Source organism: Sitophilus oryzae, unplaced genomic scaffold, assembly GCF_002938485.1.
Source record: "Sitophilus oryzae breed Bouriz unplaced genomic scaffold, Soryzae_2.0 scaffold_808_pilon_pilon, whole genome shotgun sequence".
Taxonomy (NCBI): Eukaryota; Metazoa; Arthropoda; class Insecta; order Coleoptera; family Curculionidae; genus Sitophilus; species Sitophilus oryzae.
The window spans coordinates 4,818,292-4,962,470 of record NW_022147426.1 but is presented as its reverse complement, the minus strand read 5'-3'; the positions used below and the strand labels follow the sequence as shown (position 1 = coordinate 4,962,470).

The 144,179-nt window shown below is 29.3% G+C and overlaps 7 protein-coding genes and 1 long non-coding RNA gene across 13 annotated transcripts; 4 read left to right on the top strand and 4 right to left on the bottom strand.

Moving 5' to 3' along the window:
• Positions 1-24,056: 24,056 nt before the first annotated feature.
• Positions 24,057-29,341, bottom strand: LOC115888791 (DDB1- and CUL4-associated factor 6-like). Its single transcript, XM_030908629.1, has 12 exons — positions 28,957-29,341; positions 28,581-28,853; positions 28,365-28,521; positions 28,158-28,318; positions 27,951-28,102; positions 27,709-27,892; positions 26,770-26,957; positions 26,449-26,705; positions 26,219-26,363; positions 26,020-26,156; positions 24,877-25,129; positions 24,057-24,687 (listed from the first exon to the last, which is right to left on the bottom strand). Exons 1-12 carry the CDS (start codon positions 29,042-29,044, stop codon positions 24,535-24,537), a joined length of 2,148 nt encoding a protein of 715 aa, XP_030764489.1. The 5' UTR covers positions 29,045-29,341; the 3' UTR covers positions 24,057-24,534.
• Positions 29,342-30,576: 1,235 nt separating this feature from the next.
• On the top strand, positions 30,577-39,949 carry LOC115888787 (S-adenosylmethionine decarboxylase proenzyme). Its single transcript, XM_030908626.1, has 7 exons — positions 30,577-30,999; positions 32,625-32,711; positions 35,936-36,137; positions 36,238-36,471; positions 36,534-36,626; positions 36,888-37,043; positions 37,507-39,949. Exons 1-7 carry the CDS (start codon positions 30,869-30,871, stop codon positions 37,645-37,647), a joined length of 1,044 nt encoding a protein of 347 aa, XP_030764486.1. The 5' UTR covers positions 30,577-30,868; the 3' UTR covers positions 37,648-39,949.
• A 797-nt stretch (positions 39,950-40,746) lies between these two features.
• LOC115888867 lies at positions 40,747-51,032 on the bottom strand. Its single transcript, XM_030908737.1, has 8 exons — positions 50,882-51,032; positions 43,883-44,094; positions 43,543-43,776; positions 43,068-43,322; positions 42,132-42,372; positions 41,752-42,023; positions 41,210-41,454; positions 40,747-41,157 (listed from the first exon to the last, which is right to left on the bottom strand). Exons 2-8 carry the CDS (start codon positions 43,953-43,955, stop codon positions 40,888-40,890), a joined length of 1,590 nt encoding a protein of 529 aa, XP_030764597.1. The 5' UTR covers positions 43,956-44,094; positions 50,882-51,032; the 3' UTR covers positions 40,747-40,887.
• Positions 44,277-45,896, top strand: LOC115888868 (pachytene checkpoint protein 2 homolog). Its single transcript, XM_030908738.1, has 5 exons — positions 44,277-44,402; positions 44,456-44,615; positions 44,666-44,863; positions 44,917-45,492; positions 45,548-45,896. The coding sequence occupies exons 1-5, from the start codon at positions 44,359-44,361 to the stop codon at positions 45,824-45,826; spliced, it is 1,257 nt and encodes a 418-aa protein (XP_030764598.1). The 5' UTR covers positions 44,277-44,358; the 3' UTR covers positions 45,827-45,896.
• LOC115888869 (coiled-coil domain-containing protein 115-like) lies at positions 45,796-46,498 on the bottom strand. The gene is made up of 2 exons (XM_030908739.1): positions 46,267-46,498; positions 45,796-46,219 (listed from the first exon to the last, which is right to left on the bottom strand). Exons 1-2 carry the CDS (start codon positions 46,416-46,418, stop codon positions 45,886-45,888), a joined length of 486 nt encoding a protein of 161 aa, XP_030764599.1. The 5' UTR covers positions 46,419-46,498; the 3' UTR covers positions 45,796-45,885.
• On the top strand, positions 47,039-49,610 carry LOC115888866 (protein wntless). The gene is made up of 3 exons (XM_030908736.1): positions 47,039-47,407; positions 47,473-47,690; positions 47,741-49,610. The coding sequence occupies exons 1-3, from the start codon at positions 47,147-47,149 to the stop codon at positions 48,888-48,890; spliced, it is 1,629 nt and encodes a 542-aa protein (XP_030764596.1). The 5' UTR covers positions 47,039-47,146; the 3' UTR covers positions 48,891-49,610.
• On the top strand, positions 50,264-56,172 carry LOC115888870. Of its 2 annotated transcripts, none has more exons than XR_004051327.1 (5): positions 50,264-50,410; positions 50,628-50,903; positions 51,148-51,366; positions 55,656-55,850; positions 56,033-56,172. It is a non-coding gene; the product is annotated as an uncharacterized LOC115888870 (long non-coding RNA). The 2 variants fall into 2 exon arrangements; XR_004051326.1 differs by having other exon boundaries at positions 50,392-50,410; positions 50,478-50,903.
• On the bottom strand, positions 51,386-140,997 carry LOC115888865 (rho GTPase-activating protein 20-like). 5 transcript variants are annotated; one of them, XM_030908730.1, is made up of 11 exons: positions 140,769-140,997; positions 125,210-125,575; positions 58,768-58,917; positions 56,020-56,262; positions 55,639-55,836; positions 55,195-55,517; positions 54,881-55,089; positions 54,507-54,776; positions 54,269-54,448; positions 52,689-52,917; positions 51,386-51,907 (listed from the first exon to the last, which is right to left on the bottom strand). In XM_030908730.1, exons 2-11 carry the CDS (start codon positions 125,420-125,422, stop codon positions 51,739-51,741), a joined length of 2,184 nt encoding a protein of 727 aa, XP_030764590.1. In that variant the 5' UTR covers positions 125,423-125,575; positions 140,769-140,997; the 3' UTR covers positions 51,386-51,738. The 5 variants fall into 5 exon arrangements, with proteins under 5 accessions (XP_030764590.1, XP_030764591.1, XP_030764592.1 ...); XM_030908731.1 differs by having other exon boundaries at positions 56,020-56,226; XM_030908732.1 differs by lacking the exons at positions 125,210-125,575; positions 140,769-140,997 and adding an exon at positions 75,179-75,611.
• Between the last annotated feature and the right edge of the window lie 3,182 nt (positions 140,998-144,179).

Genomic DNA, 144,179 nt, shown 5'->3' with positions numbered 1-144,179 from the left:
AATCGATAAATCGATAAATTAATAAATCGATAAATCAATAAATCGTTGAATCGTTGAATCGTTAAATCGTTAAATCAATAAATCGTTAAATCAATAAATCGATAAGTCAATAAATCGATAAATCGATTAATCAGTAAATCGATAAATCAATAAATCGATAAATCAATAAATCGATAAATCAATAAATCGATAAATCAATAAATCGATAAATCAATAAATCGATAAAATCAATAAATCGATAAATCAATAAATCTATATAAATCAATGAATTCGATAAATCAATAAATCGATAAATTAATAAATGAAATGTATTTCGTTCATAGACTTACATCCATCCCAAAATTGAGAGGAGATAACTAAGTTAAAAGTTAATGACACGAACAGTAACTTAAAACTGTCAGAGCTTCTTTGAAACAGAGAACAGCCCTTTCATTGCTTTTTTTTAATGAGAAATTCAGCAAGAGCGCTTAAATTATAATTTGAAAACTCACCTAGGAGACGTCATATTTTTCATCGTCTTGATAAAATTACCGAGAAGAGAATTACTTTCCAGTTCTTATTTTAGTTGGTTTGAAGAAAAATTAAGGAAAAACAAATTTAATTTAAATCCATAAATTGATAAATCAGTAAATCAATAAATAAATATATTTCGTTCATAGACTTACATCCATCCCAAAACTGAAAATATCTAAGTTAAAGCTAATGATGCTAACAGTTACTTAAAACTATCAGGGCTTCTTTGAAACAGAGAAAAGCCCTTCCATTGTTTTTTTTAAATAAGATATTCAGCCCGAGCGCTTAAATTATAATTTCACCTAGGAGACGTCATATTTTTGATCGTCTTGTTAAAATTACCGAGAAGAAATTAATTTCCAGTTCTCGCTATTTGAAGAAAATTAAGGAAAACAAATTTAATTTAAATCGATGAATCAGTAAATCTATAAAATCAATAAATCGATAAATCGATAAATCGATAAATTAATAAATCGATAAATCAATAAATCGTTTGAATCGTTAAATCGTTAAAATCAATAAATCGTTAAATCAATAAATCGATAAGTCAATAAATCGATAAATCGATTAATCAGTAAATCCGATAAATCAATAAATCGATAAATCGATAAATCGATAAATCGATAAATCAATAAATCCGATAAATCGATATATCGATAAATCAATAATTCGATAAATCAATAAATCGATAAATCAATAAATCCGATGTCCAATTCGTTCTATAGACTTCAATAATTCGAAAAATCAGATAAATCGATAAAGTTAATGAAATAACATGTAACTTAAAACCATAGAAGGCTTCTTACATCCATCCCACAAACTGAGAAGATAACTAAGTTAAAATTCAGCCCGAGCGCTTAAATTATAATTTCTCACCTAGGAGACGTCATATTTATTTTGATCGTCTTGATAAAATTACCGAGAAGAAAATTAATTTCCAGTTCCTAGTTGGTTTGAAGAAAAATTAAGGAAAAACAAATTTAATTTAAATCCATGAATCAGTAAATCCATAAATCAATAAATCGATAAATCGATATATTTCGATAAATCAATAAATCGTTGAATCGTTAAATCGTTAAATCAATAAGATCGTTAAAGCTAATAAATCGAACAGTCACTTAAATCGATTAATCCTAAAAAATCGATAAGCCGAAAGCAATCAATAAATCAATAAATCAATAAATCGATAAATCGATAAATCAATAAATCGATAAATCCAATAAATCGATAAACCAATAAATCGATAAATCAATAATTGATAAATCAATAAATCCGATAAATAAATAAATAAATGTATTTCTGTTCATAGACTTACATCCATCCCAAAACTGGAGAAGATAACTAAGCTAAAAAGTTACACGACACGAACAGTAACTTAAAACTGTCAGAGCTTCTTTGAAACAGAGAACAGCCCTTTCATTGCTTTTTTTAATGAGAAATTCAGCAAGAGCGCTTAAATTATAATTTGAAAACTCACCTAGGAGACGTCATATTTTTGATCGTCTTGCTAAAATTACCGAGAAGAAAATTAATTTCCAGTTCTCGTTGGTTTGAAGAAAAATTAAGGAAAAACAAATTTAATTTAAATCGATGAATCAGTAAATCTATAAATCAATAAATAAATATATCGATAAAATCGATGAATTCATAGATCGATACATCCATCCCAAATCGGAAAATCGTCTTAAGTTAAAGCAATGATGCGAACAAATATTTAAATCTATCAGGAGTCAATAAAATCCGATAAATCGATTAATCGAGTAAATCGATGGAAATCTAATAAATCGATAAATCAATGGAAATCGATAAATCGATAAATCAATAAAATCGATAAAATCGATAAAATCGATAAATCAATAAATCGATAAATCAATGAAATCGATAAAATCAATGGAATCTATAATCCAATAATTCGATAAAATCAATGGAAATCGATGAAATTAATAGAAATAAATGTGTTTCGTTCATGAGGCTTGCAGTGCATCCCAAAGGCTAAGAGGAGATAGCTAGGATTCAAGTTCAATGAAACTGTCAGGCTTCTTTTCAGAGTGAGAGGAGCAACCCTTTCATTTGCTTTTTGTGGGAGATTCAGCCAAGGCCTTAAGTTATGATTTGAAGGAAAACTCACCCTAGGACGATCATATTTTTCATCGATCATTAAAAGATTATGAGAGAGAGAATTACTTTCCAGTTCTTATTTTGGATTGGTTTCTAGAAGAAAGAATGGAAAACAAATTTCAATTCAAATCGATAAATTAATAAATCAGTAAATCAATGATAAGTATATTTCGTTCATAGACTTACATCATCCCAAGGCTAGAAATATCTAAGTTAAAGCTATTAGTGCGAACAGGACACTTAAAACTGGACTTCTTTGAAACAGAGAAAAAGCCCTTCCATTGTTTTTTAAATAAGAAATTCAGCCCGAGCGCTTAAATTATAATTTCACCTAGGAGACGTCATATTTTTGATCGTCTTGCTAAAATTACCGAGAAGAAAATTAATTTCCAGTTCTCGTTGGTTTGAAGAAAAATTAAGGAAAAACAAATTTAATTTAAATCGATGAATCAGTAAATCTATAAATCAATAAATCGATAAATCGATAAATTAATAAATCGATAAATCAATAAATCGTTGAATCGTTAAATCGTTAAATCAATAAATCGTTAAATCAATAAATCGATAAGTCAATAAATCGATTAATCGATTAATCAGTAAATCGATAAATCGATAAATCGATAAATCGATAAATCGATAAATCAATAAATCAATAAATCAATAAATCGATAAATCAATAAATCGATAAACCAATAAATCGATAAATCAATAATTCGATAAATCAATAAATCGATAAATTAAATAGAATCGATTAATCGATTAATCCGGTAAATCGATAAATCGATAAAATCAATAAATCAATAAATCAATAAATCAATAAATCAATAAAATCAATAAATTATTGATCGATAAATCAATAGAATCGATAAACCCAATAAATCGATAAATCAATAATTCGATAAATCAATGGAATCGATTAATAAATAAATGTATTTCTGTTCATAGACTTACATCCATCCCGTAAAACTAGAGAGAAGATAACTAGGTTCAAAAGTTAATGACACGAACAGTAACTTAAAACTGTCAGAGCTTCTTTGGAAACAGAGAACAGCCCTTCTCATTGCTTTTAATGAGAAATTCAGCAAGAGCCTTAAATTATAATTTGAAAAACTCACCTAGGAGACGTCATATTTTCATCGTCTTGATAAAATTACCGAGAAGAGAATTACTTTCCAGTTCTTATACTTTAGTTGGTTTGAAGAAAATATTAAGGGAAAAGAAATTTAATTTAAATCGATAAATTAATAAATCAGTAAATCAATAAATAAATATATTTCAGTTCATAGGACTTACATCCATCCCAAAACTGAAAATATCTAAGCTAAAAGCTAATGATGCGAACAGTTACTTAAAACTATCAGATTGCTTTGTTAGCAGAGAAAAGCCCTTCCATTGTTTTTTTAAATAAAAGAAATTCAGCCCGAGCGCTTAAATTATAATTTCACCTAGGAGACGTCATATTTTTGATCGTCTTGCTAAAATTACCGAGAAGAAAATTAATTTCCAGTTCCTCGTTGGTTTGAAGAAAATTAAGGAAAAAACAAGATTTAATTTTAAATCGATGAATCAGTAAATCTATAAATCAATAAATCGATAAATCGATAAATCGATAAATTAATAAATCGATAAATCAATAAAATCGTTGGATCGTTAGAATCGTTGAATCGTTAAATCGTTAAATCAATAAATCGTTAAATCAATAAATCGATTAATCGAATCAGAATCGATAAATCGATTAAATCAGTAAATCGATAAATTAATAAATCTGATAAATCAATAAATCAATGAATCGTTAAAATCGTTAAATCAATAAATCGTTAAGTTAATAAATCGATAAGTCAATAGATTCGATTAATCGATTAATCAGATAAATCGATAAATCAGTAACTCGATAAATCAATAAACTGACATCCAATAAACCGATAAATCAATAAAATCGATAAACCAATAAATCTATAAATCATTAATCTGATAAATCATCAAATCGATAAATTAATAAATAAAATGTATTTCTGTCTTAGATAGGACTTACATCCATCCCTACATCCATCCCAAAACTGAGAAGATAACTAAGTTAAAAAGTTAATGACACGAACAGTAACTTAAACTGTCAGAGCTTCTTTGGAAACAGAGAACATTCTTTCATTGCTTTCTTTTAATGAGAAATTCAGCAAGAGCGCTTTAAATTATAATTTGAAAACTCACCTAGGAGACGTCATATTTTCATCGTCTTGATAAAATTACCGAGAAGAGAATTACTTTCCAGTTCTTATTTTAGTTGGTTTGCAAAGAAAAATTAATGAAAAACAAATTTAATTTTAAATCCATAAATTGGATAAATCAATAAATCAATAAATAAATATATTTCGTTCATAGACTTACATCCATCCCAAAACTAGAAAATATCTAAGTTAAAGCTTACCGATGCGAACAGTTACTTAAAACTATCAGGGCTTCTTGAAATGAGAGAAAAGCCCTTCCATTTTTTTTAAATAAGATATTCAGCCCGAGCGCTTAAATTATAATTTCACCTAGGAGACGTCATATTTTTGATCGTCTTGCTTAAATTACCGAGAAGAAAAAATTAATTTCCAGTTCTCGTTGGTTTGAAGAAAAATTAAAGGAAAAACAAATTTAATTTAAAATCGATGAATCAGTAAATCTATTAAATCAATAAATCGTTAAATCGATAAATCGATAAATCGATAAATCGATAAATCGATAAATCGATAAATTAATAAATCAATAAATCAATAAATCGATAAATGAATAATTCAATAAATATATAAATCAGTAAATCAATAAATCAATAAATCATTAAATCAATAAATCATTGAATCGATAAATCAATAAATCGATAAATCAATAAATCGATAAATCAATAAATCATTGAATCGATAAATCAATAAATCGATAAATCAACAAATCAATAAATATATAAATCAATAAATATATAAATCAGTAAATCAATAAATCAATAAATCAATAAATCAATAAATAAATGTATTTCGTTCATAGACTCTACATCCATCCCAAAACTGAGAGAGATAACTAAGTTAAAGAGTTAATGACTGAACAGTAACTTAAAAACTGTCAGAGCTTCTTTGAAACAGAGAACAGCCCTTTTCATTAGCTTTTTAATGAGAAATTCAGCAAAGAGCGCTTAAAATTATAATTTGAAAACTCACCTAGGAGACGTCATATTTTTTCATCGTCTTGATAAAATTACCGAGAAGAGAAATTACTTTCAGTTCTTATTTTAGTTGGTTTGAAGAAAATTGGGAAAGAAACAAATTTAATTTAAAATCGATAAATTAATAAATCAGTAAATCAATAAATAAATATATTTCGTTCAGACTTACATCCATCCCAAAACTGAAAATATCTCAAGTTAAAGCTAATGATGCAAACAGTTACTTAAAACTATCAGGGCTTCTTTGAAACAGAGAAAAGCCCTTCCATTGTTTTTTAAATAAGAAATTCAGCCCGAGCGATTTAAATTATAATTTCACCTAGGAGACGTCATATTTTGATCGTCTTGCTAAAATTACTGAGAAGAAATTAATTTCCAGTTCTCGTTGGTTTGAAGAAAATTATGGAAAACAAATTTAATTTAAATCGATAAACCAGTAAATCGATCAATAAATCGGTAAATCAGTAAATCACTAAATCGATAAATCAATAAATCGATTAATCAATAAATAGATAAATCGATAATGCAATAAATAAATAAATCGATAAACCAATAAATCATTAATTCGATAAATCAATAAATCGATAAATTAATAAATCCATAAATTAATAAATCGATAAATCAATAAATAAATAAATCGATAAATCAATAATTCGATAAATCAGTAAATAAATAAATCAATAAATCAATAAATCGATAATAAATAAATAAATGTATTTCGTTCATAGACTTACATCCATCCCAAAACTGAGAAGATAACTAAGTTAAAGTTAATGACACGAACAGTAACTTTAAACTGTCAGAGCTTCTTTGAAATGAGAACAGCCCTTTCATTTGCTTTTTAATGAGAAATTCAGCAAGAGCCTTAGAATTATAATTTGAAAACTCACCCTGGGAGACGTCATATTGGCATCGTCTTGATAAAATTACCAAAGGAGAATTACTTTCCAGTTCTTAAATTAGTTGGTTTGAAAAAATACCTAGGAACGTCAAATTTAATGCAAGAGAGATAGGGAGAGAGAGAGAGAGAAATCGATAAATCAATAAATAAAATGTATTTCGTTCATATAGACTTATCTACATTCCCAAAACTGAAGATAACTAAGTTAAAAGTTAATGATACGAACAGTTACTTAAAACTATCAGGGCTTCTTTGAAACAGAGAAAAGCCCTTCCATTGTTTTTTTTAAATAAGAAATTCAGCCCGAGCGCTTAAATTATAATTTCACCTAGGAGACGTCATATTTTTGATCGTCTTGCTAAAATTACCGAGAAGAAAATTAATTTCCAGTTCTCGTTGGTTTGAAGAAAAATTAAGGAAAAACAAATTTAATTTTAAATCGATGAATCAGTAAAATCTATAAATCAATAAATCGATAAATCGATAAATCGGGCAATTAATAAATCGATAAATCAATAAATCGTTGAATCGTTAAAATCGTTAAATCAAATAAATCGTTAAATCAATAAATCGATAAGTCAAAATGAAATCGATAAATCTGATTAATCAGTAAATCGATAAATCAATGGAAATCGATAAATCAATAAATCGATAAATCGACCGTCAATAAATCGATAAATCGATATATCGATACTAGAATATTAAATCGATAAAATTGACAAATCGATAAAATAATAAATCTATAAATCAATAATTCAAATGGAAATCAATAAATCGATAGGTGTAAAATAAATGTATTTCGTTCATAGACTTACATCCATCCCAAACTGAGAGGAGAGAATGCTTCAAGTTAAGAAATTTCCAGTGAGCGCTTAAATTATAATTTCACCTAGGAGACGATACATACATTTTTGATCGTCTTGCTAAAATTATGAGAGAAAATTAATTTCCAGTTCTCGTTGGTTTGAGAGAAAAATTAAGGAAAAACAAATTTGATTTAAATCGATGAATCGATAAACTGATAAATCGATAAATCGATAAATCGATAAATTAATAAATCGATAAATCAATAAATCGTTGAATCGTTGAATCGTTAAATCGTTAAATCAATAAATCGTTAAATCAATAAATCGATAAGTCAATAAATCGATAAATCGATTAATCAGTAAATCGATAAATCAATAAGTCGATAAATCAATAAATCGATAAATCAATAAATCGATAAATCAATAAATCGATAAACCAATAAATCTATAAATCAATAATTCGATAAATCAATAAATCGATAAATTAATAAATAAATGTATTTCGTTCATAGACTTACATCCATCCCAAAAACTGAGAAGATAACTAGAAGTTAAAGTTAATGACACGAACAGTAACTTAAAACTGTCAGAGCTTCTTTTGAAACAGAGAACAGCCCTTTCATTGCTTTTTAATGAGAAATTCAGCAAGAGCGCTTAAATTATAATTTGAAAACTCACCTAGGAGACGTCATATTTTTCATCGTCTTGATAAAATTACCGAGAAGAGAATTACTTTCCAGTTCTTATTTTAGTTGGTTTGAAGAAAAATTAAGGAAAAACAAATTTAATTTAAATCGATAAATTAATAAATCAGTAAATCAATAAATAAATATATTTCGTTCATAGACTTACATCCATCCCAAAACTGAAAATATCTAAGTTAAAGCTAATGATGCGAACAGTTACTTAAAACTATCAGGGCTTCTTTGAAACAGAGAAAAGCCCTTCCATTGTTTTTTTTTAAATAAGAAATTCAGCCCGAGCGTTTAAATTATAATTTCACCTAGGAGACGTCATATTTTTGATCGTCTTGCTAAAATTACCGAGAAGAAAATTAATTTCCAGTTCTCGTTGGTTTGAAGAAAAAATTATGGAAAAACAAATTTAATTTAAATCGATGAATCGAGTAAATCTATAAATCAATAAATCGATAAATCGATAAATTAATAAATCGATAAATCAATGGAAATCGTTGAATCTATTCGTTAAATCGTTAAATCAATAAATCGTTAAGTCAATAAATCGATAAGTCAATAAATCGATTAATCGATTAATCAGTAAATCGATAAATCAGTAAATCGATAAATCAATAAATCGATAAATCAATAAATCGATAAATCAATAAATCGATAAACCAATAAATCTATAAATCAATAATTCGATAAATCAATAAATCGATAAATTAATAAATAAATGTATTTCGTTCATAGACTTACATCCATCCCAAAACTGAGAAGATAACTAAGTTAAAAGTTAATGACACGAACAGTAACTTAAAACTGTCAGAGCTTCTTTGAAACAGAGAACAGCCCTTTCATTGCTTTTTTTAATGAGAAATTCAGCAAGAGCGCTTAAATTATAATTTGAAAACTCACCTAGGAGACGTCATATTTTTCATCGTCTTGATAAAATTACCGAGAAGAGAATTACTTTCCAGTTCTTATTTTAGTTGGTTTGAAGAAAATTAAGGAAAAACAAATTTAATTTAAATCGATAAATTAATAAATCAGTAAATCAATAAATAAATATATTTCGTTCATAGACTTACATCCATCCCAAAACTGAAAAATATCTAGAGTTAAAGCTAATGATGCGAACAGTTACTTAAAACTATATCAGGGCTTCTTTGAAACAGAAAAGCCTTCCCTTCCATTGTTTTAAATAAGAAATTCAGCCCGAGCTACTAAATTTATAATTTCACCTAGAGACAAGCCATATTTTGATCGTCTTGTTAAAATTACCGAGAAGAAAATTAATTTCCAGTTCTCGTTGGTTTGAAGAAAATTAAGGAAAACAAATTCTAATTTAAATCGATGAATCAGTAAATCTATAAATCAATAAATCGATAAATCGATAAATTAATAAATCGATAAATCAATAAATCGTTGAGATCGTTAAATAAATCGTTAAATCAATAAATCGTTAAAATCAATAAATCGATAAGTCAATAATAAAATCGATAAGTCAATAAAATCGATAAATCTGATTAATCAGTAAATCGATAAATCAATGGAAATCGATAAATCAATAAATGAAATCAATAAATCGATAAATCAATAAATCAATAAATCAATAAATCGATAAATCAATGAAATCGATAAATCCCAATAAATCGATAAACCAATAAAATTGATAAATCGATAAATCGATAAATCGATAAATCGATAAATAAATAAATAAATGTATTTCGTTCATAGACTTACATCCATCCCAAAACTGAGAAGATAACTAAGTTAAAAGTTAATGACACGAACAGTAACTTAAAACTGTCAGAGCTTCTTTGAAACAGAGAACAGCCCTTTCATTGCTTTTTTTAATGAGAAATTCAGCAAGAGCGCTTAAATTATAATTTGAAAACTCACCTAGGAGACGTCATATTTTGCAATTACCGGATAAAATTAATTAATTGAAGTCTCATTACTTGGTTCTGAAGATTTAATTACATTGAAAACAAAATTAATTTAAATCGATTTAATTCAAAAGCTGATAAATCAATAAATCGATTAAAATTATTAAATTAATAAATCGATAAATCAATAAATCGTTGAACTGTCCAAATCGTTAAATCAATAAATCGTTAGAATCTAATAAATCGATAAGTCAACAACCGATTAACTGATTAATCAGCAACCGGATAAATCAATAAACCAATAAATCAATAAATCGATAAACCAACAAATCGATAAACCAACAACCGATAAATCAATCTGATAACTGATAAACTGACAACCGATAAACAACAACAAATGTACTTCGTCTCATAGACTTCACATCCATCCCAAAACTGAGAAGATAACCAAGTTAAAAGTTACCGACACCTAACAGTAACTTTAAAACCGCTCGTAGGAGCTTTGAAACAGAGAACAGTCCTTCTATCATTTTTAATGAGAAATTCAGCAAGAGCGGCTTTGCAAATTATAATTTCACCTAGGAGACGTCATATTTTTGATCGTCTTGCTAAAATTACCGAGAAGAAAATTAATTTCCAGTTCTCGTTGGTTTGAAGAAAAATTAAGGAAAAACAAATTTAATTTAAATCGATGAATCAGTAAATCTATAAATCAATAAATCGATAAATCGATAAATTAATAAATCGATAAATCAATAAATCGTTGAATCGTTAAATCGTTAAATCAATAAATCGTTAAATCAATAAATCGATAAGTCAATAAATCGATTAATCGATTAATCAGTAAATCGATAAATCGATAAATCAATAAATCAATAAATCAATAAATCAATAAATCGATAAATCAATAAATCGATAAACCAATAAATCGATAAATCAATAATTCGATAAATCGATAAATCGATAAATCGATAAATAAATAAATAAATGTATTTCGTTCATAGACTTACATCCATCCCAAAACTGAGAAGATAACTAAGTTAAAAGTTAATGACACGAACAGTAACTTAAAACTGTCAGAGCTTCTTTGAAACAGAGAACAGCCCTTTCATTGCTTTTTTTAATGAGAAATTCAGCAAAGAGCGCTTTAAATTATAATTTGAAACTCACCTAGGAGACGTCATATTTTCAATGTCTCTGTTAAAATTACCGGAGAAGAGAAAATTTCCAGTTCTTATTTTAGTTGGTTTGAAAAAAAATTAAAATAAAATTTATTTCGTTTATATAGACTTATCATATTTCATCCAAGACCCCAGAGATAACTAAAGTTAAATAGTTAAAGTACCGATACGAACAGTTACTTAAAAAACTATCAGGGCCTTTGAAACAGAGAAAAGCCCTTCCATTGTTTTTTTTTTTAAATAGAAATTCAGCCCGAGCGCTTAAATTATAATTTCACTTAGGAGGACGTCATCGGTTTTTGATCGTCTTGCTAAAATTACCGAGAAGAAAAATTAATTTCCAGTTCTCGTTGGTTTGAAGAAAAAATTAAGGAAAAATAAATTTAATTTAAATCGATAGATCAAACAAATTTAATTTAAATCGATGAATCAGTAAATCGATAAATCAATAAATCGATAAATCGATAAATTAATAAATCGATAAATCAATAACCGTTGAATCGTTAAATCGTTAAATCAATAAATCGTTAAATCAATAAATCGATAAGTCAATAAATCGATTAATCGATTAATCAGTAAATCGATAAATCGATAAATCGATAAATCGATAAATCAATAAATCAATAAATCGATAAATCAATAAATCGATAAACCAATAAACCAATAAATCGATAAATCAATAATTCGATAAATCAATAAATCGATAAATTAATAAATAAGTGTATTTCGTTCATAGACTTACATCCATCCCAAAACTGAGAAGATAACTAAGTTAAAAGTTAATGACACGAACAGTAACTTAAAACTGTCAGAGCTTCTTTGAAACAGAGAACAGCCCTTTCATTGCTTTTTTTAATGAGAAATTCAGCAAGAGCGCTTAAATTATAATTTGAAAACTCACCTAGGAGACGTCATATTTTTCATCGTCTTGATAAAATTACCGAGAAGAGAATTACTTTCCAGTTCTTATTTTAGTTGGTTTGAAGAAAAATTAAGGAAAAACAAATTTAATTTAAATCGATAAATTAATAAATCAGTAAATCAATAAATAAATATATTTCGTTCATAGACTTACATCCATCCCAAAACTGAAAATATCTAAGTTAAAAGTTAATGATGCGAACAGATTCCTTTAAAACTATCAGGCTTCTTGGAAACAGAGAAAAGCCTTCCATTGTTTCCTTTTTAAATAAGAAATTCAGCCCGAGCGCTTAAATTATAATTTCACCTAGGGAGACGTCATATTTTGATCGTCTTGCTAAAATTACCGAGAAGAAAATTAATTTCCAGTTCCTCGTTGGTTTGAAGAAAAAATTAAGGAAAAACAAATTTAATTTAAATCGATGAATCAGTAAATCTATAAATCAATAAATCGATAAATCGATAAATCGATAAATTAATAAATCGATAAATCAATAAATCGTTGAATCGTTAAATCGTTAAATCAATAAATCGTTAAATCAATAAATCGATAAGTCAATAAATCGATTAATCGATTAATCAGTAAATCGATAAATCAGTAAATCGATAAATCAATAAATCGATAAATCAATAAATCGATAAATCAATAAATCGATAAATCAATAATTCGATAAATCGATACATCGATAAATCGATAAATAAATAAATAAATGTATTTCGTTCATAGACTTACATCCATCCCAAAACTGAGAGAAGATAACTAAGTTAAAGTTAATGACACGAACAGTAACTAAAAACTGTCAGAGCTTCTTTGAAACAGAGAACAAGCCCTTTCATTGCTTTTTTAATGAGAAATTCAGCAAAGAGCGCTTAGAATTATAATTTGAAAAACTCACCTAGGAGACGTCATCATATTTTTCATCGTCTTGATAAAATTACCGAGAGAAATTACTTTCCAGTTCTTATTTTAGTTGGTTTTGAAGAAAATTAAGGAAAAACAAATTTAATTTAAATCCATAAGAATTGATAAATCCAACCAAATCAATAAATAAAATATATTTCGTTCATAGACTTACATCCATCCCAAGAGCTGAAAATATCTAGGTTAAAAGCTAATGATTACGAACAGTTACTTAAAACTATCAGGAGATATTTGAAACAGAGAAAAGCCCTTCCATTGTTTTTTAAATAAGATATTCAGCCCAGGCGCTTAAATTATAATTTCACCCTAGGAGACGTCATAATTTTGATCGTCTTGCTAAAATTACCGAGAGAAAATTAATTTCCAGTTTCTCGTTGGTTTGAAGAGAAAATTAAGGAAAACAAATTTAATTTAAATCGATGAATCAGTAAATCTATAAATCAATAAATCGATAAATCGATAAATTAATAAATCGATAAATCAATAAATCCGTTGAATCGTTAAATCGTTAAATCAATAAATCGTTAAATCAATAAATCGATAAGTCAATAGAATCATTTAATCGATTAACTTCAGTAAATCGATAACTTCAATAAATCAATAAATCAATAAATCGATAAATCAATAAATCGATAAACCAATAAATCGATAAATCAATAATTCGATAACTGGATAAATCGATAACTGATAAATAAAATAAATAAATGTATTTCTGTCTATAGACTTACATCCATCCTAAAACTGGAGAAGATAACTATTAAAAGTTAATGACACAACAGTGCAACTCAATAAATCGATAAGTCAATAACCGATTAATCAATAAATCAGATAAGTCAATAAATCCCGATAAATCGATTGAAATCAGTAAATCGATAAATCAATAAATCGATAAATCAATAAATCGATGAAGTCGATAAATCAATAAATCGATAAATCGATAAATCGATAAAATGATAAATGAAATTCGATAAATCAATAAATCGATATAGACTTACATCCATCCCATAACTGAGAAGATAACGATTAATCAGTTATTAATCGATACGAATTAATAATATAAATGTATTTCGTTCTTTGAAACATCCATCCCAAGCCCTGAAGATACGCTAAGTTAAATAAGAAATTCAGCCCGAGTGCTTAAATTATAATTTCACCTAGGAGACGTCATATTTTTGATCGTCTTGTTAAAATTACCGAGAAGAAAATTAATTTCCAGTTCTCGTTGGTTTGAAGAAAAATTAAGGAAAACAAATTTAATTTTAAATCGATGAATCAGTAAATCTATAAATCAATGGAAATCGATAAAATCGATAAATTAATAAATCGATAAATCGATAACCGATAAATCGATAAATTAATAACCGATAAATCAATAAATCAATGAATCGTTGAATCGTTAAATCGTTAAATCAATAAATCGTTAAATCAATAAATCGATAAGTCATCAAATCGATTAATCGATTAAATCAGTAAATCGATAAATCAATAAATCAATAAATCAATAACTCGATAAATCAATAAATCGATAAACCAATAAAATCGATAATAAAATAAAATAAAATCAATAATTCGATAAATCAACACATCAATAAATAAATAAATAAATGTATTTCGTTCATAGACTTACATCCATCCCAAAACTGAAGATAACTAAGTTAAAGTTAATGACACGAACAGTAACTTAAAACCGTCAGGGCTTTGAAACAGAGAACAAGCCACTTTCATTGTTTCTTTTAATGAGAAATTCAGCAAGAGCGCTTAAATTATAATTTGAAACTCACCTAGGAGACGTCATATTTTTCATCAAGTCTTGATAAGGATACCGAGAGAGAATTCATTTCCAGTTCTCGTTTTTGAATATTTGTTTAAGGAAATTAAGGAAAAACAAATTGAACTCTAAATCGAATAGAATTAATAAATCGGTAAAATCAATAAATAAATATATTTCGTTCATAGACTTACATTCATCCCAAACTGAAAATATCTAAGTTAAAAGCTAATGATGCGAACAGTTACTTAAAACTATCAGGGCTTCTTTGAAACAGAGAAAAGCCCTTCCATTGTTTTTTTTTAAATAAGAAATTCAGCCCGAGCGCTTAAATTATAATTTCACCTAGGAGACGTCATATTTTTGATCGTCTTGCTAAAATTACCGAGAAGAAAATTAATTTCCAGTTCTCGTTGGTTTGAAGAAAAATTAAGGAAAAACAAATTTAATTTAAATCGATGAATCAGTAAATCTATAAATCAATAAATCGATAAATCGATAAATTAATAAATCGATAAATCAATAAATCGTTGAATCGTTAAATCGTTAAATCAATAAATCGTTAAATCAATAAATCGATAAGTCAATAAATCGATTAATCGATTAATCAGTAAATCGATAAATCAATAAATCAATAAATCAATAAATCGATAAATCAATAAATCGATAAACCAATAAATCAATGAACTAATGAAACCCAATAAATCAATAAAATCAATGAATTCGATAAAATCGATTAAATCGATAAATAAATAAATAAATGTATTTCGTTCATAGACTTACATCCATCCCAAAACTGAGAAGATAACTAAGTTAAAAGTTAATGACACGAACAGTAACTTAAAACTGTCCAGAGCTTCTTTTGAAACAGAGAACAGCCCTTTCATTTTTCTTTTAATGAGAATTCAGCAAGAGCGCTTAAATTATAATTTGAAACTCACCTAGGAGACGTCATATTTTTTCATCGTCTTGATAAAATTACCGAGAAGAAGAATTACTTTTCCAGTTCTTATCTTTAGCTGGTTTGAAGAGAAAATTAAGGAAAAACAAATTTAATTTAAATCTACATAAATTGATAAATCAGTAAATCCAATAAATCGAAATATATTTCGTTCATAGACTTACATCCATCCCAAAACTGAAAATATCTAAGTTAAAGCTTAATGCGAACAGTAACTTAAAACTATCAAGGCAATAAAATCAGATTAACTGGATTAATCTATAACTGATAAACTCAATAAACTGACAAATCAATAAACAGAAACAGAAGCCCTTCCATTGCTTTTTTTAAATAAGAATTCAGCCGAGCGCTTTAAATTATAATTTCACCTAGGAGACGTCTATATTTTTGATCGTCTTATTAAAATTACCGAGAAGAAAATTAATTTCCAGTTCTCGTTGGTTTGAAGAAGAAAAATTAAGGAAAACAAATTTAATTTGAACTAAATCGATGAATCAGTAAATCTAAATCCAATGAAATCAATCGATAAAATCGATAAATTAATAAATCGATAAATCAATAAATCGTTGAATCGTTAAATCTGTTAAATCAATAAATCGTTAAATCAATAAATCGATAAGTCAATAAAATCGATTAATCGATTAATCAGTAAATCGATAAATCAATAAATCGATAAATCAATAAATCGATAAATCAATAAATCGATAAACCAATATAATCGATAAATCAATAAACCAATAGAAAATCAATAAATCGTTGATCAATAAAATCGATAAACCAATAAATCGATAAATCAATAATTCGATAAATCAATGTAATCCGATAAAATAAATAAATAAATGTATTTCGTTCATAGACTTACATCCATCCCAAAACTGAGAAGATAACTAAGTTAAAGTTAATGACACGAACAGTAACTTAAAACTGTCAGAGCTTTTGAAACAGAGAACAGCCTTTCATTGCTTCTTTTTAACGAGAAATTCAGCAAGAGCGGCTTAAATTATAATTTGAAAACTCACCTAGGAGACGTCACATTTTCATCGTCTTGATAAAAATTACCGAGAAGAGAATTACTTTCCAGTTCTTATTTTAGTTGGTTTGAAGAAAAATTAAGGAAAACAAATTTAATTTAAATCGATAAATTAATAAAATCAGTAAATCAATAAATAAATATATTTCGTTCATAGACTTACATCCATCCCAAAACTAGAAAATATCTAAGTTAAAGCTAATGATGCGGAATAGTTACTTAAAACTATCAGGGCTTCTTTGAAACAGAGAAAGCCCCTTCCATTGTTTTAAATAAGAAATTCAGCCCGAGCGCTTAAATTATAATTTCACCTAGAGACGTCATATTTTGATCGTCTTGCTAAAATTACCGAGAAGAAATTAATTTCCAGTTCTCGTTGGTTTGAAGAAAAATTAAGGAAAAACAAATTTAATTTAAATCGATGAATCAGTGAAATCTATAAATCAATAAATCGATAAATCGATAAAATTAATCGATAAATCGATAAATCAATAAATCGTTGAATCGTTAAATCGTTAAATCAATAAATCGTTAAATCAATAGAAATCGATAAGTCAATAAATCGATTAATCGATTAATCAGTAAATCGATAAATCGATAAAATCGATAAATCGATAAATCAATAAATCGATAAATCCAATAAAATCGATAAATCAATAAAATCGATAAACCAATAAATCGATAAATCAATAATTCGATAAATCAATAAATCGATAAATTAATAAATAAATGTATTTCTGTTCATAGAACTTACATCCATCCCAAAACTAGAGAAGATAACTAAGTTAAAAAGTTAATGTGACACGAACAGTAACTACAAAACTGTCAGAGCTTCTTTGAAACAGAGAACAAGCTACTCATTGCTTTTTAATTGAGAAATTCAGCAAGAGCCTTAGAAATTATAATTTGAAGAAACTCACCTAGGACGTCATATTCATCGTCTTTAATTGAGAAGAGGACTTCCAGAGAGAGAGAAATTATGAACAAATCCAATAAATAAAATGTATTTCAGTAAATCAATAAATATATACTTATCTACATTCATCCCAAAACTGAAGATAACTAGAGTTAAAAGTTAATGATGCGAACAGTTACTTGGGAAACTATCAGGGCTTCTTTGAAACAGAGAAGAAGCCCTTCCATTGTTTTTAAATAAGAAATTCAATGAGCGCTTAAATTATAATTTCACCTAGGAGACGTCATATTTTGATCGTCTTGCTAAAATTACCGAGAAGAAAAATTAATTTCCAGTTCTCAAAGCGGTTTGAAGAAAAATTAAGGAAAAACAAATTTAATTTAAATCGATGAATCAGTAAATCTATAAATCAATAAATCGATAAATCGATAAATCGATAAATCGATAAATCGATAAATCGATAAATCGATAAATCGATAAATTAATAAATCGATAAATCAATAAATCGTTGAATCGTTGAATCGTTAAATCGTTAAATCAATAAATCGTTAAATCAATAAATCGATAAGTCAATAAATCGATAAATCGATTAATCAGTAAATCGATTAATCGATTAATCAGTAAATCGATAAATCAATAAATCGATAAATCGATAAATCGATAAATCAATAAATCGATAAACCAATAAATCTATAAATCAATAATTCGATAAATCAATAAATCGATAAATTAATAAATAAATGTATTTCGTTCATAGACTTACATCCATCCCAAAGACTGAGAGATAACTAGCTGTAAAAGTTAATGGCATGAACAGTAACTTCAAAACTGTCAGGAGCTTCTTTGCAGAACAGAGAACAATACTCGTGCTTTTAATGAAATTCAAGCAAAGGCCTTAAAATTATAATTTGAAACTCACCTAGGAGACGTCATATTTTTCATCGTCTTGATAAAGAGTGCCGAGGAAGGAATTACTTTTCCAGTTCTTATTTTGGATTGGTTTGAAGAAGAAATTAAGGAAAACAAATTTAATTTAAATCGATAAATTAATAAAATCAGTAAATCCAATAAATAAATATATATTTCGTTCATAGACACATCCATCCCAAAGGCTGAAAATATCTAAGTTAAAGCTAATGACAGTGCGAAGACAGTTACTTAAAATTATCAAGGACTTCTTTGGAAACAGAGAAAACCCTTCCATTGTTTTTAAATAAGAAATTCAGCCCGAGCGTTTTAAATTATAATTTCACTAGGACGTCATATTTTTGATCGTCTTGCTAAAATTACCGAGGAAAATTAATTTCCAGTTCTCGTTGGTTTGAAGAAAAATTAAGGAAAAATAAATTTAATTTAAATCGATGAATCAGTAAAATCTATAAAATCAATAAATCGATAAAATCGGTAAATCGATAGAATTAATAAATCGATAAATCAATGGAAATCGTTGAATCGTTAAATCGATTAAAATCAATGAAATCGTTAAGTCAATGGAAATCGATAAGTCCAATAAAATCGATTAATCGATTTAATCAGTAAATCGATAAATCAGTAAAATCGATAAATCAATAAAATCAGTAAAATCAATGGAAATCAATAAAATCAATAAATCGATAAACCAATAAAATCCTATAAATCAATAATTCGATAAATCAATAAATCGATAAATTAATAAATAAATGTATTTCGTTCCTTGAATACATCCATCCAAAACTAGGAGAGATAACTAGGTTAAAGTTAATGACACGAACAGTAACTTAAAACTGTCAAGAGCTTCTTTGAGAACAGAGAACAGCCCTTTCATTTGCTTTTTAGTAGAGAGGGTGCTTAAAGGCGCTTAAATTATAATTTGAAAACTCACCTAGGGACGTCATATTTTCATCGTCTTGATAAAATTACCGAGAAGAATTACTTTCCAGTTCTTATTTTAGTTGGTTTGAAGAAAATTAAGGAAAAACAAATTTAAATTTAAATCCATAAATTGATAAAATCAATTGATCAATAAATAAATATATTTCGTTCATGAACTTACATCCATCCCAAAACTAGAAATATCTAAGTTAAAAGCTAATTGCGAACAGTTACATGGAAACTATCAAGGGCTTCTTTGGAAACAGAGAAAAGCCCTTCCATTATTTTAAATGAATATTCAGCCAAACGCTTAAATTATAGTTTCACCCTAGGAGACGTCATGGTACGATCGTCTTGCTAAAATTACCGAGAAGAAAATTAATTTCCGGCTCGTTGGTTTGAAGAAAATTAAGGGGAAAACAAATTTAATTTAAAATCGATGAATCACTAAATCTATAAATCAATAAATCGATAAATCGATAAATTAATAAATCGATAAATCAATAAATCGTTGAATCGTTAAATCGTTAAATCAATAAATCGTTAAATCAATAAATCGATAAATCGATTAATCAGTAAATCGATAAATCAATAAATCGATAAATCAATAAATCAATAAATCGATAAATCAATAAATCGATAAATCGATAAATCGATAAATCGATAAATCAATAAATCGATAAATCAATAAATCGATAAACCAATAAATCTATAAATCAATAATTCGATAAATCAATAAATCGATAAATTAATAAATAAATGTATTTCGTTCATGGGCTACATCATCCAAAACTGAGAGAGATAACTAAGTTAAAGAGTTAGCTAATACGAACCAGTAGCTTAAAACTGTCAGAGCTTCTTTGGAAACAGAGAACAGCCCTTTCATTGCTTTTTAATGAGGGAATTCAGCAAAGAGCGCTTAAGTATAATTTGAAAACTCACCTAGGGACGTCATATTTTTTCATCGTCTTGATAAAATTACCGAGAGAATTACTTTCAGTTCTTATTTTAGTTGGTTTGAGAAGAAAAATTAAGGAAAACAAATTTAATTTAAATCGATAAATTAATAAATCAGTAAATCAATAAATAAATATATTTCGTTCATAAGACTTACATCCATCCCAAAGGCGAAAATATCTAAGTTAAAGCTAATGATGCGAACAGTTTACTTAAAGCTATCAGGGCTTCTTTAGAAACGGAAAAGCCCTTCCATTGTTTTTTTTTAAATGAAATTCAGCCCGAGCGCTTAAATTATATAATAATTTCACCTAGGAGACGTCATGTTACACGATCGTCTTGCTACAAAATTACAAAGAGAAAATTAATTTCCAGTTCTCGTTGGTTTTGAAAGAAAAATTAAGGAAAAACAAATTTAATTTAAATCAGTAGATCCAGTAAATCTATAAAATCAATAAAATCGATAAATCCCGATAAATTAATAAAATCGATAAATCAATAAAATCGTTGAATCGTTAAATCGTTAAATCAATGAAATCGTTAAATCAATAAATCGATAGAATCAATAAATCGATTAATCGATTAATCAGTAAATCGATAAATCAATAGAATCAATAAATCATCAAATCGATAAATCAATAAATCGATAAAACCAATAAAATCGATAAATCAATAATTCGATAAATCGATAAATCGATAAATCGATAAATAAATAAAATAAAGTAATATTTCGTTCCATAGACTTACATCCATCCCAAGGCAGAGAGGAATAGCTAGAAGTTAAAAGAGTTAATGACACGAACAGTAACTTCAAAACTGTCAGAGCTTCTTTGAAACAAGAGAACAACCCTTTCATTGCTTTTAATGAGAAATTCAGCAGGTAGCTTAAATTATAATTTAGAAAACTCACCTAGAGACGTCATATTTTTCATCGTCTTGATAAAATTACCGAGAGAAGAGAGGAGTACTTTCAGTTCTTATTTTTAGTTGGTTTATGAAGAAAAGAATTAAGAGAAAAACAAATTTAATTTAAATCGATAAATTAATAAATCAGTAAATCAATAAATAAATATATTTTCGTTCCTTAGACTTACATCCATCCCAAAACTGAAAATATCTAAGTTAGTAATGAAATTGCGAACAGTTACTTAAAACTATCAGGGCTTCTTTTGAAACAGAGAGAAGAAACCCTTCCATTGTTTAAATGAAATTCAATGACGCTTAAAATTATAAAGAATTTCACCTAGGAGACGTCATATTTTGATCGTCTTGCTAAAATTACCGGAGAAAATTAATTTCCAGTTCTCGTTGGTTTGAGAAAGAAAAATTAAGGAAAAATAAATTTAATTTAGAAATCGATGAATCAGTAAATCTATAAATCAATGGAAATCGATAAATCGATAAATTAATGGAAATCGATAAATCAATAAATCGTTGAATCGTTAAAATCGTTAAAATCAATAAAATCGTTAAATCAATAAATCGATAAAATCAATAAATCGATTAATCGATTAATCAGTAAATCGATAAATCGATAAATCGATAAATCGATAAATCCAATAAATCAATAAATCGATAAAATCAATAAAATCGATAAACCAATAAACCAATAAATCCGATAAATCAATTCGATAAATCAATAAATCGATAAATTAATAAATAGAATTATTATTTCGTTCATAGACTTACATCCATCCCAAAGGCTGAGAGAGATAACTAGGTTAAAGTTAATGACACGAACAGTAACTAAAGAGCTGTCAAGGCTTCTACTTTGAAACAGAGAACAGCCCTTTCATTGCTTTTAATGAGAGAGAGAGAAATTCAGCAAAGAGCGCTTAAATTATAATTTGAAAACTCACCTAGGAGACGTCATATTTTCATCGTCTTGATAAAATTACCGAGAGAATTACTTTCCAGTTCTTATTTTAGTTGGTTTGAAAGAGAAAATTAAGGAAAACAAATTTAATTTAAAATCGATAGAATTAATAAATCAGTAAAATCAATAAAATAAATATATTTCGTTCATAGACTTACATCCATCCCAAAACTGAAGAAATATCTAGAAGTTAAAGTAATGATTGCGAACAGTTATGGAAACTATCGGAAGCTTCTTTGAAACGGAAAACCCTTCCATTTGATTTTTAAATAAGAAATTCAATGACGCAGAATTATAATTTCACCTAGGAGACGTCCTTCAGTACTGATCGTCTTGCTAAAAGAATTACCGAGGAGAAAATTAATTTCCAGTTCTCGTTGGTTTGAAGAAAAATTAAGGAAAAACAAAATTTAATTTTAAATCGGTAAGATCAGTAAAATCTATAAAATCAATAAATCGATAAATCGATAAATTAATAAATCGATAAATCAATAAATCGTTGAATCGTTGAATCGTTAAAGCGTTAAATCAATAAATCGTTAAATCAATAAATCGATAAGTCAATAAATCCGATAAAATCGATTAATCAGTAAATCGATTAATCGATTTAATCAGTAAATGGAAATAAAATCAATAAATCAATAAAATCGATAAATCGATAAATCAATAAATCGATAAAACCAATAAATCTATAAATCAATAATTCTGATAAAATCGTAAATCGATAAAATTAATAAATAAAAATGTATTATTTCGTTCATAGACTTACATCCATCCCAAAACTGAAGAGATAACTAAGTTAAAGTTAATGACACGAGACAGTAACTTAAAACTGTCAAGAGCTTCTTTGAAACAGAGAACAGCCCTTTCATTTGCTTTTTAATGAAGATTCGGCAAAAGGCGCTTAAATTATAATTTGAAAACTCACCTAGGAGACGTCATATTTTTCATCGTCTTGATAAAATTACCGAGAAGAGAATTACTTTCCAGTTCTTATTTTAGTTGGTTTGAAGAAAAATTAAGGAAAAACAAATTTAATTTAAATCCATAAATTGATAAATCGATAGATCGATAAATCTATAATTAAATAAATCAATAAATTGCCAGTTGAATAAAAAATACTTTTTAAGATTGGTAACCCTATAAAAAAAGTTCCCCCCCCCCCTTTTAAATTTCTCCGCTGCTGTAGGTATATCAAATTTAATAAAATCATTTAAATTTCTAAGCCAACTGTAGATATTATTTTCTTTGGATCACAAGCTGTGTAATTTTTTTATGAAAAAACATCAAAATCTATTAAAGTGGATTGTTGATTTCTAATTTTAAGCAGGTAATTTACCTATGGCACCATTTTTTATGTGAAAAGTACTGTACGATCGAAAAAAAAACGCATCAAAGACGGCTGGGAAATAACAATCGTTATTTTTGGCGACGTCAATCTCTACACGTCAATTACTAAAAATTAACATAAAACTGGTCAAAAATTACCACTAATTATAGAAAAATTAACACACGTTTGGCACCGATTTTTTTTCGATCGTATTGTATTAGGAACAATGAAAACAAAAGTATGTGCAATTTTAAAAACTTTTTATTTTATTGTATGTACATTGCAAAAACATCTCACTCCATCATAAAACTGAAACAGTGTGAAGGAAAATATTTAACAAAGCCAGTTCATTAAAACACTTCCCTTAAATTATCGTAAAATAACATCGATTCTTCTATCTCAGTCCAAAAATTAATATCACACTTGATTTATCAGTAAAAAAATAAATTACAAACTTTCGGCGTTAAATTTGACCAAGCGACATTATTAAACATCCCGAAAAAATCACTAATTTGTTATACAGCCTGTTTCCTAAATAAAGTAAAACATTTCGTTCTTTTACGTAAAATGATTCACCCTCTAAAATGTTTTATCTTACATAGTAAACACACCATATAAAATAGATAAAACTAAATTAAAGAATACTTAGAAAGAATACCGAAAATAACGAACAAAGAAGAACAATGGTAATAGAAGAATAAAGAACGTTAAACATTATGGTTTAACTTTCGTCCTCGTTGGTGGATCTTCTGTTCCTGTTGCGCGCTCCTCTTCTGATCTGGTTCAGGCAGGCTAACATTCGGATCATAAAAGCGGCCGGTACTGTGATGGTATCCCTGGTCTCTTCCAGCATAATAGCGTTTCTATTGATCAGCTGAAAAAATAAGTATATTAATATACAGGGTGGTAAAATAGGGCTAAAAATAACAAAACACTTAAAATTTGACCAAAAATTTATCCGTTGCGTTTTTTTGCATGTGAATTTATAAAGATTTACTTTATCTAGTATATGAAAATTCATTCAGATGGAAATGAACGAATGAAAAAAATAGCGATAACTCACCCCGTCGGCCAGGTCCTTATCGAAGGCGCACTCCTCCGACACGGGCGCCCACAGCTTGATGTCGTGGTCGATGCCGCTGGTGGCCAGAAAGGGCAACCGGGGGTGGGGGCGCAGGCAATTGACTACGTGCTGGTCGGCCTCCAGCAACATCTTCAGCTCGGCCGTGTGCCGGTCCCAGATGAACACGTGGCCGCAGTCCGACCCCGACATCACGTAGTCCCGGCCCCAGAACGTCGCTTCCTTTATCATCGTCCTAAGGGGAAAACGTAGTTTTATAATAAACATACTGAGTTTGTAGAACTGAGCGACTGATCAGCCTCAACTTGATACATAGATTGCAAGTTATGCATCCAATAACATAAAACAATTATCATAACTTTTTTTCAAGAAAAATGTGCGTTTAATCTAACAAAATAAAAAGTTCCCACATTTATCATTTCAGTCAAATAACTATTTACTCAAGTGTTTATTTTTTTATCAATAATGACATGTATTCTAACTATTTCCATTCAAAATATCTTAAAAACGGTTGCTCGTAGCGATTTTTACTTTAAGAGACATTTTTTACGTAAAAAATGACGGAAACGAATATTTTTTCACTTGGTAGTTTTATACAGGTAAGGACGAAAAGTTATTACTCTTCAAAATAGTTAAAACACGCGTAGGTTACGCCCCCTAGAAGTAGGACTCATATCGACATCTAAATGAATCAAATTTCTCATATCAAAAAGCACACAGACACAAATTTTTATCCAAATATCGACTATAGTAAATTAAATTTCTACACCCTGTAACTTCGAAACGAAGCATTTAAGACATAAATTTATACAAACTTTTTTATTTATTTATAACTGCAGAATATGCTGCGGAAGTTTCCTGAATACAGTTCTAACCACCCTGTATAATTATAGATTGTTAGTTATGCAACAAATAATACAAAGAATATTCGAATTGCAATAATTATTATTCCTGGCATGGAAATCCGTAGCAACCTGTCTTAATAATTCGACATCTAAAAAACTACTAAAATACGACTTGCCAGCGATTCCAGATGACAGACACAACACACAACTGTCACTGGCGGGGATTCTCCCGTTGGACGCACTACAGACAGATCTAGAAAACAATTATGAGTTTTTTTACCTTGCGTTCCTATGTCCAATATACTTCTTCTTCACCTCGGCCTCGTAGAGACTGGTCATGGGCTCTTCCGTTTTCTCAACTGCGGCCGATTCCGAAGTTATTCGAAGTTCCTCCTCCTCGGGATAATCTACGTCCATCTAGGCAAAAATATACTTGCTATAAAACCGTTCAAAAAATGTTTGGCTTAAGATTTTCTAACCTCCAGTGCTCTGTTGTTCGTTCCTGAACTTTCTCCTCTCTGATTTTCTTCGGTCGATTCATTGTTAGATTCAGCGGCAACCTGAGGAGGTTCGTTGTTGGCTCTCAGACTTATAGTTGAGCTGGATGTACTTTGCTCTGAATACCTGATAAAAATATTATTTTTATATATTATAATTTTAATAATTTACATATTATAATATTAATAATTAAAATGGTTTCTTTTCCTACCTGAAACTGACCGAAGGCTCCGCCCCGTGCTGATCGATAAACCCCTGCCTCAAATTCCTCAACGCGGCCAAATGAGTGTGCAGGTCGCTGGTGACAGTGGAGGGCCCCGTCCTGCTCTCCGAAGTCGAAGCGGTCGGATGCGGCGTTGTCGGCTCGGACGAAGAAGTCTGCGGTCTAGTCGAATTCTCGGCAGCGGACGTTTCATCGGCCCCAGTACTACCGTCGTCGGTCTCCATACTACCACCCGCGCCACCTTCCTACAGCACCACAAAAGGCAGAGAAATTAATCGAGAATAATAAAAAAAAAAAGGCGAAACTGACCTGTAGAGCTGCAGCGCCCCCTTCTCGCGCTTCCAAGACCCTCTGGGCGTTTTCCTCGGGGTCCAGGGAGTCTTCGCCTCCGGCCGATAGGGCGGCGCGCGTCATCGGGTCGTTCAGCATGCGAGACAAGACATCGGTCATGCGCTGCATTAGGGTGGCTTGCAACTGGGGTCTGGCCTGTCCTATTCCTTCAATATAGCAAATAAACTTGAAGAAACCGAACGAAATTTACTTAATAATGATAAAGGTGTGTTTACACGAGTCAAATCAATTGATCACAAGCCGCTTGAATTCACTTGACTCGTGAAAACGCGCCTTAACGTCGCCAAGCTAGGCAACTAAAGTTACACTAAATTTATAATATTTATAAAATCATACGTTTAATAACAATTTAATGGAAGAGAATGGATAATATCAATATCATAAAAAAAAGAGGGACAACTAATTACATGTTTATAAAATCAAGAAATAAAATTTATACCGGGTGATTATCAAAAGTGGCTCACCCTTATAAGTTTTTTATTTTTTCAGATAAAAAAACGAGATTTGGTATGTTAGTATATGACATAAATTAGGATTAATTGATACTGCTTTTTGATATGAGAATTGTTTTTAGTCCCTTCCTGTTTCACTGGCTGTGTTAAAATCACTAATTATTAATCAAGGAGCCTTGGAAAAATATATTTAAATAAATAAATGTTTGTATCTCGTCCTGGCCGTTTAAAAGATGCCTAAATCGTATTTTTAATCATATATCATTTTTTTCTAATGGAACGGGGATGGCTCATTAGCATATTTGGAAAAAGCATTTTTTTACAAATAATTTGGTACCACACGCTCGATATTTCGAGCCTAGATCATTTTTATCTGAAAAATTAAAAAAGATATAGAAGTGAGCCACTTTTTTGAGAAACACCCGGTATAAATATCGTTACTAACCTACGGTAGTTGATGTTTCTCTTTCAGGCCGTGCGTCTGGTCCCGTATCAGACCAATCTCCCCTCAACCTTAACCTCCTCACAGGAGGAGGAGACACTCTTTCCCTCTTACCCCGAAAAGCGCCGATTTTTTCCCAGCCTGACAGTTTTTTACCCGTGGCTTTCAGTTCAGTCGATGTACGTTCCTGTTTCATACATTTTTTTTAAGTAACATCAAATTATGTTTTGTAACATACTCTGTACCTGGACATTGAACAAATACAAATAATCTGAAGAATAACTGACAAGCATATCTCTTCCATCGCTATCGTAGTTCAAAGATGTTATTCTATAGTGTCTTTCTTCGCCGAATTTTGGAGCAACAAATGTACAGAAGGGTTGAGCCAGAAGATGTTCTACAAAAGAATTTATACGTTTGTACATACATAAGATGTAAATGAATTTACAAACCTCCAGGAGACACGCTTAAAAATCTTCTATCATAGACGCGAACAGTAGAATCAGCACAGGCAACTGCCAATTGATAGGAAGCGGTAGGGCTAATGGCCAGGGCTGTGATAGCCCTTTGGCACGATATCAGTATATCGTCTCGGCACCTTTGCTGAAAACAACTGAAAGAAACAATGCAAAAAAGGAACATTTATAGTTTTCATATACCTGCTCTTTGTTCTTAAATCGAACCAGCGCACTGTACCATCTTCACCACAGCTCATAAAAGTATGTGGATTATCTGGTATAGTCATTACCTCGTAAGTTGTTGTACCTCCGTGGCAAGTAAACTGGTTGTTGTAAGTATCTTGTGGCCGGTTTAAGTCTAAATAACGTCGCAAATTATTAGTATTTTCTCTTAAGTGTTGTATAACATTAAAATACCTGTATGCAACACAATTCCAACTCCTGAGCAACTGACAATCTGTTGGTCGTTGGTGCATGGCAGAAATTTTGCACTAAAAATGTTTGCCCTGTGACTAGTACAATAATTTGCTTCTACTTTGTAAGTGAATGCGTTTGTGATCACTAAATGCTGATCATCGGAACCGGACAGTAATAAGTTTCCTTTTTCATTCCAACAAATTGTATTGACACAACCTTTGTGAACTTGTAAGCGCTTCACCAGGTCCAGTCTTTGAACTAATGCTAAATCGTCTTGAATAAGAAAATAACGATGAAACAGGTATTGATTATTCACTAACAATAGCAAAGTATGGTTCTCTTAATCATTAAATATTCAAGATAGAAATGTATATACCTTTGGCCGTGTTTGAAAGACTTGTAATTTTCGAATCGTGTTGCCGGTTCCAAACATCCTTAAAAATAGAGTTCCTTTTGTCAGCCATTTCCAGAAAATCTAAATAAGTGAGGAAAACACACGGTACGGTACGTTTTTTGTTCTTCTATAATACAAAACTAAAAATAGACCAAGTTCTAGAGATCATTGTGGACTATTTAGAACGAATCACAGCCGTCAAAATACGAGTATAAGTTCGGGGATAAGGTGGCGCAAACATTTGGAATTATTTGCGTCCCGTCCGACAAAAATACTACACGTTTTTCATCGCTTTTCTTGTCGGAAAGGAAAACTGAAAACACCGATTACTAAAAACAGCCAGTTAAACGTCAAACAGCAAACAACTGTCACCCCGTCAAATGTCAAAACAAAATGTCAAATATTCAATAATAAAGATACTGCGCAAGCGTCAAATTAGGGAGTACTCTCGAGTAATCTTATCACCCTTAAATACAAAATATTTTAAATTTTTTAGATACACGTTTTAGGATTGCTATGTATTCTTTTTATTTTGAATGGTACTTTAGAAACGGATATTCGTAAGAGGCAAAGATTAGCAGCTATTAACAGACGGTAACTGTTTAACTATCTGCGATAAAGTAATAATACAATACTTAAATTTACCTAAAATAAATGCAGAAAAGTGCTTGCTTCCTGGTTGATAAGATCTAAAAACTTAACGTTTTGATTTATGTTTCAACAAAGTGGCCTGATTTATTTCTAACTACCCCACATCAAGCGATATAAGATGTCATGTACCGTATGATCGAAAAAACGGCGTCCAGTTGGCTTGAAAATGGATATCGGTGACATTTCCCATATAATTGACGCCTTTTTTTGATCATATTGTATTAATATTTCTCATAAAACACATTTTTTATGAAAAGTTCTTTATTTTAATTATATCATTCCAGGATCATTTTTTTCACATACAAATTGTTATAAAAATAAATAATAAAAATGAATATATATTTCAATAATTTTTTTTAACACTTTATAAATCAATTTAAAAGAATGCTACACGCTAAGTGGTCGTATTATGTTTTATATCATATATTATTTTATTAAACTATAATAGAAAAAACTAATTGGTATTATTTACAATATTTTAAAATATAATGTATAATTATTATTACTATATACTTACTAATTAATAAATCAATCACTATATGTTTTGTTATTTAAGTATGCTATTGTTTAGAAGATTACCCTTATTAAAAATGTATAAGAAATAATAATAGACATTATATCTCATTGTATTATATTACAATTATATTTTTTTATTATAATTCGGTTTTTTAAAATCATTTTATTAATTTTAGTTACGTACATAATATATTTATCTAAAAAGAACATAAAAATAAATTTTGTTGTTTGTATTCTTAGACAAGGAAAGTCATAAAAATATATATTTATTTTGACCACGATTTTTGTACACACTTTTATTTTCTAATCTTTCTTTATATAGAAATAATAAAAATTATTTTGTAACATATAATAGCGTTTGTTCGAATAGCGTTTAACGTGATACAGCGGAATGCTGCAGTAATTCCCTAATCGTCAAAAAATGATTTGAATAATCGGCGCCGGAAATACCAAGGGACTTGGGTGAGTTTAAAGTTTAAGGACCTTTTTAACTAAAGCAAACGCATCAATTGCCATAGCGAACCTCCAAGCAAAACGATTATAAGAAGCTACAAAGATGGTATAAAAGGACAAAGCTGTTATCAGTGACACTCGAAAAAGATTATTCGATAAATCGGCGATTGCGCGCGCGCCCTGCCGGCGACCTAGACAAAAACCCGGGCCCGCTGCATTTTCGTTTCATAATCAGTTGAGCATTTTGAAAGTGCGGTACTACCTTCGACTCCAAATGGCTTCCGACGAGACAATAGTAAATAACGGCAGCGAACAGTACTTCGAGGGGGTGGAAAAACTGCTGGAGATATGGTTCACCACGTCGGATGGAGACGACAAGTACGCCGACTTGAGAAACATACCCAGGTGAGGTACCTAAATTCTAGTGTTATCTGGTAGACCGGCAAAATTTAAGCGAGGTTAGGAATTCCGGAGTACCAGCTATACTCTCGGTACGACTTTAAATACAAACCGTTTTCTGTAAAAAAATTCTGAAGCTGTCACTGTTTTTTTTTGCGTATGTCATTTTGACAGAAACCTTTTGCTTCGTTCAAAATTATTTTAATATATTTTTACTAAAATTAAAATTGCTAATTACTTACGTACACTTTCTTATATTGTTAAAGAAAAATTCGAAACACGCACTGAACTTATTTTAACTAGTTTGAAAAATTATATGGGTAATAAATTGTGAGATTGGATGATAATTTACTAATTTTTGACAATTAAAGGTACCACTAATTAAAAAAAAAATATATATCGAAAATGTGTGATATAGGGTAAACTACCCAGTTAGTGGCACTCAGCCAGTTATTGGCACTCATTTTTCAGAGAATATCATATTTTTATAACTTGTGATATTTGGAAATAAATCTGGACATACCAACTGAATCAGATTGCCATATTTATTTCAAGCCTTGAATTATTTAGCAAAGTAGAAAAAATCGTTGTTTTGGCGCGTTGCGTTGTTGGAAAAAATCGCAAAATAAAGCTAATATTTTAGAAATAACTACGTTATTAAGTAGGTAAAATATATGCTTTAAATTTAATGTTCCCATATAAATTTGACAATTGCGAATTTTTGTTAATTTTGATGGTAAGGTTCAGAAAATTCTCCTAAATCTAGTGATTGGCGCTCATACCAAAAATACGCACCTAAAGCAATATTATGTATAGGTAATTAAGTGACCAGTCATTGGCGCTTTTTAATTTAAACCAAACTCAAAAATATCAAAGACATAAAAAATAATTGAATACAATATAAGGTATTACTATTGTTTTTTAATTTCGAATAAAAAAAAATCGGAATTGTTTCGTTAAAATAAATTATAGTAGAGTAGATTAACAAGATCCAGACCAAGAAAAAATAATTTTTACTGATTCCGTTAGATAAAGTATAATCGTATATCCTATTAAAGTGCTAATAATAACTGGGTGGTTTACCCCTTGTTTTACCCTACATAGTTTGATTTATTTACGTCTCCGTTATTTGGTTTCATTATATCTTATTTATATCATGTGTAGGTACATGGTAGGTACTCTAAATATACTGTACGAAATCAGTACCTATTAATTTTGACCAGAACGGAAAACATAATTTTTAAGTATGTTGTAAAATAAAAATTTTACTTTTTGTATTACTGTTTTATTACTGTATGTTATTATTTTAAACATGAGGCATGGTAACCCGATGTAACAGCAATAATATTACTGACCACTGAAACCACTAGATGCACAATTTTTCAATAAGTAATTTAAGTGTTCAATGAGTTAATGAATACCCAGATGTATATTTTTTTATATCATATTTCACATTTTTTAATTTCATTTGATTAATATGTAAATATTAAAATTTATTCTTTGTTAATCTCTGACTTTTATTTTATATGGAATTTTAGAAGTAAGCTTTGAAATTTATTAGGATTTAAAGGGTTATTTTAAGCTGGTACGCGATAATTCAATTATGTATTATAAACATTGTTTTTATTTAGGTCAAAGTTGGAATCTCTGATGAAGATTGTTAGATGCGAAATCATCAGTTTTGTCCAGAACGATCAGATCGACGCCTATGTACTCAGGTAAGAGCATCCTTTACCTTAAAAATCAATATTTAAAGTTGGAGAACTAGGCATACGTACTTTTTAATTATTTAAGACACTGAAATTTCCATTCCTCCGAAATTATGTCTTAAATATTTACGAATTGTGTGTGATATCAATAAACATTATACAATAGCAATAACCTTGGCGAATATATATTCATTAATAAAAAATTACGAACTCTATAAATAGAACCAGTTTATGTAGAAGTTCTTTTTAGGACTCTGCCAATAAAAGCCAATTCAATTGACAATGCAATTTTGGCACATTATAAACTTGGTAAACGTTCGTTATAAATGAATCAAGTCTGATATATCTTTATTTATATTGATATTTGTCTGAAAAATAGTATAAATTACAAATTAATAAAAAAATGTCAAGATAGTGGCTAATAATACTGAAATCACATAAAAGGTCAGATAGAGCTAGTGATATTGATGATCAATGAACTATTGTTTGGCGAACTTAGTTCCTTTTGTTTGCATATAAGTAAATTTTAAAACTGATATAGTGCAGTCAGAAATGGTTGAATATATTCAAAATTGGCTGCTAACTCGCTGCTACCATTAAAAAAGTGATGAAACATTTCTTTGTCCAAAAGTCACCAGGATCTACAGTTTCAAATCTACTTTATCGCTTACCATTAATAAATAAAGTGTAATTAATTATCAATTAGACAATATTGACAGATATAACTGGAAGATAGCAAACACTAACTAGAATAATGTTTTTTATCGAAAGTCTGAACTTAAATTCACAGTTTGTAGCATGAACTTGTTTTAACAAGACGCAATGTTTTTTTACTTTGAAATTATTGTTGTGTAAGGGTAAGAAGAAAGAAATACAGGTTTATTTGAATGTTAAAGGTTTCAAAAATTCTTGTTGCCATAGGAAAAAAATTTAGAAAGAAGTACCACTTGACAGTGCTTAACAGTATTTTATCAAATTTCAGATAAAAGAAATGAAAATTCCGCACTATATAATCAGATTAAAGTAGCAGGAAAAAGACACTTGAAATGTCTTAGGAGACATAAGGGGACATATAAATTACAATACCTAGTCTATACAGGGTGATATTGTTTTTTATACACAGGACATAAACAAAAAGTATAGAATAAAATTATATTATATAAAATTTATTATTTTAATTTTTCATTGATTCGTAAAAGGTGAATGAGAACAAACTCTTATCAGACGACATTAGTGTATAGGGGGTTAGTTTAATACTGTATATCTCAAGTCTCAAGAATGCGATTTTATCATTTCAAGTGTTATTACAACACGATTTAAAAACGGATGTTTTCAGTTTTAGAACTTTATTGAACTTGACAGCTTCACAAATAATACTACAGATAAAATATATTTAAATATCTTTATGCGGTGTCTCGATTTAGAGTACGGCATTATATATAATTGAACGACAGCCTTTTAATAATGTAACAATGATGCTCTTGTAAGCCTAAATCAGTTAAGATGGGCATGATTATCGAGACACATCTTAAAATAAGTCACTTCATTTTTCACTGACTACTTGTATATACAAAAAGTCAAAACACTTAGATTTTAGTATAAGTTGTCTCGGAGAGATATCATACTTTTTTTTCTTCAAATTTATATTTATTTCCTGGAAAATTGTTGTTTGAATTTTCGTTCTAAATGATATTCGTTAATAATAACTCTGAGAAACATATCGCATTTTTTTACATTAAATAGATTTAGAAATTTTATTTAAAACATCTCCACATTAAATGCAAATAATATTATGATTGAAAATGTAAATTAAAAGAATAATTACACTCATAATTAATTAAAATAGAATTGGCAGCACTTTTAATATAAAAAATAAACAGAGATGAGGGCAGACGATAAAATTATTTTGAAAAATCAACACGAACTCATTTTCGATTTCTTGTCCTATATTTTTGGAATCGTAAAAATTGTAGTTTATTATTTTAAAATTAGGCATAAACAGATAACAGTAGAATTAAGAACATAGTCATCTAAAATTAGTACCAAATATTTCATTTAAATTTTAAATTCAAAGAAAATTCCGCTGCAAAAAAATTTAATTACATTTTTTTCTACTTTATAAGCATAAAGGTAAACAAAACATAACTATGTACTGTTTAACAGCTGATTTAGAAAACAATACCGCTATTGTGGCATAATAATTTGCGGGATTTCACTCGGTATTTTCTGTGGAGGTCCAGAATTTGATGCTGTGCTTTATTTAGACTTGCTGGAATATCGATTTTCCGCTCTCTGGCTCCTTGACAAGGACAAGGTCAGGTTTTCCTCGATTTTGGCCTGTCGAAATCTCTCTCGCTAGTCTGTTCGCTGGACATTAATTTTTAATTGACGGAAAACCGTCAATGTTTGAGAGAATTCTTCTTATTATTTATGGTAAATTGTTAATTTGTGTAATAAGAATCGATCCAATAGAAATTATCATTATTTGTAATTTCGAAAGTCACTGGAACCTTAGCTGGAACGCCGTTTTTTATTCAATCATATGGTGTATGCTATTTTGGAACATTCAAAACTATTTCTAAGTATTTATGTTTAGGTTAGTCGCTTATATTTATATACTCTGTTTTTATTTTCCCCATTCGAAAATATTGAAATCTTGCCAATATTATGCCGTCGGTTCTACGTCCTGGTAGACGCGTTTTGACGCCACTCATACGTTTCATCATCAGACTATATTAAACGGAAAGTTTTGCCAGTTCCTGTATTCAATGATCGATTTATTTAATATTACAGTGTCACGTGCATCACTGTTATCTCTGTATAGGCTTTTTAACGTAAATGAATCACATAAGATTCAACAACAATAAATGGGCAACAAGTGTTCAGATCTATGGAGTGACATATTTGTCGATAAGATGCAATTATTTTTACTTGCAAAAATTTATAATGGTTATTTTAGCAGAATTCCTGTAGAATGAATAATAATAATAATAATAAAATCCTATGCAGAGTTTAAAAAAATGTTTTTTTTAAACGTCACAAAAGTATTAATTTTTGCGACGTGATAAATAATATAAAAGTCATTTTTTAAATTAAAAAACACTCGTCCGTCAAACGTACAGCCTCGCAACAAGAAGTGTCATTTTTACTCCTAATAAAACAATATTACTATGTTTTACTGTTGCTATTTATTATTTTCAAAATTTAAATTTAATTATTTTTTCTTATTTTAGTGAAAGTTCAATGTTTATATCGAAAAGGAGATTCATATTGAAGACATGCGGAACCACTACTCCCTTACTATGCCTGGAACCTCTGCTTCTTTTGACAGAAAAATACGCGGGTTTCAACGAAGTTGAAGATTTATTCTACTCCAGAAAAAACTATAAAAGACCGGAATTACAGGTCACACCACACAAGCACTTTGATCAAGAGGTAAGAATAAATTTCCTATAAATGTTTACTATTTTCTATAAAATTCGAATACCTTTCTTGATCATCTTGTATAATATTTTATTAATATGGACCTGTTTAGGTCGCCCTGTTGGACGCTATCTTCCCCGATGGCGCTGCCTACTGTTTGGGAGCGGTCAACAGAGACTGTTGGTACCTCTACACTTTAAATCCCTTACCACAAAGAAAAAGGAGGGTGGCCCTGCCATCCACAGAGCCGGATCAGACTTTGGAGATTCTAATGACCGATTTGGATCCGGAAGTGATGGCAATATTTACCAAAGAAGAATGCCTGAATGCTACAGAAGCGACTAAAGTAAGTTTAGAATGAATTCGTTTGTTTTGGATTAATTTATTTATATTTATTTCGGTTTTTAGAAATCGGGAATCGATAAAATCATACCCAACATGGTTATAGATGGGTTTTTGTTCGATCCTTGCGGATATTCAATGAACGGGGTGACTAAAAATGTGAGTAGTTTCAAAATATACAACTAAAGTTTCAATTTCTGAAATAATTATTGTAAAGATTTTTTCTTAAATTATTAAAATTTCATTTTTATTATGTGTCTTTTTCATGTCTTTCAGAAGTCAGAAATGACTGACGTAAGTTGTATTTCTTTTTAAATTAAAAAAATCCATCACAGGTAACTTTTCATTTAATTGAACTTGTTGCGGTTTTTTGTCAATTTTTTTATTATGTATTGTTTTAAAAATCAGAATATTTCTCAGGGTTGTTACATGACCATCCACATCACGCCAGAACCAGATTTTTCCTATGTGAGTTTTGAGACTAATATTCCTAGCAGTTCGATCAAGGACACCATCGGCAAGGTTCTGGAAACTTTTTTGCCCGGAAAGTTCACCGTGACAGTCTTTACTAACCAGGTAACTAATATAATACACTTTAACTAGCGTTTGTCCTGTCTTATTTATTTATTTTTATTAAAATTGTTAACTTAAAATGTACGATAAACCATTTAAGCTAATTTATTAAACGACTTTAATTTACATTGATTTAATTAAGTAATATACCGCGCTATTTATGGTGCCTTCACCATTATGTCAACAATTCAAACTTATTCAAACTGAAATGCTGCGCTTTATTCTGCGCTTAGATATCCTAATGCATATTTTTCGAACCTTTCTAGTCATTCCTTTTGCTCCGACTAGAAAATTCTTTTATTACAACCAGGGTTTCCCACGTTGTTTAAGAACTTAAACTTTATGTTGAAATTAACTTAAGATTTGTCTTTTTGAAACTGACTTGTTGCAGCTCTGTGCTAAAATATACGTGTCTTTCTCCTCAATTAAAACCTACAAAAGATATAAGTCTTTCTTTGTGTTACAGGACTCCCCCAGCAAGAACAACACCAAGGAAGTACTGGAACTTCACCAAATAGCGAACAAGTACAACCGGCGCGACGTGCAACAGTGCAGCTTCAAGAACTACGACCTGCTCTACGCGTTCTACACGAAATTCCCCAGCTGAGGGTGTCGAGCCGAGCTGCGTCGCCCCCGCGCAGCTACCACCCCCTCCCCTCGCTCCCCCCGTCACACTTCCTCCCCCTCGCGCAAGTCCTCCCGTTCGATTTCCAGCATTTATTCCGACATATCTCGCCTGGTGTCCGACAAAAGTTTACAAGCCTTCTACCAGGCCCTCTGGCGCAGTTTCAGGAAGCGCTCGTTCCGTTCTTCTTCCTCCAGGCGATTTTTTAGTTGCGCCTGTTCCAAGGAGCGCGACGTGGCCGCCAGGTTTCGCGAGACTTTCGGCCCTTTCTCCTTCTTCTTCGTTTATTTCGCGCTGTTCTCGTCGTCGCCCGCCTTCACCTTCACCGACTTCGAGTCCCCGCTGGTGCTGTTCTCGTGGTGGCGCAACAAGATCTCGTGAGAGAGGGCGCGCGGGTCGAGTGGGGGTGGTGTGGCGTAGGGACAGCCTCGGCGCCCGCCTTTAACCTATGAGGGTTGGACGGGCGGACCTAGACTACCGTTGTACATATAGGGAGCTCTCTACGCTGCAAGACTACACCCGTCTCGGCCGGTACAGAACGGATCGCTCGAAATTTATGACGCCTCGTTGTTTTTTCCCAATTAGTTTTTGTTACGTCCTTTCCAGTTACGTACTCTCTCTTGCGACGCGGTACTACGGTGTGATGGAATGAGAACGATGTCGTAGCGGGTACAGAAATGACATTTCAGTTTGGGCTAACCTACAGTATATCTCCGGATTGTCTTTACAAGAGGAAAAACTTTTTTATTATTGACATTTTGAGTAAAATGCATTCTTCATAAAAAATTTTGCTTGTTCTAAAACGATTAACCCCGTTTATACTTTTCCAAATTTCCATACCCTTTTAGAGAAAATTAAAAAAAACAACATGAAATTATGGTTGAATTTTTTCAAAGTCGTTTCTGCGGTAATATAATTTAGATATCATTCTTTGTTGGATTATTAATTTTGATTAACGTCATATTTCTTGCTGGTTAAAGTTTAATTATTTCTAAAACTGTATGGAAATTTGGAAAAATATAAACGGGATTAACCGTTTTAGAACAAGCAAAAATTTTTATGAAGAATGCATTTTTCTCAAAATGTCAATAATAAAAAAGTTTTTCCTCTTGTAAAAACAATCTGGGGACATACTGTATAAATATGTCTGTCAGCTATATTGATCTTCAGTTATATGAAGTCTATATTGAGTGATATATGACTGAGAATGTAGTCACAGTGGGCTTTGAAACGACAATCGACAGCTCAGCTCTACAGGGTGTTCCTTAATGAAAATACTTTTTCCCTGTTCTAAGCTAAAACTTCATATGAATCTCAAAAATTAAGATGTTTAAAACGTACACTTGTATGAAGTTTTTTCCTTAGAATAGGCCCAAGAATGACCCCCTTTATTATTACCACGGCATTAAGGAATTAACACCCTGTATGTGTAATTTATTATAGATTTATATAAAACTTGTCATAATTAAAAGGAATAATAATTTTTGTTTTTAAATAAAACTAATTAAATTTGCACGTCTGAAACTGTTTACTTCTTTCTAATCTACGATTCGACACTAACTATCATCGAAAATCATTTCAAAAGCTGCTGTGACGCCGTTTTTTACGTATTTTAACGTTCGTCAAAAGGATCTCAAATAAATTTTTAACGATCAAATAATTTTTTTACGCCTATTATGACGTCGTTTTTATTCGATCATGCTGTATTTCCAAAAAGGACGTTACGTAGAAGTCCGTGTTTATTTGGCGAGTGTGTTCAAAGAAAGTTGTACACTGACGCGAGTTTGCTTCTAAATCAAAAGCAAAGTCGCTTTATCGAATTAGTACTATTAGTACTCTTACCAGTGTACAATTTATCGTCACACTTTTATAGTTAAACGTAGTTGGGGTACATACGCGTATAAAATAATTTTATATGTGCAAACATCCCTAGGTAGTTCAAATGAACCTAGTACTGTCAGAAATCTGTCATAAACTATAGAAGAGCGAGATTTGAATTTTTATTGGCAGAAATGCTGTTAAATTATTAATTATTTCTGTTAAAAAACAAAAATTTAGTTATACATATCATTAACATATCTTTCTATTTATCTGAATATCTTGAGACGCATTTGAACTATTTTTTATTACATATTTTTTATATGCGTATGTAGAAAAAAAAATATATTTAATCGATATCATGGGGCCTTTAGGGAAAAATATAAACAAAGTGTACAAAAAGTTAGGTGCACCGAAACAATATTTTCACTGCTTTTTTTCGTCGGTTGATTTTTGTCTTATTATAAAAAAAACCATCAGGGTTGGCAAAGGTCCATTGTTGTAAAAAGATTATAGAGTAGACAATATATCTATTTTCGAAATGTATCGATATAATAAAAAAAAATCTGGACTATATATTACAGTAAGCAAGAATATATAAATATATGTTCCAAGGAACGATACTATATAGATTTTTAAAGTATATAAATGTATATCTATATTTAAAAAGTTTATATGCATAGATGTTTTGACGTAAAAACAAACTAAAATAAAATTTGTGACATACCTTATTTGTTTTTTATATATTTTTTTAAAGGTTTATAAAAAACTGTTTTTTTTAATTAATGATATTTTTTATTTCGAGTTTGTGTTTTCGGGGGAGTTTTTGAATGTATTCAAATTTATTAAATGACAAAGTAAAATTACAGAATTTTTAGCAAAATAGAGATTAGTTTTAGTTCCGCTTGTAATAATTGTTAATAATGTATGTATCGATAATTTTAAAAGTCATATTTCATTAAAACTTTACAATAAGCAAAATAAAAGTGTTTTATTATTTCCTACATTTTCGTATTCCTTTTTTAGAGTTAAAATAATAAAATTAAGTTTTTTACCCGCTGAAAAAATTACTGAACTCATAAGTTGCATAATTTATATTTAGGATTTCAATCATTTCTGGTGGGACTCTTAGGGATTTAGGGATATCAAATTGTCTAAAAAAATTAAAACGTTTTATTTTTTTTTTAATATAACACATAATAAATAAAATATATATCTATAATATTATAAATACTTAACAACAAAAAAAAGTTTGGTCTTAATTTGGAATTGAGAACAAATTTTATACAGTCCATCAGCTATAAATAATTGAATAAAATATTCAAATGCAACATAATACATAAAATAAAATGGAATTATAGAAGTGTCGTCGTAAATCTTAGAATTTTTGATGGAATAATAACTTCAGTCAACTCCAAATTCATTTTTAATCCACGGATACTTCTTTGGACACGGATAACAGGTTTGAAACTCGAGTTTTTCCTGTAAATTCTCATCGAAAAGATAACAAGTGTTGGGTTCTTCGCAACCCGAAGCCTGCAGCTTTTTCTGACAGTTCCACGGTGCAAATTTGAGCAGTTTCTTGACAGGTGTCGGATTCATCATCCACTGGATCGCTTGTGAGTTTGTCACGAACCAAACATCCGGTTTTGACAGTATATGACTCAAAAACATCTTAAAAAATACATTTTTTTACCAAGAATAATCAAAATCTATATTCTTTTACCTCAAAAGCTGCTAAATATTCGCTGTTTTCGAACCAGGCAGCTTGCAAATGGATGCCGAAAGGCGCTTTATTAGTCGAATAGAATCTGTTAAAATTCCTGATGAGGGTGGTCAAGATTTCTTGGCCTGTCAATTGAGGAGGACAGGAATCTAAAGTGGCACAACTAATGTCGGTGGCTTCTAGCTGGTTTATCACCATTTGCCATAGTCCTGGATAGGATTTTGTAGGACAATTTTGTCTAAAACCTAATGTTATATTGATTACTATCTCTAAAATATAGTTTAACTATAGCTATATGCATAATTGTAAAGTAATAAAAACTACCATGCATAAAAAAATAATTATATAATTATCATTAAATTTATAATAAGTGATTCAACCATTTCTGATTAGACTATATCTGAAAATTTAAACACATTATGCATAATTTTATTAAGTCAATATATTTTCCTGGTTCAGCTATTTATACAAATTAAAAGATTCAAATGTATACATCTCAAAAATGAGTACTTATGACTAACCTTATACTTACTGGTACTTACATTCGTGTGGCATTTTGTAATCCATGGTGTAAGGCCATAAAGGCACATACGAATATGGAGCCACCACAGAACTATCGTATTGGAATCCAAACTCCTTCATCATAAGGTACTGCCTGTTCCAGCCTATTCTAAGATAGGGTACTCTAAGACCTCTGATTTCTGACAGTTTTACACCGGCATATTTGTTTAAAATATTAGCTTCTCCCACCATTTCGTCGAACCAATCTTCGACGGTTGCATTTTTTGACCACCATTCTTCAGGAAGTTTATGACTACAATTTTATATAAGTTTTTTATTTTATTTTTTAGACAAACTTTAACACATGTAAAATGCTACTGAATTAAAAGTCCTTTATTTCTATATTTTGTATATGACTTACGTTACAGAGTGAACTGCAATTTCGTTTCCTCTGTTCCACAATTTTTGCGTGTAAAAATAATTGTTATACTGATGACTGACAAAAAACGTAGCTCTTATCGGACAATTGTTGGGATTAACATATTTGCCGCCAAAGAAATTTTGGTATAGGTCGATATTTTCATCATTTATAGCGTCTTCAAACGTTAAAAGTACCATTTGCGGTACATCACTGGGATGCAAGTTACCCGGTATTTCGGTACCTAAAAAAATAGAACTACCTAGTACAATAAGTCACACAATAACCGAGTGAAATAATAATACCTTGAAATTTAAAAAAAATATATATTTTTTGGTTAAATTTTGAAAATAACTGGATTTTTTCTGGGTTTACTTTCTTGTAACTTTAATCTACTATCTATGTTGCCATATTATCATGATATTATATGTTTTTTTTAATTATAAAAAATATTTTTTTGGAAAAATGCAAAATTAAAAAAAAACTAAAACTAATTGTAAGCCACTGCTGACGATTAGTGTCCGTTGGATTAACGCAGCAGTGTTTACAAAAAAAAAACTATTTTATTTTATAGATTTTCTTACAGTGCGAATTACTTATAAGACTTTTTTGGATAAATGAACCACCACAGAAAGGTATAGACATTTAAAAAAAATGTTTCGCGAAAAAATACTGATAAAAAAAAATAAAAAAAATAAAAAAAAATATAAATGTTAAAAAAAATATATATAAAGATATAAAAGTATATTCCCTATTTTAACTTCTTTTGCAATCGCTGACATTGACTTTTATCGATCTTTAATCTCAATACGCAAAGCATATGACGAAACAACTTATTGTTTAAAGCACGAAACACCTTCAGTTACTTCCTATCCGCATAGAATTATTATTTCTTATCAACCAAATCTTCGCGTAATAAATAAAACACTAAACTCTTACCATTTAGCGAACAAAAGCATTTGGGCAAAGCGCACTTTGCGCTATCGCAAATTTGAGCACCTCTAAAATTTTTGGCGTGATCACAGTGAGTTTCGTCGCTTCCATCAGGGCAATCGTTCGATCCGTCGCAAAAATAATCGATCGGAATACAGGTCTCCTTATCCTTGCAAAACTTGTGGTTTTTCTTTTCGCACGTAATGATTTCAGCTTGGTTAGAGCTGGAAGGTTGCGGATTTCTTGAAACTTGAACCTCAGCTAGATATAAAAACAGAAAAAATTCAAATCTGGTAATTTTGGTTGCGTATAAAACACTAAATTTGATTTTCGAAAGTCAATGCAGATTAACAAACCGAAATTTTCATTTTCAGAGAATAAAAAAAGTAAAGTTGCGTAAACTTTCTACCAAAGAGAATTTTCCCTAATCTAAATAATATATTATTTAATAATTATGTAAGTACGTAATTAAAAAAAATACCTGTAGTCGCTTTATTACAGTTTATAACTTTGGTTTTATCCTCGCAAATTTGTTTGTCAACATCGAAAACAAGACCTGAAGAACATCGAAATTCAAACACCTCCCCTTCTAGACACAAAAAATATTTAGAGCATTTTTCTACGGTCCACACTGAGTTCGAGTCGGACGAGTCGAGATTTCTATAGAATTTTCCGTTTTCTAAACATTTCGTAGTATCGCACTTAACAGAAATAACTGAAAAAAAAACCCATAAATATAAGGAAATTGTTGTTTGGCTCGCTAACATTAAGGAAACGATTAATTAAGTCGATAGGAAATAATTTATAAAACACTATCTTACCGAAGAGTAAAAGCGTTATTTTCACTGCGCGCAAATAAAAAATTGATTTCTCGCTACCACCAGCGCTGGCCATCGTGTTTTGCCTACTTCTCGAGCACACTGCATCTCCGCCACATGTGTGAGTACAAATTATATGTTTCCTTTTGCTTTATTAAGAACTTTCTCAATCATTACCATTGGAAAACGGTCATTGGCTACCTGTCCGATTTTTTCTATCGCAACGCGCAGCAATTAAAAAGAAATTATTGTTATTCTCGTCATAATTCGTACAGCTTACGCAACGACTAAATGTTTTTCTTGTTATTTTCCTCTTAATATAATTATTTTATTTATAAATTTCCGAAAAAGGCCATCTTTTTAAACTTTCACTTAACGGCGCCGAAGTTTAGTGCCTGAAGGTTACCCATCCTGACATAACTGTCAAGTTTAAAAATTTGTAAATAAACGTTGATGTTTTTTAAACTTTTTTACTAAAAATGACCGAATCAATTGATATAGAAGTTATTTTAAATACCCAAAGGTATATAACGTATGTAACAATCATCACTTTACTTCATTATCGTATTTTTGTAGCTCTATATCGCAAGATAGTATTAAAATAGTTATTCAGAAGTTTTTGGAGGACAGTAACGTTTATCCAAACACTGTTGTGTCTGAATTTAATAAAAACGAAGACTATTTCTCCTCACTAGTTAAGTGCCTCATAATTGGAAGTGTTTCGAACTCTAAGGAAGTATGTTAGAGGTAAAATACTAATCCTGTACTGATGAAAAATTATTTTAGCCTAACACACGTATAGACGTAAAAAATGTTAAAATAAATTGGTTTATCTACTGCCTGGATCCTTACGGTACCGTTACATCGTCTGATACCGATGAAGAAGGTGGGGAAATTACTCTTGCAACATATCTAACACTACCTTCTTTGGAACTGTTTACCCAATGGGAAAATTTATATTACGAAGATAACATTAAGGAAAATGTAGGTAATGATTGTATTTTGAAATCATTTCTGCAATAAAATATCATTTTTAGCTATTAAAATACGCTAACACGATTATGGAGTTCTCAAATCGAGGCGTCAATGCAAATATAGTGAGTTGCAATAAAGTGATATTACTGCATGGTCCCCCAGGAACAGGGAAAACATCACTATGCAAAGCACTATCACAAAAACTATCGGTTAGAATGAGACACAAATACACTTCTGGACTATTAATTGAAATCAACAGTCACAGTCTGTTCTCAAAGTGGTTTTCAGAAAGCGGCAAATTAGTGAACAAAATGTTTACAAAAATAAGGGAAGCTTGTGAGAACGAAAACTTGTTAGTGTGTGTTCTCATAGATGAGGTGGAGTCTTTAGCTCATGCACGTGATCAATGTATTTCAGGAAATGAGCCCTCTGACTCTATTAGAGTTGTGAATGCAATGCTAACACAAATAGATCAAATCAAAACGTTTCCTAATGTTCTTATATTTGCCACATCCAACATGACCGAGGCTATAGATTTGGCATTTGTCGATAGAGCTGATATTAAACAGTACCTAGGTCTGCCCAGTGTTCCGGCTATATATCAAATATATCGTTCCTGTTTAGAAGAATTAATAAGAGTAAGTTTCCCCATTTTATAAGACTTGATTTTTAACGTTCAGTATTGTTCTTAAGGTTCAGATAGTGAAAAGTAATTTTAATCTGGCTAATACTGAAATAATAGCTAAAGGAGATAACTCTGGGATTGAACTGGACGAGACTAGTAAAAAACTGCGCAACATTTGTGAGGAAAGCATCGGTTTGAGTGGAAGAACTCTGAGGAAGATCCCATTTTTGGCTCATGCTCTTTTTATTCATACCGATTCGGTTGATTTAGATTTATATCTCGAGGCGATGATGCAGGCTGTTGAAAAGGAGCATTTTAATAAGAAATCATTTAATACAAAGAAATAAACAGAAAAAAAAATATATTGATTAAGCTAAAACTAATAAAAAGTTGTTCTTTTAATAAATTATTTATTCATAATTTCGTTTTTTATTTTCTTCAAATGATGGATTTCTGTGCACACTTCCTGTAGTCTAGTTTGAACATTGGCCGCCTGTATGATCCATTGTAAAGCTTGTCTGTATAGATTTTGAGCGAAAGTAAGGTTTTGCGGTGTGAGATATCCAAACCATTTGATGGGATTAATATACTTTTCGTTGTCTGGTTTATTTGATTCCAAATCAAACTGGTTTATGCCGTGTTCATCTTTGCTGGTATTTACTGTAGTTAAAGCACTAAATTCTGTGCTGCTATCTGTTGGTAGCTGTAAACTGGATACACTATTCTGCCCTAAAATGTACCTAAATATTACTTAATAGTTATATTGTTGAGTAGAATTGAAATCTACCTGGTTTTAGCCAAATGTGTTTCACCACCAATCATAGCATTTTCGGCATTTAGCTTTAACTCTATTTGTTCTTGCATCAAAGTTAATGAATCTAGAGTAAGTTTATCTAAGGTATTGCAAATTTTATCTAAATCTTCAGTGTCTTCGACCATTATTTAGATTTTGCTGTAAGAAAAAATTTAAATAAATTTTCACCATCACATGATTTTGACATATTTACTTGACTTCTAAACCTTAGAAATATTCTTTCTAGATGGATCAATGCATTTATCAATTCTGTAGAAAGGATGTCCCATATGAGTTACGTCAGTTAAGGGCTATTTTTAAAGTCCTTTAGTTATTAACAATAATGGCTTGGAAGCAACACAATAGCAAGCTGGATTTGAATTTGAATTTGAAGTGTTTTAATAATTTTATTTACATTAATGAAATTAATGATATACACAAGAAATAGTTGGACCAATTTAATGACATCAAAAAATACGTCAGAAACAGATGATGTTTAACTAATGTGATACTCTAGAAACATTCATGCTCTAATCTCTAATATGTCTGGAACAGATCCACCAACACAAATATGACTCTAAAAATATTACTAGAATTTATAATTAATTTTTATATAATAATTATCTATTAAATACAACTTTTAAGATAATGCTTCAAAAACATAATTTCAATATAATAGTAGGGCCTAATCTTTATATTAATCATTGTAATTATTTTTTTTTATATTTTATAGAAAAAGGTAAAAAGTAGTTTGAAAAACATAAATTCCCTATGCAATGTTTTGTTTTGTTTGCGAATGGTGGGTTTTGGAATGCGTTTTACGACTTCCCATCGTATAAACAAAGAAATCTTGCTAGAAAACTAGAGTTTCAAGATGCCGGGGACAATTTTAGAGAATCTTAGCGGCAGAAAACTGAGTGTTTTAGTTACCATTTTGGTTCTAAGCCAGTTGGCTTGTTTTCTTGTTGGTTTAATATCGCCCAGCCCGGCCTCAACACAAAGTATTCTGGCAACAGTTTGCGTAGACGATAAACCCCAAGACGATAAGTTAAACCACTGGTTCGATTTAGGATGCTCTAAAAAAATACATTTAGAGCGCGAAGAATCCACTATAGGTTTAGATGCCAACAATTTAGTAAGTCTTTTCAAGTTGCATAATAAGGACGCATACTATCAAGCTTTTTTATTAAAATAATGTAGGTTTTTGCAATGCAAATGCCTCTGCACGGTCAAGATTATTCCAGTTGGCAACAGAACCTAGTTGGCGAGCTTCAAATCGATGTTATCTACAAGGAAGGTCAAAAACTGAGCAATCCCATGATAGAGCTCCTTCTTGATGCCCGCATAGCTTACAGTGATAAAACCAAGGACGGAGGAAGGACTCCATGGAAGTATTATACTCATTCCCAAACAAAAAGGTAATCGCTACATGTTCAAAGTGTTTTTTCTAGTTAAATTTGTGTTTTAGGTTCATGGATTGTATTTTTAATGAAACATTTGTTAAAGATGGTTACCCATATGACTGTACCATGGTGCCATTATTCGAACTAGGCTCATTATTTCACGATTACTACCTGTTAAATTTAAGGTTGCCCTATGATAAGAAGAAAGAGATCAATACGGGTTTAGGTAGAGTAAGTGACATATATCTTCACACGATTCACATGAACGGGGGCTTCACTAAGGTCTGGGTTAGCTTAAAAACTGTCTTTTTCCCCATTATCCTGGCCATAATGATATGGTTCTGGAATCGAGTACATTCCTTGTCCAGAAAACCAGCTTTGTTAGAATATATGCTGATCAGTTTAGGCGGTACCCTGGCATTCCTTGATTTGCCTATAGAGTATTTCACCCTGTACTTTGACATGCCATACATGCTGTTTCTGAGCGACATTCGTCAAGGTGTTTTTTATGCCATGTTACTCTCTTTTTGGTTGGTTTTCACTGGAGAACACATGTTGATTCAGGAAACAGGCGAGAAGAATTCTCTGAGGAAGTACTGGAAGCATTTGAGTTCCGTAGCGGTGGGTTGTGTGAGTTTACTAATTTTTGATCTGTGTGAACGAGGGGTGCATCTGGTAAATCCGTTTTACTCCATTTGGGTGACACCATTAGGTACTAATTTAGCTCTAACTTTCGTTATATGTGCCGGTCTCAGTGCGGGCATTTATTTTGCATTTCTATGCTACATGATATGGAGGGTGTTCAAAAATATCAGTATTAAGCGATCAGTACTGCCCAGCATGACGCAAGCCAGGCGTTTGCATTATGAAGGTATAATATACAGGTTCTGTTTTTTGATGTTCGCCACGCTGATTTGTGCCGCAGTTACTATATGTTCGTTTTTGCTCTCTCAGTATGTACAGGGCGAGAAAAAGTACGACGAAAACATGGACTTGGAGTTGACCTCCGTTATCCATACGGGCGTTTATGGAATGTGGAATGTTTATATTTGTGCTCTGTTGATGTTGTATGCTCCCAGTCACAAGCGTTGGCCCTCTGAACCGATCTGTGCTGAAGGGGAGGAAGTTGAATTTAGCCGGTTATCGAATGATACGAGTACGCCCAATGAAATATCGTCGCTTACTTCTTTTGTTGCCAAGGCAAATATTGAGTAAAAAAGTTATTTTCTCTTCCCAGATCATATCAAAAAAATGCTTCCATTTTACATGTTTTATTTTCGAATCTGTCGTAGATCTGTGTAGTTTTAAGCGTCTGTAAATTTCTATGGATAATGTGGCCACAATAATACTTAATTGTTTTCAAAATTTTATGATTTCTTTGATACTGCGAGTAGAAAGTATCTAAATAATTTTTTATACAAAATAGATCAAACGTACCAAATTCTTCCGGTAAATTTTTGTTATTTAAAGTTTGACATTATTTTCTTAGCAAATTGTATTTATTCTAAAATTATTTTTTAAACTTCCTCATTAATTAAAACAAGGTCTTCTTAAAAACATATCAGAAAAATGAACTATGTATTGTGTACCAGTTCCTGTTGAATTTTCGTGATAATTTTTCTATTGGCGACTATTTTTTATATTTGTTGTGTGAGAAACTATACATATACAATTATTTAATTCTAAAATTAGGTTCATACTAACTTGCAATAAAAAAGTTTTATTAATGCTTGAGTAGTATTAGAATCTCTCTATTTATATATTTATACAAATACTATTATTAGTAGTAATGTTTTTTAATTTAATATTTTAAAACTTTTCAGTATTATTTCGTCCTTGTGATTGTTTAAAAGTATTTTTGTAACGTAGAAATCGTAATGATATAGATATTGTTTAATGTGTAACTTTATGTAAAATATAATAAAAATTTATGTATCAAAAATTACTATTTTTTTTTTCTGTTTTTTGTCCTCTTTCTCCAGTGGACATTTTGCTTTTCCCATAGTTTTACTGCATTATGGGCTATACATTTAGGTATTCCCAGTACTGGCATTGGATCAAGATAGAGGATTCCGATAATCCTTTCCTTGCTAGTTCATCGGCTTCAAAAAAATCAAAGTGTATGGCCTTAAGCAGTTAAAAAGGTAAAAGAAATCAAAATTATCGAAAAAAAAGTGACAAAAAACATTCCCAAGTTTATAACTCCAAGCATTTACAGGGTGAATTGCAAGCGTCGCCTCTCCGACTAGACGAATCTTAACAATCCCCCCCGTAAACGAAGGTATAGTACTATTCTTTTAAAAGTTCCTCAATATGGCCGACCTAGTTACGAAAATTGGTAATTTTTTTTTAATGAAAAATAAGTTGGCGTTATTGAATTCAGAAATTGATTTACTCTTTGGTTAACAATAATATTTTTCAGGATTGTCAAGTTGACGTTAAAGTTAGGTTATTAGGTGGTTGTCATAAATAAAAACATAGATTATTGAAATTATTTAATAAGAATAAAGGTATTTTACCGCAACGCCGCGTCTGCGAATCCCAAATGATATTCTTTTGTTATTTATTTAAATAGTTATTTTATGTCGGGATTGAGCGGTGAGATATTAAGGCATGAAGTAAACCAAAAATGTTTTACTGGTTGCCTAAGTTTCATAAATGTTTTTTCCCAAAAATTGGCCGAACAAGGTTAAGTTATTGCTTCCATATACTCTAAATAGAAGCTAGATTAAGTGGTAAGATGATTTTTTAATATTTCGTAACGTATTTTATACGAAAAATATTATTTTTTGGAAATTTTAGGAAATAAACCAACTGACATTTCGATTTCTCATAAATGACAGTTGGCGGGCAACCGAAATCCGAAATTGTTCAACAAAACGCATGAAACAGTTCTTATTAAATACACCCATTATAATACAGCCAAATTTTAATTATTTATTTCCTTTCCAGTGTTCACCTTCAAATAGTACTAAAACAAGAATCAGGTGCTATTTCGCAGTGACGCCATGCCATGAATCACAGAAGATCAATTGCTTGTTCGAAGATGATGAACTTAGAATTATGTACTACCAAAACTGAAATACAAGATATATGAGGAATAATTAATAGAGAACATACAAATATTCGAAGAAATGTGATTTTGAAATTGACAACATTAGATACTTGCGTAGCTTGTACAATATCATTAAGCTTGCAGGACTTACCATTGTATGTGCAAAACCAAAGGTACGTTCAGCTATAAAAGTGATCCCTCTGCTGTGTATAAAAGTGATATATTCTTTGTATAAAAGTGATCCCTCTCTTATAAACAAGTTTTACAATCAAGAGAGGTATGGATGATGACAGATAAATACTTTTCTGGTAAATTTCACTAATTTTACTGTCACCACAAAAAGTTAACTTGATTGTACAATATTCTCTACTCTTTGCTATATATCTGAAGTTCTTATACCTACTTTCTTTTATATAGATGCAGAAATAAGCATGTTATATACTTTTGTCTGGGTATAATCCTATTTACACCTGATGAATCTCATAAAAATATATGTATACATTTTATATCTGTCCAAAACGTAAAGGAAGATTTCGACAACATCCAAAAAAGAACAACAGAAAATTTAACTTACCGGTGAATGAAAATGACAGAAGACAACTGTTACTGGCTGATTTTTTTCCTTTCTGCAGTAAGGTAAAGTAAAACACAGTAATATGTTACGAAATATATATTTAATCATTTCTTTAAATTCAAAAAACGAACAATTTATATCATACAAATAGACCTACAAAAAATTCATGGCAAATGTTCTAATTATTTTCTTATAAAAAACTATATAATTCTTTTCAGTAATACAAAAACACTAATTTGTACAAAAATCGACACAATAATAATAGTCTATTTACAATTCGAATACAAAAAATATAAAAGAATATATATATAATAGTAATAACAAATATTTACCTAAATATTAGGCAAAAAAACATTTATTTTCTAATACGAATAAGGCACAGTTGTGAACGCTCAAATTTACAAAGTTTGTGATTTTTTGATGATTTTCCACATTCAAACGTAACTTTCACTTTCCGCATCGGTCGTAACTAATAAAACCCTGGCTGTGGCGTAGGTACCAGGCGGTGGAGGGGGTGGTGGCCTGTAAATCGGAGGCAGGTGAACGGGGGGCAGGTGCCTCAAAGGCGGAGGCCTACGAGGCGGTATTGGCGGCGAACATAAACTGAAAAAAAAATGAAATAAAATTAAACAATTTTTTTTCTGTTACAGAAAAAATAATTTTGTAATTTTAATCTCGGTAAACTATAAGATATGGAGGAGGTAGATGGACCTATACAGGGTGAGTCTTAAATAAGTGCAAATATTTTCAGTGCTGGTATAGATCTCAATAAAAGGAACATACAGTGTGTCCCCGGATTGTAATTACATTGGAAAAATGTATTCTTCATAAAAATTTTTGCTTGTTCTAAAATGGTTGATTCCGTTTATACTTTTCCAAATTTCCATACCGTTTTAGAGAAAATTAAGAAAAATATGTAAATATAGTTGAATTTTTTCAAAGTCCTGCTAAAAATGAAAAGGAGTTTATGGTAATATAAATTCACTTTCCTTCTTTGATAGATTGTTATTTATATAATTCTAATTAACATAACATTTTTTGTTGTTTTAAAATGTTAAAGAAGTACAAAATTTATTTAGTTCACTGCTAGGGTAAGAACATGCAATTTTTTTATGAAAAATGCATTTTTGTCAAAATATCAATAATAAAAAAGTTTTTCTTCGTGTAAAGACAATCCGGGGACATACTGTAGAGAGAACAATCTTATAAAAAAGAAAAAAAGTAGAAACGATGAGGCGGCATTTATTTTCAAAAATATCTTTAAATAAATCCTCGAAAAATTAATAATTCACCACACAATATACAGCGTGTTTATAATTGTACGAAAATATTCTGTTAATTATTAATTTTAAATAAGAAAAAACATAAAAAATCAATTTGTTACCTTTCGTTTGAGGCACAAAACGCCTCGTCCTCCTCAATCCAGGACGTTGTGTTATCCAGGGACCGCATCCTGGCCGCCTGTCTCGCCCAATCGGATCTGTGGAACGTCGCAGTGTGGTAGTTCAGTCCCGGGCTCTCTCTGTCGTCCTCGGACAGCGTCAGTCCGGAGTCCCTGCTCAGCGATTTCTGGTCTTTGCTCAATTCGACCGAGTCCAGTGATAGACCCAGCGCTGGAAAAAATATTAACTTGGTTAAAAAAAAATTTCTCCTCACCCCGGAGACGTGATACTTTTTTTTTCTTTTAAAAAATGTTGAAAATTTTTTAGTCTAGCAGGTTCAATCTTCTGAATTTTCTTGACAGTGTATTATAATTCCCCACACGTAACAAAATTCCGCCACCCTAAAATTTTGAGTAAGTTTAATGTTTAATAACTTTTGAATTTGTAATCTAATTTTTATGATTATGGTATTAGTTTAAAGATAAATTTGTTGGCATTATTTTTTATTATTTTACTGGCTTATATATTTCCGTTAGGTGTGTTTATACTGGGGTAAATCAAAACTTCGTTTTTGTAATAAATTCATAACACCCTGTGAAAAAAATGGGATGGGCATGTTGGATAAAAAACACTTTCCTGTAATCTTAGATGTATTCCTAACATTTAATGTTTTTAATTATCCCATTATCTCTATTCTTTTATGAACTAGACATTTTTAAATAAAGTACCTACTGATATTTTTACAATCTTGAATTTGTTGAAAATGGCGCTCTAAATTCCCACCGTTATATTGAGGATGTCCTCCAAAAAGTTGTCGTTCCATTTGCTCCTTTCATTGGAAATAAAATTGAAATTGGAAATTGGCCAATAAAAAAATCTCTGTAATCACAACTTTACTTAAAAATGTGTAGCTAATAAAAGAATAGAGATAATGGGATAATTCAAGAAATTCAATGTTAGTAATACATCTAAGATTACAGGAAAGTATTTTTTATCCAAAATGCCCGTTCCATTTTTTCCACAAGGTGTTTTGAATTTGTTGCAAAAAACGACGTTTTGATTTACCTCGGTATAAACCCACCTAACCGAAGAATATAAGCCATTATAATAATAAAAAGTAAGTAAAGTAAAAATGCCAATAAATTTATCTTCACACTGATATAATAATCATAAAAATCGGATTAAAAAATAACAAGTTATGAAACATCAAACTTAGTCAAATTTTTAGTATGGCGGATATTATTTTGTGCCGGGGAGTTTATATACCGTATGATCGAAAAAAAACGATCTCAAAAACACCTTCAGGGAAGTCGATGACAATCGATGTTAATTTTGGCGAGAACAAGTTTTTTTTTCAATTTTTATAAATGGTAAATAGAAAAAAATATAGGTATCTTTAGCTCAGATCTGTCACCCTCTTAAAATACTCGCACTTATTTAATAGACACTGCGTATATCTCTCATTATTCAGGGGTGACGAAAAGTCCTGGTACAAAACAAATAGAGGTCCCTATCTAAACTATCAATATTAGAGATATCAGTTTCATTAATTTAGATAAATCTTGATAATTGTGTTACTTACAATGTAAGCTGTCAGATTCTTCCGCCCCACTATCGTGGGCTGCTTCTCCCAAAAGGGACACCACTTGGGACCCAAACAACGCCTGACAATTGTTTATTAGCATTTCTATCAAAGTTGGCAATGTTCGTAGTGGAGCATTTTGGGACGATTCCCATAATAGACTTGGACCCACGCAAACACCTGTAAAAAATATTTTGTTTAAAATGTATAAATTCAAATTAAAAACAATTAAACTCACCTAAATTGGCAGCTGACATTAAGTTATATCTCGACCTCTTAGCGATATTGTACAGTACACAGACGACGTATCTTAAAAGCGAATGGTTTTCCCTGGGTAAATTACCCAAAAGTCTTCGTAAAAGATCTAGTCGGCCGGTGGTAGTGGCGTTTAACCATTCCTGGGGGTTCCCGCAGAGTAACGGTTCTGGTAAACTCCTCAAAAAGTCTTTTAATAGTGCTCCGAGAAGTAAAGTTGGTGTGTTGGTGATTTCTTCGCACACTAATGGCCCTAAAAAAGTACAAAGCAATATAAAAAAAGCGCGAAAAATACGTAATATACAATCACGTAAAATATTCGTACTTGTTTAAGACAAACAGAATTTAAAAAGTTACCTTGGTTATCGATTTTTTCCTTTAGTTCCCTCAAAGCTTTTGCCGAAGCACATCTTCTAAAAATGCCTTGAGTATGAGGTCCCCTTTGGAACAGGGACCTTAAACAAGCTAAAATAACGGGAGGTAGAGTGTTGTTGGAGCACAAACGAGACAGGGAGATGCCAAAAACCCGTCCGCAACTGTTTTTTCTAAATAATTTCAAAGGAGTCCTAGAAATAATCAAAATTAATATATTACATTAAGAAATATCTATTTTTTTATAATAATGTGAGAAGAAACGGGTAAAATATTATTATATATTTTTTTTGACTCACTTTCTAGGGCTTGGTTTGATTCTAGGCTTCAGTTCGAAAACTATGTCACACGGTATCCTGCTTTTGTTACAATGAGTCAGATCAAATCCTTCTTCGGCACACAGAGACTGTCTTAACCTGGCCAGCTGTATAGAATGGGGTCTTTCGCAGCCTATTAGCGGACAGGGTGCATTGTCTCTATCTCTAGCGTACAGAGTATAAGAGACGTCGCAAGTTCGCGATTCATCCAGAGCCAATCTTGCCACGTCTGTCGAGGACGTCTCTGGGCCTACGCCCAGAGTTTTCGAACACTCTGTACCGCTCAGGGGGTCTTTGTAGACGACCTGAAAAAGATAACAAATAAAGTAATATTAACTTGACAAACAGGTCGATTTAGTAACTTTAAAATTTATCGACATGAGCTGATTTTTTTCTCTAAAAGTACTCTGGGTTGTTGTGACAGACCTTGATATTGGTTATAGGTGGTTCCAGTCTTAATTGAGCTGCCAGCGCTTGTCTCAGTTCTCTCCACCATGAGTCTCTGGCTGCCTGAGTGCAAAAGGTAACCAAGTACGTTCTGGCTGGTGACGGCCAGCCCAGTAGGAACCCTGTTTCTGACTCCACGCACGGTGCTATCCATATTTCTGATACTCTAACGCTTTCCTACAAGAAGAGAGGTACACATGTTTTTAAATTCAGTTATTCTCTGTATTTTAAAGATTTTTTTGTCACGAAAAGTATCATTTTTGCTCCTAATAAAACAATTATTGTCAATCACGTCGCAAAAATTAATACTTTTGTGACTTTTTGCAAAAAAAAAACTAATTTTAAATGTATGAAACTTACTTTTAATTTGTAGTTTCCTGTAGACCGTGGCTTGGCAACTAGTAACAGATCGGAAAACAGGAATAGGTGTCTCGGTTTGGCGTTCATGGGCATCTGAGAGGGCGACATTGCGCAGGGTGCTTCCATCAGAAAAATCCTTTTGCAAGGTCCGCCATTCTCTATCGACGTCAAGTCTCCCAAAGATTTTTTCCTCAAAGACTTACTTTTCTGCAAAGAAAATGACGAATTTTTGGAGTTGAAAACCTTGAAAGAAGAGTCAACAGGTAAATGCATGTAGGTATATTCTGTTTTAGAAAATAAAATTTCTCTCTAGCAGTTCTTTAATTTTCAAGTTAGTGATATAATTAACAATACAAATCAATAGTTATCTATTTATTAAGACGCCTGTATATTTAACTATACCTGGTGCGTCTCAAAAGTGGCTCACCCCTGTAAATTTTTTATTTTTTCAGATAAAAAGCGAGATTTGGTATGTTAGATTAAGACATAAATTGGGATTGATTGACATATTCAATTATTTTTGGTCACTTCCTGTTTCACCGGAAATTATTACAACTTTTGATTTTTAAATGGCACCACACACTTTTTGTTGTTAAGAACCGTATTTTATAATTTCAAATAAACTATATACGAAAATGTCAAAAGTTGACATATGATATGTCATTCTATCCAGAGTATAATTTTCTATGGAATAAATTAAAGAATACCGACGGTGTCATTTAAATATCAAAAGTTGTAGTCATTTCCGGTGAAACAGGAAGTGACCAAAAACAATCAAATACGTCAATAAATCCTAATTTATGTCATATACAAAATTTCGTTTTTTTATTTGAAAAAATTAAAAAGTTATAGGGGTGAGCCACTTTTGAGACGCACCCGGTATATTTCTGACAATTTTATTCTTGAAAAACTTATTATATAGTTAGGAAGAGTCGAAGAGTCGATGTATTTTTAGTTTTTACTACTCCGAAACCCATTAACAGCACCTGCGTACGACATAACTAATGTAAAATTAGACACAGCAATTATCTGAAAATATAATCGCCATTTCACAACTTTCTCTTAAATAAACTTATATTTATGTAATTTGTGTCTCGGCTTCGGAGGATAGAACGACACCTACTGGGGTAGTCCAAAAATAGTCCGACTTTTCCGTTTATACCCAGTAACCTTGCAACACAATTATTGCAATCTTCTGTTTCAAAAATTTCAGCCGTTTTTATATGCTTTGTTGTTGTTAATTTTAGACAAATGACAATAGATTTTCCAAATAAACGTTTTGTGCGATGAAACTTTTTAGAGTGTCCTCGTATAAAAGAGATAAAAGACGAAAAAGACAGAGAGAGACAGACAACGAAATGTTAAAAAGGCTCGTCTCTAAAGGCCATCATCAATCTAAAACACAACGATAATGCCGAAACGGGCTTATAAATATTACAGAAACGATTGTACGGGCTTATCTAGTTGAAAAATTATACGCACACACCTCTATGTGGACAAAACGTAAAAGTTTTGAAAGTGTTAACGGGTTACGCAATGACAGCGCGGGCCTGTTCTCTCGATATGTCAACAACCTGATGATGATTATAACGATATTTTACGAGAAATCATTAAATTTTTAATTGGGAATATCGATACATGTATTTTTCTTTTAATAACAAAACAAAATTCTATAGATTTTGATGCTTTGATACATTATAATTATTAAGTTATTTTGACATTAATTTTGTTTTCTTTATTCGTTTAGATATATACAGGGAGATTCAAAATGTTTTGAGATATCAGTCTATGTCATAAACCATACAGAATGGTTTAACCAATTTTTGGTCAAATTTTCTTCATATTTTAAAACTGCATCAAAATAATAGTAAAATCTCAAATTATTGATACTTTTTAACTGGAAGTATTTTATGGTATTCTCTCCTTCAAAATCAATACGAAATCGGTACTAAAATACGACGAATTGCTTGGTATATACAGGGTGAGGTAAAAGAAATTTAATAATCTTCGTTCATCATAAATATTCTAACAGATTTTTTCGAACTTTTTATTTTCCTATGCTACCGTATGACCGAAAAAAAAACGGCGTCCAGTAGGCTGGGAAATGACGATCGATGAGAGTTCCCATATAAATTTACATATAAAATGACGATTCGATTATACAGTATAATACCGCCTAATGCATAGGCATTTTATCGAAAAAAAAATGAAATGTAAATATTCACTTATACAATAATAATCAAACCCATTTAAGTCACACCTAAATTGTTAATATAGTTCACAAAAATACATTTTAAACGAAACGTATGTTTGTCACGTGATCTAAAACATATTTAGTCGTTCTGAAATTCACGTGCATTTATTTATAGAAATAATTCGATTTAAGTAAAAAGCATTTGATTGCATTTCTCTCTAGTGCTTTGTTTCTTCTAATTAGTCCCATAATAAATAATTAACCTAGAAAATTGTTCATTAAATAGTAAGTAAAAGGCAAGGTTTAGTAAACGTGCTAAACGAAAACATTTTTAGTCGTTTCATTTTTCTCATTGCACGCATACTAACAATATGGTTAGATTATAGGAAAGTGCATTTTTCAAGGCCTAATTTTTCAAGTACTACCTTTTAGCATTTTATTTGATCTTAGTTTAACAGAGTTAATTTTTATTTACTTCTAATATATAGGGTGTCCCATTAAGGGTTCTATTTATATATCATTAACTAGGGTTATACCCTCCCGTATACACTTACTATGTTGTAACATGAAGTCGGTTCAGGTATATGTAGACCCAGGTAATCGTGAGGAAACAGGTCTTGAATTCGGTCTAAATCTCGTCTTCTGCCGTCTAAAGCCGGCTGGGAACCACCCAGCAATCTGCCATAGTCAGCTAATCTTTCTGCCTGAAAATGAAGAGAAAAAAAATAAGTTCTAAAATATAGATTATTTTTTTCGAGTAAAAATAAAAAAAATATTTGGAAACAATCGAAATTAAAAATGAAACTTCTACGCCCTGTATCTCCGAAACTAAGCATCCGACCACCCTGTATATTGATCATATGTGAGAAACTAATTGAAACAGAATGTCGATCGATAACAAAACGCAATTACAATCAATTAAGACCATTTGCTCTGTTTTTCCACGACACTACAAAAATAGTTTATTGGATTTCGAATCGATTTGCTCTAAGTCAAGTCAAGATCGCTATCGATTAAATTGGTAGAAAGCGCAATTTTTCAACGCACCAGAATAATAACAAGACAACAATAAACAAATGGATCGATTTCAAGTTTAATCTAAATCGCTTACTGGGTACCTATCTAGCCATTTGTCAATGTTTCCTCGTGGACACTTTCACTCAAAATTATACGTCTCAAATATCACATGTACCGTTACAATGCAATACGCATTGTTTGCACGTGTATTTTCTGTTTGGTACTAATATTATTCTCTGTTATTTAAATATCTTAAAAGCTTTTCAATGATGTTAAATTGGTATAAGTGTACTTTTAAATATATTTAATTGTGACATTTATAAGTATTGTATATTGTATCAATAACAAACTTATAAGTAATTTAATTTAAACCATCTTATCTCATCTGAAGAATCGTTTAGACGAAAAATTCTTGGAATAAGCGCGTGCACCGATTCCGACTTAATAGTGACTTAAATTTAACTTGTATATCGTTTAATTCCGATTTGATACGCGGCAGGAAACCTGAATTATTACGGCAGTACTGCCAGTACTCCTCTTTTTATCATGTAACACGTCGAGTAACTCACCCACTAACATACTTAACGATGCATTGTAAACGTAACAGTAATTTTAAACTGAACAGGAACACTTTTCACAAACACACACTATACAAAAATTATTGTATTTATATACGTATATAGTTTACGACATTCATGTAGTGTACATTATTATATTGTCCACCGTGTATATTATATATTTTTTTCTTCAGATTACTTCAGATAAAAGAATTTTTGAAACGACTTTAAGAACGGGCAAGTGGCTAAATTTCGTACACTCCTTTTTTTTCTTATTCATCGTTGTTAAAAAAATATGCTACTGGTCCTGAGTTTAAAAGATGGCTCTCTCAGAATTCGGTTTTTATCTCCGAAAACGAATCTTTTCGAATGATTAATTCGCAGCCTGTAAGTGGAATTTCGCCCGTTTTTTTTCCTCTTGCTCATTTCCATTTTTGCATCGTCAATAAGGCCCTGTATAGTCGAAACGATTCAAGTGGGATCTTTAGGAACAGCCACACGCAATTTTTTCTGTTTAGTTTCTCAGTAGATCCCTTTAATTTGACACAATTTTTTGTCTAATAAATAAAAAATGGGGTTTTGACAGGGAGGAAGAGATATATACCGTATGAATGAAAAAAGAAACGGTGATAAAGAATTAACAACCTTGTAAATAAACAATTGTGGTGTTGTCAAATTGAATAAAAGATTTTTCAATTTTGAGTTATGAATCATTCATAGAATTTATATTATATCAATAGATAAAAACTTATAAATAAAAAATTGTAGCGAAAAAAATAATTATAATTTAATGAAATCAATCATTATATAATTAATATCTATTATGAAATATCGATATTTAAGTAAATCAATAAAAAATATTTATCAAAACAAACTGACTTTTTTAACTGAGTAAGACGACTGTTTAGTAGACCAACAAAAAAGTTTTCCCATCACTATAAACTACACTAGCACGCTGACAAAACTAAACTGAATGCATAACTAGTCCCAATTTAAATACAAACAGATTTTAATTTATTTTTCAATGAGATAAGATAAAGAAAATTGACTGCATTTCCCTTTACAAACTTATCGGAATAAGGCAGATGATGGTTCCGAACCTACGTGTTGGTCTCGGTGTCTTTATATGGTCAAATATTCGTCAATTTAACTTTGTATTAGATAAATAATGATCTTAGAAAATGAGAGAGATAATAAGATTTTTGACGTCAAGGTTTTTAATTTTTATTTCTTATTGTTAAAAAAAATAGTACCTTCTCCAAAGAGAATATTATGTCAGGCAAATATGTATTTATTACCAACGCACGCTTTGGATAAGTACACAGCTGTAAGAAAGTATAGAAAAAAGTCTCTTAAAAATATTATGCAAATATATCTCCAAGCCGAACCTTTTGCGAATACCGTAAAGCAATATTTGCATAACTACGACAAGGTTTTTCTTGTTTGTGCCTGTACTACATACACACAACTAACATTGGATAATATTCCTAAAAAGTTTATGAAAAATATATTAAAATTTTTCGGTGTAGTCTTAAATAAATGCACATGATTCTATACGCCTTTGCAAAACCGCATCGCCTAAACTAAAATTGATAGCGACACTTTTATTAGCGCGTATCGTATAATTTTTTTTCTCTTTACGAAATTCGACAACGCAAAAAGCGTGCAGAAATAATTTAAGACGATGATGCCTCTTTGTCAGGGTCTCTTTCTTGTTCTTCGTTTTCTTCCTTTTATCTACCATCTGCCCAATGCATATGGGACGGGATAATTGATGTTGAACGCGCCAGTTCAATTTTAGCATCAGCGTTTCGTTTCTTTTTAAATGGCTTCCTTTGTACGATTAGTTTTGTTTAATTTATTTCTCTTTTTACTTGTCGATGCATATGTGATAACGAAGAAATGCATTTTTTTTGATTGTGGCTATTCTATAAACCAGTAGAAAAAAAACTTCTAAAAATAAGATATAAATTATAATTCTCCTTACATTCTACATCAACCTCAACAGGGTTTGTCTAAGCAGTACAACTTTGGTAGTACCATCATCAGAATTAAAATAAAGGACCCATACCCGTGCGTTCTAGCCTCCGGGTATAAACTTATATGGTTTCCGTTGCGTAAGCAACACGCAACTCGGTTCCGAGATTAAATAAGTACCATCAGCAGCGGTACCATTAAAATAGGATTTCGTAGGTTTACACGCACCCATCCTCAGCATTTAAGCCGCTATTAGAATAATCGGCCCGTCTTTTTTATGCCTCTACGATTATACGTCTTTTCTGTCCGTCCCGACAATAAAAATTCCAACGGAATTAGGTCAGGTGGGTTAGGTGGACAGACGTCGTTTTATGTTTGTCGTTTTTTTTCAGGTTTATAGGACACATGTAGAAAATACCGATCTTTTCTGCTGTTTCACAGTAGGAAAATACACAGTTGTCGTCTCCAGTATTACATGACACCCTGTATAAAAGTAGTAACCATAACAAATTGCTCCGTTTATCTGAAAAATGTCGTGTTTCGGAGATAAGCAACATCACCGGTCTGTCGGAAGTAAAAAAGACATACAGACGACTTATTTTTCGGTCACGAGCCAAATATCTCCGTCTAGACAGGTACCATCTCGTGGTACCATAAGGTACTTTGGGCCGAGGAACTGGCAGATAAGGGAACGACATAGTTTGTCAACGTTCTCGAACAACAAACAACCGGGCGAGATAAGGCCTCGGTTCTACAAGTTGTTAAGTACCGAAGGAGATTGGATGTTATTTGGTCATTTTGAACCAATAGAATTACAATAAGAGTCTCTATCATTTCTAAATGAACGTTCAGAATAACAAAATAACAACTCGAATTTATTTTATTAATCCTTTCTTAATTTAAATATTGCCAAGCCAAAAACAAGGACATTTTTCATGTTTTTTTAACCTTTTTCCTCCTATATAGATATTCATTTCGCCAAACCATCCAAGTCTTCTTCATTCGATTCGACATTTTGAAAATTACATTTACATAAGGTAAAATTTCGGACCCGTATTATCTTAGAGGGGTTTCTTCCTTTTCTTCTTGTTTTAGTCGTGGTTTTTTTAATTTCTTCTTTTCTTTTTAGGACACAAACAAGTTTTTAATGAAAGCTGCAGAGCGTTAAGGCATTCTGATGTAAATTTATTGTTGTTTTGGCGTTAGCTTTTTTTTTCTTCTCTTCCAAATTGATGACCATAATAAGAATAATAATAATCCGTGTCCAAGAATAATCCAATTAGTATAAGGAGAATAAATTTCAATTTATTTTATTTCTTTTCTTGAGTAATATTTTTTTCTAATTAAGAACTGAAAAATATCTTCATTTTTTCCAAAAAAAAAAGAATAATTTTTTCAACTTTGTTTAAAAATTAGGCAAGTAATATAATAATAAGTCCTGCCTCTGTGGTGATACGCTCGTCTCAGATACTGACTTTTGTCAAAGCCCAGAGACTGTATGATGATTATAACTCAAGAAAGGGGGACATAATATTGATATTTTTTTTAAAAAAGTACTATATTTTTCAACTCAGTTTAAATAAAATGTCCGCAACCGTCGACAGTCAAACTGTGGCGTGTGTGGTTCCCTTCATTGGCAGGCGAAGAGGTCAATAAAATCGTTTTATTAGGAAATTAAGTTTGATGTATGTATATGCGTTTTAGGTTTTTGGATTTTAATGGATACGTCTGGTGTTTGTGTGTGTGTGTGTGTGTGGGGTTATAATAATTCTTTAAGTTTTTTTTATTACCCATCCGGCTCGAGGCAAAGCATTTGTTGAAGAAACTATTAAAAAGAGATGTAAACAAAGTCGGCCTTTGTATTTCTTTGATGCCATAACAAATGTAAAAAAAAATATTATTTCTGAAGAATGTTAACGGATATATTGTACCTTTATATTCATGATTTTTCATGATAAAAAGAATACTTATTTATGAATTTAATGATGATGAAGATACAGAGTGGTCAAAAATTGTAATCGGATTTGTACCCTCGTTTATACCTGTATTACTTTACTGAGAGAAAAACTATACTTCCCTGTACAAAATTCCGACGCCCTAAAATTTTGAGGAAGTTTGATGTTTCATAACTTTTTATTTTGTAATTCGATTTTTATGATTATGGTATCAGTGTGAAGATAAATTTATTGGCATTATTTTTCATTATTTTAATGGCGTATATTCTTCGGTTAAGTGGGTTTATACCAGGGTAAATCAAAACGTTATTTTTTGCAATAAATTCAAAACACCCTGTGGAAAAAATGGGACATGTCTTTGGGAAAAAAAAATACTTTCCTGTAATCTTAGATGTATTCCTAACATTTCATTTTTTGAATTATTCTATTATTTCTATTCTTTTATGAGCTACACATTTTTACACAAGCTTGCCCTTGGTGGTCTTTCCTCAAATACTCCGGCTCTTGTAACGTCTGTATATAGCCCTTCCAGGTTAGCCCTTCTGTCCACTGCAGGTTCTTGGAGTGACATTTAATAAGAAGCAATCAACGATTTTTGGCAATTTTTCGAGACTTGGTTAATAAAATAATAACACCCCATAAACTGACAAGCGTAAGCTGTTAATTTAACTTTATTAATTTCATCCTCTCACCTGCAACAAATTGCGCACACCATCAGAATTAATTTTTAATTTAGCATGGCTATACACGGCCGCGTTTTTTTTGTTTCGCGCAAAAAAAACGAACGGCCAGTCCAGTTTAGCGGACTGGAAACTACTCGGCGAGCAAAAAAGCGCAATGAATCGACCCGACTCCCTGCTAAATACTAGTTTGAAGCACATTAAATACACTGTGCTCACCTTGAGAGCGAGCAATCAAGTTTTGAAATTTTTGCCCTTTTTTCCGCGGCTTCTTCCCGTCTTATTTTTGCTTGTCGAACGGCGAGAATTACTTACTATTTATCCAACTGTTTATAGTTTAAAGTACCATACGATCGAGGAAAAATAAAACGGCGTCGAACACGGCCGAGCAATGACAATCAAAAATAATTTTGGCGAGGTCGAGCCCTATAGACATCAATTACTTGGCCAGTGCTCTTGACTTTGTAACGGCGCTTATTGCCTTAATTTGGTCTTAATGAAGTTGTTAATTATTTTTATATTGAGTAAAAATTGTTTTTAAATGGTGTATCGTTTAAAATTCGGGAAATAGTATATTGTTTTATTAGGAGTAAAAATGACACTTCCTGTGTCGAGGCTGTATGTTTGACTGACATACAGGTGAGGCACAAAAAGTCATTTTTACTCCGAATAGAACATCGAAAATCGCCAACCAACAAATTTTTCTAATAAACCAACTAATTTTGTCGTACACGGCCACCTTTATGACCCTTCATCTTTTAACCTGTCAGTGATAAAACGTTTCTAATAACCCAGCATCGATAGGAGATTTATCTACCTCCCTATAAAACCTTTTAATCTTATTCAAGCTGCCTGTCTTGGGTCGTCCCAAAAAAAAACACATACCGCAAGATTTTGAAAAATCTGTTTGACGATTCCCTGGTGTACGTGAGTTGTCTCACGTGAGATTTTCTAAAATAAATTTGTCCCAACGACAACAAATCTAAATTCGAATATTATATGTACGTTACCGTTATCGAGAAAGTCACATAAAATATATAATAACTATCTTCGACAGATGTAAGAGGGCATAAAAAAACGGTTTCGCTTTCACAAAGACACACCTCGTGTGCGTTGTTCTTATTTTTGTTGTCGCCTTGTTGTTAAAAATCTATCGGCCATTGTCTTTTCTGTTTATCGTCACTTTCCATTTCTGTTATTTTCCGTTTTGGAAGAAAAGAAGAAAAAAAAACGTCGGAAATGGGGGTTTTAGTGCGAAATAATGAAGGAAATTAATGTTACGTGGAAGGTTAATGAGTTTCCGCGTGTTTTCACTTGCAAACAGTAGTGGAAAAAAGAGCACTAGGTGTTTTCTTGTGATTTAAATCGATTCGTTATGCGTGGAAGTGACATAATGATAGACTGAAATGGCTCTAATTGAGTATAATTAGAGTTGTCAGAGCAAGACAAGACGAAAATCAAACTGTCTTTTCGTTTCAAACTTGTTTCGATTGAAACTGTTTTTAAACATATTGCAAATAAGTAAAAAAGTTCGTATAAATGTGTGTCCTAAAATGCTTCGTTTCGGAGATACAGAGGGTGTAGAATTTTCATTTTTATTTAGATGTTTTCCAAATAATTTCTGACCTATAATATTTAGATAAAAATTGATGCCTGGGTGTTTTTTGACATGAAAAATTTGATTTTGATATCAATATGACTCCTACTTGGAGAGGGCGCCACCTACATATTTTTTTTAACTTGTTTGAAGATTAATATACTAAAATATACATTTTTACGTCAAAAATGTTCCTTGGTAAAAATCTCTACGAGCAACCGTTCTCAAGATATTTAGGATGGAAATAGTCAATACATGTCATTATTGACAAAAACTATATATGTTGAGTAGATAGTTATTTGACCGAAATGATAAATTTGGGAACTTTTCATTTTTTTTTATTTTCTCTTCGAAAAAATTATGATAAAAGAGTTTCTGTTGAACTTTTGGCACAAAAACATTTCAAATTTATGATTTGAGTCTAATAACTATTTAGTCAACATATTTAATTTATGTCATTGATGACAGGTATTGATTATTTCTATTGCAAATATCTCGAGAACTATTACTCATAGGGATTTTTACCAAGAGATCTTTTTTACGTTGTTATGTTTTGTGCTATTTACTGATGTCACTTCAAGAACTCTTAAGTACAATTTCCTACTTCTAGATCAGATAGTAACAAATTTTCTATAAACTTTTAATTTGTATGAGGACCAATATTCTAAAACTAATATCATTTAAAACAACCTTTAATAATTTTTTCTAAAATCAATTTCCAAAAATCCTTCCTGTAGTGCTCTGTTACACACTACTTAAGAGACCTTTTTACAAATTATACTAGCAAGTCAGTCATGTTTTTTTATGTAAATATATCTATTCAGAGATAAATTTTGAAAAATATACTTTATACAATTCCACGTCTTGGATTTTGAAATGCATCAAGCCAAATAAAATAAATAAAGAACATCGGTGGTAATGAAACTCCACCAATATAAACAATTTCCTATTAAAATCCTATATACACCATGAGCGAAAATACATAAACACTATGCGGTAGGTAGATAGGAATAGACGTTTGATTTTCTCGTGTTTTTTTTCTTTTTTTCCCGTATAAGAAGGCGCGTAAAATAAACAGGCATCGGCGTTCATCCATCTATCGTTTCGAGGAGATGCTGGGGCCCCTGATGATGATGATGAGACTAGAGAGAATAGAAACGCTTGCGTTTATTAGAAATAGCGGGAAGTAAACGATACGGTGTCCGTCGTTCATAAATAATACCTCAATTTAAATCGTGAAGTTTTATTTGTCCTGATGACGAGGAGAAGAATAAGTAATACGCGTGAGTATGTACCTTAAATACAGGGTGTTCCTGAAAAGCCATTTCACTAGTCCGAAAAAGTAGCAAAATAAGCGTTCGGCATCTAACGTTTTATGTAAAACTGGCTGTGATGAGTTTTAACTCAAGAAAGAGGGACACAATAGATCTACAAAATTATATACCTATACTAAAAATAAACAAAAAAAAACTTTCACTATCATTACAACACGTTTAAAAACTTCAAAAAGTACTGAAAATGAGTTTTTTTCGAAACGAACAGCAACGATTTAGCCGATTTTTTTTTCAACGGTGTAATGTACAGGCCGGTATACGGAGTGCGTGTTGTTGAACTTTAGTTAATTATGTGTTCTGCCACTCTTTTACGGCATTCTAATATAAACTTGCGCAGGAAAGTATAAAAGGATTTATGGTTAGTTCGGTTTCTAGGAAGCGGCCTTTGATAATTTAATGAATAACGGTAGGAACACATTCGAGTACTACCAAGTTTTCATTAGATAATTATAAAAAGTTTCCAAATATTATGTTTCTGTATTTGTTTTTTGAAGTCTGTCAATGACTGGACGTGTATAATTACGATGTAAACGTAACCAACTAACCGATACATCTCTAACATTGTTACGGTTTCGTTTAAAAAAATGTCCTGCTTTTACAATAAAGATCGTAACCAGAGAATGTGAATGGTAGATGGTAGACCAAGGCTGTTAGCTATTAAAATACCTACTTATTCAAAACAGGTTTAACAATACTACATTTTTTTCAAATATATTTAACTAGGTTTTTTTCTATGAGACACATACTGTCTCTATAACTAGGAAAATTGAAAATTTATTCGTTACACTTTTTATTTAAATATTTTTTTATTTTAAACGTTGAATGAATTATTTTTTTCTAAAATATCTCTTGCTTGGACCACAGAACAGGTACAATCAATTTGTATCTGTTCTGTGCTTGGACCCTAATCAGATATATTTTTTACAGATTATATGTTTTTCATGGTTGATTTTACTCGTTACTTTTTCGTTTTGAATGATACAATTTGAAAATACTTCTAAACATTCCCAGGCGTTCGATGCAACGATAACAGTTATCCCAAATAAAACCAGATAAGCCATGCCGTCCCCGAATCTCTAATAAAATTCGAATTTTTATTGCCGTACCGTTTCTTTTCGAACCAGGTAGGTTATAAGATGTTGATATCTTACACGATTCTGCGTTATATACGTTGAACGTGTCAACAGCCATAGTATCTGTTTTCTACCTACCGTTTTTCTGACCGGTAGAAAGAACACATCTGCTGTTTTATAGGGACCGCCTAGTGATCTAGGTAGATAGAGAATGGGGATACATTTCGAAAGACAGACAAGAAATCATAATTAAAAGTGTTCAATAACTTACAATACATATACGTAATATTTATTGTATTTTATTCATTTGAAAACGCCGATTTTAGTCATTTTGCGGTTAAGTTTGGTCATTTTTCACTACTCTATGAAAAAAAACGGCGTCGAAGACGGCTGGGGATCGATTATTTTTTGGCGAGGTTAATCTCTAGAGGTTATTTACTGAAAATTGACATAAAACTTAACAGTCAAAAATTAACAGTAATTAAAGAGAGATTAAACACAAGATAACACAAATCTGTTTCAAAAAAAAAAATTTCTGGAATTTTAAATTACATTATTTAAAAATCATTTTTATTCGATATAAAAACAAAAATTACAACCTTTTTAAAGCCAGCTGACAGCAAGCTCCATTAAAAATAAAGAATACAGGCCAAGTAAATGATATGCAGGGCTTGTCCTCGCAAAAAATTACCATCGACAGTCATTCGCAGCCATGTAACGCCGTTTTTTTCGATTGTATGGTACTTATAACCCAAAGGTTTTTGGCCCTAGACACAATAAACCGTACCTTTACGACGTCTGCCATCAACCGGTATAAAATTTGCAAAACATTATGATTCTGTAATAACTGTAAAATTTACAATATTCTTTTATAGCCGGCAAATAGCCGGGTATAATAGATTAGCAACAAGACACACCATGGCAATAATTTTTACTGCTCTGAAGGAAACTTTTATTATTTTGGGTTCCGAACTGAGATTAAGGGAATTTTAACCATTATATTTCCAGAAATCCATAATTTTTCTATTAAGAATTACTAGAGGTAAGCTTAGGAAATAACCATTTTCAATAAATTATTACTTATGACCTATTAACGGTTGTTAATCTTTGATTTAAGTTAAAGTTAAAATTCCATTTACATTAATGATTTTGTTCTTTAATTTAACTATTTAATAGTGATATTCATTATAATAGTGAGGATTGTCTTGTGAGGATGAAACTTTTTCATTATACAGGGTGGTCCGAACTGTATTCCGGAAACTTCGGCAGCATATTCTGCAGATAAAAATGAGTAAAAGAGTTCATATAAATGTATGTCCTAAAATGCTTGGTTTCAGAGATACAGGGTGTAAAAGTTTCATTTTTATTTCGTTTTTTGCAAATAATTTCTGAAGTAACGTCAATATTTGGATAAAAATTGGTGTCTGTGAGTTTTTTGATATGAGAAATTTGATTTTGATGTCAATATGACTCCTGTTTGTAGGGGACGCCACCTACATGTGTTTTAACTGTTTTAAAGAGTAATAACTTTTCGTCCATACCTGTATAAAACTACTGAGTGAAAAAATGTATATTTCCGTGACTTTTTACGTAAAAAATGTCTCTTGGTAAAAATCGATACGAGCAACCGTTCTCAAGATATTTAGAATGGAAATAGTCAATACATATTATTAACAATAAATAAACACGTTGAGTTGATAGTTATTTAACTGAAATAATAAATTTGTGAAATTTTTATTTTTATTAAATTAATAAATAATAATTAAAATAAAATAAATTTTTCTTTGAAAAAATGATGATAAAACAGTTTCTGTTGAACTTTTAACACAAAAACATTTCATATTTATAATTTCAGTCTAATAACGATTTTTTTATGAAGAATACATTTTTGTCAAGATGTAAATAACAAAAAAAGTTTTTCCTCTTGTAAGGACAATACGAGGACATACTGTAGATCTGAAATTGTCACGGTGGAACAGGAATTACAGGAGGAATTACAAAAATAGAAATAGATGACAAATGACATGATATGGTAAAATATATGTCTACAAAAAAAATGAGCAGAACAGTATACAGGAATACCACGCCTACCATTACATCATTTTCATAGTCGCTTCTGTTGCATAGTCCGAGATTGTCTGTTCTTCTTTTGATTTCTCGTTATTAGTAAAAGTCTAATGACAGTGAAAGTTTTTCTTTCGAATCCCCGACATAATCACTCCGTTTTTTTGCCCAGTTCCACCGGCTTCTATAATTTTCTTGCGTTCGTTGTTTCCTTGAAAGATTAATGCGTAAAACGTGATTATTACGGAACGTGTCCATATATAGGGGCTAATTACAGGGCCGGTCTTGTACGATTTTACTTTTGAACGTACTGCTGGGTGTGTCCGCGACCAGTCAGAATGAGATTTATGAATTTCTACCGATACACTCGAATATTTATATATTGATTTATTTATTTATGTACCTCTCTATGGGTCTTCGTATTACTACATTTTAAAATCGATTCGCGAGGGGAATATCTAAGCGATATCGATGAATTCGTTATGAGAATTTGTTATGTTCTTTTTCAAGGTTATAACATCGTGTAATTTTGTATTTTAACTTTCCAGTTGGAGACGAACCGCCTATTTAAAAATAGACATATTTCTTTAAATCTAAAATATTCAGGTTTAAGACACTCTGTATACATAAATAAAATTATTGATTTTTAAAATAATATGATTCGCAAACTAGGGAGGGGGAAATCAGGCGACGACCAGAGATAATAGTTGTTAAGTAATAGCTTGTTGACTACCATTGGAGACGCGTTGATGTTATTTTTGGTTCGTAAGTTTTGTGACAAAGAATGTTACTAAAGGTAAAGTAAAGGTTTTCTCATTATTTAACTAGTGTTAACTAAAGCATATAGCTTATTTGTCTGTTGTAATATTCTGTGCTAAAAATTTTTATTTATTACATCAGAAATATAACATGTGTAGGCATTTAATGGAATCAATTTATGCTGTAGGTAAATAATTTCAGTTTAAAAGTAATCTAAATACTAAATACAATCGTTTACTGTCTATTCGTGCCGATGTTTTTGGTTCAGAATGACAATAAGGGCCTTGTTGAGTGTACTAATATTTTTCGACCGTGACTGGGCGAATATCTTAGCTCTCAAAATGGCAACTAAAAACAATAAAGATATTTGGAACCAAACATCCAACTTTAGCTTCTAGACTCGAAACCAGAGCATTAGTACCTGCGGGCGGCGACGTGGTAAATAATAAAAACTCTTCAGTTTTGAATTATATAAATGTGGCATGTTTTGAATGTATGAAATTACAAACTTTGGTATGGGGACAGTTTCTGTATTATTATTATTTCTCTTTTATTAAAGTTCAGAACAGCACAGTTGGATTCTCTGGAATAGTTATCAGGGTTTTCTTTGTCGTGCTCTTCATATGTATAAAATCACAAGTACTGAGACATTCGCTGTTGAGTGTTGTTTGTGTCGTGTAGGTCCGCCTTTATTCGAATTAGACATTCTACGGCTATCGCCCCGTACAACAATAAATTAATAATAAAAAACAAGACGCGCGGTGACAATCAACGTTTGAAAACATTCCAGCCGTCGCATCGCTTATCAGTTATTCATGACCGGGCATTTGTAAGAGCGCATGTATGCGCATCGGTAATGGCGTCAGAACCGCGCCGTGATCCACATGAATAATCGAAGGAAAGCGTACGTTTCTCGGTACGACGTGCCGCGGAGAGGTACCTACAACACTCGTCGAAAACAATACCCGATTCAAAATGGATATTAAATGGTGTTCGATCGTGATTAGGAATAGCAATTTATACAACAACGAAGGCATAGAGATTCTAGAAATGTGTTTTTTATCTTTGAATTTTTTTTTTAATTTTTTTACTAGCTGAAGAGGCTAAACTGTAATCATATAATAGTATAACACATAACACAAGAGTAATTAAATCACATAAGAGTAATAGAAAAAAGTTTAAATAAGTTGTTCAAAGGTTGGCTGTAGGAAGAAATAATTCGGAACAAACATAACCAAAACATAAACCCACCTGCTTTACTACTTTGAAGGAGACACAACAAACAACTGTGTCACGATCAAGGTACTTGTGGTACTTCGATTGCTATTATAGCTATTTGTTCATTTACTTCAATTCGTAGCATTGATTTTTTTTCCAATTCGTTTAAATTTAATTAATATTTAAAATGCCACAGTTATCGGTAGAAAAATCTTTACATGAAGTTATGTAGTTCTTTACTAGAACAGCGGTTTTATTGTTCAAGTTGAACATATACATAAAAATTGACACAGAAACATATAAAAAATGATTCATTCTTGAAGGATAGCATGTAGGTGAGTGTGTTGAAATAAATATACAAAGTAATTTTTGTTACTGAAAGAAAAGGATCACTCTAAAAAATGTAATAGTGCAAAACTTATGTAGGTTAGCCATTAATAAGTACCGTATGATTGAAAAAAAAACGGCGTTAAAAACGAAAGAAAGATTAAAAAAGGATAGAACGTTTCCAGATACACAAATCTATCTCCAAAGAATTCTTTTTAAGCTACACATTCGTTATTCCTCAGCTATCTTTGACGCCGTTTTTCTTTCGATCGATAACAACGAAAAAATAACCTAATTAAATTAATCTTTGTACTTTGAATCGGGCGGTACCCTTGATTACTTTGTGTTGTTTTAAAAAAGTCATCATATAGTTCATTTGTTGCGAAACGCTATTTTTGCAAAGACCTACTTTCTTCAAATAAGTGATGATGCATCATTTTTTTATTCGATTGTAAGACTTAGGTAATTCAAATGGCTTTGACATAACAACGCAAGAGAGAAAAAAATGTTTTTAAATAATAATAATTGTCTTTCAAGCAAATTAGAAATACATAATTAAAATTTTGTAATTTCTCAATGCCATCTGTTACTCAAGAATGATTAGTTTCAGAGAAAATTTTATGACAGTTTTCAAGTAAATTAGTAATTTTGTATAATAGTAGTTCTCTAATAGGCGTTAAAAAAACTGCATCAATAATTTCTGTTGGATTTTCGACGAAAAAACCGGCGTGTTTGCACGCCAATGACCTCTACACCTGCTCGAAATGAGGAAGTGATACCTGCTGCTCAATTACTCCACCAAAGAAGCGATATAATAATATAGAAATGCCCGATATACATACGCAGGCATGCGTTAGTGTCGATTAAACCGAAGACTAGAGGAAAAAAAGGAAGAATTGGCAATCAGTGGATTAAATTATAGACGAAGTAGCCACAGTGTCAGCGGCCTATATCATTAAAAAACTAATATTTATATGAAATCGTATGTTTCTGATAGTTTCTGTAGTATAAGTTTCAAAAGAATTTTTATTTATTAAAAATTTAATTTGGTACTACTTTCGACGTCTTTGATGACGTACACGCCAACTTTTATTCATTTCCCTATATAGTACTACATCTGTACTAATTATACTACTGCTGTTCGTTCATACTTTACCAGCACTACCATAATAATAATTGTAGCTGCGATACGACATATTCGTGATTCATATCGATTCAACAGAACCGTTTTACTATTCCGAACCATAAAAGCTGACTGTTAGTACTCGTGTATCACTCGCGCATTCCTGCATACCATTAAGCATTTATTAAACCAGTTTGTTTATAACAATAACAGGCATATTTCAATTCGATTCGAGTTGAAAATTATAAGCTGCCAACTAAAAATGTACTACACCTGTTCAAAATTTCGTTTTAAATGGTTTTATTGAAATTGATTTCTTAATAACGATTTAATAAAAAATATTGTAACAATTTATAAGGTTAGATACGTTACAATTAAAGAAAATAAGAAAGCTATGTTCTTTAATCTAAATAAAAGTTAAAAAATATTCAAAATCTGCACTTTTTCTTCACCCTGTATATTGAAACAAATATAAATTGTCACTTTAATAGTCATTTATTCGCATAAAAATAAAGAATGATAAAATTAGAGTGTTCAAAGTCTTGTTACAGAATAGTTTCATGGAATTATTGTATTTAGTATCTATAGATAATAAAAGGTTTGTGGTCTAATCGGGTATTGATATCTTTAAAAAAAACTTGCAAAAATTCTTGCAATTTTTAAGTGCTGATGCCGTTCAAAACAGTTCTAGGTTTTAATTCAACCGTAAAAAATTTGTATAGTTAAATATATTAGTGAGTAAAATTGTTATTTTAAACTAACAATAATTTTTATTTTAAGAAAATATTGTATCACCGAAAAACTAGTCAATTTTCACTGATCAACTGTTGTTGCCCAGCTCCAGATTTGTAGAATTAAACTCATTATTATATTTACTACCAAATTCATGAGACAACCGAGTAATATAGTACAATTTCTCATAGTTTTGGTTTGTTTAGTAAAATCAATTAATAAAATAATTTACTGTAACAGAAATTTTAACATAATCAAAACTCATTTAATTATTACTTTTTCGATGAATTATGTTCAGTATATTATACAGGGGACTGGAATGATTTCGTGTGTTTTTGTGGTATATTTTATCAATTTTTCTTTAGTGAGAACATACGTGGCCCAAAAATCTCCATATTAAATTTACTCTCTCAGCTTTTTACTTAATTTTTTTTTCGTGAAACATGAAACATGTTTAAATAAAATCTATTTTGATACCGGGTGATCCATTTAAAATAGCGGGAAAGAACTTGTCCCTTGTATAATTAAAAAAAAATCTGATAGGTCTCTTACCTGTTGTTTGAAACACAACTTGTCCTGAATATGCATCTTACACATACTATCGAAAATCATAGTACCACCCGTTAAGTACGAAAACTCAAAAACACCTATCTAAATCCATTAGAAATTAAAATCCTCTTTCTAACAAAACTTATTCTTCATAATACACGCTGCTGCCGGTACTACCACCGTCGTTTCTATCCAGCAGGCCGAGCGCGACTTTACGATACGCGGCGTAAAACAAATACGCATCGCTGACAATCTGTCGCTGGTGTGTTACGTAAGAAAAACAAGTGAACGTGTCGCACGACTTAAGCTCTAGCGTAGGAAAATAGAAGCCCACTACGACCCGGCTTCCACTATAGGCGCTCGTAGACTGGTGGAGTTTTAATCTGGCTGAGATTGGCAACGCAGCGGCCCGAGGAGGTCGTTCGGTACTGCCTTGGGACGCGTGGTGCGGTCGTACCCGGCCGACTAGATGGCACACTTCGTCGCGCCACCGCGGCTACGGGATTCGGTTTCGAAAAATTCAGGAACATATCGATAAGAGTTATCGCATAAATGTGTCGATAAGCAAAGTGCAGCTAAATGCAGTATACTTCGATAAAAAAAACAGTGCGCTTATTTGAAGAAACTTCTTACTAACAGCGATTAAATTCAAGAATTTGAAGAACATATAAAAAAAAAACGGCGTTAGCGATGGCTATGAAATGAAAATCGCTGTCATTTTATATGTAAAATTATATGGGGAATGTCTTCGTCGTTTCCATGCCAACTGACGCCGTTTTTTTTCGTACGTTATAAATATTACTTTCAATTTATTTCTGTAATCTGTATATTTTCTGTTTCCTCAATAGTCTTCAAATTTTGTGGAATACAACCCAAAACACACACTTTTATGCAAATGCCCAACAATGTTAACGCCCCTTAAAATTTATTATAAGGGAAGAAATTTTGAACCTCTAACCAACAATTCATGTGGTCTGTTTTGGTTTACATGTCCACTCTAAATTTTACATAACCAAATTGTCACTCTAAATCGCAGTCTTTTTTAGACAGATGTCACTTGTCTTATCATTATTCAATTCATTATTCGAATTCTCAGAATGTTGTTAACAAAAGTTTCATTTTAAAATTAAATTTTAATCAATCACTATTGTTTATCTCCATCATTTACCGGATTAATAATACAGAAATTATAGCTCAATTACAAACAATTCATTATTTTTATAGTGATTTACAGTAATTTTGTTAAATTATACGAATGTTCTCGTTGATTATTGGTTTGAAATAAATATGACAATATCCTCCAATGAAAATGCGAGTTGCTTTACTCTAATAATTCTAATTCTGAGCTAGCAAATTTAGTGATATTAGACTCCCTCATGATTACATAAAAAAATCAGATATTTCACGCATAGTATTCAAAATTCCTGTAATTTAACTTCAAAAGAAATAAAAAACTATAGTTAACTTTCGCAGAATTTGTCTTAAATACAAAATGACTAGTATGCGTTCCCAGTTGGACTTATATCACGGTCGTGATAGTTTGTTTGATGACTCTACCCAACTCCCAAAAGGTTTTCGCTCATTTTCGAGAAAAAACACTCGAGATGTGTCACTGAAAGATATCCGACTGCTCCAGAACGTGATGTTTTAGCTGATTCGTGCTTAACCAGAAGTTTTGCACTACAATAAAGTCATAAAAATGTATATAACTGTTTTGGACGTTAGTTTGTTTAGTTCATGGAAAGTATCACCTTTATTTTTCTAAAATTTTCGTTATTCATATTAAAAAACGAATTATAAAAATATAATCTACAAAAAATTTGTACCTCTCTGTATATTCATTATATAAAAATTATAGAACGTCGCGCGTCGTTTTAACTGTTTTAAACATATAAAAATAAAATAGATATGCTTAAAATATGTCAAAATGTAAGCGTGTTCATCTTCGAAGACTATAAATCAAAGATAAGTATCTGAGAGACCTTATTTTGAAGTGTGAAATTTAACAGTGTCTACATTTTTATCATCTGTGTTAAAAGGTACATATTTGTAAACTAACATAGGTACTTCTACTGTTGATATTATATGATACGTACAAGAAGATGAATTTATTATTATAGATAAGTTTAATATATCTTCCTTAAATAAAAAAAAAGATTAAGATTTGCGTGATAAAGATTTCCTAGATATCTAGTCTAGTAAATAAGTGTTTTCAATTTTTGGAAAATCCTATTTCCTACTCAAAATAATTATTGGAAAAGGTTTTAAAGACTTGAATAAATTTGTTTTCTTCATTTAATGAAAAAATAAATTGATTTTACTAGAAAAGCAGTTAAAATATAAAAAAAAACATCTACATATGTTAATCAAATCATAAGAAAAAAGAAATATATTTAACTTGTGCAGAAGGCCTAGAAAAATCTTATTTTAAGAATCGAAAGTGATCTAAAATGAAAATAAACTTATCCAGTGCTTTTCCGTAAATATTAGCTTGAATTACACACCATGCTGCCTTTCGCTTAAAATAATATTGCTTCATGCAACACAACGCTCATGTACACTGAAAAAATAATTTAAAATGATGTTAGAGATGTTATATATTAGTGTACATATATTTTGCCTTTAAACTTGCCTTTAAAAAATTATGTTTTTAATTTTTATATTCTATAGTTAATTTTTATTTAAAATTCACCCTGTATACCCCGGAAACAAAAATAATCTCCAATAAAAACAGTGTTTCTGTCAATTATAAAAATAAATCCTCATTTTTTTATAATTAAAAACAATTAACTTTTTTTCTATTACTCTTCATCAGCTTATTAAGCTTCTATAATCCTGAGTTCAACATTTTCAAAAAAAACTGTGCTTTTTTTTATTAATATCCTATTGTACTTCTGCTTCATTAGTTTTTCAGATCGAAAAATCGAATAATCAAATGAGTAATCAAGGCCATCATATATGATAAAACGAATGGAATTGAAGTAATCGTTATAGTGTGGAAAAACAATACGTCTAATTTCCTAGAATCATTCGTGATGATTTTATAATACGTCATTGTAATTTAAAACAAGTTCTTTACTTTGATTTTCTATTTTCTATGTTTAGTTTGCACAAAATGTAATAAGTAAATTAACTGCAGAACAGTGCAAAAAGTCGATATCACTTGCCCGTATTAACCTAGATATACTGAATGTACTGGGTGTCTCATAAATAACACGCCCATGACATTTATTTCTAAATGAAATTGTTGAAAATTCTACTTTTTTCATATTTTCTGGGAAATTAAAAAAGGTACTTAAATTGAATTCTGGTTGTCTTGACTTGAGGGTAATTATATTGCTTTAAGTCATTAGCACTTATTTACAGATCATCACGATTTAAGTAAAAAAATATTGACTTAAGTCATAGAAACGACTTGAAATGACTTAAGTCAAAGGCTTAAGACTTGAATCATTTGAACTTTATGCTGAATTTGACTTAAATCATTTTGATTTTTGAAATGACTTAAGACTGAAGTCTTAAAAGCGACTTTGTTGAGACTTGTTGAGTTGCAGCTCTGTTGGCAACATATCCGCGCTTTGCAGTTAGTATACATCCTCTCTTACAACATCGTTCCAAAATTATCCAGATCCGTGACGTCAAACGCGTGATATAAATAATATTCTGGATGCAATCGCAATCGCTCTCCTGCCGGTGACGCTATTACTATTACAGTCCCGTTGGAAATAGATTTCATCCCATTTATCCAGAAATAAACTTTTCTGGATCAGGTGTACGAATTATTTTTTACTGAATGACTAAAATTCGTAGTTTATTCACACTAAATTAGTCGTAGCTTTTGATTTATAGAAGGTACTGTGCCAATGATTTACGCCTTGTTCATACCTACGTTGATACAGAAATATCTTATATGCAGTATGTCCCCGGATTGTGTTTACAAGAGGAAAAACTTTCTTATTATTAACTTTTTGGAAAAATGCATTTTTCATAAAAGTTTTTGCTTGTTTTAAAATAACCCCGTTTATACTTTTCTAAATTTCCATACCGTTTTAGAGAAAATTGAAAAAATATGAAAATATATAGTTGATGTCCAAAATATCAACAGGCGTTTCTATGGTAAAATCATTTCGTTTTCTTTTTTTGACAGATGGTCATTATTAATTTTGATTAACGTCATATTTTTTGCAGTTTAAAAATGTTAAAAAAAACACAACTATCATAATCAACTCCTTAGAAATTTGTACTTCTTTAACATGCTAAAACTGCAAAAAAAAATTAATAATAAACATCTATCAAAGAATCAAAAACCTAAAAATGACATTAGTAAAAAAAATTAACAACACATTAAAAAGGAACCCTGTCACTACATGGTCTAAAAAAGAATTACCTTTTTTATTTAATTTTAAATTTAAAACATTAAACACAAACAAATTTATTTAAATGTTTTATTAAAAATAATCCTGTAACTTTATGTTCATTTGAAACTGATACTTATTTTTATTAAACACAATCTTTTCCAAGAAATTCAACTGCTAGACGTATTTTATCTAATTCTCACAGTATTTTTTCACACCATCTCCTATTTCCACCCTAAATCCATTTATCATCATTAGATAAATCACCGTATGTGTGACACGCCGTGTAAAATGACAGCTTTGTATATTTAATAATATTATAAGACCTAAACATTTTTTAAAATATTTTTTTTTGGAAGTTTTTTCAGTTTTTTTTTCACACTTCTTATATTACCTTCGCTCATAGTTGTGAACTTTTTTTTATTTAATTCATCTTTTTAATTAACTCCAATTATCTAAATACCATAAAAATTAAATAATAACAACCGAAATGGATGTTGTAACCTCGGTGTTTTTTCTTCATTTTTACACACAGTTGGTACAATTTGCGCAGAAAAATTCTCACATTTAATTTATATGCCATTTAAAGTCGTTTTCTAGGTCAACACTATATTTAAAAAAAGTAAACTAATTTAAGACTGCAGGCTCAGAGATATAAGTAAATATAGATAAACTAATAAATTCTATATTTATAATATTTATAATAACACAATATAACTCCCCACCCCCATAAATTCTACATTCTCCAACGTCTATAATTCATCCACCTGTACTTTATTTTCGAACAAAAAATCTTTTTTCTACCTAAAACAACGATCTGATAAAATCTTTATAAAAAGGTTTTTTCTTCTTAAATCTTAATACCCACATTTAGGCTTGATGTTGCTTTTATTTTATGCCTTCTTGTCCGTCTTCCATCACCCGAAATTTGATATTTTATTTCGGTTAAAAGTAAGGATTTCTTTTTCTCTTAATAAGCCCGGATAAAGATAACAGATGTCGGACCTCCTTCTGAGACGCACATTTAACTTTAAAAACATACCGGAATTTTTGTATACAAGTTACGATAAAAGAAAATGACACATGTGTTTTACAGATAAAAAAATTCTGAAATTGATTTATAAACTCGCCGGCACAAAATTCCGCCGCCCTAAAATTTTGACTGAAGATAACTAAGTTAAAAGTTAATGATATGAACAGTTACTTAAAACTAACTATACGTTTGCTATAAGGGCTTCTTTGAAACAAAGAATTGGCTTTCATTGCTTTTTTTAAATGAGAAATTCGGCCCGAGCGCTTAAATTATAATTATTTAAAAACTGACCTAGGAGACGTCATATTTTTCATCGTCTTGATAAAATTATCGAGAAGAAAATTAATTTCCATTTCTTATTGTTGCAGACCCGTGTGGACTCAGCCTAACCGGACTAATATGCTCCGCCCCCATTGGAGAACAAGTGGAATGATCTGGAGAGACAGAGAACGGCGGCTAGACGCAAATAGAAAATACTAGTAAAATCTAGACTGTCTGTTTCTCTCATACATATACCGACGCCTGGGGCCTGAGGAGGACAGAAACAAACAGATCGGTCGGCGCGTACAAATGCCGCGCTAAATTCAAAATAAATTCCTTTTCGATAAATAGTTATAAATAAGTTGTAAATAGTTCTTTAACTAGTTTTATCGTTATTGTTTTTGTTACTTAGTGTAAAATAAATTGTGTTTAAATAAATTAGACTTTTAACCACACGGAACCGACGAAAAACGTAACATTATTTTAGTTGGCTTGAAGAAAAATTAAGGAAAAACAAATTTAATTTAAATCATATAAATCGATAAATCTATAAATCAATAAATCGATAAATCAATATATCGATAAACCAATAATTCGATAAATCAATAAATCAATAAATAAATAAATCGATAAACTAATAATTCGATAAATCAATAAATCGATAAACCGATATCAATAAAACAATAATTCGATAAATCAATAATTCGATAAATCAATAAATCGATTAATCAATAAATAAATCGAAAACCAATAAATCGATAAATCAATAATTCGATAAACCAATAAATCGATTAATCAATAAATAATTAAATTGAAAACCAATAAATCGATAATGCAATAAATAAATAAATCGATAAACCAATAAATCAATAATTCGATAAATCAATAAATTAAATCGATAAATCAATAAATAAATAAATCAATAAATGAATAAATAGATTAATCAATAAATAAATAAATCGAAAACCAATAAATCGATACTGCAATAAATAAATCGATAAACCAATAAATCATTAATTCGATAAATCAATAAATCGATAAATTAATAAATCCATAAATTAATAAATCGATAAATAAATAAATTATTAAATCGATAAATCAATAATTCGATAAATCAATAAATTAAATCGATAAATCAATAAATAAATAAATCAATAAATCGATTAATCAATAAATCGAAAACCATTAAATCGATAAATCAATAAATCGATAATGGAATAAATAAATAAATCGATAAATCAATAAATAAATAAATCGATAAATCAATAATTCGTTAAATCAATAAATTAAATCGATAAATCAGTAAATAAATAAATCGATAAATCAATAAATCGATTAATCAATAAATAAATAAATCGAAAACCAATAAATCGATAATGCAATAAATAAATAAATCGATAAACCAATAAATCATTAATTCGATAAATCAATAAATCGATAAATTAATAAATCCATAAATTAATAAATCGATAAATCAATAAATAAATAAATCGATAAATCAATAATTCGATAAATCAATAAATTAAATCGATAAATAAGTAAATAAATCGATAAATCAATAAATCGATTAATCAATAAATAAATAAATCGAAAACCAATAAATCGATACTGCAATAAATAAATCGATAAACCAATAAATCATTAATTCGATAAATCAATAAATCGATAAATTAATAAATCCATAAATTAATAAATCGATAATTCAATAAATAAATAAATCGATAAATCAATAATTCGATAAATCAATAAATTAAATCGATAAATAAGTAAATAAATAAATCGATAAATCAATAAATCGATTAATCAATAAATAAATAAATCGAAAACCAATAAATCGATACTGCAATAAATAAATCGATAAACAAATAAATCATTAATTCGATAAATCAATAAATCGATAAATTAGAAAATCCATAAATTAATAAATCGATAAATCAATAAATTAATAAATCGATAAATCAATAATTCGATAAATCAATAAATTAAATCGATAAATCAATAAATAAATAAATCGATTAATCAATAAATCGAAAACCAATAAATCGATAAATCAATAAATCGATAATGGAATAAATAAATAAATCGATAAACCAATAAATCAATAATTCGATAAATTAATAAATCGATAAATTAATAAATCCATAAATTAATAAATCGATAAATCAATAAATAAATAAATCGATAAATCAATAATTCGATAAATCAATAAATTAAATCGATAAATCAGTAAATAAATAAATCGATAAATCAATAAATCGATTAATCAATAAATAAATAAATCGAAAACCAATAAATCGATAATGCAATAAATAAATAAATCGATAAACCAATAAATCATTAATTCGATAAATCAATAAATCGATAAATTAATAAATCCATAAATTAATAAATCGATAAATCAATAAATAAATAAATCGATAAATCAATAATTCGATAAATCAATAAATTAAATCGATAAATAAGTAAATAAATAAATCGATAAATCAATAAATCGATTAATCAATAAATAAATAAATCGAAAACCAATAAATCGATACTGCAATAAATAAATCGATAAACCAACAAATCATTAATTCGATAAATCAATAAATTTTATCGATAAATCAATAAATAAATAAATCAATAAATCGATTAATCAATAAATCGAAAACCAATAAATCGATAATGCAATAAATAAATAAATCGATAAATCAATAATTCGATAAATCAAAAAATTAAATCGATAAATCAGTAAATAAATAAATCGATAAATCAATAAATCGATTAATCAATAAATAAATAAATCGAAAACCAATAAATCGATAATGCAATAAATAAATAAATCGATAAACCAATAAATCATTAATTCGATAAATCAGTAAATCGATAAATTAATAAATCCATAAATTAATAAATCGATAAATCAATAAATAAATAAATCGATAAATCAATAATTCGATAAATCAAAAAATTAAATCGATAAATCAGTAAATAAATAAATCGATAAATCAATAAATCGATTAATCAATAAATAAATAAATCGAAAACCAATAAATCGATAGTGCAATAAATAAATAAATCGATAAACCAATAAATCATTAATTCGATAAATCAATAAATTCGTAAATTAATAAATCCATAAATTAATAAATCGATAAATCAATAAATAAATAAATCGATAAATCAATAATTCGATAAATCAATAAATTAAATCGATAAATAAGTAAATCAATAAATCGATAAATCAATAAATCGATAATGCAATACATAAATAAATCGATAAACCAATAAATCAATAATTCGATAAATCAATAAATCGATAAACCAATAATTCGATAAATTAATAACTCGATAAATCAATAAATAAATAAGTCGATAAGTCGAAAACCAATAATACGATAAATCAATAAATCGATAATGCAATAAATAAATAAATCGATAAACCAATAAATCATTAATTCGATAAATCAATAAATTAATATATCCATAAATAAATCAATAAATAAATAAATCGATAAATCAATAATTCGATAAATCAATAAATCGTAATCGATTTATTGATTGATTAATATCAATAAATCGAAAACCAATATAATCGTAATCGATTTATTGATTGATTAATATCAATAAATCGAAAACCAATAAATAGATAAATCAATAAATCGATAATGCAATACATAAATAAATCGATAAACCAATAAATCAATATTCGATAAATCAATAAATCGATAAACCAATAATTCGATAAATTAATAACTCGATAAATCAATAAATAAATAAGTCGATAAATCGAAAACCAATAATACGATAAATCAATAAATCGATAATGCAATAAATAAATAAATCGATAAACCAATAAATCATTAATTCGATAAATCAATAAATCGATAAATTAATAAATCGATAAATTAATAAATCCATAAATTAATAAATCGATAAATCAATAATTCGATAAATCAATAAATTAAATCGATAAATCAGTAAATAAATAAATCGATAAATCAATAAATCGAAAATCAATAAATCGATAATGCAATAAATAAATAAATCGATAAACCAATAATTCAATAAATTAATAACTCGATAAATCAATAAATAAATAAATCGATAAATCGAAAACCAATAATACGATAAATCAATAAATCGATAATGCAATAAATAAATAAATCGATAAATTAATAAATCCATAAATTAATAAATCAATAAATAAATAAATCGATAAATCAATAATTCGATAAATCAATAAATTAAATTGATAAATTAATAAATCAATAAATCGATTAATCAATAAATAAATAAATCGAAAACCAATAAATCAATAAATCGATAATGCAATAAATAAATAAATCGATAAACCAATAATTCAATAAATTAATAACTCGATAAATCAATAAATAAATAAGTCGATAAATCGAAAACCAATAATACGATAAATCAATAAATCGATAATGCAATAAATAAATAAATCGATAAATAAATAAATCGATAAATCAATAAATCGATAAATCAATAATTCGATAAATCAATAAATCGATAAATCAATAAATCGATAAATCAATAAATCAATGAATCGATAAATTAATAAATAAATAAATATATAAATCGATAAATCAATAAATCAATTCAATAAATCAATAAATTGGTAAATCAATAAATCGATAAATCAACAAATGTTTTTGTTCATAGACTTACATCCTAAAAACTGAAGATAACTAAGTTAAAAGTTAATGACACGAATAGTTGTTAAAAATTGTCAGGGCTTTTTGAACAGAAAAGTCTCTTTCATTGCTTTTTTTTTTAAATAACAGCCTCGAGGGCTTAAATTATGTTTTAAAAACTGACTTAGTAGACGTCATACTTTTCATTATCTTGCTAAAATTACGGAGAAGAAAATTAATTTCCGGTTCTTATTTTAGTTGGCTGAAGAAACATTAGGGAAAAACAAATTTAATTTAAGTCAATAAATCGATTAATCAATAAATCGATTAATCAATAAATCGATAAATGAATAAATTGATAAATCAATAAATCGATAAATGATAAATCGATAAAACAATAAATCGATAAATCAATAAATAAATGTATTTCGTTCATAGACTTACATCCATCCCAAAACTGAAGATAACTAAGTTAAAAGTTAATGATACGAACAGTTACTTAAAACTATCAGAGCTTCTTTGAAAACCTCTTTTACCATTGCTTTGTGTTTAATTCGATAAATCATTAATTCGATTAACACAATAAATCGATAAATCAATAAATAAATAAATCTATAAATCGATAAATCAATAAATCAATAAATCGACAAAATATATCAATAAAAACTTTCTTTGAAACAGAATGAAAGGTCATTGCTTTTTTTAAATGACAAATTCAGCCCGAGCGCTTAAATTAAAATTTGAAAACTGACTTAGGAAACGTCATATTTTTTATCATCTACATGGATAAATCAATAAATCGATTAGTCAATAAGTCGATAAATCAATAAATCAATAAATCGATAAATCAATAAATCAATAAATCGATAAATCAATAAATCGATAAATCAATAAATCAATAAATCAATAAATCAATAAATCAATAAATCGATAAATCAATAAATCGATAAATCGAAAAATCGAAAAATCAATAAATAAATGTATTTCGTTCATAGACTTACATCCATCCCAAAACTGAAGATAACTTAGAAGTTAATGATACGAACAGTTACTTATAACTATCAGGGCTTCTTTGAAATAGAGAAAAACCCTTTCATTGCTTTTTTTAAATGAGAAATTCAGCCCGAGCGCTTAAATTATAATTTGAAAACTGACTTACTAGACGTCATGTTTTTCATCATCTTCATGGATAAATCAATAAATCGATAAGCCAATAAATCGATAAATCAATAAATCGATAAATCTATTAATCAATAAATCGATAAATCAATAAATCGATAAATCAATAAATAAATATATCGATAAATCAATAAATCGATAAATAAATAATTCGATAAATCAGTAAATCGATGAATCAATAAATAAATAAATCGAAAGCCAATAAATTGATAAATCAATAAATCGATCAGGGCTTCTTTGAAACAGAAAAACTCCCTTTTATTGATATTTTTAAATGAGAAATTCAGCCCGAGCGCTTAAATTAAGATTTGAAAACTGACTTAAGAGACGTTATATTTTTCATCATCTACATGGATAAATCAATAAATCGATAAATTAATAAATCGATAAATCAATTAATCAATAAATCGATAAATCAATTAGTCAATAAGTCGATAAATCAATAAATAAATAAATCGATAAATCGATAAATCGATAAATCGATAAATCGATAAATCGATAAATTAATAAATCCATAAATTAATAAATCGATAAATCAATAAATAAATAAATGATAAATCAATAATTCGATAAATAAATAAATTAAATCGATAAATCAGTAAATAAATAAATCGATAAATCAATAAATCGATAAACCAATAAATCATTAATTCGATAAATCAATAAATCGATAAATTAATAAATCCATAAATTAATAAATCGATAAATCAATAAATAAATAAATCGATAAATCAATAATTCGATAAATCAATAAATTAAATCGATAAATCAATAAATAAATAAATCAATAAATCAATAAATCGATAATGCAATAAATAAATAAATCGATAAACCAATAAATCATTAATTCGATAAATCGATAAATTAATAAATCGATAAATCAATAATTCGATAAATCAATAAATCGATTAATCAATAAATCGAAAACCAATAAATCGATAAATCAATAATTCGATAATGCAATAAATAAATAAATCGATAAACCAATAAAACAATAATTCGATAAATTAATAAATCGATAAAACAATAATTCGATAAATTAATAACTCGATAAATCAATAAATAAATAAGTCGATAAATCGAAAACCAATAATACGATAAATCAATAAATCGATAATGCAATAAATAAATAAATCGATAAACTAAATCGATAAATCAGTAAATAAATAAATCGATAAATCAATAAATCGATTAATCAATAAATAAATAAATCGAAAACCAATAAATCGATAATGCAATAAATAAATAAATCGATAAACCAATAAATCATTAATTCGATTAATCAATAAATCAATAAATTAATAAATCCATAAATTAATAAATCGATAAATCAATAAATAAATAAATCGATAAATCAATAATTCGATAAATCAATAAATTAAATCGATAAATCAATAAATAAATAAATTAATAAATCGATTAATCAATAAATCAAAAACCAATAAATCGATAAATCAATAAATCGATAATGCAATACATAAATAAATCGATAAACCAATAAATCAATAATTCGATAAATCAATAAATCGATAAACCAATAACTCGATAAATCAATAAATAAATAAGTCGATAAACCAATAAATCATTTATTCGATAAATCAATAAATCGATAAATTAATAAATCCATAAATTAATAAATTGATAAATCAATAAATAATTAAATCGATAAATCAATAATTCGATAAATCAATAAATTAAATCGATAAGTCAGTAAATAAATAAATCGATAAATCAATAAATCGAACACCAATAAATCGATAATGCAATAAATAAATAAATCGATAAACCAATAAATCATTAATTCGATAAATCGATAAATCAATAAATAAATAAATCAATAAATCGATTAATCAATAAATCTAAAACCAATAAATCGATAAATCAATAAATCGATAATGCAATAAATAAATAAATCGATAAACCAATAAATCAATAATTCGATAAATCAATAAATCGACAAACCAATAATTCGATAAATTAATAACTCGATAAATCAATAAATAAATAAGTCGATAAATCGAAAACCAATAATACGATAAATTAATAAATCGATAATGCAATAAATAAATAAATCGATAAACCAATAAATCATTAATTCGATAAATCAATAAATCGATAAATTAAATAATCCATAAATTAGTAAATCGATAAATCAATAAATAAATAAATCGATAAATCAATAATTCGATAAATCAATAAATTAAATCGATAAATCAATAAATAAATAAATCAATAAATCGATTAATCAATAAATAAATAAATCGAAAACCAATAAATCAATAAATCGATAATGCAATAAATAAATAAATCGATAAACCAATAATTCAATAAATTAATAACTCGATAAATCAATAAATAAATAAGTCGATAAATCGAAAACCAATAATACGATAAATCAATAAATCGATAATGCAATAAATAAATAAATCGATAAATAAATAAATCGATAAATCAATAAATCGATAAATCAATAATTCGATAAATCAATAAATCGATAAATCAATAAATCGATAAATCAATAAATCAATGAATCGATAAATTAATAAATAAATAAATATATAAATCGATAAATCAATAAATCAATAATTCAATAAATCAATAAATTGGTAAATCAATAAATCGATAAATCAACAAATGTTTTTTGTTCATAGACTTACATCCAAAACTGAAGATAACTAAGTTAAAAGTTAATGACACGAATAGTTACTTAAAATTGTCAGGGCTTCTTTGAAACAGAAAAGCCCTTTCATTGCTTTTTTTTAAATGAGAAATTTAGCCCGAGGGCTTAAATTATGTTTTAAAAACTGACTTAGTAGACGTCATACTTTTCATTATCTTGCTAAAATTACCGAGAAGAAAATTAATTTCCGGTTCTTATTTTAGTTGGCTGAAGAAACATTAGGGAAAAACAAATTTAATTTAAGTCAATAAATCGATTAATCAATAAATCGATTAATCAATAAATCGATAAATGAATAAATTGATAAATCAATAAATCGATAAATCAAAACTGAAGATAACTAAGTTAAAAGTTAATGATACGAACAGTTACTTAAAACTATCAGAGCTTCTTTGAAAACCTCTTTTACCATTGCTTTGTGTTTAATTCGATAAATCGATTTGTCAATAAGTCGATAAATCAATAAATCAATAAATCGATAAATCAAAAAATCGATAAATCGATAAATCAATAAATCGATAAATCAATAAATCGATAAATCAATAAATCAATAAATCGATAAATCGAAAAATCGATAAATCGAAAATTATTTCGCTCATAGACTTACATCCATCCCAAAACTGAAGATAACTTAGAAGTTAATGATACGAACAGTTACTTATAACTATCAGGGCTTCTTTGAAACAGAGAAAAACCCTTTCATTGCTTTTTAAATGAGAAATTCAGCCCGAGCGCTTAAATTAAAATTTGAAAACTGACTTACTAGACGTCATATTTTTCATCATCTTCATGGATAAATCAATAAATCGATAAGTCAATAAATCGATAAATCAATAAATCGATAAATCTATTAATCAATAAATCGATAAATCAATAAATCAATAAATAAATATATCGATAAATCGATAAATAAATAATTCGATAAATCAGTAAATCGATAAATCAATAAATAAATAAATCGAAAGCCAATAAATTGATAAATCAATAAATCGATCAGGGCTTCTTTGAAACAGAAAAACCCCCTTTTATTGATATTTTTAAATGAGAAATTCAGCCCGAGCGCTTAAATTAAGATTTGAAAACTGACTTAGGAGACGTTATATTTTTCATCATCTACATGGATAAATTAATAAATCAATAAAACGATAAATTAATAAATCGATAAATCAATTAATCAATAAATCGATAAATCAATTAGTCAATAAGTAGATAAATCAATAAATAAATAAATCGATAAATCGATAAATCGATAAATCGATAAATCGATAAATCAATAAATCGATAAATTTTAAATCCATAAATTAATAAATCGATAAATCAATAAATAAATAAATCGATAAATCAATAATTCGATAAATCAATAAATTAAATCGATAAATCAGTAAATAAATAAATCGATAAATCAATAAATCGATAAATCAATAAATCGATAAATCAATAAATAAATAAATCGAAAGCCAATAAATTGATAAATCAATAAATCGATCAGGGCTTCTTTGAAACAGAAAAACCCCCTTTTATTGATATTTTTAAATGAGAAATTCAGCCCGAGCGCCTAAATTAAGATTTGAAAACTGACTTAGGAGACGTTATATTTTTCATCATCTACATGGGTAAATTAATAAATCAATAAAACGATAAATTAATAAATCGATAAATCAATTAATCAATAAATCGATAAATCAATTAGTCAATAAGTAGATAAATCAATAAATAAATAAATCGATAAATCGATAAATCAATAAATCGATAAATTAATAAATCCATAAATTAATAAATCGATAAATCAATAAATAAATAAATCGATAAATGAATAATTCGATAAATCAATAAATTAAATCGATAAATCAGTAAATAAATAAATCGATAAACCAATAAATCATTAATTCGATAAATCAATAAATCGATAAATTAATAAATCCATAAATTAATAAATCGATAAATCAATAAATAAGTAAATTGATAAATCAATAATTCGGTAATCAAACAATTAAATCGATAAATCAGTAAATAAATAAATCGATAAATCAATAAATCGATTAATCAATAAATAAATAAATCGATAATGCAATAAATAAATAAATCGATAAACCAATAAATCATTAATTCGATAAATCAATAAATCGATAAATTAATAAATCCATAAATTAATAAATCGACAAATCAATAAATCGATAAATCAATAATTCGATAAATCAATAAATTAAATCGATAAATCAGTAAATAAATAAATCGATAAATCAATAAATCGATTAATCAATAAATAAATAAATCGAAAACCAATAAATCGATAATGCAATAAATCGATAAATTAATAAATCCATAAATTAATAAATCGATAAATCAATAAATAAATAAATCGATAAATCAATAATTCGATAAATCAATAAATTAAATCGATAAATCAATAAATAAATAAATCAATAAATCGATTAATCAATAAATCGAAAACCAATAAATCGATAAATCAATAATTCGATAATGCAATAAATAAATAAATCGATAAACCAATAAAACAATAATTCGATAAATCAATAAATCGATAAACCAATAATTCGATAAATTGATAACTCGATAAATCAATAAATCAATAAATCGATAAATCGAAAAATCGATAAATCGAAAATTATTTCGCTCATAGACTTACATCCATCCCAAAACTGAAGATAACTTAGAAGTTAATGATACGAACAGTTACTTATAACTATCAGGGCTTCTTTGAAACAGAGAAAAACCCTTTCATTGCTTTTTTTAAATGAGAAATTCAGCCCGAGCGCTTAAATTAAAATTTGAAAACTGACTTACTAGACGTCATATTTTTCATCATCTTCATGGATAAATCAATAAATCGATAAGTCAATAAATCGATAAATCAATAAATCGATAAATCTATTAATCAATAAATCGATAAATCAATAAATCAATAAATAAATATATCGATAAATCAATAATTCGATAAATCGATAAATCAATATATCGATTAATCAATAAATCGATAATGCAATAAATAAATAAATCGATAAACCAATAAATCATTAATTCGATAAATCAATAAATCGATAAATTAATAAATCCATAAATTAATGAATCGATAAATCAATAAATAAATAAATTGATAAATCAATAATTCGATAAATCAATAAATTAAATCGATAAATCAATAAATAGTTAAATCAATAAATCGATTAATCAATAAATCGAAAACCAATAACTCGATAAATCAATAAATCGATAATGCAATAAATAAATAAATCGATAAAACAATAAATCAATAATTCGATAAATCAATAAATCGATAAACCAATAATTCGATAAATTAATAACTCGATAAATCAATAAATAAATAAGTCGATAAATCGAAAACCAATAATACGATAAATCAATAAATCGATAATGCAATAAATAAATAAATCGATAAACCAATAAATCATTAATTCAATAAATCAATAAATTAATAAATCGATAAATTAATAAATCCATAAATGAATAAATCGATAAATCAATAAATAAATAAATCGATAAATCAATAATTCGATAAATCAATAAATTAAATCGATAAATCAATAAATAAATAAATCAATAAATCGATTAATCAATAAATAAATCAATCGAAAACCAATAAATCAATAAATCGATAATGCAATAAATAAATAAATCGATAAACCAATAATTCAATAAATTAATAAATCGATAAATCAATAAATAAATAAGTCGATAAATCGAAAACCAATAATACGATAAATCAATAAATCGATAATGCAATAAATCGATAAATTAATAAATCGATAAATCAATTAATCAATAAATCGATAAATCAATTAGTCAATAAGTCGATAAATCAATAAATAAATAAATCGATAAATCGATAAATCGATAAATTAATAAATTAATAAATCGATAAATCAATAAATAAATAAATCGATAAATCAATAATTCGATAAATCAATAAATTAAATCGATAAATCAGTAAATAAATAAATCGATAAATCAACAAATCGATAAACCAATAAATCCATAAATTAATAAATCGATAAATCAATAAATAAGTAAATTGATAAATCAATAATTCGATAAATCAATAAATTAAATCGATAAATCAGTAAATAAATAAATCGATAAATCAATAAATCGATTAATCAATAAATAGATAAATCGATAATGCAATAAATAAATAAATCGATAAACCAATAAATCATTAATTCGATAAATCAATAAATCGATAAATTAATAAATCCATAAATTAATAAATCGATAAATCAATAAATAAATAAATCGATAAATCAATAATTCGATAAATCAATAAATTAAATCGATAAATCAGTAAATAAATAAATCAATAAATCAATAAATCGATAATGCAATAAATAAATAAATCGATAAACCAATAAATCAATAATTCGATAAATCGATAAATTAATAAATCGATAAATCGATAAATTAATAAATCGATAAATCAATAATTCGATAAATCAATAAATCGATTAATCAATAAATCGAAAACCAATAAATCGATAAATCAATAATTCGATAATGCAATAAATAAATAAATCGATAAACCAATAAAACAATAATTCGATAAATTAATAAATCGATAAAACAATAATTCGATAAATTAATAACTCGATAAATCAATAAATAAATAAGTCGATAAATCGAAAACCAATAATACGATAAATCAATAAATCGATAATGCAATAAATAAATAAATCGATAAACTAAATCGATAAATCAGTAAATAAATAAATCGATAAATCAATAAATCGATTAATCAATAAATAAATAAATCGAAAACCAATAAATCGATAATGCAATAAATAAATAAATCGATAAACCAATAAATCATTAATTCGATTAATCAATAAATCAATAAATTAATAAATCCATAAATTAATAAATCGATAAATCAATAAATAAATAAATCGATAAATCAATAATTCGATAAATCAATAAATTAAATCGATAAATCAATAAATAAATAAATCAATAAATCGATTAATCAATAAATCGAAAACCAATAAATTGATAAATCAATAAATCGATCAGGGCTTCTTTGAAACAGAAAAACTCCCTTTTATTGATATTTTTAAATGAGAAATTCAGCCCGAGCGCTTAAATTAAGATTTGAAAACTGACTTAGGAGACGTTATATTTTTCATCATCTACATGGATAAATCAATAAATCGATAAATCGATAAATCAATTAATCAATAAATCGATAAATCAATTAGTCAATAAGTCGATAAATCAATAAATAAATAAATCGATAAATCGATAAATCGATAAATCGATAAATCGATAAATCGATAAATCGATAAATCGATAAATCGATAAATCGATAAATCGATAAATCGATAAATCGATAAATTAATAAATCCATAAATTAATAAATCGATAAATCAATAAATAAATAAATCGATAAATCAATAATTCGATAAATCAATAAATTAAATCGATAAATCAGTAAATAAATAAATCGATAAATCAATAAATCGATAAACCAATAAATCATTAATTCGATAAATCAATAAATCGATAAATTAATAAATCCATAAATTAATAAATCGATAAATCAATAAATAAGTAAATCGATAAACCAATAAACAATAAATCAATAAATAAATAAATCGATAAATCAATAAATCGATTAATCAATAAATAGATAAATCGATAATGCAATAAATAAATAAATCGATAAACCAATAAATCATTAATTCGATAAATCAATAAATCGATAAATTAATAAATCGATAAATCAATAATTCGATAAATCGATTAATCAATAAATCGAAAACCAATAAATCGATAAATCAATAATTCGATAATGCAATAAATAAATAAATCGATAAACCAATAAAACAATAATTCGATAAATTAATAAATCGATAAAACAATAATTCGATAAATTAATAACTCGATAAATCAATAAATAAATAAGTCGATAAAAACAAACCAATAAATCATTAATTCGATAAATCAATAAATCGATAAATTAATAAATCGATAAATCAATAATTCGATAAATCGATTAATCAATAAATCGAAAACCAATAAATCGATAAATCAATAATTCGATAATGCAATAAATAAATAAATCGATAAACCAATAAAACAATAATTCGATAAATTAATAAATCGATAAAACAATAATTCGATAAATTAATAACTCGATAAATCAATAAATAAATAAGTCGATAAAAACAAACCGATAAATCGAAAACCAATAATACGATAAATCAATAAATCGATAATGCAATAAATAAATAAATCGATAAACTAAATCGATAAATCAGTAAATAAATAAATCGATAAATCAATAAATCGATTAATCAATAAATAAATAAATCGAAAACCAATAAATCGATAATGCAATAAATAAATAAATCGATAAACCAATAAATCATTAATTCGATTAATCAATAAATCAATAAATTAATAAATCCATAAATTAATAAATCGATAAATCAATAAATAAATAAATCGATAAATCAATAATTCGATAAATCAATAAATTAAATCGATAAATCAATAAATAAATAAATTAATAAATCGATTAATCAATAAATCAAAAACCAATAAATCGATAAATCAATAAATCGATAATGCAATACATAAATAAATCGATAAACCAATAAATCAATAATTCGATAAATCAATAAATCGATAAACCAATAATTCGATAATGCAATAAATAAATAAATCGATAAACCAATAAAACAATAATTCGATAAATTAATAAATCGATAAAACAATAATTCGATAAATTAATAACTCGATAAATCAATAAATAAATAAGTCGATAAAAACAAACCGATAAATCGAAAACCAATAATACGATAAATCAATAAATCGATAATGCAATAAATAAATAAATCGATAAACTAAATCGATAAATCAGTAAATAAATAAATCGATAAATCAATAAATCGATTAATCAATAAATAAATAAATCGAAAACCAATAAATCGATAATGCAATAAATAAATAAATCGATAAACCAATAAATCATTAATTCGATTAATCAATAAATCAATAAATTAATAAATCCATAAATTAATAAATCGATAAATCAATAAATAAATAAATCGATAAATCAATAATTCGATAAATCAATAAATTAAATCGATAAATCAATAAATAAATAAATTAATAAATCGATTAATCAATAAATCAAAAACCAATAAATCGATAAATCAATAAATCGATAATGCAATACATAAATAAATCGATAAACCAATAAATCAATAATTCGATAAATCAATAAATCGATAAACCAATAACTCGATAAATCAATAAATAAATAAGTCGATAAATCGAAAACCAATAATACGATAAATCAATAAATCGATAATGCAATAAATAAATAAATCGATAAACCAATAAATCATTTATTCGATAAATCAATAAATCGATAAATTAATAAATCCATAAATTAATAAATTGATAAATCAATAAATAATTAAATCGATAAATCAATAAATTAAATCGATAAGTCAGTAAATAAATAAATCGATAAATCAATAAATCGAACACCAATAAATCGATAATGCAATAAATAAATAAATCGATAAACCAATAAATCATTAATTCGATAAATCGATAAATCAATAAATAAATAAATCAATAAATCGATTAATCAATAAATCTAAAACCAATAAATAAAAAAATTAAATAATCCATAAATTAGTAAATCGATAAATCAATAAATAAATAAATCGATAAATCAATAATTCGATAAATCAATAAATTAAATCGATGAATCAATAAATAAATAAATCAATAAATCGATTAATCAATAAATAAATAAATCGAAAACCAATAAATCGATAATGCAATAAATAAATAAATCGATAAACCAATAATTCAATAAATTGATAACTCGATAAATCAATAAATAAATAAGTCGATAAATCGAAAACCAATAATACGATAAATCAATAAATCGATAATGCAATAAATAAATAAATCGATAAATAAATAAATCGATAAATCAATAAATCGATAAATCAATAATTCGATAAATCAATAAATCGATAAATCAATAAATCGATAAATCAATAAATCAATGAATCGATAAATTAATAAATAAATAAATATATAAATCGATAAATCAATAAATCAATAATTCAATAAATCAATAAATTGGTAAATCAATAAATCGATAAATCAACAAATGTTTTTTGTTCATAGACTTACATCCAAAACTGAAGATAACTAAGTTAAAAGTTAATGACACGAATAGTTACTTAAAATTGTCAGGGCTTCTTTGAAACAGAAAAGCCCTTTCATTGCTTTTTTTTAAATGAGAAATTTAGCCCGAGGGCTTAAATTATGTTTTAAAAACTGACTTAGTAGACGTCATACTTTTCATTATCTTGCTAAAATTACCGAGAAGAAAATTAATTTCCGGTTCTTATTTTAGTTGGCTGAAGAAACATTAGGGAAAAACAAATTTAATTTAAGTCAATAAATCGATTAATCAATAAATCGATAAATGAATAAATTGATAAATCAATAAATCGATAAATCAATAAATAAATGTATTTCGTTCATAGACTTACATCCATCCCAAAACTGAAGATAACTAAGTTAAAAGTTAATGATACGAACAGTTACTTAAAACTATCAGAGCTTCTTTGAAAACCTCTTTTACCATTGCTTTGTGTTTAATTCGATAAATCGATTTGTCAATAAGTCGATAAATCAATAAATCAATAAATCGATAAATCAATAAATCGATAAATCAATAAATCGATAAATCAATAAATCGATAAATCAATAAATCGATAAATCGAAAAATCGATAAATCGAAAATTATTTCGCTCATAGACTTACATCCATCCCAAAACTGAAGATAACTTAGAAGTTAATGATACGAACAGTTACTTATAACTATCAGGGCTTCTTTGAAACAGAGAAAAACCCTTTCATTGCTTTTTTAAATGAGAAATTCAGCCCGAGCGCTTAAATTAAAATTTGAAAACTGACTTACTAGACGTCATATTTTTCATCATCTTCATGGATAAATCAATAAATCGATAAGTCAATAAATCGATAAATCAATAAATCGATAAATCTATTAATCAATAAATCGATAAATCAATAAATCAATAAATAAATATATCGATAAATCAATAAATCGATAAATAAATAATTCGATAAATCAGTAAATCGATAAATAAATAAATCGAAAGCCAATAAATTGATAAATCAATAAATCGATCAGGGCTTCTTTGAAACAGAAAAACCCCCTTTTATTGATATTTTTAAATGAGAAATTCAGCCCGAGCGCTTAAATTAAGATTTGAAAACTGACTTAGGAGACGTTATATTTTTCATCATCTACATGGATAAATTAATAAATCAATAAAACGATAAATTAATAAATCGATAAATCAATAAATCAATAAATCGATAAATCAATTAGTCAATAAGTAGATAAATCAATAAATAAATAAATCGATAAATCGATAAATCGATAAATCGATAAATCGATAAATCGATAAATTAATAAATCCATAAATTAATAAATCGATAAATCAATAAATAAATAAATCGATAAATCAATAATTCGATAAATCAATAAATTAAATCGATAAATCGATAAATCAATAAATCGATAAATCAATAAATAAATAAATCGAAAGCCAATAAATTGATAAATCAATAAATCGATCAGGGCTTCTTTGAAACAGAAAAACCCCCTTTTATTGATATTTTTAAATGAGAAATTCAGCCCGAGCGCCTAAATTAAGATTTGAAAACTGATTAATATCTCAACATCAATAAATCAATAAATCAATAAATCAATAAATCAATAAATCAATAAATCAATAAATCAATAAATCAATAAATCAATAAATCAATAAATCAATAAATCAATAAATCAATAAATCAATAAATCAATAAATCAATAAATCAATAAATCAATAAATCAATAAATCAATAAATCAATAAATCAATAAATCAATAAATCAATAAATCAATAAATCAATAAATCAATAAATCAATAAATCAATAAATCAATAAATCAATAAATCAATAAATCAATAAATCAATAAATCAATAAATCAATAAATCAATAAATCAATAAATCAATAAATCAATAAATCAATAAATCAATAAATCAATAAATCAATAAATCAATAAATCAATAAATCAATAAATCAATAAATCAATAAATCAATAAATCAATAAATCAATAAATCAATAAATCAATAAATCAATAAATCAATAAATCAATAAATCAATAAATCAATAAATCAATAAATCAATAAATCAATAAATCAAAAAATCAATAAATCAATAAATCAATAAATCAATAAATCAATAAATCAATAAATCAATAAATCAATAAATCAATAAATCAATAAATCAATAAATCAATAAATCAATAAATCAATAAATCGATAAATCAATAAATCAATAAATCAATAAATCAATAAATCGATAAATCGATAAATCGATAAATCGATAAATCGATAAATCGATAAATCGATAAATCGATAAATCGATAAATCGATAAATCGATAAATCGATAAATCGATAAATCGATAAATCGATAAATCGATAAATCGATAAATCGATAAATCGATAAATCGATAAATCGATAAATCGATAAATCGATAAATCGATAAATCGATAAATCGATAAATCGATAAATCGATAAATCGATAAATCGATAAATCGATAAATCGATAAATCGATAAATCAATAAATCAATAAATCAATAAATCAATAAATCGATAAATCAGTAAATAAATAAATCGATAAATCGATAAATCGATAAATCGATAAATCAATATATCGATAAATTAATAAATCCATAAATTAATAAATCGATAAATCAATAAATAAATAATTCGATAAATCAATAAATTAAATCGATAAATCAGTAAATAAATAAATCGATAAATCAATAAATCGATAAATCAATAAATAAATAAATCGAAAGCCAATAAATTGATAAATCAATAAATCGATCAGGGCTTCTTTGAAACAGAAAAACCCCCTTTTATTGATATTTTTAAATGAGAAATTCAGCCCGAGCGCCTAAATTAAGATTTGAAAACTGATTAATATCTCAACATCAATAAATCAATAAATCAATAAATCAATAAATCAATAAATCAATAAATCAATAAATCAATAAATCAATAAATCAATAAATCAATAAATCAATAAATCAATAAATCAATAAATCAATAAATCAATAAATCAATAAATCAATAAATCAATAAATCAATAAATCAATAAATCAATAAATCAATAAATCAATAAATCAATAAATCAATAAATCAATAAATCAATAAATCAATAAATCAATAAATCAATAAATCAATAAATCAATAAATCAATAAATCAATAAATCAATAAATCAATAAATCAATAAATCAATAAATCAATAAATCAATAAATCAATAAATCAATAAATCAATAAATCAATAAATCAATAAATCAATAAATCAATAAATCAATAAATCAATAAATCAATAAATCAATAAATCAATAAATCAATAAATCAATAAATCAATAAATCAATAAATCAATAAATCAATAAATCAATAAATCAATAAATCAATAAATCAATAAATCAATAAATCAATAAATCAATAAATCAATAAATCAATAAATCAATAAATCAATAAATCAATAAATCAATAAATCAATAAATCAATAAATCAATAAATCAATAAATCAATAAATCAATAAATCGATAAATCAATAAATCGATAAATCGATAAATCGATAAATCGATAAATCGATAAATCGATAAATCGATAAATCGATAAATCGATAAATCGATAAATCGATAAATCGATAAATCGATAAATCGATAAATCGATAAATCGATAAATCGATAAATCGATAAATCGATAAATCGATAAATCGATAAATCGATAAATCGATAAATCGATAAATCGATAAATCGATAAATCGATAAATCGATAAATCGATAAATCGATAAATCAATAAATCAATAAATCAATAAATCAATAAATCGATAAATCAGTAAATAAATAAATCGATAAATCAATAAATCGATAAATCAATAAATAAATAAATCGAAAGCCAATAAATTGATAAATCAATAAATCGATCAGGGCTTCTTTGAAACAGAAAAACCCCCTTTTATTGATATTTTTAAATGAGAAATTCAGCCCGAGCGCCTAAATTAAGATTTGAAAACTGATTAATATCTCAACATCAATAAATCAATAAATCAATAAATCAATAAATCAATAAATCAATAAATCAATAAATCAATAAATCAATAAATCAATAAATCAATAAATCAATAAATCAATAAATCAATAAATCAATAAATCAATAAATCAATAAATCAATAAATCAATAAATCAATAAATCAATAAATCAATAAATCAATAAATCAATAAATCAATAAATCAATAAATCAATAAATCAATAAATCAATAAATCAATAAATCAATAAATCAATAAATCAATAAATCAATAAATCAATAAATCAATAAATCAATAAATCAATAAATCAATAAATCAATAAATCAATAAATCAATAAATCAATAAATCAATAAATCAATAAATCAATAAATCAATAAATCAATAAATCAATAAATCAATAAATCAATAAATCAATAAATCAATAAATCAATAAATCAATAAATCAATAAATCAATAAATCAATAAATCAATAAATCAATAAATCAATAAATCAATAAATCAATAAATCAATAAATCAATAAATCAATAAATCAATAAATCAATAAATCAATAAATCAATAAATCAATAAATCAATAAATCAATAAATCAATAAATCAATAAATCAATAAATCAATAAATCAATAAATCAATAAATCAATAAAAATAAATCAATAAATCAATAAATCAATAAATCAATAAATCAATAAATCAATAAATCAATAAATCAATAAATCAATAAATCAATAAATCAATAAATCAATAAATCGATGAATCAATAAATCAATAAATCAATAAATCAATAAATCAATAAATCAATAAATCAATAAATCAATAAATCAATAAATCAATAAATCAATAAATCAATAAATCAATAAATCAATAAATCAATAAATCAATAAATCAATAAATCAATAAATCAATAAATCAATAAATCAATAAATCAATAAATCAATAAATCAATCAATAAATCAATAAACACATCTAAGATTAGAGGAACGTGTTTTTATCCAAAATAAAAAGGTTTTCCAAAAACAAAATGAAATGTCAAACTTGTCAAATTTTTAGGGTGGCGGTATTTTGTTCCGGGGTGTATATTTATTACGATATTATTTATCACTCACGTAGATATTTGCACTATTACGATGCAAATAATCACATAAAGATGTGCAAATATTCACCCATATTGTTATTTAACACGGTTCGAAAAAAACATATTTTCCATTTTCTGAAAAATATTAAAATTTATGTATAAACGACGATTCTACACAGTTCCCGGCCACCGATCGAATAATTAAACCCGGTAAAATTAAATTTGGTCGAGGTTTTAATTGAATTTTCCGCATGATTTCGTTCTTTTTCCATTAAGGCGCTTATTTTTTCGTTCGTAGTCCGTGGCCAGCGCAATACGTCACGGTTAAATCGACGTAGGCCTCGGTCTAGACCGAGAAAACGAAAACAAATGACAGTCGTCTAGACTGAAGCAGTAGATGAAGAAGAAAGAAGAAGAATTGAAGATCGAGCCAGGGCGACGCGATTTTTCGGTTGACGAATTGATGACGGTCGCTTGAAGATGAGAGCAGGCAGAAGAAAAAGGAGTAAATGATGATAAATGTCATTTTTGGAATGCTGGTGCATGATTCTCGAATATCTTTCGGTAGAGTATGATTGCTTCGGTTTGTTGTCAGTGAAAGAATTCGTTGATTTTTTTAGATATACAGGGTGGCGAATCTCATACGGCGCGGAGGCTCCAAGGAGAACGACAGTTTGGATTTAAATGATTTGGAGAAAATATATTAGTAAGTCAATTAAATGAGAATTCAAATCAGACCTTTTTTGAAGACCTTTCAATTCCCTACAAGAATATGTATTGATTTTTACAAAACGCTGATTTGTTAGAACGCAATAAAATTGCAAAGAAAAAAATGTTTTCGCGTGTTATTTAAATGGGAAATCGAAAATCACGATGAAGCACCTTTTAATATTAATATTCAAGGCTCAAAATTTACCATTTATTTTTTTCATCATCCTGAACGATATTTTCACCGTAACTAGAAAGAAAAAAAATATTTTTTTTGTGCACCCTACTGTATATACACGACAGAACGAACAAAACCTTCTGTTTATTTGTTTATGGTTATTGTTAATTAATTAATTTTATCCGATAATAAAATAAAAGGAAAGAGATCTCGAGATCCGATTGTAGTCGAAAGTAAAGTCGGAACTGTAACAATAATAAATCGTTAGAAAAAAGTCATAGTAAGTTCGATAAGTAGACCATAACGATCGAGGAATATGTACAGAGTCATTGTCGAACGCTTTTCACAGACGTATGGACCGTTCGTTGACTTTCCTTTTATAATACACGCTTCACTTGGTCTTTTGACCATTATTTATTATCGGATATATAGGGTGGCCATAGAAGACATCAGAAACTATAGACAAGTAAGCCTACTACGAGCAACAAGCATAATTTAAAAGCGGCTTTAGCACTATTGATCACATACATTCGCTTGATTTGCTGATGACATAGTCCTAATTGCCAACAGTCCTGAAGAACTATATATCTGTTGAGCCTTATCCTGGGTCAGAACTTCAATGTAAGGACATCGATTTGGCGAGTCATCAACTCGAGGGAGGAGGGTCATGGTCAGGTCCTCACAATAGGAATTGACCTCAAATCCAAGGAGATAATAGAGAAAGAGGGATATATCCTCTGTTATAGATACGGGACAACACCGGTATCAGGTCTAAAGAGAGACAAAGTTAAAGAGGTGGAGAAAATGGAGACAGATCCTCCAGCCTCCACCTCACGGGTTCTTCAGCCGGAGGCAAGCTCCTCGACTGTGAAGGACGACACGGAGGGCCAAACTCCAACCGCGGAAGGGTGTATACCCTCGGAGGAAGAACTGTTGTCAGAGGAAGATGGGAAATATCCTGTCCCCTTCACAACAGGGGTATGATGGGTTATAGACTGTCTGATGACTCAAGGAAGGGGGGCACAATAGATCTTTAAGGTCGCAGTGATTAACCCCCCTCCCCTCTTACTCATTCTACATTCTACAAATACAGACAGCAATAAAGTAGGTCTCAAAATGAATTTAGAAAAAACTATAAAACGAAAGTAATGTACAATGAACTAATAGACAGAAAAGATATTCTAACAAATAACACAACACTGAATGACAACATAGAATGCCACTTATGACGCGGTGAATACGTACACATGTTTCTCTAAGCGTATTCCGTAATAATCATCATTTTCTAGCTTCTTTCACTAAGATAATCCACCTCGGACACTAAATCTCTACGATATCTTGCCCCCTTCTCAATTTATACCTATTATCTGGTCGATTTAGATGGAGGATTCCAATAAAAAGCCCATTAATAGCGGATATTTTATCGTAGCGCGGTTGGGATGTGTGTGCGGGAAACTTTATAATGTTTCCATTAGTATTCATGGGAAAAACTAGTCGCAGATTATTCGTATTTTTCCATGCAAATTCAGTTCAACCGCAAAATGTATCGCAGCTAAAGGGAAACATACACCTGCGGTGTAACTGACGGTCGAATAGGTTGGCGTTGTCTAAAAAATGTGTTCTGTCGATTCCTGGGCCTATGAATGGCATTGATGAACGTTGGTCATTTCATCTGCTATAATTCCTACATTCCTATATAACTATAGTCTATGATATCATAAAAGTGATTTATTATTAAAAAAAGTACCAACAATCATTATCAAGGTTCAATATTACACGATTGAGAATCAATGTTAAATTAAAAGAAATATAGATACATCTGTGTAAAAAAAACAATACAATGAATTATAATGAACATAAATAAACATGAAGATTTTTATCTAGAAGCAAGAAACGAGTAATAAAGAATTATGAGTAAAATAATACGAGAAATTTTCTACTTTTATATTACAGGAACAGGACATTAAATTACTAGACATGTATAAAAATAAACTAACAATATACAGGGTGATCCGAACTGTATTCCGGAAACTGCTGATAAAATTAAGTAAACAAGTTCGTATGTCCTATGATGCTTAGTGTCGGAGATACAGGGTGTAGAATTTTCATTTTTATTTCGATTTTTTCCAAATAATTTCTGAAGTAACGTCAATATTTGGATAAAAATTGTTGTCTGGGAGTTTTTTGGTATGAGAAATCTGATTTTGATGTCAATATGACTCCTACTTGTAGAGGGCGCCACTGATATATTAGAAGACTAATAACTTTTCGTCCGTACCTGTATTAAACTACTGAGTAAAAAAATATACATTTTCGTGATTTTTTACGTAAAAAATGTCTCTAGGTAAAAATCGATACGAGCAACCGTTCTCAAGATATTTTGAATGGAAATAGTCAATATATGTCATTATTGACAAAAAACAAACATTATCTTGAGTAGATAGTTGTTTCACTGAAATGATAAATTCGGAAACTTTTAATTTTTTCAAAATTAATCATAAATATCTCGAGAACCATTACTTGTAGCGATTTTTACCAAGAGATATTTTTTACGTAAAAAACGTCGTAAATGTATATTTTTTTACTCAGAATTTTTATACAGGTACGGACGAAAAGTTATTTCACTTCAAACGAGTTACAAAAAATATGTAGGTGGCGCCCTCTAAAAGTAGGAGTCATATCGAAATCGAAATAAAAATGAAACTTGTACTACACCCTGTATCTCCGAAACTAAGCATTTTAGAACATATATTTATACATAAACAAAAAACAAATTTTGACCACCCTGTATATACCACATGCTTTATCTTAATTATATTTTTTAAGCGCAAAAAAATTGAAATAGAGATTTTTTTAAAAGGAAAGTCAACAGCCCAGAATTAATATTATTGAATAATCATGTTATTGATTTGAAATTTTCTCTTAAAATTATCCGGATTTTTCACTCCCCTCTGTACACTTCTTTCTTCATCTGATTCTCCATTCTAGTAATGACACGGCGGCAAATACAGAACCACAAGGCGCCGAAGAACCGTCGAAGACATCCTTTGGTATTAAGTATAAATTATTCATTTTCTTACAATGCAATAGGACACAGCTTGTACGAAGGAAATTTGTACGCAACGTACAATAAACATATAAGTACAACTTTCACCTTATTATTTTAATACCTTTATGCATTATTTAGTGTATACACTCGTAGTGTTATGTTTGATGAATGGTAATGTGACGAAACTGAAAAAAAATAATAATATTTCTCTTTGACAAAGAGCTACGAGTATATGGAGAGTCCAGTCTACAGGTTGCTAGACTTTTTCAAAGGATAGGACTGTAACCTAAGGATCAGAAGATCACAGCTAATTAGAAGAATTTAATCTCTAAATAATAAACTCCCCTGCACAAAATTCCGCCACTCTTAAATTTTGACAAAGTTTGATGTTTCATAACTTTTTAATTTGTAATCCGATTTTTATGATTATGGTATTAGTTTGTAGATAAATTTGTTGGCATTATTTTTTTATTATTTTAACGCCTTATATATTTCGGTTAGGTGGGTTTATACCGGGGTAAATCAAAACTTTGTTTTTTCCAATAAATTCAAAACACCCTATGGAAAAAATGGGACGGACATTTTGGATAAAATCACTTTTCTGTAATATTAGATGTATCCCTAACACTTCATTTTTTGAAATAAAAAACTAAACTCGAAATTACAACTATTATACTACAGTAACACCGATCTGACATTAAATTAAATAAATTTTCTTGTAAAAATAGTTATTTCCTTAACGTAAACTATGATGTAAGAGCCGATCTAAGGCCCTATTCACGCTGGAATCAAGGAAACGCGCCAACCAATCCGCCTGACAGCAGAATCAAAGTATTCGTCTCGGACTTAACGATGCCAATAAATAGAGGAGAGGTTCGGCCGACAGCTAGAAGACCTTCTTTTCTTCGCTATTTCTAAACTTCCGTCGAATGTGGCGCCTACCGGCCATAAAATCGGAAGATTTCTTCCCGGAAACGCCCCGTTTCGCGTCTAGCTACACTCTCGTTCTCGGAATGCAGATTAGAGAAAAAACATTTGGTCTAGCCCAAGTCTCTTTCTCAATTTTTCAGTCAAAAATCAGTTTTCTAATATGCTAACTAATATATTTATTTTTACAAATAGTTTTTTAATTGCTCAAATCTACAATTTTGAGTTATACAGGACGTCTCATAAATAAGTGCAAGTACAGGGTGGCCCATTAGTGCTAGGAAGTCCAATATCGTCGTTGATGGAAAAGATATGAAAAAAAGATTTCTACAGGGCGGTCCAAACTGTATTCCGGAAACTTCGGCAGCGTATTCTGCAGATAAAAATAAGTAAAAAAGTTCGTATAAATGTATGTCCTAAAATGCTTAGTTTAGAAGATACAGGGTGGTGGAAAATTCATTTTTATTTGGATTTTTTTCCAAATAATTTCTGAAGTAACGTTGATTTTTAGATAAAAATTGGTGTCTGGGATTTGTTTGACATGAGAAATTTGATTTTGATGTCAATATGACTCCTACTTGTAGAGGGCACCGCCTACATATTTTTTAACTGGTTTGAAGAGTAATAAATTTTCGTCCGTACCTGTATAAAACTGCTGAGTAAAAAAATATACATTCACGACATTTTTTACGTAAAAAAGGTCTCTTGGTAAAAATCGCTACGAGTAATGATTCTCGAGATATTTGGAACCGAAATTATCAGTACCTGTCATCATACACATAAATTAAACATGTTGACTAATTAATTATTAAACTGAAATCATAAATTTGAAATATTTTTGTGCCAAAAGTGCAAAAGAAACATGATTTATGATTAATTTAAAAAAATAAAAATTTCCAAATTTATTATTTCGGTCAAATAACTATCTACTCAACATGTTTATTTTTTGGCAATAATGACATGTATTGACAATAATACCATTCTAAATATTTTGAGAAGGGTTACTCATAGCAATTTTTACTAAGAGACATTTTTTACATAAAAAATCACGGAAATGTATATTTTTTCGCTCAGTAGTTTCGTACAAGTACGAACAAAAAGTTATTGGTCTTCACAACAGTTAAAACATATGTAGGTGGCGCCCCCTACAAATAGAGTCAAATTGACACCAAATCAGATTGCTCCTGTCAAAAAACTCCCAGACACCAATTATTTGAAAAAATCGAAAAAATCGAAAAAACAATTAAATTTTTACACCCTACTGTATCTCCGAAACTATGCATTATAGGACATACATTTATACGAACTTTTTTACTTATTTTTATCTGCAGAATATGCTGCCGAAGTTTCCGAAATACATTTCGGACCACCCTGTATAAATATTGCATGCTTTTTAAAGTTGCACGTCCTAAACATATTTCGTTGTCTACAGGGTGCTCCAGAAAAAAGTAATGATAAAGTTGTTATTTATTTTTACAAATTGTTGACAAAACAGAGTGTCTAGTCGTTCTATGATCTAACTTTTTCTCTATAATGGTGGTAGCTTCTCGAAAAGCTCAATTATCACAACGCCACGCTCAATCGTCACTCTAATATATGACTGTTTCGATACATATGCACGAGCTACAGCTAATGGACATCAGATACGAAATTATAGAGTGGACGAAGGAAGTTGTTATTTTAAATATCGACATCGAATTCATTTGAAATTCATCGTCGTACGACGGTACGACCGAAGCACATATAAAAATTCTTCGAAAAATTGAGAGATGCATATTTATAAATGGGCGTCCATACTAAGGGGACAAATTAATTTTTATTCGTCTTCCTTTTCTCCCTCTCTCTCTCTCTCTCTCTCTCTCACGTATTTTATGCAGTGATTTATATACAGGGTGAGCCCATAAAAATGTAGAGTTTAATTTCGAACTTTTACTGCCTCTTTTCTTAATGATTTAAAATAATTAAAATTATAGATTGCTTATAGTAAATTCTTTAGAAAATTATGATTTTTAACTACTGAAGAATTATTATACATCTCTATGGTTCTATAACTATCTGTATAATTATTTTTAAGAACAACATCGCCGCCGACCGTCTGATGTTTTTCGTTTAAGTGAAAGTTGCCGTGGTGCGCCTATTCTAAGTGGGCGTAGCTTTTTTATACCGTACATCCTAATAATTACACTTAATTATAAAGTTCAGATGAGAGAGGTCTACGGCCTTTAATGTCATAACCCTCTTGGCCTTTGGCCATTTCAAGGTTGAATAATAGAATTCGGACTTTTTTCGTTGCAGCATAAAAAGTAAAAGTTTTTTTTTTGGTATTTTTTTATTATTTCTCTCATATGCAACAGAAGCCTGTTGGTTAAACATTAATAACATACTTTTGGAACAAGTGCATATATACAATAAATACTTAGGACATGAGAACAGTATTAGAAGGGATAATCAGACACACGAAATTCTACGAAGAATAGGTTTGTCGGGAGCGGCATTCGGTAAACTAAAGCATATACTGAAATCGGATCTTCCAATATGTTTAAAAAGAAATGGCTGTAATTAGTGTGTCCTCACTTAGACACTTAAACTCATCGGCAAAAATCTTGCACCCCCTTACTATTTTAATAAAAAATTATATTTCAAACTACTTTTTCGTGGAAATCAATAAATGCTAAAGTTATGTTAAGAAATAACACAAAAAAGGGAAAACCTTCATCAAGTTTAATAATATATTTTGCCAAAATACAAAAAAATGCAAATTCCATAAAGAAAAATATTTGACAGGAAAGAGAAAATAAATAAATAAATAATAAATTCTGACAAAATTAAGGTTACTAATATAAAGTATTGCCTCCTCGATTTGTTATGAGTGCATCAAGTCGTCTGGGCATCCCCACTATAAGGTTGTATATGGTTTCTTGGGGTAAGTTCTGCCATTCCTCTTGAACAACTCCTGGCGATTTCTTGGTGAGTTATTTCTGCGAAATACAGCTCTGGTGATGTAGTCCCAGACATGTTCAATAGGATTCATGTCGGGGAAGAGTGGAGGCCAGTCCAGACGAGTTATTTCCCCCTTCATTTAATGCTTCCTGGACCATCCTAGCTCTGTGAGGACGAACGTTATCATCCATGAGAATAAAATTATTGCCGATTTCTTCTCGCAGTGGATAAATTATTGGTCTGATTACAGTTTCCACATACAAATGGGCGTTCATCAAATCAGGAATATGAATGAGCTCTGTTCGCCTATTGTACATGATGCCACCCCAGAACATCTCAGTTCCTCCTTAATAAGGAGCAACAGCAAGGACTGTATTCAAGCGATGCTGCCTCCCTGCCTCCCTCCACACTCGCTGACGATGGTCATCACTGATTAAACCTATCCTGCTTTCGTCAGTGAAAATTACGTTTCTCCACTAAGGTAATAACCAGTTCTGGTGTTCTCTAGCCCACTGTAGCCTCCTTTGCCTATGGTGTAAAGTTAATAGAGAGACTCGCAGTGGACGTCTACGCCGGAATCCAGCATTAGAAAGTCGCCTGGAAATGGTTCGGCTTGATATCACGCGGTGGTAAGTTCGTTGAAACTGCGATCGTAGCTCTCGAATTGGAATTGACTGATTTCTTCTGGCAAATTGAGCCAAGTAGCGATCCTGTCGTTCAGTCGTTACCTTTGTACGGCCCAACCTAGGACGAGATCTTACATTTCGGGTGTCCATATACCGTTGTATAATTCGGCTTACAGTACATCGCACTAAATTTAAACGATCAGCAATTTGATGCCTGCTGAGACCTTCTTCTTCTATCGAAGGCAGAAATTTCGTGCCTTGGCCAACACTTACTACAAGATTAAACTCGAACTGAGAAACAAAATTTGACCGCAAATAGCAAAACCAAACACATTCCATCGATAAGGTTTCCTTTTATTGCTTTTATGACCTATTTTTTGTAGACACATATTAAGGTATTTGTACACATAGCCACAACAATATGCTATGCAAAGAAATAAATTTATCTGGGGGGAGCAAGACTTTTGCCGGTGAGTGTACTGCGAAAGAACGCCCATGTGGTCCATGTTGGGAGTTACACTTAGGGATAAAATAGCCAGTCATACCATACGAAATCGAACAGGAGTAAGAGATGCGGTGATATCTGTCTTACATCTTAAATGGAATTGGGCAGGACTTGTGGCTAGGATTACAGATGGACGGTGGACAAAGGGACTTGTGGAATGGAGACCAAGACACGAGGCCTATAGAAGCAGAGAACGACTTCCTAGTCGATGGACAGATGATATTTATTAAGAGAGTGGCGGGAATCTGGATTCAAGTGGCACAAAATATAGAAAGAAATGGCTAGAGTTGAGTGAAGCTTTTGTTCAACAGTAAGAATCTCAGATACTACATTTGCCAAAGCCCTGGGACTGTATGATAAGTTATAACTGAAGAAAGGTGACACAAGTGACGCAGTGATTAACCCTTCTCCCATTAATTTTACATTCTCTAAGTAAGGTAGAAAAAAAAATCGAAATGTTTCTTCAAAAGTAGCATAAGAATTTCCTAATTTATTATATTATGCAGGTAGCAATATTCACCGTATCGGGATATTATGCAGATTTCGAGGCGGATGCTGTGCATGCCGCAAAGTGGACCAACTGAAAATGTTTTAACGCGCGTTGTGTATATCGGGTAATAACAACAACAAGGCGGCCTCGGCTATTTAAAGATAAAACATTAAGATTCTTGCACAGTTACTGTTAGTTAGGAAGAGTTTTGCGGACGTACTGCGTTTTGAAACCGACGGGGACCGAACAAACTGCACCAAATCAAGGAAAATGCTGCCGTTCTCTTTAAATAAGTCTCTTTAAATGAATTCGGGTATTTTAAATTGCGACCCCAGCAGAACTGTTTTGGTCAAGAACATTTTTGTTTCGGGCAAAAACGACTTTGTCTTTTATAAAAAATACTAGTTTTTCCCGCGACTTCGTCCGCATAAAATTCGAATTTTATTAATATAAAGTGTAATATTTATTTTTTATGTTGAAAACTATAAGAGACTAGCGTGTACCCGCAATTTCGTTCGCGTCGAATTAATCATTTGTAATGGTGATGATAAAGCAAAGCAAGAATTTCCATTAACATACAGACTGGATAAAATTTTCTCACAGTTATGTCGGCATGAGAAAAAACAATATGACGATATTATTATATAACTTGGTAATATTTGAGGGGTAGTTTCATCTCGTTGGAATTTGACTTTCGAAAAATCCGTTTACCAAAAATAAGCTTTTTACGTCAGTCAGTTTAAGCAGAATCGTTGTTAATCAATTACCCAACTTTTTGGAACACCCTGTATGATTTTTTAAAAAATTTCAAAATATGTAATAAAACAAAATAAATTATGCGTGTCCAAGCGTTTTCCCGAAAGACTAACCGTTTTTTAAATAACAACTATTGTAATATTTGAGGGGCGTTTTCACCCTCTTGGAATTTGAGATTCGAGAAAGTCCTCCTTATCGAACCTCTACACCCTACAGTCAATCCTTTTGCAAAAATCAGCTTTAAACGTCAAGCAGTTGTCAAAAAACTTACCGGTTTTTAAATAAAAAATATTCTAATATTTGAGGGGTGGTTTTACCCCCTTAGAATTCGAGTTTCGAAAAATCCCTTCTTATCGAACCTCTACACCCTAAAGTCAATCCCTTTTTCCAAAAATCAGCTTTTTAGGTTCTGCTCGACTTGGAGATTAAAATCCATTCAGTAGTTTTTGCGTGAAAGACTGCCAAAGATCCATACATCCAAACAAACTTTTGCCATAGTTTAAGGAAAACGTTTCCTTATACTATGCTTTTGCGTTTATAATATTAGTAAGGATTATTTTCCGTATACTTCTTTTTATAACCGCATATATTTGTTTATAACTCAACTGCCTTCGCGCAGTTTGTCCAGGCCTTTGGCCTGATCGTTGAACCCATGTGCGTACCGTGCCGTCCACACCTACATTTAAATACACGCCGTACCTACATTTCCTATATGATGAGGCCAACTTAACTATTTCGATAACAGACCGGTGCATTTGACGTGAGAAGACAGGAAAACGTTATCTTAAGAAGAAATGGAAAAAAGTTATAACAATTTCAACTGAATTCAATCATAATAAATAAGATTTGAAATGTTTTCTTTTTACCAAAGAGTATAGAATGATTTATTTATTTTTTGTCAGCTAATGAGACAGTTTTTTTCTTTGCCATAAAAGGATTTTTTAGGCGATTTAATCTTGATCAATGGTATATGCGACGTAGAGTACCCTTCCGTTCTCATTATTTTAGTGAAAGTACCAGAAAAAAAGAAGTGGTGATATATTTATACCCCGGTACGACTTGCATACATCACGCGCGACAGGCATTCAGATGACATCAAAGAAATTCATATATCTAGAGATATAAAGAAGAGAAAGATATATGTATATCTGTTGTAAGAAATTTGTATTAAAATAGTTGAGATTTTTTCAGGAAATATTTCATGCTCAAACTTTCACCCTTTATATTACAGGGTGTTCCAAACTGTAATCCGGAAGCATATTCTGCAGATAAAAATAATTAAAAAAGTTCGTATAAATGTATGTCCTAAAATGCTTAGTTTTTGAGATACAGGGTGTAGAAGTTTCAATTTTATTTCGAATTTTTACAAATAATTTCTGAAGTAACGTCAATATTTGGATGAAAATTGGTGTCTGGGAGTTTTTTGACATGATAAATTTGATTTTGACGTCAATATGACTCCTACTTGAAGAGAGCGCCACCTACATATTTTTTAACTGGTTTGAAGAGTAATAACTTTTTGTCCGTACCTGTATAAAACTATTAAGTAAAAAAATATACATTTAGGACGTTTTTTGCGTAAAAAAGGTCTCTTGGTAAAAATCGCTACGAATAATGGTTCTCGAGATATTTGGAATCGAAATTATCAATACCTGTCATCAGTGACAGAAATTAAACATGCTTGACTAAATACTTATTAGACCGAAATCATAAATTTGAAATGTTTTTGTGCCAAAAGTTCAATAAAAACTGTTTTATCATCATTTTCTTAACCCTGTATAAAATTTGATGGTACAAAATTAAACATAAAATAACAATCTTCATTTATTTTTTTACGTAAAGTAATAAATCGTTCTGTATAGGAATACCTCATTACTAAAAATATCAGAATAAGTACCTTGCCTTCCTGCAAAACGGTACAATCAGGAAATGACCATTATCTGCCTAGATATTCGACGCTTTAATTTTATCTGAATAAAATGCCAAAAGATATGCGAGCGATTTGGAGAATTTAACATTTTCCTATTTATCTATCGTACACTTGGCGGGCAAGTGGTAGTACTAAGACCATTGTTATCTGCATCTATAGTCAATAGGAATTCGTACTTGTGCATCGCCTCGGGCCGATCTAAACCAGCAGTACCATGAATGGGAGTGCTACGGTATCTAACTTTTAAACATATCTCGAGATTATCAGACATATTATCAGGTTTGGTGATACTGAAAAATTATTTGGAATAGCGGAAAGGGTAGTTTTTGCAAGGGTAGGAGGTTGTTTCGTAAATAATTTTTTTGAGGTTATTTTTTTTTGCAACGTAAGCTACATACTTTTTCCTACAAAAAAGGTACTCTTGTTGCACATCGCCCAGAGCGATGGTTTTCGAGAAAATTGAAGGCAGAGAGTTTGCTCTAATGGGTTGCTAACTGGTTAATACACATAAACTTATGAAAGTTATGGTGGTTCAAAAAAAGTAACCAAGTAGTTATCAAATAATTAATTGAAAAATCAAAATTTCATGATTTATAAAACATCTTATTGCTTTAAAAAACGAAATAATCCAATTACCAAAATTGAATGCATAATATACTTATTCGATTCATTGAAGGTATATGCGGTCTTATCACTTTATTTATTTTGTATGTACGAAGATAAAAAGTTCTGGTTCACACATTCGGACAACACCAAGGATATTCCACAGGGGACGCAGATCGTGGAAAAGAAGAGCAGATGTCTGCATTGAAATGAATGGTGGTCACTTTGAATATACACCGCATATACCTTCAATGAATCGAATAAGTATATGCATTCAATTTTGGTAATTGGTTTATTTCGTTTTTAAAGCAATAAGATGTTTTAAAAATCATGAAATTTTGATTTTCCAATTAATTATTTAATAACTACTTTTGAACCGCCATAACTTTCATAAGTTTATGTTGATTAAATAGTTAGCAACCCATCAGAGCAAACTTCTTGCCTTCAATTTTCTCGAAAACCATCGCTCTGGGCGATGTGCAACAAGAGTACCTTCTTTGTAGGAAAAAGTATGTAGTTTTCAAAAAATGAACCCACGTTGCAAAAAAAATAACCTCAAAAAAGTTATTCACGAAACAATCCCCTACCCTTGCAAAAATTACCCTTTCTGCTTCTCCAAATAATTTTTCAGTATCACCATTTGATTTAGGGTCAAAATTTATGGCAGATAATTTTTTTTCCAAATTTTATCTCGTTTTTAAGCCTACAATTTCAAAACAACCGTTTTTTAAATTCACCCTTTCGGTGCCCCTAACTCCCTTAATATGCATTTTCCGCGCTAGAACTTTTTTTACTATTTTTAGGAGTACTATCACCCCCCGATTTTTTTTACACCATTTCAATGACACCCTGTATAAGCTCACCAAACAGTCTTGGAAGCTGGTGTCTCATTTCTCTTAGTATCAAATACATAAAATTTGCATTCTCCAATAGTCCCTAATATTCCACTTACAACAGATATAAAATATGTATTTAATATACCGAGTATATTTTTTAAAAGTATGGACTTGCAGAAAAGCAAAAAACCGCAGATATCGCTCAGTATTTTTGACGTGTATAGATTTATAAACCAGTCGAGAACTACTTACTATATTTATTTTTCAGTTTTGTTCCTTTTTCAGCACAGTGGTTTTCCGTAAAAAGTCAAAGTATTCGGACAAAAAGATTCGAGATGTCCTTTACGGCAGAAACTGAAAGTGAACGACGTAGTAGCAGAGAAGGAATATATACAGGGCGTGTAAAACATAGTATATCGATTAGTACATCAAAAAAGGTCTATTAAAAACAACCTTTTATACTGTATTTTATTATAGTTAGACAGGGTGTTTCAAAAAACATGTGCCATCTCTCGTGGGGAGATTGCTCACGTAAAACTAAAATTTATTTTTCATATCAACATAGTTTTCATATCCACATAGGTCCGATTTTGCTTTGTTTCGTAACTACAGGGTGTTAAAATCTTAATATTTTTTCGATTTATTATAATTTTCTTCCAAATACTTTTAGCGTTTCGAATGAAATTTTGAGGGTAAAAGCTGAGACAGTGTCGACATATTCACGACGGACGTGCATATGGATTATCACTTATCACTGGAATATTTTTCTATAAAAAACATGTACGCCACTGACTTTTTTCTCTTGTTAGCGAAATAGTGTAAGCAGTTTAATGCCGATTAATAGTTGTCTCTTTATATTTTATCGATTTCGGCCTCCTTGATGAGATAAACGTAATGTTATTAATTTGCCTTGATCCAAGTCTAATAGCAACCTTTAAAAATTTTAATATCATTAACTTGCGAAAGTTTTAAATAAGTGCTCATTGATTCCTCATCAAAAAATATGAAAAAAGTTCCTATTAAACATGGTATGGAAATAATATACCTCGGTTAAATAGATAAATACGTTTATTTTATAACATGCACCCTGTAAAAATTAGCAAAGGCGAAAATATGGTTTGCCATTTCTCCATTTTCTTGCCAATTTCATCTAATAAAGAGTTGGTACTGGTCTTTTTTGCTCTTCCGTTGGTCCGGTCGGACCTTAACTAGGTTAGTACTTTCTAGCTATTAGCTACGGACGCCGCTTTTATATAATTATGACGAATTCGACATGTATCTCGTGTTGGTGTTGAAGTCTCATTTAGCAGTTTGCAAAAAAGCGTACCACCATTCACGGTGAAATGTGAAATGTACTACGCTAAACGTTCGGTTCTTACTGGGCGTTTTTTAGAGAGAAAGGTAATAACAAACAGTAATAAATAAAAATAATAGCAGTAGTGGATTAGACCCAGAGATATACAGGGTGTCCCAGAAATAAGTGCAAGTATTTTAAGGGATGGTAGATCTCGATAAAAGAAACATATTTTCTTTTTATCGTTTTTCAAATAAGTTCAAAATAACGGAGTTATTTTACTTTGAAATTTTCAACAAAAAAAAATATTTTTTTTCTAAAATTTTGAGAATCACTGGATCTTTTCTGTATTTTCTTTCTTGGAAATTTAATCTAATACCTAATATTGTCAAGAAATTATGTTTTTTAACTAAAAACTAAAAAAAAATCCAAAACATTTTTCAAAAAATTTGGAATTTTGAATAATTTTTTTTTGCGAAAAAAACCTCATAATTGTATATACTACTATACAACCAGTTAAAATACTTGCACCTATTTCTGGGACACCCTGTATAGGTATGAGCATGAATAAAGTTCGAACTGATGTATGATCGAAAACAAAAACGGTGTCGAAGACGGCTGTTAAAATATTGTTTTCTCGCATTTTAAACTACACCATTTAAAACTCATTTTTACTCAATATAAAAATGAATTACAACCTACTTAAGACCAACAAACGGGCCAAGAAAATGACGTCTAAGGCTTGACCTCGCCAAAACTATCATCGATCGTCATTCCTCAGCCGTCTTTGACGCCGTTTTTTTTCGATCGTATGATATTAAATATTTATTTTTCTTTTCTTTTCAAAATACACAATAAACGTTCAATATTTTCTAATTGCGATAATATAAACAAACAAAAACTTATATCGTAGACGTTTCTAGTAGAATTTCCTAGTTATTCCGACGAAATGCTATCTATTTCCAGGAAAAAAACGCCATAAAAACCAAACGGCGATCGCTGCCGTTCGAAAAACTCGATTTACCTTATTTCCTGATGATTTTTTGCCGCGCTGAAACGTCCGAGCGACTTTCTTTAGCTGCATCGCATAACTTTGAAATTATTTATCTATCGATAGATAGTATAACATCTGAGACCGACCGCAGAGCACACGGAAAAAACCTCAAGAAATGCCACGAGGAAAACCAGAAGAAGAAAATTACTGTTTTCTAGCGTTATTAGAAAATTACAAAGTCAATTTTTATCTCGCAGATCAATTTACATATAACTAAACTCTGGTCTGGTCAGAGATATGCAGAGGTAGTCCGTATCCTTTTTTAATCTTTTTATAATTATTAGTGTTAATTTTTGCCAAGTTTTGTGTCAATTTCTCGAAAATTATCATCTTTGAAGCCGTTTTTTTTTCGATCGTACCGTACTTTAACATGAAGAAATAGAATAAACGAAATTCTGTTATTTTAATTAATATACAAGGTTGCATGGTATCAAGTTTCGTTAAAAAAATAAGTCTTTTACATCGTTTTTTCCGTGTTCCCGACAATGTGGGCGATGAAAAGACGTTCTTGCTCATTATTTTAAAACCAAACACCACCTACAAAACTGTCCGGTTCCGAAAATTGTACAACTTCATTATTGTGCTACGAGGGAAAGTTAAAAAGAACCAGTATTTGTTATTTTATAACCAAAAAAAGAATTGTTATTTCAGTACTTGTAGCAAATCAATTGTCTAAAATACTAATTTGTGAAAGGTTATAACTTATTTTTTTGTTTTACTTTGATAAACCGATGTCTCATGGCGTTCAAGCACAGATTTTTCACATAAAAAATCACGTAAGATGAAACTTTTAAAACAATGCTTCTATTTTTAAGATAAAAAAATAAAATTCCAGTTTACACAGTACACATATAACTGAAGATATAGATATAGTACGTATATCGTCGGTGTTTTTTAATTGCAATTCAATTAAGAGTTGTAGTTGCGATAATTAGATATAATTAGGAAAATAATACCTTACAGTAGCTGTTCTTTTTCCTAACATAGCGTTAAATAAACAGTTAACCTCTACTCCATTAGCTTTGTTCCTTTTTTTATATAATCCAAACTTTTCTCTACCACGTAACAATGTCTTTTTAAAATAAAAAAGGACATATATTTCGCTTATTACATGTTTGCGTCCTATACGTCTTAATTAAATATTTTCAGGTCATGAAATGTCCGAAAAATTGTGTAAACAACTTTACGGTATAACATAAATAAAGTAAATAAGGTTAATTTATTAAAATTTCTGGTATAAAACATGTAGCAGACCACAAGCGGTACGCACAGCTCAAAAAAAAGGAAAATATCACGCGAACATAAATCTGGACGGTACGGTGGACAGGTTGCAGGTTAAACCAACGGTTCTCAAACCGCGGCACGTGGACCATCGCATTGGTAGTACGTAGATATAAAGATAGAAACCCAGTTTAAATTTTCAATTATTGTTATTGACCATAAAAAAAATATTTGTAATCTAAATAAATATAAAAATAATAAATAAAAAAAAAATGATTAAATTAACCTATACAGCTGTGTTAAAGCGATTTCGTATGCTCTTTGTGGTTGGTTTTACCTATTATTTCTTTTTGAGTATCCTGTATAAAGAAAAAAAGTGTTTCCTTGCTTTACTGAAATGACGTCAGATCATACTGTATGTTGGCTACAAGAACTCGAAACGAAACCCTATCTATCCACTACATAGCCGAAATCCATTATTGCTTTTTCAGTATCCTGCACAAAGAAAAATGCATTTTCTTGCCCTGAAATGACGTCAGATCATACTTTATGTTGGTTACAAGATCTCGAAACGAAACGGTATCTATCCACTACATAGTCGAAGTATATTATTACTTTTTGAGTGTTCCGCACAAAGAAAAAATAATTTCCTTACCCTGAAATGACGTTAGATCATAATTTATGTTGATTACAAGATCTCCAAACGAAACCGTATCTATACACTACTTAATCGAAGTCAATTATTGTTTTTTGAGAGTCCAGTATCAAGAAAAATACATTTTCTTGTCCTGAAATGACGTCAGATCATACTTTATGTTGGCTACAAGATCTCGAAACGAAATCGTATCTATTCACTACATAGTCGAAGTCCATTATTGCTTTTTGCGTGTTCTGTACAAAGAAAAAATCATTTCCTTGCCTTGAAATGACGTCAGATCATACTTTATCTTGGCTACAAGATCTCGAAACGAAACCGTATCTATCCACTACATAGTCGAAGTCCATTATTGCTTTTTGAGTGTTTCGCACAAAGAAAAATTCAATTCCTTGCCCTGAAATGACGTTAGATCATACTTTATGTTACAAGATCTCTTCGCCAAACCGTATCTATCCACTACATAGTCGAAGGTTCGTAAAATATCGTTTTGTATAAGTCAGACTCTCTTCCATTTTTTCCTCTCCTGCAGCTTTTCCGATTTTTTCTTTTCGAAGAATCCACCATCACCGATGGCACGAATAATTTGAAATACGGCGCTAGGCAGAGACGCCATTCATTTCCAAGTAGTTATGCCCTTTTGGTACGCATTTTCGTGCCCGTATTTGGTACCGCTCGTTCCCGCACTACTATAGGTACTTCTCTTTCTCATTCTGCGCCTCGGAATGGAACCAACCAAGTGCCAACGGCCATTCGTTACGCCTTTTAATTGGTTTAGAAGCTGATGCGGTAATCCGCGGAGTCTGGTTAGTTGGGTATAACTTAGATTAAATATAGAAAAGATAGAATAATATATGCCTGGTTTGAAATATCACCAAGATATACACTCACATGCAAAAGAAAAACGGAAAATTTTTGAAAATAGTAAAGTAAAAAAATATGACACTTTAACTTGACGAAAAAATTCTCCGTTGCGTTTTTTTTGCTTCTGTGTGTATATAAAAAATGGATTGCCTATATTTTTTTTCTGTTGATCTGTAGCATAGGTATTTCCGAATGCGCTTTCCACGTGGACGGATTCCTTCTTGGGACAATGATTTATCATCGCATTTGAATCGGAGCGTCCGTATGTGCCGGAACAGTAGCCACAAATCAATGGGGCCCATTCACATGCAAATACTACGATGCCCGCGATGTCTATTTCGCGTTTGAGTAATCTGATGTACAGGGTGAGTATTTTTTATGACTTAATTACAAATGTATAGTTTTCAGATTTTTACCCATAGGTACTTGTAGTATAAGACAGTATTGCTTGCCAAATTTCATAGTTCTAGGTAGATAGAACCTATAAATTTTGATTCCGTTGAGAGTGTCGAAATACACGTTTTTTGCGGTTTGATTTTTTCAAATCCTCAAGGGATATGAGTATACAGGGTGGTCCGAACTGTATTTTGGAGATAAAATAAGCAAAAAAGTTCGTATAAATGTATGTCCTAAAATGCTTACTTTCGGAGATACAGGGTGTAGACGTTTCATTTTTATTTTGATTTTTTCAAATAATTTCTGAAGTAACGTCAATATTTGGATGAAAATTGGTGTATGGGAGTTTTTTGACATGAGAAATTTGATTTTGATGTCAATATGACTCCTACTTGTAGAGGGCGCCACATACATATTTTTTAACCGGTTTGAAGAGTAATAACTTTTCTTCCGTACCTGTATAAAACTACTGAGTAAAAAATATACATTTACGACGTTAATGTTTACGTAAAAAGGTCTTTTGGTAAAAATCGCTACGAATAATGGTTCTCGAAATATTTGGAATCGAAATTATCAATAGGTACCTGTCATCACTGTGTCACTGACATAACTGACATAATTGACGTGCTGTTAAGTTAACTAAATAGTTATTAGACTGAAATTATAAATTTGAAATGTTTTTGTCCCAAAAGTTCAACAGAAACTGTTTTATCATCATTTTTCGAAGAAAAATTTATGATTAATTTAAAAAATAAAAAGTTTCCAAATTTATCATTTCAGTCAAATAACTATCTACTCAACATATTTATTTTTTGTCAATAATGACATGTATTCTAAATATTATCTTAAAAACGGTACACTCGTAGCAATTTTTGCCAAAAATCACAGAAATGTATACTTTTTCATTCAGTAGTTTTATACAGGTACAGACGAAGACATTAAGTTATTAACTTTCTAAACAGTTAAAACACATGTAGGTAGCGCCCCCTGCAAATAGGAGTCATATTGACATCAAAATCAAATTCCTCATGCCAAAAACTCTCAGACACTAATTTTCATCCAAATATCGACTATAGCTCAGGAATTATTTGAAAAAATCAAAATAAAAATGAAACTTCTACACCCTGTATCTCCGAAAGTAGGTAGCGGTAGTTTAGATAGTTTTAGGACATACTAAACCGTGTACAGGAAAAAAAAGATAGACTTACAAAAACATTACATATTTTATAATTCGACTCACCCCGTAACTTGAATCGGCCGCAAATTCAACATATACAAGAACGAGAGAAGGATGGAGATGGAGAAGTACCTGTTCCTAGCGGTACGACACTTCCTCGATAGATAAAGCTATTTAAATATGAGCTGGAATGGCTGGCCGGCTCATGGGCCTCGGTAGCTAGTTCTGATTGATAAATGGGGTTATTGAATCGCTATCAAGTCGTTTGCACTTTGTTTTATTACTTTTTCTTCGGCACAAGAGAGAATTCCTGAGAGGAAATCTCGCGAATACGTAATGGAGAGCTTGTAGTTCTACAAAGGTCGCGTTTATACCGTAACCCTGTTATGCTGAATATAGTAAACATATAGGCGATACCATTAGTTCGAGATTTTTGGTAATTTCCCGACAAAATTGAATATTGAAACACTTCCCTATACTTTTAATGGCTGGTTTTCCCTTTTTTCCCATTGGTTTGTACACAATGTTTGTAAATGCGGATGTGACAACTAGGTACGAGCGATCAAAAAATGTCTGTCTGGCGGAACTAAGCTTTGGTGCTGCCGCATACTTCCTCCCATTGTCCGCGAAATCGAACACAATAATATCTGCAAAGGTACCATCTGGGTACCCAAGCCGTATTATAGAAGTCTCTTTACAATGGAATATAAAATGTAATAGATTTTATTAATTAATTATAAAAAAATATATAGCTTTTCTTCCCAGGAAGGTTATACAATTATCTAATTTGAATTTGAGATGGAGAACTAACCTTTATAAAACCATCTTAGATACTGGCGTTTGACAATTGCCACTGTATGAAGAGTTATAACTCGAGAAACGGGCACACAATATATCTGCATACTACAAGGTATTTACCATTTTTAAAATAAATTGCACATAACCATAATTATTTAACATCTTAAACATTTTTTTTGGAAAAATAGAGCAAAAAAACTGGCAATCGATAAGGAAACGACCAAAATTGACTGTTTCGATCGAGATAATCGGGTTTTCGATAAAAACGGAAAGTAAGAAACAGCTAAGTCGAGCCTTTATGCATGCCTCGCGCCAAATTGCCACTTTGGTTGGCTCGTTAACGGGTCTTTTGGTCGTTAAATTGGCAACCTTGCCGACCAAGGCTGATGCTCGTTCTCGCTAACAAAAGCAGCAGCAGGCTGAGTTACTTCCTTTCCCGAAACAGCCCGACATCAGCATATACGTTTAGCGAGAATACATTTCAGTTTTACCGAAAAAGAGGGGAATTACTAAAATAAACAAAAAAGAACATACAGGGTGTTCAAATGGTGATTTTGAAATTATTGTAGATTCAGACACCCCTCCTGATTCTTATAGAACTTTTCAGTGAAATTCAGTGGCATAGTTATTTTTTTTTTTCGTAATATTATGAAAACCGCATAACTCTATCTTCAGACATACTGTTTATTAATAAGCGATATAACCGTCTCATTTGCCACCGAAACGGGACACTGTATCTAACGGTATCGAAAACGACGCAGGAAATGGAACCTGCTCTAAAGTAAGCACTGATCGATTTAATCGAATCTAGGAGGTAAAATAAAGCGCCGTGCTCTGATAGACAGTTAATTTTCATGGAATGGTCTTTTTAGTCCTGCATGCTGCCGTGCAACGCATCAGTAGTACATCTCCTCCCTATAACGGTTACAATCTTTCTCCTTTTCTGTGGTACTATTAAAGAACCCACAGTACCTAGTACTTAGTTGGTAATTTTGAATCGAATCCAGAAAGAAAATAAAACATTAAAATCAGGTTGGAACTCTTTATATGCTCCTTGTAGTTGAGTTTATTCCTCTATATTTTTAACATTTGTGATAAGCAAATGCAAGACTAAGACCAAGACCAAGACCAAGACCAGTCTCGCTATTTAAAATATATCCTATATATTTAGAAAATCAGGTGAAAGCAATATGCGATAAACAGATGCTTTTTACTATACCATCTTTATAATATTGGCATGTAAGTAATATAAGTTTGTTTTCAATGAGTTATTTGTTTGTAAATGGACACAGATGACTTTAAAAATAAAAAGCTATTGCCCAAAACGGGCATTAGTGTGTCGCATGGTACTACCATAACTATATACAAACTCCGAGTAAAAGTTGTGGAAATGTGAGAGTGAAATCTCATACATTCAGTCAAATAGCTTCATTAAAAGACGCGAAGAATGTATTTTTATGGTTATTAACCAACAAATAACCTTTAAATGCATTTTAAACATATCTTTTTTACGGTTTCTTGTCTAATTATTATAAAATGTATACACATTTTTTTTATATAGTATATGGTGTAGTAACAAAATAATATTACATTTTTATAAAAAAACTTACCTCTTTCAGACCATCTAGTCTTCCCAAACTCCTGGCCTGTCTCAAACCAGCCTCAACTCTTCTTCCTTTTTTCTTCCTTTCCAGCAGCCTGGGTTTCCTGGATACTGTCACCGGTTCACAATCTTCTGGATCAGACTGGATCTCAGGACAATGGTACGTATGTCTTCTTCTGGAGTTTGGACTGGTCAATCGGTCCAAAATATGGTCAAACATTATGGAAATAAAAAAGGATGAGTTTTCTAATGGTGGTTTTGTAGTAGATAGGACATTTTTATGGGGTTTCTAAATTTGTTGAGGATTTTGAAAAGGTTATAAAAGGGTTAAGAGGGTTTAAAAGAGACTTCCATGGTTGGTGTGTGTATATTTCTGAAACAATGAGAAAGAAAAATAAATAAATGGTTTGTAAAAGAAAGAAGTTTATTTAGAGAAAATTAAGAAAATCATGGAAATGTAGTTGAATTTTTTTTAAGTCCTAAAAATTGAAAGACGTTTCTATGGTAATATAATTTCGATTTAATAAACACTTTAATTCATTTTTAGACCGTATGATCACAAAAAAACGCGTCAGCGATGGCTATGAAATGAAGATCGCTGTCATTTTATATGTAAAATTGTATGGGGAATGTCATCGATGTTCATTTCCAAGCCAACTGGACGCCGTTTTCATCATACGGAAGTTATTTTCAACTAAACTAAATGAATAAATCTTAACTATCGTTGCAGATTCTGTTATAGCCATATATTACGAAGTATTTTCGATCAATTGTATAATGTCTTGTTCGTAAAAAAACTAATACTGATTTCAGTTCTGTAAATGTTAGCATTCTATAGATTTATTGGGTACTCACCATCAAGTTAATAATGGAACAAATAAAGATTCTACAGAATTCTTGAAATCCTCGTTTTTATCACATTATTAATGTGTTTTAAAAAAATCCTACACGATATCATTAGAAATACCTTCTTAAAAATTCTTACATAATATACGCCCAATCAAAATCATTTTGATTATATACGTTTCCACTAAAACTTACACAGCTTAAAATTTTAATGGTATTAAAGTAAAAACCGCCATAAAAATTCAAATGTCACCAATATCTCCTCCGTTTTTATCTGAAGAATTCCTTCTAAAATAACGAAAAAAATATAAAAGGAACTAAATAAATAAGAATGAGCTACAGCATCTTGCCTTTCTTGTGTGGGTTGCGAGATTATAAATTTTCTGTGCGTGTCCTTGATGACATTGACCTCAGAAAGTTGCGTCAACTCATTTCGAATTATTTTAATTTCTTGGCCAAAAAATTGTAATTAACAGAATCTACAAAAAGTTTTATATTAATTAACTAATGTGTCATCTACACATAACGTTTAAACCTCTCGGTTTTGCTTGCCCTTGATGAGATAAACGCAAATCAATAGCAAGTCTAATAGCAACCCTTAAAAAAATTAATATCATTAACTTACGAAAGTTTTGAATAAGTACTGATTAATTCCTCATCAAAAAATATGAAAAAAAGTTCCTATAACCATGGGTATGGAAATGCATACTTTAGTTACAGAATGTTAAAATTTAGGTTTCTTGTAATTATCCCAAATACCATTATTTTTTTATTTGAGATTGCTGTAGGTTGGAATAATAGTAATAAAATATAATAGTAATAATAATCTAATAGTAATGAGGCAAAATATATAATAATTTATTAATTTTATTTTTATTTTAATTTTATTGATTGTGATTAATAAAATTGCGTTTATCTCGTCAAGGAGGCCGAATTCGACAAAATATCAAGAGAACTTTTAATTGGCATTAAACGGCCTATACAATTTTGATATCAAAAAGAAAGTCAGTGGCGCATATGTTTTTTTTGAAAAATATTCCAGTGATAAATATTCCATATGCACGTCCCTGATGAATTTATCGATACTTTTTTAGCATTAAAATTACTACACTTTTACTAACATTTACCCTCAAAATTTCATTCGAATTACTAAAAGTAGGTACTTGGAAGAAAATTATAATAAATCGAAAAATTATTAATACTTTAACACCCCGTAGCTACGAAACAAAGCAGAATCGGACCTATGTTGATATGAAAAATAAATCTTATTTTTACGTGAGGAATCTCCCCACGAGAGATGGCACATGTTTTTCGAAACACCCTGTATAGAATAACTCTGTTCTAAAACCTAGTCGATCCCATCTGCACGTGGGCCGGACTTAGCATAATCGGTCCATTATGCCGACAACAATGCAATGCCACATCTAGATCTGTGGCGTTTTTCATCATATTCGGGAAAAAATACAGGGTCGCACTCACGTATGCATCGTCGAGCGCATTGTTTATTTAAATTTTGATTGTTCTCCGTCTGTGTGTATGTGTGCGAGTCTATATGCCTCGATCAGAGAGTAGGTACTTGTGTATCTGCACAACGTACGATGGATCTCTTTTTATTAGTCCATTGTCGAGTATTCTTTCTGTTCTTGTTTCGCTCTCTATATCACACGTTCTTTGCTCTTATGATCTTTTACTTCTGTTCTTTTTGCTTTAAACGCACTTAAAACGCAGGGTGTTAAATAAGAATATCGTTCAATATGGAATGGTTTGAGACCAACAATTTGGAAAAGTATAAACGGGATTATCCATTTTAGAATAAGCAATGTATTTTGTATTTTTCTCATGTTCAAAGTTTTTCCTCTTGTAAAGACAATCCGGGAACATACTCTATAAACCAATCTTATTTAAGATACTTTGGTCACATATCCAGGAAAACTAATGGCCCAGAATAACTAATTGTGGAGTTTGGTTTGGTGACAACTATTACTATTGACTAACACAAATTATTGGGTGACGAAATGAAGAAAATTATAGATCATAATCTGCACGAGTAATGCGCCTCAAGACAGAACAATTTGGAGAGACATAGTAAATGCGATTGCTTTGTGATGGCACCATACTCACATAGAGCAGTAGGAAGGAAGAGGTAGCAACATTGCAAGGTTTCCCCATTGCAAAAATTCCCAGGAAAATTTGAAGAAAAATTTAAAATTCTCAACAATTTTTTGTCTTTCTGGGGTGTTTGGTTTAGGCTTGTTTCTCTCTACATTTTTCTGTCTCACAATGTACCGTTTGTGTCCAGGAAGAGTTCATAGTTTCATAGTTGTCGATTTTCGAAAGAAATCAGTACATGCATATTATTTCGTATATTTTTCATTTTATTGATTTTATGGAAAGCACTGTTCAAAAGACCTGATAAACTAACTCCATCTACTGTTAGTACTTCTCTGGTCGAATAATCTGTAGTCTAACGGTACGGTAAGCTAGTACCACGTGCCAAAAACCGTCTAAACAACGAGGGGCAGCCAGCGCCTAGCGAATAAGATTCTACATTTACATTCCTCGCTATTAGCTGTTACCGATGTAAAAGTTGGACCCGTTTTGTAATTCAAATTAAACGTTCTTCTATTGTGTTCGGATTTTTCTCGTTTTTTTTCTGTTGTTCGTCGTTGTTGTTCTTCTTGCCAGTCCGGACCTGTATTAATATTCAAAGAGGAACGTTATGGGAGTGTCGCCGTTCACATATTTTGCTAGTCCAATTCTGTATCACTTCTCAAAATTGACTTCTTAAAAAAACATTTTTATATAGATAATCTTATCATTACATTTACAAGTTTTTAGCTGACCATACTAACAGGTAGGTATTAAGATCGACAATTTTTTTTTATATTCACTCAAAATGAGTTATTTGGGTCATAAATGACAAATACAAAATATTTTGATCAAAAGAACTGCCTACCAACCAGGGGCGTAGATAGGTGTATGCTATGGGGGTGGTACTATGATTAAGTCGCAAAAAATATCACCGTCGGAATTTTAAAAATTAAAATATAGATTTGTAAATAACATAAACAAAAATGAAACAACGACGTTTATTAGTTAATTTTCTATAAACTATAAATAAAAAACTCTAAACTATCAAAAAAAAAACTATAAAAACTATAAACTATAAATAAAACTACAAAAGAAAATCAAGTTTTCTAGTACGCTGTTTGGAAAATCTATCAATAACAGCATCAACATTTATTTCAATATCTTTAAGGATGTTGATTAGAGTTAACCCCACTAATCTGTCCTGGCCAATAAGAACACTTTGTGTGCTTTTAATTAGGTCGAACATATTATAAACGATAAATCAACATAATTAAAAGCATACAAATTGTTCTTATATGTCGGATATTAATTAAAAAAAATCCTTTCATAGACAATGACTATTTCAATTCTCGTATCTCGTCAAGCGTCAGGGGGGGGGTACTGTCCCCCAGTACCCCCCCCCCCCTTATCTACACCCTTGCTACCAACTTTTTATTAACATATTTTAGTATGGGCGGCTATACGTGCCTCCCGGCGCCATCTTTTTACTTTATTTCATAGAAATGACACTCTAACTCTAAATATAATGGCAACTTATGACATTTTCGCTTAAAAAATCGTATTTTAAATTTCAATCTAGAGTGTCATGGCTGCATTAAAAACATTAATTTTTAATCAAGATGCCTTGAAAAACAGATTTGATGATTTATTGTTTTTCCCGTCTTGTCCTGGCCTGTTAAAAGATGCATAAATCGTATTTTTAATCATATATCTCAGTTTTTTCAAATGGAACGAATGTGGCTCATTGGTATATTTAGAAAAAGCAATTTTTACGACTAATTTGGTTTGATAAATATTAAAATCGCAATCGCAGGTTACAATAGCTGCAATTTAAAAGTCGCAATAGCAGTTTCAATTGCTCATCTCTACAAAAAATCGTTTCCTCTTGTAAAGACAATCCGGGGACATACTGTTTAATAAATAACTATTACTAAAACACATTTTTGTCATATCCTGTCCTTTTACATTGATATTGCATAGAGAATATTTTCCAAAAAAAAACACGAAAAAATAATAAATGTAATAAAAATATAGACGGGATTCTGCCTCGACTCCGGTTAGCCTTGAATCGCAAAACTAGACTGTTCACCCTTGTGTAATAATATTTTATTTTTCCATCGGTTTATTGCAAAGATCTTCGCTCGCAGATTTCAGATTGATTCCTACAGATTTCATTACAGATAGATATGTGCCGATTAACTTTATTATAACGATTTTATTGAGAGAAAAAAACTGTCGATTACGCTGTTAGGTAGAGCCTATTAATCGCGCAGTCCGGCTTAACACTTGGAAATTAAGAGAGGAAATCACTTAGTAGGGAGGGGTATGCATATCGATATTTTAAAATATCGATAACAAGTTATATCGATATTTTGTAATATCGATCTTTACCTTAAAATAATTTGGAGACTGAAAGTTCCATGCAGCTCTTTGCCAACGATTTCTTCTGTCAATCCAATCAGAACTTTTCTGTCTGTGTTTATCATTTTTAGTATATAATCCAAAAAATATACAGAGTGTCGCTTAAAGTATGTTCACTACCCTGAAAAATTCATAAGGACACAGATTTTATACATACGAAGAATTTCATTGGAACAGAATTGCGAGATTTTTTCAATCGATTTTTATCGATAAAATGTACATCTCTACTTTTTAATAGGTCGATTTTATTGGTAAAAATGTGGATTACAACCGCCTTATTAATTGCCAGGCCAGATTTGCACTTGGGAATTGAGATGGAAAAGCACTTAAATAGCGATCTTCATCGGCACATGGAGTTTATAGTTATTGAAATGGGGTCTTTTTAGAATTAAATAATGGCTCTGTGATGTACGGTTCGAAGAGAATTCATTAAGTCGATAGTAAAGTTTAAGCTTTATGGTGACTCCATCTGGAAATCTAAAAACATCTTGGTTTTTTGTATTCTTTTCAAAAAAGAACACCACATGACAGAGAAAAATACCACATTTTACCATATAGGAAGTGTCTAAAAAACACAAAATTGAATAAAGCTGTAGATTTATCTTATAAATTATCATGGTATTCAATATATTGCATTGTGCAATTTGAAATAGTAGATAAAAACATTAAAATTATGCCTAACTATGATTCAAAAGGTCTTACTTATGAACTGTGTATGCGTGATTTAACAAAAATTATAAAGTAACTAAATTGTGACACATTTTGAACAACTTACTGAAGAAATATTTAAAATATTTTAATGATTTTTTAATATCCATATATGTGGGTATTATCATCACAATTAGTCTAAATTTTTCAGTTAATTAGCTAAACCGTTTAATTTTTGAATTAGTGTAACCTACTTCCCAAAATAGTGAAAAACTCAAAACAAAAATGATAAAAATTATTTGTATTAGATGTGTACGATTCTCTAAAATCTTACATAGATATAATTACTCACAACTTTAATTTAAATTAAAAAAGAGTATTGAATAAAGAACCTTCTGTATGTAAGTAGATTTTTAATGGGGCAATGCAAAGTACTGGGTCTGTTTCAGGCTTAAGTACCATGAGAGCTTTACACTATCTGGAATTATGTCTTATAGAGTAGTGATGTCATCGACTGAAAATGTCTGCTTCACGACAAACAAGCTCATTCATCAGCTTTTACCAAAGACATTATCAGATCTAGAAAAAAATTCAAAGTATCTTAGTTTCGAGAGATTTAAACCATACGATCTCGAAAAAAAAACGGCGTCAAACAGGCCGGGAATGACAATCGATGATGATTTTGGCGAGGTCAATCTGTAAAAGAAAGTTTTTATAGCTAGAGTGTCTATTATTAATAAATTAGCTTTTCTAGTTAATCAACCTGAATTAAACAAAAAATTTTCGTAATTTTGGTTCTATTTAGTGTTGTTTTCCGAGAAAACAAAAACTGTTACTGTCATTTAATATGATTAGCCTTAATTGTCGTGTTCCGCTGGTCATTTACGGTGTTTTCGTTGTCGTTTTGGGTTCCCTCTCATCTAATTAGAGGTTCAGTCGGATAAATATACGGAAAAATAACGTAATTACTGACAGGCAAACACATAAACGGCCAGAAACACACAAAGCAAAGGCGCAATGATGATGTTTTCATCCTCAATGGCTGAGCCGCGGGTGAATTAAACAGAAAAAATGTGTTTTTTCGACTGATGTGTGTGATGGTTTCAAGGTAGAACGAATTATGGATAATACGTATAATTTTATTAATTTCTATTGTGTGCATTATTTAATTGTAGAAAAAAAACGTCAAGGATGAACTACAACAGTAGTATGGAATGTACAGGGTGTTCCTTAATGACATGCTAATATTTAAGGACTTGATTCTTGGACTTATTCTGAAAGACAAACTTCATACGTCTTCCATGCATCAATATTCTTATTTTGATATACAAAAAAATGTTTTATTTCTTAATTTCCTTCCAGCCGATGCAGAAGTGATTTCCACACAACAGTCACCACATCATATTTTCAGCGATTTGGTCTTGAAATAAACTGCCTTTAATTTTTTAAGCAAAAACTATGCATCGGACGAAAAAAATCACGAGATAAAAAATGTTTAGAAATGAATGGAGATTTTGAAAATAATTTTTATTTTAAGAGTCGTCAGTGGTGTACCACTTTTGTCTCCAAAAATATTCAATGTAAAACCGGTATGGACGGCACTGGTTAAAATAAAAAAAATTCTTTGCACACCAAAAATCGATAAATCGATAAATTAATAAATCAGTAGATCAATAAATAAATACATCCATTCCAAAACTACCCAGTCCAAAAATCCTAGTCCAAACTAAATCGATAAATCGATAAATCGATAAATCGATAAATCGATAAATCGATAAATCGATAAATCGATAAATCGATAAATCGATAAATCGATAAATCGATAAATCGATAAATCGATAAATCGATAAATCGATAAATCGATAAATCGATAAATCGATAAATCGATAAATCGATAAATCAATAAATCAATAAATCAATAAATCAATAAATCAATAAATCAATAAATCAATAAATCAATAAATCAATAAATCAATAAATCAATAAATCAATAAATCAATGAATCAATGAATCAATGAATCAATAAATCAATGAATCAATGAATCAATGAATCAATGAATCAATGAATCAATGAATCAATAAATCAATAAATCAATAAATCAATAAATCAATAAATCAATAAATCAATAAATCAGTAAATCAGTAAATCAGTAAATCAATAAATCAGTAAATCAATAAATCAATAAATCAGTAAATCAATAAATCAATAAATCAATAAATCAGTAAATCAATAAATCAATAAATCAATAAATCAATAAATCAATAAATCAATAAATCAATAAATCAATAAATCAATAAATCAATAAATCAATAAATCAATAAATCAATAAATCAATAAATCAATAAATCAATAAATCAATAAATCAATAAATCAATAAATCAATAAATCAATAAATCAATAAATCAATAAATCAATAAATCAATAAATCAATAAATCAATAAATCAATAAATCAATAAATCAATAAATCAATAAATCAATAAATCAATAAATCAATAAATCAATAAATCAATAAATCAATAAATCAATAAATCAATAAATCAATAAATCAATAAATCAATAAATCAATAAATCAATAAATCAATAAATCAATAAATCAATAAATCAATAAATCAATAAATCAATAAATCAATAAATCAATAAATCAATAAATCAATAAATCAATAAATCAATAAATCAATAAATCAATAAATCAATAAATCAATAAATCAATAAATCAATAAATCAATAAATCAATAAATCAATAAATCAATAAATCAATAAATCAATAAATCAATAAATCAATAAATCAATAAATCAATAAATCAATAAATCAATAAATCAATAAATCAATAAATCAATAAATCAATAAATCAATAAATCAATAAATCAATAAATCAATAAATCAATAAATCAATAAATCAATAAATCAATAAATCAATAAATCAATAAATCAATAAATCAATAAATCAATAAATCAATAAATCAATAAATCAATAAATCAATAAATCAATAAATCAATAAATCAATAAATCAATAAATCAATAAATCAATAAATCAATAAATCAATAAATCAATAAATCAATAAATCAATAAATCAATAAATCAATAAATCAATAAATCAATAAATCAATAAATCAATAAATCAATAAATCAATAAATCAATAAATCAATAAATCAATAAATCAATAAATCAATAAATCAATAAATCAATAAATCAATAAATCAATAAATCAATAAATCAATAAATCAATAAATCAATAAATCAATAAATCAATAAATCAATAAATCAATAAATCAATAAATCAATAAATCAATAAATCAATAAATCAAAATCAATAAATCAATAAATCAATAAATCAATAAATCAATAAATCAATAAATCAATAAATCAATAAATCAATAAATCAATAAATCAATAAATCAATAAATCAATAAATCAATAAATCAATAAATCAATAAATCAATAAATCAATAAATCAATAAATCAATAAATCAATAAATCAATAAATCAATAAATCAATAAATCAATAAATCAATAAATCAATAAATCAATAAATCAATAAATCAATAAATCAATAAATCAATAAATCAATAAATCAATAAATCAATAAATCAATAAATCAATAAATCAATAAATCAATAAATCAATAAATCAATAAATCAATAAATCAATAAATCAATAAATCAATAAATCAATAAATCAATAAATCAATAAATCAATAAATCAATAAATCAATAAGTGAATAAATCAATATCAACCACACAATATCAACCACATCCATCCCAAAACTGAAGATAACTAAGTTAAAAGTTAATAATACAAACAGTTACTTAAAACTAATATCAATAAATCGATAAATCAATAAGTCGATAAATCAATAAGTCAATAAATCAATAAATCGATAAATCAATAAGTCGGTAAATCAATAAATAATGTATTTCGTTCATAGACTTACATCCATCCCAAAACTGAAGATGACTAAGTTAAGATAAAATTTACCATCCTGTATCTCAGAAATTAAGATGTTTAGTACATATTTATGTTCATATGAACTTTTTCTCTTAGAATGGGTCCAAGAATCGCGCCCTTAAATATTAGCATGTCATTAAGGAACACCCTGTATAGTTGGATCAACATTAAAATAAACTGATTATTCTTCTTAAAAATAAACTGGTTGAATTAAACACTATTTTTTTAATGAATGTTTTACTTTAAGCTTGTGGATCGAATAATATGGCCGAAAAATATAAATTTTAATATATTAATCTGAAACCAGTCTGACTGAAAAACGTTACGAAATTTTAAACATAATCTTTGTAACACTTGGGGCTATGTTAAAGCTCACCTGTCACTGCAAAACACTCTGTGCGACCCGTTTTGTAACCTCGATGGTCGTCCTTTCATTCCTCCATATACGGGGCGAATCACAAAAAGAAATCTATAGTTTACCAATAATTTATAAATTTCGAAAAATTTGAATTTTGTTGATTTAATTATTTTTTTTTGAATAAATATATAGACGATCTTTTGTCAAGAACATTGAATCTTCCTGTATACATATTATTTTTTTAAAAGGCAATAATCAAACGTCTACATTTTAAAGAAGACATTGAACAATCATGTATGTTTCTTTAATTATCTTTAATAATTTAAAAAATATATCAAAGATTTTTTTGTCAATATTAAAAGAAACCCAGTTCCAGTTCATTTATTAGAGACATATCTGTTTCGTTGGTCACAACACCCTGTATGCGAGCTTGATCGCAGTGAAAGGTCTACGATAGAATAGAAAAAGAACGTAAATATGTGCAACACATCGAGATAAATACAAATAGAAAAAAAATCCAATACAGTTATGATAGAAGATTTATTTCAGAGGTCGTTTTTGACTGAATTATAGCTTATTAATAGTTGGTTTTGTTTGTTTGAAGCTGCTTGCTTGTATAATTATTGTATAAACATTAACACAAAAAAACTTGTATCATCTAAAAATGTACTAGAATAGGGATATACTTGATTTTTTTTATAATATGCAAAACATAAATGAATATATTTGCAGATGTTAAACATTAATAATGTTAAGTACTGCATCTCTACATTTGCATATTCATACTTCTACAAATAAAAGTACCTGTTTTATCTAGTACCCAAGCAGGTACGTTCAACGTACCAGAAGTACGTATTCGCACAAAATATAAGATAAAACTCGGTTACAGTTAGGACAGTTATAAGATATTTTAATAGTACTGTGGCTGTATATACAAGTGGTGGACAGTACCACAGACATATATACGACTATAAGGAAGCTCTAGGAAGTGTTTGTTGACTACAGATGTATATAGAGGTACTCCTACCTATAGTTCTTACTTTATAGCCCATAAATTTACACATATTTACTCTTATTGTAGTTAGTACCTGTATCATGAAAAATTAAAAACATTGTATTTTATTTATAGGAGATTTCTTGCATATAATATTCAAGAAGAAGACAAATAATACAAATGGACAAACCTTACAGTATAAAATGATGGTACCCAAGATATACAAACCAGATATAGACATAAAAATGCTGTTAATGCTATTTTATTAGATATTTTTTTTATGTTTGAAGAAAACCCTATATTTTATTTTCATATTTGTTGGCTACCCATAAATAAAAAAAATACAGGTCTTTTAGAAGGTTCTTTGTCAAGAACCCCTGGTTCTATTATTATAAGATACCTTAATGAAATGAAGAATAAAGACCGGGGATTAAAACAAAAAATGAAAAAAAATCAACGCATAATGAAAGACACAAGGTTATGGCGTACAGTTATAGAGGTGTAACTGGGCTTCAAAATGGTATGGAATTACACGAGCACCCAGTACTGCCATTATGTAATCTGGTACGATTTTGTAGTACCAACAAGAATCCAAAAAAATGACAGGATAAATTATCAGGCTGGAGTATATTTTATTTGTTCGTAGAGATCATGAAAATAATAATATTTATCGTAATATTTTGATTACTTCGCATATAAAAAAATATATTGTGACAATCTATAGGGTGAACCAGTAAAAAGATCCATATCATGATTTCTATTTTCACTCAAATCGTTTTTCATAGATATACAGAGTGATTCAAATACACTGTGCCCCCCCCCCCCCAAAAAAACGACTAGTTACGAAGATATTCGAGAAAGAAACGATTTTGAACGTGGATATCTTATTCCTTTTCCTAAAAGCTTCTCAAATGGATACAACAAAAATTCAAAGCTGTTTGAAGGCTTAAAAAACTTTTTTAGCCCTCAAAAAATATTGTGTTATGAATAAACTTTGAAAAATCCATTTTATAGTGACTAACAGCCTGTTAGTAATTACGAAAAGTTAGTAACAGGCAAGATATACGTTATTTATATGCATAGATGGTAAAATTTCTTCGAAATTCTTGTTACAAGTCGAACGGATGGCTTCTTTACGACGGGCCCGTGGTATTCGAAGAACCGTTAAAGATATTTAAAGAGAGTTGTTGTGTTGCTTTTATATATTTTTTTAAACAACACACAACTCGTTGGCTAAAATTCGCCGTATATACTGCCCACGCGGTCATTTTGGTACTGCCTCGATCGCGTTCCTACTCATCTTGACATTATTCAGAAATCCGCGTCGGAAACTAGATCTTGCTCTGCAAAAAATGTAGAAAAAAATGCGTTTTAGCTGTTTTTCTTGGTCTTTTTAATAACCTAAATACACAGATATAAACAAAGTCGCGTTAATTACCGGAATTTTATAGATCTCTTTTTTATTTTTTTATTTATTTTTTATTTTTTTTTATTTTATTTTTTATTTTTTTTATTTTTTTTTATTTTTTAATTTTTATCTTTTTTATTTTTTAGTGTCTTCTTTTGTTGAGTTAAAACTCATCATACAGTCTCAGGGCTTTGATAAAAGGCAATATTTGAGACGGTTTTAAAGAAGTTAGTTCTCCATCTTCAATTTCGGTCGTATATAGTTCCAGCTATAGTTTGAAATACAAATGCAACCAATGCATCTTATTGTTCTCACATCGTTTTCACTTTTTTTACAAAACATCGCTATTATACGGTGTCTAATATGCGAGAATTAATAAAAAAAAGGAAACATGTTTCCTTTCCGTGTGTTTTTCCACATAATACAAACATTTCCCACGCCAGTCAGGCTGGGATACCGCTAAATTACTTAATAGTATCATGGGTAGACGTTGTAAACACTCATACGGCAATTTAGTTTATTTCGACCAGTTCAGTTTTTAGTTTTCTTTAAAACAAAACAAATTAAAGTACTTTAGTTAAAGGGAAACAAGCTCAAAAACGAGCATCTTGAACTTTTTGTATTTTTATAATTTGACGTTTGCCTGGTTTTGCAACGTTACCTGTTCAGATTTTATTTTAAAATAGATGCAGTTTTTCTTAAATTACTTAAAATCTTCTCGTTCAAAATTGTTCAAATTTTACATGTGTATTCAGCAAAAAACCTAATTGTGACTTGAAAAAATAATGCCAATAAATTTATCTTCACACTGATACCATAATCATAAAACTCAGATTACAAAATAAAAAGTTATGAAACATCAAATTTAGTCAAATTTTTAGGGTGGCCGAATTTTTTGTGCTGGCGAGTATAGTTTATGAAATTTTCTATTTGTTCCAAGGTGAATTTTAGATAGCGCACTTCTACACAATTTTATTCATTCAAAAATGACATTTCGATCGGCAATAGCCCCGTACCGTCTCGACCGTTTTAATAGTTATATCCGATCAAAAACACAACATGATCAAGTCGAAAGGAATTTCTTCATCGGCCGCGACTTGCAGGTAGATCGTTTTCTGAATGTAAATGCTGGTGGCCTTGTATAAGATCTCCAACTATCTCTTCTCGATGGTACGTTTTCAGACCGACCACTAGGACGGTAACGGACATTTTATTCGCCATTTTTACAAACACATATCAATTATTTCTACGTAAAATCGACCTGTTTCAACCTCCAATACGAGTTACTAAATCTAGCTGTTAAATTATCCCGAACTAGGAGATTTCTAAAATAAATACAGCTTTAAATACTTGTAATTTTTGTATATTTTCAATATTAATTAAGTTTGTGTCATTACGTTAAGATTATAATACATTCTCTAGTATTTAAACTAAATCCAAGGGGAAATAATAGAGGAAATCATGTGCAAAATGGAGACAACTTTTCTTGAACAAAATACAGCTATAAATACTTGTAATTTTTGGATATCTCTATTATTAATTAAGTATGTGTCATTACGTTAAGATTATAATACATTCTCTAGTATTTGAACTAAATCCAAAAGGAAATAATAGAGGAAATCGTGTGCAAAATGAAGGCAACTTTTCCTGAACAAAATATAGCTTTAAATACTTGTAATTTTTGCATATTTCCATTTGTTAATTAAATTTGTGTAATTATGTTAAGGTTATAATACATTTTCTAGTACTTAACTAAATCAAAGGGGAAATAATAAAGGAAATCATGTGCAAAATGGAGACAACTTTTCTTGAACAAAATACAGCTATAAATACTTGTAATTTTTGGATATCTCCATTATGAATTAAGTTTGTGTCATTATGTTAAGATTATAATACATTCTCTAGTATTTGAACTAAATCCAAGAGGAAATAATAGAGGAAATCGTGTGCAAAATGAAGGCAACTTTTCCTGAACAAAATACAGCTTTAAATACTTGTAATTTTTGCATATTTTCATTTGTTAATTAAATTTGAACTAAATCCTAAATTATTATTTGAACTAAATCCAGGGGGAAATCGTAGAGGAAATCATGTGCAAAATGGAGAAAAGTAATTTTAAGCGATGCGAGAGGTTCGTTGTCTATGCGCACGTTGATATCAAATTTTATACATTTCATTTTCAATGGTTTATTTGCCAATTAAACATAACAACATTGAATTAGATAATAAAATATGTTCTTTGAACATCTCTATACTAGAAAAACTGTTCTATATTAGATCTAGATGTTTTTTTTCAGAAATAAAGAGAGAAAAGTAATGATACATTTCTATACTTTTGAAGCAAACAACTGTATAGATGTATATATTTACCTAAATGTTGTTTTTATTTAACATTTAGTATTTTTTATCATTATTCGTTGATTAGAGGGAAGTATATTATTTTTTCTGTTATCAATACCCCCCAAAATTAATATAGAATCCATATAAAATTACTTAAGAACAGATAATACTTCATGTATTTTAGGCTTATACTAGTCAAATAAAGATTACATAGAGGAAATCCTATAGAGGAAATCCTATGAAAATTAAAAAACTGCGATTTTTTAAATTTTTATATGATTTTTTATACACGGACAAAAAATATCAAAAATTATAAACGGAAATCCTGTGAAAAATTGAAAAAATGATGATATTCTATAGTTTTTTGCAGTATCTATGAAAGCCAGATAGTGAAAAAACAATCAAGAATAAAAAAAACTCTATCTTACTATTACTTGTTCAAAATTGGACCAATAAAATCAATATTAATAATCTACTACAAAAATAATCGATAAAGAATCCATACTCACTTAAGAACTGTTAAAGTTAATCCACCATAAGAACGAAATCTAATACACATACACTTTAAGTCCACAGGAACCGAATATAAATTAATAGTACCCTAAAACCAGTATGATATACCTTAATAAAACCGTAAAATCCTAAAAAACCACACAGATAAAACACTGTACCGCGCACTAAAATACTAAAAATCTACGCGTATACGTATAATGTGTAGTCGCGCCGAGACAGACACACCATAACCTCTCAAAAGCGACACAGACGATAAATCAATAAGTCAATAAATCAATAAATCGATAAATCAATAAGTCGGTAAATCAATAAATAATGTATTTTCGTTCATAGACTTCACATCCATCCCAAAAAAACTGAAGATGACTAAGTTAAGATAAAATTTACCATCCTGTATCTCAGAAATTAAGATGTTTAGTACATATTTATGTTCATATGAACTTTTCTCTTAGAATGGGTCCAAGAATCGCGCCCTTAAATATTAGCATGTCATTAAGGAACACCCTGTATAGTTGGATCAACATTAAAATAAACTGATTTTCTTCTCTTAAAAATAAACTGGTTGAATTAAACACTACTTTTTTTAATGAAATGTTTTACTTTAAGCTTGTGGATCGAATAATATGGCCGAAAAATATAAATTTTAATATATTAATCTGAAACCAGTCTGACTGGAAAAACGTTACGAAATTTTAAACATAATCTTTGTAACACTTGGGGCTATGTTAAAGCTCACCTGTCACTGCAAAACACTCTGTGCGACCTGTTTTGTAACCTCGATGGTCGTCCTTTCATTCCTCCATATACGGGGCGAATCACAAAAAGAAATCTATAGTTTACCAATAATTTATAAATTTCGAAAAATTTGAATTTTGTTGATTTAATTATTTTTTTTTGAATAAATATATAGACGATCTTTTGTCAAGAACATTGAATCTTCCTGTATACATATTATTTTTTAAAAGGCAATAATCAAACGTCTACATTTTAAAGAAGACATTGAACAATCATGTATGTTTCTTTAATTATCTTTAATAATTTAAAAAATATATCAAAGATTTTTTGTCAATATTAAAAGAAACCCAGTTCCAGTTCATTTATTAGAGACATATCTGTTTCTGTTGGTCACAACACCCTGTATGCGAGCTTGATCGCAGTGAAAGGTCTACGATAGAATAGAAAAAGAACGTAAATATGTGCAACACATCGAGATAAATACAAATAGAAAAAAATCCAATACAGTTATGATAGAAGATTTATTTCAGAGGTCGTTTTTGACTGAATTATAGCTTATTAATAGTTGGTTTTGTTTGTTTGAAGCTGCTTGCTTGTATAATTATTGTATAAACATTAACACAAAAAACTTGTATCATCTAAAAATGTACTAGAATAGGGATATACTTGATTTTTTTTTATAATATGCAAAAACATAAATGAATATATTTGCAGATGTTAAACATTAATAATGTTAAGTACTGCATCTCTACATTTGCATATTCATACTTCTACAAATAAAAGTACCTGTTTTATCTAGTACCCAAGCAGGTACGTTCAACGTACCAGAAGTACGTATTCGCACAAAATATAAGATAAAAACTCGGTTACAGTTAGGACAGTTATAAGATATTTTAATAGTACTGTGGCTGTATATACAAGTGGTGGACAGTACCACAGACATATATACGACTATAAGGAAGCTCTAGGAAGTGTTTGTTGACTACAGATGTATATAGAGGTACTCCTACCTATAGTTCTTACTTTATAGCCCATAAATTTACACATATTTACTCTTATTGTAGTTAGTACCTGTATCATGAAAAATTAAAAACATTGTATTTTATTTATAGGAGATTTCTTGCATATAATATTCAAGAAGAAGACAAATAATACAAATGGACAAACCTTACAGTATAAAATGATGGTACCCAAGATATACAAACCAGATATAGACATAAAAAATGCTGTTAATGCTATTTTATTAGATATTTTTTTTATGTTTGAAGAAAACCCTATATTTTATTTTCATATTTGTTGGCTACCCATAAATAAAAAAAATACAGGTCTTTTAGAAGGTTCTTTGTCAAGAACCCCTGGTTCTATTATTATAAGATACCTTAATGAAATGAAGAATAAAGACCGGGGATTAAAACAAAAATGAAAAAAATCAACGCATAATGAAAGACACAAGGTTATGGCGTACAGTTATAGAGGTGTAACTGGGCTTCAAAATGGTATGGAATTACACGAGCACCCAGTACTGCCATTATGTAATCTGGTACGATTTTGTAGTACCAACAAGAATCCAAAAAATGACAGGATAAATTATCAGGCTGGAGTATATTTTATTTGTTCGTAGAGATCATGAAAATAATAATATTTATCGTAATATTTTGATTACTTCGCATATAAAAAAATATATTGTGACAATCTATAGGGTGAACCAGTAAAAAGATCCATATCATGATTTCTATTTTCACTCAAATCGTTTTTCATAGATATACAGAGTGATTCAAATACACTGTGCCCCCCCCCCAAAAAACGACTAGTTACGAAGATATTCGAGAAAGAAACGATTTTGAACGTGGATATCTTATTCCTTTTCCTAAAAGCTTCTCAAATGGATACAACAAAAAATTAAAGCTGTTTGAAGGCTTAAAAACTTTTTAGCCCTCAAAAAATATTGTGTTATGAATAAACTTTGAAAAATCCATTTTATAGTGACTAACAGCCTGTTAGTAATTACGAAAAGTTAGTAACAGGCAAGATATACGTTATTTATATGCATAGATGGTAAAATTTCTTCGAAATTCTTGTTACAAGTCGAACGGATGGCTTCTTTACGACGGGCCCGTGGTATTCGAAGAACCGTTAAAGATATTTAAAGAGAGTTGTTGTGTTGCTTTTTATATATTTTTTTAAACAACACACAACTCGTTGGCTAAAATTCGCCGTATATACTGCCCACGCGGTCATTTTGGTACTGCCTCGATCGCGTTCCTACTCATCTTGACATTATTCAGAAATCCGCGTCGGAAACTAGATCTTGCTCTGCAAAAAAATGTAGAAAAAATGCGTTTTAGCTGTTTTTCTTGGTCTTTTTAATAACCTAAATACACAGATATAAACAAAGTCGCGTTAATTACCGGAATTTTATAGATCTCTTTTTTATTTTTTTTTTTTTTTTTTTTATTTTTTTTATTTTATTTTTTATTTTTTATTTTTTTATTTTTTAATTTTTATCTTTTTTATTTTTTAGTGTCTTCTTTTGTTGAGTTAAAACTCATCATACAGTCTCAGGGCTTTGATAAAAGGCAATATTTGAGACGGTTTTAAAGAAGTTAGTTCTCCATCTTCAATTTCGGTCGTATATAGTTCCAGCTATAGTTTGAAATACAAATGCAACCAAT

Coding starts and splice junctions, on each gene's coding strand:
- LOC115888868 (XM_030908738.1), top strand. CDS start 44,359: ATGACCGAATCAATTGATATAGAAGTTATTTTAAATACCCAAAG. Junction 44,403..44,455: donor GTTATTTTAAATACCCAAAG/GTATATAACGTA, acceptor GTATTTTTGTAG/CTCTATATCGCAAGATAGTA. Junction 44,616..44,665: donor GTGTTTCGAACTCTAAGGAA/GTATGTTAGAGG, acceptor AAATTATTTTAG/CCTAACACACGTATAGACGT.
- LOC115888787 (XM_030908626.1), top strand. CDS start 30,869: ATGGCTTCCGACGAGACAATAGTAAATAACGGCAGCGAACAGTACTTC. Junction 31,000..32,624: donor GACTTGAGAAACATACCCAG/GTGAGGTACCTA, acceptor GTTTTTATTTAG/GTCAAAGTTGGAATCTCTGA. Junction 36,472..36,533: donor ATGCTACAGAAGCGACTAAA/GTAAGTTTAGAA, acceptor TTCGGTTTTTAG/AAATCGGGAATCGATAAAAT.
- LOC115888865 (XM_030908730.1), bottom strand. CDS start 125,422: ATGTTTGACCATATTTTGGACCGATTGACCAGTCCAAACTCCAGAAGA. Junction 55,837..56,019: donor CAGGAAACTACAAATTAAAA/GTAAGTTTCATA, acceptor CTCTTCTTGTAG/GAAAGCGTTAGAGTATCAGA. Junction 51,908..52,688: donor TTTTGTGCCTCAAACGAAAG/GTAACAAATTGA, acceptor TTTTTTTTTCAG/TTTATGTTCGCCGCCAATAC.
- LOC115888791 (XM_030908629.1), bottom strand. CDS start 29,044: ATGGCTGACAAAAGGAACTCTATTTTTAAGGATGTTTGGAACCGGCAA. Junction 26,364..26,448: donor GAGCCTTCGGTCAGTTTCAG/GTAGGAAAAGAA, acceptor TATTTTTATCAG/GTATTCAGAGCAAAGTACAT. Junction 26,157..26,218: donor CGAACAACAGAGCACTGGAG/GTTAGAAAATCT, acceptor ATTTTTGCCTAG/ATGGACGTAGATTATCCCGA.
- LOC115888867 (XM_030908737.1), bottom strand. CDS start 43,955: ATGGCCAGCGCTGGTGGTAGCGAGAAATCAATTTTTTATTTGCGCGCA. Junction 42,373..43,067: donor ATGCTTTTGTTCGCTAAATG/GTAAGAGTTTAG, acceptor CTATTTTTTTAG/GTACCGAAATACCGGGTAAC. Junction 41,455..41,751: donor TTACAAAATGCCACACGAAT/GTAAGTACCAGT, acceptor ATATAACATTAG/GTTTTAGACAAAATTGTCCT.
- LOC115888869 (XM_030908739.1), bottom strand. CDS start 46,418: ATGGTCGAAGACACTGAAGATTTAGATAAAATTTGCAATACCTTAGAT. Junction 46,220..46,266: donor ACACATTTGGCTAAAACCAG/GTAGATTTCAAT, acceptor AGTAATATTTAG/GTACATTTTAGGGCAGAATA.
- LOC115888866 (XM_030908736.1), top strand. CDS start 47,147: ATGCCGGGGACAATTTTAGAGAATCTTAGCGGCAGAAAACTGAGTGTT. Junction 47,408..47,472: donor GTTTAGATGCCAACAATTTA/GTAAGTCTTTTC, acceptor AAAATAATGTAG/GTTTTTGCAATGCAAATGCC. Junction 47,691..47,740: donor ACTCATTCCCAAACAAAAAG/GTAATCGCTACA, acceptor TTTGTGTTTTAG/GTTCATGGATTGTATTTTTA.